The sequence below is a fragment of the Pituophis catenifer genome, unplaced genomic scaffold (assembly GCF_029215685.1).
Source record: "Pituophis catenifer annectens isolate HBS135680 unplaced genomic scaffold, rPitCat1.0.hap2 SCAF_7, whole genome shotgun sequence".
In the NCBI taxonomy this organism is placed as follows: Eukaryota; Metazoa; Chordata; class Lepidosauria; order Squamata; family Colubridae; genus Pituophis; species Pituophis catenifer.
In genome coordinates this window covers 62,561,673-62,705,851 of record NW_027256887.1, presented here as the reverse complement: position 1 = coordinate 62,705,851, position 144,179 = coordinate 62,561,673, and the positions used below count along the sequence as shown (strand labels likewise).

At 38.3% G+C, this 144,179-nt stretch overlaps 6 protein-coding genes across 7 annotated transcripts; 3 read left to right on the top strand and 3 right to left on the bottom strand.

Annotated features, from left to right (window-relative positions):
• Positions 1 to 3,768: 3,768 nt before the first annotated feature.
• Positions 3,769 to 16,613, bottom strand: ANKRD54 (ankyrin repeat domain 54). Its single transcript, XM_070946834.1, has 8 exons — positions 16,382 to 16,613; positions 14,210 to 14,257; positions 12,820 to 12,918; positions 11,182 to 11,253; positions 10,463 to 10,510; positions 10,248 to 10,372; positions 6,142 to 6,249; positions 3,769 to 5,653 (listed from the first exon to the last, which is right to left on the bottom strand). Exons 1-8 carry the CDS (start codon positions 16,611 to 16,613, stop codon positions 5,579 to 5,581), a joined length of 807 nt encoding a protein of 268 aa, XP_070802935.1. The 3' UTR covers positions 3,769 to 5,578.
• Positions 16,614 to 18,563: 1,950 nt separating this feature from the next.
• Positions 18,564 to 31,975, top strand: EIF3L (eukaryotic translation initiation factor 3 subunit L). 2 transcript variants are annotated; one of them, XM_070947291.1, is made up of 13 exons: positions 18,564 to 18,654; positions 18,975 to 19,023; positions 20,363 to 20,573; positions 20,968 to 21,047; positions 21,949 to 22,010; positions 22,154 to 22,223; positions 22,931 to 23,004; positions 23,711 to 23,882; positions 24,122 to 24,276; positions 26,101 to 26,271; positions 27,363 to 27,860; positions 28,435 to 28,515; positions 31,764 to 31,975. In XM_070947291.1, the coding sequence occupies exons 1-13, from the start codon at positions 18,625 to 18,627 to the stop codon at positions 31,800 to 31,802; spliced, it is 1,692 nt and encodes a 563-aa protein (XP_070803392.1). In that variant the 5' UTR covers positions 18,564 to 18,624; the 3' UTR covers positions 31,803 to 31,975. The 2 variants fall into 2 exon arrangements, with proteins under 2 accessions (XP_070803392.1, XP_070803393.1); XM_070947292.1 differs by lacking the exons at positions 18,564 to 18,654; positions 18,975 to 19,023; positions 20,968 to 21,047 and having other exon boundaries at positions 20,404 to 20,573.
• Positions 31,976 to 44,431: 12,456 nt separating this feature from the next.
• MICALL1 (MICAL like 1) lies at positions 44,432 to 83,237 on the top strand. The gene is made up of 16 exons (XM_070947075.1): positions 44,432 to 44,915; positions 53,226 to 53,274; positions 56,299 to 56,440; positions 57,311 to 57,411; positions 59,848 to 59,984; positions 61,180 to 61,745; positions 62,588 to 62,651; positions 68,482 to 68,876; positions 69,783 to 70,261; positions 71,437 to 71,571; positions 74,881 to 75,007; positions 75,095 to 75,185; positions 76,305 to 76,378; positions 77,434 to 77,548; positions 78,062 to 78,108; positions 81,199 to 83,237. The coding sequence occupies exons 1-16, from the start codon at positions 44,770 to 44,772 to the stop codon at positions 81,318 to 81,320; spliced, it is 2,790 nt and encodes a 929-aa protein (XP_070803176.1). The 5' UTR covers positions 44,432 to 44,769; the 3' UTR covers positions 81,321 to 83,237.
• A 196-nt stretch (positions 83,238 to 83,433) lies between these two features.
• Positions 83,434 to 95,062, bottom strand: CUNH22orf23 (chromosome unknown C22orf23 homolog). Its single transcript, XM_070946794.1, has 7 exons — positions 94,956 to 95,062; positions 93,953 to 94,073; positions 93,189 to 93,251; positions 92,387 to 92,569; positions 90,744 to 90,875; positions 84,573 to 84,673; positions 83,434 to 84,310 (listed from the first exon to the last, which is right to left on the bottom strand). Exons 2-7 carry the CDS (start codon positions 94,053 to 94,055, stop codon positions 84,188 to 84,190), a joined length of 705 nt encoding a protein of 234 aa, XP_070802895.1. The 5' UTR covers positions 94,056 to 94,073; positions 94,956 to 95,062; the 3' UTR covers positions 83,434 to 84,187.
• An 11-nt stretch (positions 95,063 to 95,073) lies between these two features.
• POLR2F (RNA polymerase II, I and III subunit F) lies at positions 95,074 to 102,344 on the top strand. The gene is made up of 5 exons (XM_070946795.1): positions 95,074 to 95,220; positions 97,082 to 97,151; positions 98,422 to 98,552; positions 100,474 to 100,545; positions 102,172 to 102,344. Exons 1-5 carry the CDS (start codon positions 95,201 to 95,203, stop codon positions 102,260 to 102,262), a joined length of 384 nt encoding a protein of 127 aa, XP_070802896.1. The 5' UTR covers positions 95,074 to 95,200; the 3' UTR covers positions 102,263 to 102,344.
• Positions 102,345 to 113,050: 10,706 nt separating this feature from the next.
• Positions 113,051 to 136,160, bottom strand: SOX10 (SRY-box transcription factor 10). The gene is made up of 3 exons (XM_070946599.1): positions 135,751 to 136,160; positions 115,988 to 116,253; positions 113,051 to 115,316 (listed from the first exon to the last, which is right to left on the bottom strand). Exons 1-3 carry the CDS (start codon positions 136,158 to 136,160, stop codon positions 114,607 to 114,609), a joined length of 1,386 nt encoding a protein of 461 aa, XP_070802700.1. The 3' UTR covers positions 113,051 to 114,606.
• Positions 136,161 to 144,179: the final 8,019 nt, after the last annotated feature.

Genomic DNA, 144,179 nt, shown 5'->3' with positions numbered 1-144,179 from the left:
AAACTGGATGCAGTATTCCAGGTGTGGCCTTCCTAAGGCTTTATAATGCGGTACTAATACTTCGTGTGATTTTGATTCTGTGCCTCTGTTTATACAACCAAGGATTGTATTAGCTTTTTTTGGCTGTTGCCACACACTGCTGGCTCATATTTAAGTGATTGTTGACTAGGACTCCAAGGACCCTCTCACAGGTACTGTTTTTGAACCAGGTTTTGCCTAATCTGTACTTGTATCTTTGGGTTTTTCTCCAGAAGTTGTGAGTGTTCCATCACTGCAGCTTTTTAAGAAGAGACATGACACCATTGTCTGGAATGGTATATGGTCTCCTGCCTGAGCAGGGAGTTGGACTAGAAGACCTCCAAGGTCCCTTCCAATTCTGTTATTCTGAATTCTGATTCTCATTTATCTGCATATTGATCAAATATATTTCCTCTACTGATGTTGAACTTTTTCTTATCCTTCTCTCCTCATAATTAAGAATGAAAACATGATTTTAGAGGCATTTTCTGAAGATGACTAGGAGAATAACCCAGTATTTTCCATTTATGCAATAAGCAGAGAAGCTAGGACAAATTGCTGGAACTCCAACCCCCCATAGTAAGAGGTTGATAATAATGAATATGGATACATGTACATAGACACATGGAAACAGGAAAAAAAGGATAAAGATATATTAAGAGACTAGCTGGACGCCCGTCCTTTGCTACGAAACTATGTGATCGGGGATGATAAATTGACACTTTTTTTTTTTTTTAAATTTGATTTATATGCTGCCCTTCTCCGGAGACTCAGGGCGGCTTACAATACGTTAAGCAATAGCCTTCATTCTTTTGTATATTTTATACAAAGTCAGCTTATTGCCCCCACAAACTGGGTCCTCATTTCACCTACCTTAGAAAGGATGGAAGGCTGAGTCAACCTTGAGCCTTGGAGAGATTCGAACCAGCAGAAATTGCAGGCAGCTGTGTTAATAATAGGGTGCACTAAACCCCTGTACTATCAAGGCTCTTAAAGCCTGAAACTTAATGTAGAAGGTGTAACTCCGTAGCATCAGAGAGTGTTAATATAAAGCAACTGGCAGTTGGAAGAGGGGGAGGGGGAGTAGAATGTCCCAGTCCACAGGCCGGATAAGTCATGCGCTGGCCACATTCATGCCCGGTTTAGCGAAGGGGTAGCATCAGAGCATGTTAATATAAGGCAACTGGCAGTTGGAACAGAGTTCCTTTCAGGTGGGGAGGGAGAGTAGAACGTTTAATTCCTTAGCATCAGAGCATATGAATATAATACTGTATATGAAATAATAATGATCTGATGGTCATTTCGAAAAACCCTTTCTTAGCGAGCACCTAGAAGCCAAGAGGAACAAATCGTGCCAAATTTCAAGTTTGAAGATTTTACCGTTCGTTTGTTTTTTAAATTTGATTTATATGCCGCCCTTCTCCGGAGACTCAGGGCGGCTTACAATGTGTTAAGCAATAGCCTTCATACTTTTGTATATTTATACAAAGTCAGCTTATTGCCCCCACAAACTGGGTCCTCAATTTACCTACCTTAGAAAGGATGGAAGGCTGAGTCAACCTTGAGCCTGGGGAGATTCGAACTTGCAGTAATTGCAGGCAGCTGAATGTTAATAACAGGCTATTAGTCTGCTGCGCCACCAGGCTCCTGAACTGCCTCCACCGTTCTGGAGATTTCGTGATGAGTGAGTGCTATTTGGCTTTTATATATATAGAAGATTCTGAAGCACTTGCCTGATGCTTTGCTTAAATATGTAAGTAAACAAGGAGCTCATTTTATTTTTTCCAGAATTATAGCTGCATGTGTTGCTGTTTCTGCAAAAAGTGATACTTTAATGGGAGGAGATCTTAAGAAGAACTAGTTTGGTGTAGTGGTTAAGGTGTTGGGCTATGGAAACCAGGAGAATGCGATTTCTAGGTCTCCCTTAGTCATGAAAGCTGGCAAAGCTAATTTTGAGCTAATAACATTATCTGAGCCCAGCCTTGTTGTTGTGGGGAATATTAGAAGGCAGGTGTTTGCACACACAGAGAGGTGTGTATGTGATAAAAATCTGTTAATAATATTCCCACTAACCTCCCAATTGTGGCATTGTAAAAACACTACCACTGCCTATCGTCCGTGACACTCTTCGATCACCCGGTGATTACATCTGTCCCCAACAGTTAATGGTAATATTACATGGAGTGATGATCTGATTATTCTGGATGATCAGGCGTTTGTTAGATAGGATATCAGCCATTTTAAAAGATGCACAAAAGCTGGATTGGCTATTATTCTCTTGACAATGCTATGGGGCAGATGCGGAAACTACCCAGAACATTTACAGGCTCCAGATAGGAAAAGGAATCGTGGACAAAGGAACCGTGGCAGCAGTTTTGTGAGAAATGAAACACCTGTCTCTTCGATGATACTGTAGGTCGGATTGATTTTGAAATCAATAAACCAAGAAGTAGAAAATAGTAATAGAAAACGTGGTAAACAAAAATTAGAAGATGATAGTTATGCCAAAATAGCAATAGAGATGGTAAAAGAAAATTCCCTTTGGAAAATTGGAAGACATTTTATGGGGGAGGGATTGGCTTTGCCTAATTTTACATTTTTCTTTTTTGCCATTTGTTGTGTGGTGGAGGAACCACAAAAGTCAGACTTTGGGGCAAATCCTTTATGCAGTGTTTTCTGTTTAGAAAAGAGTTTAGCTATGCAGAATCAAATTTATCACAATTATGGTATTTCCAAGCCTGCCATTCATGAACTATAAATTAAGATTGGGATTACACATTACATATAGTTTGCTTAATCTAGTATGAACCAGTCATGCAATATGTGAGTTCAATCTAATCCTATATTTTAAGCAGCTCCCCACACTTCCAAAGCAGCTTGAGATGGAGATTGTTTGATAGACTCTACTCCAAATTTCATCTACAAAAATTTCAGATAGGGACAGGTATAATAAGCAGAAAAAAAATCAGCAGATGTATTTGAATATTATGAAAAGTCAAAATATGGTTTCCTCTTTGGTTAGCATAACGTATGAACCCAACTATTGTGGTTTGTGAGCCATGGTTTATGGCTTAATATATTGGGTAAACTGAACCAATTATGCCAATAAATTGTGTTTAACCACAAAATGGAGTCATATAATGTATAAACATACTATTATGACCTCTTTTACCTACACATACCCCTATAAGGTATTTCAGCAAGTTTGATTATGTTTAAGAAATATTCATAGCCATAGTATAAAAATAACAAAAAATACATATTATCACCCCACTGTTGAAGAGAAGTACTCATATCACATAGTTTATGTTGTGCTGTTGAGAAGTGTACTTTATCATTCCTCCCACTCCTCCATGTTTTTGGGGATCTTATATAATATCATTTCCTCCAAATTATCAGAACAGCTTTTTATATGTTGCCCTATCCTATTTACAACCTGATCAAACAAATTAACAAGCTTTCTCACTGAGAGACTTTCTCTGCCCCCAGCAACTCCTCTCTTTTCCAAATACTGTTTATATGTTCCCAGTTCCCAGTGTATTAAGAGTCAGGGAGAATTTAATGGGTTTTCAGTCACATGCTAAAGGTGGGAAATTACATCAAGATTACAGCCTCTAGGCTCACTGATACAGGACACTGTCACATTTCATTTTACTGCTGTTAGTTCCAGTAAAGAAATGGCTGTAGATTGAGATAAAAAAAGGAAGGGAAACAACCTAAAGGCAGGAAAGAATAAACATCCCAAACTCATTCTGACAGCAAAACAGAATTTTATTGAAAAGATAAAATTGCTTCCCATCCTCCTTGTATAATAGAATAAAGTTCATTGTATTCACAGTGACAGTTCTAGCAAAGTCTGAGCTAAATTCAGAACTAAAGCATCCTCTTTAGGTAAGAATTCGGGATTCCTTGATCAAGCTGCTGCATTCAGGAAATCCAAGAACTGTGTCTCTTTTAAAGTTATGCATCCAGTAACTCTTCTACCACAAACATTGCATATTTACCAAAAAATAAAGTCATAAGAAGATACAAATCTCAAGGAACTAAAACAACCTTGGAATTTTGATGATGCTGGAATGGCTACAAGCGTCTTCCTTTTTAATTACTGTTGGCTGGTTAGAGTCAAAACACCCTGTTAGGACATAACAACAGCTTTGAGGTTTTTTCTTCTCTGAACTAGCTCTTATTCAACAAATTTATGGTTGCAGGAAATTGTTTGAACTTCAGAATAAAGGATTTTTTCATTTTGAACACCCATAAAAGAAGCAGAATTTCCAAAACCTGCTCAGCCAGAGCCAATTAAAATGGTATCATTAAAAAAAGTCTTACATGTTCAAGGAACTCACAGGCACTGGGGAAAACACTTCTCTCTGCTCATCTACATTATCCTAGATAAGGTCTGTGCCTAATTCAACATAGCTAACCATATTTTGATTTGAGTACAATCTACATACTATCACAGTGAGAGATATTTTGATTTAAAGCAGATGATTTGCTACAGTACCTGAATCTGGCATGAGCTGTAAACCAATTTTATGCCCTTTGTATGAAGAAAAACAGCATATGAAAGTAAACTAGCATTTCACCCACAAATAATGTGTACTTCACATTATTTCCCTCCCTTTTTCCTCTTCTGGAACAAGTAATTCCATGAACCAGAGATAAAAAGGGAGGTGACCCAAGGAAAGGGCACAATAAGAATATTCAGCTGATGATCTAACAACTCATTGTAGCACCCTAAAGGAATCACCCAACTCCTGCAAATGTCTTTTTGTACTAGCAGGCTAAGAGACAACCAAAGACTTTTAACTACTCTTCCTCTGCTCCTTTAATATAAGTAATATTAGCAAAAGAACCTTGGGCAGAGTGTAGACTTATTTATACCAGACTTTTTGTGATTCAAAATTCAGGAAATAGAATCAGCATAAAGGAAATTCCTGGCTCGTGTGAATATATAGTATCTAAGGTATGCATGTGTGTACACGTGTGTGATATCAATAAAATTTCTCCCCCACCCCAACAATGTACATAGGCAGCATTGCTAGCCTTTTAAACTTTTCTCCATTTAAAATATTCCCAACCTGGTTTTTTTAAATTTATTGTCAATTACGTTTGTCACCTTCTAGAAAGGCTCACTAATTGTGTGCATAAATACTGGGTATTAAAAGCAGAGCATTTGCTAATAGCTGCCATTTCTCCAAATATATCCAGAGCAGACTGAAGTTGCTACTTGCAGGACTTCAATAATACTTCCTGAGGGCAGTATCCTTAAAGAGGGGCAGCTTCCCCACAATTTCATTAGCTGAAAGATAATTCCTGATTCTTAAACAATGAATAATAAAGATGCCTTTGAAGGCAGCACAGCAAAAATCCTTGGCCTAAAGAAAGGGTACTGAAGGCAGTCCCTGATGTTTCATGGTTTCAAACCGTTCAACATAGATGCAGCAGGAAAAGTACGCTTGATGCTGGCAACAACAATGTTGCAATCCTGAAATGGAGCTCCAGCTATCTTTTCTTCCAGGACTTCTCCTTTGGTGTGGGAGGACAATAGAAAAGTCAGTTACCTCTGGTCTATCTTCTGCTTCTGCAAGCTGAGTGAGGTGAAACTGGCTAAGAGGTCAGTAACTTCATCCACCTGCCGGGGAAGCACATGAGATGATGATACAGGACCTGAAGAAGAATCCTACAAAGATGGGCAGCTTGCAGCCTAACCCCTTTTTGAAGCAGCTGAAGTCCCTCAACCCAATTGTTCTGCTGAAATCCAGCGGCAGCAAACCATCCTATAACGGCAATAGCAAATGGACCAAAATTGGATCATTTATTCCCATGAAGGCATTTAACAGACCTGTAACTCACTCCAAAAAATGAAAAACGGGTTAAAAATGTCATCTCCACCAGGGATGAAACAATATAGCCACAAAATACAATTAAAATATCCTTAAAATCAGACACTCTCCTACAATGCCAATTATTCTGAATTTATTTATCCTAAATTCAAATGATATACGTATTTTGCCATTAACTAAAATATTTCACAGTGAGATGAAACATAGTTTTTGGATCTACTAGTTTCTCAAGTTGCAGAACTGCTCGGCTGGTACAAAATTTTCTTTAATCCCTCACCTGTTCTTTTGTGCTAGTCATCTGTAGCCTGGTACAAAGGTCATCCAATTGTTCCCTCTGTTCATGACGTCCAAGACGGTCAAGATATTCCCGCAACATCTGGATGATCTAAAACAAGCAGCATGGAAATATGTGGTTTGCAGCGAACAATGAAAAAAGCCCAAGTTTTTAATTAAAAACCCAATTCTGAAGCAAATCTGTAGAGTTACTATAAGCTTTTAGTAAAATGGAAGGAAAAAGACAACTGTACATTAACTACCTGGGAGAAAAAAAATAAGAACTAAACATAAATATAACTGTAACTGAATAAAACTGTAAATGAATAAAACTAATTTTTTACTGAGACTCAAGACACTTCCATTTTTAAAAGCAACAGTATTATTTGTTTATTTAGTTTACAATGCCTCCCATTTCACATACCTGTATATGATTCTCAGCACTAATAAAGTTAAAATACAAAAAGCAATACAAAAATTAACAAAAATCAAGCAACAAGAACCATTAAAACAAATGTAACCTACTATTCCTATCACTAGTAGGACCAATGATGAACTCAAGGCAATCCAACAGCCTTCAACTGGTAGGGGATTAAAAATGAGATTAACCAATGGTTTTATTAGGGACATTCAGGAGGCAGGGGTGGGATGGGCAAAAAAGTTATACACAGTGACCACAACTATGCAATCAAAGCTCCACCCATTTTTTTTGCAGGTAAAGCATGCAAGCTATATGTAAAAATCCATTGTTAGATCAGAATTCATCTCTATTTTATAGGCAAGGATGCTGACAACAGTAAGAAGAAAGATACACTGCTATAGTAAACATTTCCAAATCATACCATGTCAGATCCACATGAACAGAAGGGCCAAACTTTGCAGTGACTATTATAGAAATGCACTTAGTGCGCTTATATCAGAATGTAACATTTCAAATACATTGCCATAGATTTTGGCCAGCAGTAGATAGAAGGATTACAACAGAAATGAAGTATCATCTCTACTTACTCAGAGACTAAAAATTTTTTTGAATGAGTACATCCACGGAGACCAGAATGGCTTCCTACCTCACAGACAATTGAAAGATAATGTGAGAACTATATTGAATATACTAGAATATTATGAGTGTAATTCTGATAAACAAGTGGCCCTGGTCTCCGTGGATGCACAATAAGCTTTTGACAGAGTGAGCTGGAACTTTCTCTTTGCACAGTTGAGCGAAATGGAATTCAGGGAAAGATTTACCAGGGCGATCCGGACAGTATACACAAAACAGACAGCGAAAATACTTATTAATGGGGAAGAGTCTGAAAAGATTTATATAAGTAAAGGTACTAGACAGGGGTGCCCATTATCTCCACTTTTATTTATCTTAACCCTAGAGTTATTATTGAATGAGGTCAGAAAGAACCAAGGAATTAGAGGGCTAAGAATCAGAGGGGAAGAGTTTAAGCTCCAAGCCTTTGCGGACGATTTGGTATTTGTCTTGGAAGAACCTTTGGAATCAGGGCCAATCTTGCTCCAGGAGTTGGAGGCTTACGGGAAAGTAGCAGGATTTAAATTAAATAAAGATAAAACCAAGATTCTAATTAAGAATATGACGAAGAATCAAAAAGTGCAGTTAGAGAAAGAACTAGGGATTCAGATAGTTAAAAAACTGAAATACTTAGGCATTTGGCTTTCATCCAAATGCTCGACCATTAAAGAAGATAACTACCAGAAACTACTTGGTCAAACTAAAGAAATGCTGGAAGGATGGAAAGGATTACAGTTATCATTATTAGGTATAATTGCAGTAATTAAGACGTATATCCTGCCTAAATGGATTTTTCTTTTTCAGACAGCCCCAGTTTTATTAGATACAAATTTTTTTCAATCTCTAGATCAATGTATACGTAGATTTGTGTGGCAGAACAAAAAACCAAGGATTAAATTGAAAATGCTTCAAGAATCCCTTTCCAGGGGAGGATTTGGCCTACCTAAATGGGAGCTTTATCATCAAGCAGCTGTCTTAAATTGGATCAAAGACTGGATTGCTTTGAGGAGGAGGAGAATCCTTAGTTTGGAAGGCCACAATTTGCAACAGGGATGGCATTATTATCTGAGTCAGGAAAGGCCCAAAAAACATAAATACTTTATGGACCACTTTATTCGAAAGGTTTTGATGACTATCTGGGATCGAATAAGAAATAAATATTACCTGATGACTCCGATTTGGCTTTCCCCTTTAGAGGCAATGATACAGCCGACTCTTTATAACAGAAATAAACCATTAATTTACCAAGTTCTGTTGGATCCTTTAGGCAAAGTAAAGTCTCGAAATATGCTGGTGGAATTAGGCTATGAGTTAGATTGGTGGACATACAATCAGATCCAATCCAGGACAGCTCAGGACAAAAGCAAGGGAGGAATCTATAATTCCCTACAGGAACTTGATAAGATCTTGTTGGGGAAGGATGAGAAGGTATTATCCAAACTGTATCAATTCCTCTTAATGGATTGGATTGGAGAGAAGGTTATCAAGGACTCAATGATTGCCTGGGGGAGAAATTTGGGATATTCGATTGAACTTAAAAAATGGGAAGAAATTTGGGAGAAAACCTTAAAATTAACAATGTCGGTTTCCTATAAGGAAAATATATACAAAATGCAGTATAGATGGCACCTGCCTCGGGCTAGATTATCGAAGATGTTCCCGGGAACCTCTCCGGTTTGTTGGAAATGCAACACTGCTATGGGAACTTATTTTCATAGTTGGTGGACCTGTCCCCGAGCAAAAGAATATTGGGCTAGAATTCAAAAATGGATTTTAGAAATCATAGGATGTAGGATAGAATTGAACCCGGAAACGTTTTTATTAGGCATGAAACCAGAGAACTTAAACAAATCTAATTGGTATCTCGCTCTCCACATCATCATTGCAGCCAGGATCTCGTTTGCGCAAGAATGGAAATCCAAAAATACGCCATCGGAGGCTACGTTAACCACAAAGATCTTCGACTGTGCAGAAGCAGATAAGGTTACTGGACTTTTGCGAGATAGACAAGAATCGGGGTTATATAGGAGCTGGGACAGGTGATATGCTTGGCTGCAAAAAAAGAAATCTTAAGAAGAATGGAAATATTAACCTTAGTATGAACGTGGGTAAATATTTATAGGAGCATGGCAATTGAGAATCTTTTTTTTCTGGATAAACTTTTCTTTCTTCTGATGAGTTGGTTTAATGGAGCTTTGTACTATCTCTAGGCAAAAATCGATACTTTAAAACTCTATATGTATTATATTACTCTCTGTAATTCTATCCATATTGCTATGCTTTTTTTCTGTAAATTTTAATAATTTTCAATAAAAATTTTAAAAAAATTTAAAAAAAAGAAATGAAGTATCATTCTGGCAAAATGCAGATTCTAAAGATACTATAGCTATAAAGAGCTAGAAGGTAAATAAAATAAAAAGTAAGTAAGTGCAATATGTACTTTTAAAAACTGTGCATGTTTGGATTATGCATTTTTTGAGAGTAGATTGGCTTTCTTCAGAATGGTTACTTCATGATCTTACTAGCAATATACCTTGGGACCTTCAGACACCAAAACATTTTGAAGCCTGTGGAAGAAAATACCCTACCCTGGCTATAGAAGGCCATATGTCAGCAACAAGTCACAGATAAAATAGAACAAGCCTTACTTTTCTATCTGCCACCCTCTATACTTTCTCTATTTTCCTTTTTCACAATTGCCAGGGAAGTGCAGATTGTACTTGTACTTCCAAGAGGATTTCCAAAGATAACTAATAATTACTCCTTGACCGAAAACTTTTCAAAGATTAGCTTCATATTTTTAGACTCATCAAGACCTCTGCCATATCTAACTAATCTGAATGGCCAATTACATCTTAGAATTTCAGTCCTCTAAGCCAAAAGCGTTTTTCCTTTCCTAGTCTACCGTGGGAATCAGATTTACACACTTTTGCTTTTGTCTCAGAATCCAATGACACCAAACTCTGACGTTCACATACATTCCTCAGTCCCAAATGTCTTCTACAGAGCCTAGAGACAACTGTTGAATATGAAACACCTGGCAGCTCCTCAAATCCAAAATAACCTTCCTGTACCTGCTTTACTTCAAGGCGCACAACCTCCAAGCTCTGTGAGAGGCCATCCTGCAGGATGTTTAACTTTGACCTGGCCAAGTGCAGAGGGGTCCTTCCAGCTCGATCCAGGGCATCCACTCGAGCTCCTGAAGTATGCAAATGCAGAGTAAGAAAAACATGTTGAAAGAGCACCAGAACAAACGGCAGCTTTAGAGTTGACAAAAAAAAAAGGTTACCTCCGCGGAGTAGCATTGTGATGACAGGAACATGGTTCGTGCAGGCAGCTGGGAAGGAGAAATATAAAACATAGAACTAAGAAGTGTTTTGGAGTAAAGCAGTGGGGATACATTATATCTGATCAGAATCATACAGTAAACCTCCTTTGCAAATCTAAATGGTATACTAAGAATGCAAACTGAGAAATCTGATCTCAGCTTCATGTCACGGGATTAAACAAGTCAATGCAGTCTCATCAAATCCTATCTGTGCTAGAAGAAATACTGCAGTAAAAGTTAAGAATATTATAGAACCTACAAAAACTAAATAGAATATCACAAGTTCTTTGAGGCGGATGTAGCTGTACTGGCTCTATAAGATTATTGAAATCCATTTTTTTAAAATACAAGATATCCAACTGCTTACATCCAGATGTAATTTCTTTTAACATAAAAAATGCTAAGATATACTTTATAGAAATTATCACAGTAAACATTAAGCTAGTCCTGAAAAATAAATATTATGCTTCTTGCATGGCAGATGTGAGCCCAGTTCCAAAGGCAAAAGTTTGCATATGTTCACTCTCTGCTGAATGGGCAATTTCCTGGTTTACTCTAAATAATTTTTTCCACTCCATGTGTCCCAGGCTATTGCTGCCTGAACTTGAAGCAAATTTAGTTTCAGCAGATTTCTTTCAAGAAAAAAAAGAGAGAAGGCATTTCAGATAAATGATGCTTACCCAAATGCAAGGGAGTGTTCCCCAATCCATCTCGCTGGTTTGGATCAGCACCATGGTCTAAAAGCAACTGCACTAAAACACAAAGAAAGAGTCTCTCAAGTTCACTTTGAAAACCATATAGAAATATCCCAAATATTAGCCCAGGGTCATATAGTTTACAGAATTCATTCTTTTATAGCAACTCTTGGAGACGGATAGCAACTGGTCTTAGCTGCATCTCATCAATATCAATCTCTTTTCATAAGTACTTTAATGGAACAGGTCTCTATAATAAGATGATGCTTTTATGTCCCTTGAAAAAGTCAAGCTTGCATATGAAGCACTACTGAATGGACCTTTGGGCCCCATTGTCTTAAGTTCACACTATCCAAAATTGCCAGCAAAATAAACTGCCACAGCACAATGTACGCCAATCTGCCACATTTGGGGGCTGTTCAAAAGTAATGGAATGTCCATAATGAAGGCCACTGGCTTCAAGATGATGGGCATGATCAGGGGATTAAAGTTCAACTCTCTTTTAACTTGCATTGCATGCAATGTATACCCATAAAAAGGGCCAAAGCTTTTCTTGCATAGTAGTACCTGCCATTTTGCAACACAAGCATCACTGCAGATGCACCCCTCCCCCCCCCAATATAGATAATTTGCCAGTGAGAATATTACCTCTCTCAGCTCCTTCTTAATCACACTGACTCTAAGAATAGGTCAATAAGGTTTAAGTACATCTTATTGAATAATATCAATCAGCCTCCAGGGGCACTTTGGAAAGAATGTAAAGTAATGGACCCTCACATCTCATACTGCCCATTTTTAAATCTAGAAGCCATCTTAGACTTTGCTCAACTCTTGTTAACCAAAAATGACCAAAGTGAGCTGATATTAGCTTAACTAAGTTTGTCCTCTATCCAATAACCAAGCCCCATTCAACCTAGAAGGCGATAGAAAAGTTTTAATTAAGGACGCTGGTGTCATTCCTAATTTGCAGGAGCAACCTATGTTCTTGGGGTTTTTTCCTATTATTTTTTTAACCAAACTTTTCAAAAAACACACCAAAAACTTGTTTATAAAACCACAGCACCTCTCTGAATTATTCTGGATATCAGGCAATCTCGGCAATACTGCATTTTAGAAGAGAGTTTCTCAACCTGGGCAAGCTTAAAATGGATGGACTTCAACTCCCAGAATTCCCCAGTGAGCCACCCATCTTAAACTTGGGTTTTGCTGGCTGGGGAATTATGGGAGTTGAGGTCCACCCACTTTAAACTTGCCCACTGTTTTAGGAACTATATTTCATAATGGTATCTCCACTTCTAACTTCATTCTATCTTGTAATAATCTATACCAGTGTCTCTCAACCTTAGCAAATTTATGAAGCATGGACTTTAGTTCCCAGAATTCTTCATCCAGCATAGCTGGCTGGGGAATTCTCTGAGTTGAAGTCTACACATCTTAACTTTCTTAAGACTAAGAAACACTGATCTATGTCCATTACTTCTGCCCAGTTTCCTTCCACCTGCTAGGAACAGTGGGCTGCCTTGCTGAAATTTACAAATAATAATGCTTTTGAAAATAATCAATATCTCCCTGTGAAGTGGCATCTAAAGTGAGAGTCCCCCATTTTTAAAAAAATTGGCTTACCAATGCGATCATTTCCATTACAAGAAGCAAAGTGCAGGGCTGTTCGACCTTTGTCATCAGCAGCGCAGGGGTCTGCCCCATCTTCTAGAAGTTGCACTACTGATGCCACCAAATAAGAAAGAAAAGGAAGCATTAATAACCTGAAGATTTAATTGGCTAAAAGTTACCATCAGCATCCTAGCTTTAAATCTAATAAATTGTTGCAAAACTTTCAAGTAACGATACTTAATGCTGAAAGTTTATTTTAGAAGAAACAAATAAGATACATGCACAAATTCATTCAGATCTTTTCAATATCCAGACTTTCCAAGCAATTCAGCATCAGTAAGTAAAATTAGCATCAGCATAAGTAAGCATCCTTTCAAGCTCAAAGTGAAATAGCAGAATAAAGCATCCACAAAAAGAAATTGTACATAGTAATTATTTCTATCGATGTGAATTTATATTTCTTTTAATGAAAACATTTAATACAAATTTTAATCCATATCTGGACATTAGGTACTGTGTTTCCCCGAAAATAAGACCCTGTCTTATATTTTTTGAAACCTGAAATAAATGCTTGGCCTTATTGCCATGCGCTCAAGAGCCCGATTGGGCTTATTATCAGGGGATGTCTTATTTTGGGGGAAACAGGATAGTTAGGACATTGTCTCTCCCAGAACAACACTTTTATTTAAATTTTGCTTCCTTATTCAATTGAAAAAAAAGACATGATACCAACTGTTCCACTATCTCACTGCACTCTTCAGACAAATTTAAATCTAAACTTCTGATTTCAGCTAAAGTTTAGAGAGAGGAGGATATTTAATATAGGTGAACAAGAGATAAAGATAGAAAAAATTCATATTCCTGCAATGTAACCTTCTAATAAATGCATCTTGTATATCAGGAACTGCATGCCAAGAAATTAGATATGCAGGCAAGTGAGGAGAATGAAGCTAGAGGGTTAGCTAGCAAAGCACTGAAACCTAGCCCTCTGTATTTCTTCTAGCCAACATTTCCATAAACAAATATATTTGAGAGGATTATTTACAAGCCTCCACTTGTATATGCATCTTACAATAAGACAGAACTGGTTAGGAAAGACTTAACTGAAACTAGGAGATGAAAGAAGAGAATACCTGGGTTGAAGAAGTGTGTGTATGGGAAACTAACATTTGGTTAACAGACTCATTTTCAGGCCTTCAAGCTACTGATATTTTTTTTTGTAAAAAATTACATTCCAATGGAATTCTTAGGAATCTAATACTGTATATTGAACATTCTCACCTCAAAAAATCTGTTCCTGTTTACGGCCTATCATTTTTTAAGACCCATATTTTGCTAACAGAACCTATGTAGGGGAAAATACATGGAGCTATAGATCAAATTCTGACTGATGCAATGTTACCTGTTTCCAAATCATTTGAATTAGCAGCTTCTCTCAATCTTTTTAAAGCTGTGGAAAAAGAGAGAGAATTATTTCCTTCTCAATTTAATTTTATAACAAACAGAACAACCACAACCACATCAGGTTTGGTTCAACAAATGTTTTTACTATGCACAATCCACACCTTTTCCTCAAGGGTGATCTTTTACTGGGGGAAGGCAGCAACATAGTGTTTTAAATCTAGGGAACTGTGATGTTACCTCTAGCTAATGGACTCATAATTATTCAGACATCATGGCTTTTTGTAGGAATTTTTTTAACTCTTAAAATTCATTTTAGATGTGCAAACAGCAGCAAAACAGACCTCCTTCCTTTGGAAAAAAGGGTTGGTAATCTTTTACAAGTAAGGCATCACAGGCTAGTTGGCCACAGGAGGCCTTTCAACAATGTTCCTGGATGGGCAGACCCCAATAATTTTGAATTATCCTTTCTCGTAATTTAAGGACTTTGGTATGATTTTGACTGAAAAGATCTTTCAAGAATTAATGATCTTTTTGTATCTGGAAACAGAGGAGCACCAATCTACAAAGTTTTCACAATTTGCTTTTCCTCCAAAATTTACTCTGAGAAGTGAGTAAACTTTGTCCACATTTCTGCTATTTATCCATAATACATAAAACAGAACAGAGCAAAACAAACTTCTCAGGCTTCAATACATTATAAATGTTCCTGGCAGTAACTTGCAATTAATACTGCTATAACTGGATTGCTCTGATCACATTTACTCATCACAAATCTGTTAATCCTTAATTTATAACATAACAAAAGCTACCACATTTTATTCACAATTTAAACCACATGCATTCTTTTAATACAAAATCAGGAATTCTGGTGACTTCAGGTCTAACGGTCAAAATTATTTTAAATGTATCTCATTGAGCCATGCTTGTATTTCATTTTTTTCTTTTTTACTCACAATTTTAAGATAAACTACAACCCGGATGAGTGCCCTATATCAGTGGTGGGATTCAAGTAATTTAACAACCGGTTCTCTGCCCTAATGATTTCTTCCAACAACTAGTTTGCCAAACTGCTCAGAAGATTAACAACCGGTTCTCCCGAAGTGGTGCGAACTGGCTGAATCCCACCACTGCCCTATACGCATGAATAATTCCTTTATACAACCCAGTACTATTTATCTATAATATTTGTAGGCAATCCAATCAAATATGCTCTGGGTGGCACAGAACAATAAAAAAACAACATGGTTCATAAGACCTCATTAAAACAAATCATGCCTTCCATAATAGTACAATTAATTTTTGCAAGAGTTTTGGCTTGTTGAAATAAGCCAAGCATCCTGCCAGGAGCAGCCTGTTCCAAAACATAGGAGCTATTATGAAAACTCCTGTCCTTCCTTCTGGCAAACAGGGCAGGTTGTTGGACAATTATTATGAACGCCAACTGGAATAGATCAGGTTGTGGAAGGCTGCCTTGGATTATCAAGGGAACAATTATGTGTCCACGCCTAAGCGTGTTTGCTTGAATGTTTAGTCCCTTATCCGTAGCTATAGGTAGTCCTCAACTTACGACCACAACTGAGCCCAAAATTTATGTTGTTAAGTGGGACATTTAAGTGAGCTTTGCCCCATTTTATGACCTTTCTTGCCACAGTTGTTAAGTGAATCACTGCAGTTGTTCAGTTAGTAACACAGTTAATTGAATCTGGTTTCCTCACTGACTGAGCTTGTCAGAAGGTTGCAAAAGCTGATCACATGACCCCAGGACACTGAAACTGTCATAAGTATGAACCACTTGCCTGAATTTTGATCATATGACCACGGGGATGCTGGAACGGTCGTAAGTGTGAAAAAGGGTCATAAGTCACTTTATAAAGTGCCCGTGTAACTTTGGACAGTCACTAAACGAATTGTTGTAAGTCGAGGACTACCTGCATTTGACAGCAAACTCCCGCTGCCTTTGCCTTCCGAATACAGTAAAGCATGGAAGAGCTCCAAATTCCTGACAAAGCCCCAGACTGAAGCTCCCCAATACCCTCTCCCACTGCCGCTCCTAGACAGTTTAGCCTCCGAGCTCAGGGTCCGGTAGGGAAGAGGACGGACGGCCTTTTGGTCGCCCGGTAAAAACAGACCGCCCCCCCACCCCCCCACTCTCTCCCGCCTAGCCCCTCACCGTGAATCTCCTTGCCCAGAGGGCCCCCCTTGCGGTGTAGCCGGGCGTCTCTGCGGCGACGGCTGATGATCTTGCACACGCGGTGCTCCCTCTGCCACGGCAGCTGCAAGTAGCCCAAAGCAGCCGGATCCGGGGTCTCCGGGATGGTCCGCAAGGCGACGCCAAGACCCGCCAGGGAAAACAAATTGGGGCTTTCGGCCGGGCTGGCTTCGCCGGGGCTACCGCCTTCCATCCCTCCCTCCCGCCCGCCCCCCCTCCTCCCCGCCCGCTCGCTTCTCCAAGCCTTCGCTTCAAGTGTGGGCCCAGAAAGCCCAAGCTCTCTGACGGGAGGCGGGGAAATTCGCGTAACCATAGAAACGAAAGGAAGGGAACAAGGCAAGTAACAGCCAATAGGAGCGGTCGGACGCCGTAAGCGACGGGCTAAGAATGACGGGAAGGGAGCTTGCGTACTCCCCCCACCCACGGCCAAAAAGGTTTCCGTCATCCTTTCCTTAAAGGTGAGAATTCGGTCTACGGCCAAGTAGAACACTGTAGTAGATGCTTTTGTGCGCAAGCCCGGAAAGGTGGAGGGCCTTCTGCTCACAGTCGGCGATGATTATTGGCTGGAGATGATGTCCAATCCAACACATCCTTTGGTATAAGCATTATACACTAGAACAGAGGTCTTCAAACTTGGCAGCTTTAAGACATGTGAACTTCAACTCCTAGAATTCTCCAGCCAGCTATGTTATGCTGGCTGGAGAATTCTGGGAGTTGAAGTCCACAAGTCTTAAAGCTGCCAAGTTTGGGGACGTCTGCACTAGAATAAAACACTCATATGTGCATCTTGACATAGGCAAAACAGCACACCTTACACATAAGAGGTAAAAGGGAGAAGGGCAGTTGGACATCCTAAGTAGCAGAAAAGGATAGTGCTACTCCTTCGGCGGAAGGAAGTGAAACCACAATCTGCAAATGGGGAGGCTTTAACTACTGTACCATCCTGAACAGAAATGCAGAATGCATACCAACATTTCATTAGAAACCTCATTTATACGCAGGATAATATAGTACTTGTGCAACTCTGGGAAATATAATAAAGTTATTCAAGGCAGCAAAAATAGAAAGCATTTCAGAGGGGAAGATACTGTAATTACTTGACCCCAAAAATGAAACAGCAGCAAAGCACACTGCCATAGCTACAAATTACACAAACCTATTCACCAAATTTTAAATCTCAGTGTTGAGAGAAGATATTATTGCCAGGCATTAGATTGTAATGTCTACATCTTGTTCAAACTAAAATAAAGGGTTTATATAGGTTCAAGGACAATTTGTTGTTATATAGTATTAAGTATTGACAAGTAAACCCCATAGGGCAGAAACTCAGTAGGCTTAACTTTTGGTGTCATGTCTTTGTTAATTTTTTCCCTCTTTAGACCTAGGTCTTTTTTCCTATTGAAAGTGTACAGGAACATTCTCAGGAAACAAGTATTCTGTAATTCTTTTGCTCCTCTTTGGGGGCAAAAAATATGCTTTATAAAAATAGTGGTACTGAAATGTCTCAGCTGTGGCTAAACTTTGTTTATACTTTCTTATATATTTTCACCATTCCTCCTTACTAATTAGGAATTCATTTGAGTTGCAATTGTGAACCAGAAATTTGTTTTATTATCTAATGCATGCTTTATGAAAAGAAAATTGACTTTTCAGGTTAGGAGGCAATATTCTTGTGTAGTGGTTATTAATGAGGCATTCAAACCTGTTGCTCTATTCATTTGTCAAATCCCATCAATTCTGGCCAGTAAAAACCAATGGAAATTTGTGACATTTTCACCCTGCTTGCGATCTTGCAACTAGATGATCTATGTTAAAGATCAGGTATTGCTTTAGGGGTCTTTTGATTTGATCTAACAAAGATCTGTTATTCAATAGATTTATAACCCGCATTTCTTTCATAACAGAATTAACAGTGTACCAAATACACTACATTTTCTAATCATGGTTGCCGTCAGGCCTATAACATACACAGACTAAATGTACCACGTTTACTTATTCGTATTAACAGCAGATTAACTCGGTGCCGCTTATCCCTACAGTATTTTAAGTTGTCCGCCAAACGGACTATTTATACCAGCGGCTTCCGGTTTATGAGGGACGTGCCACAAATTCGGTGGCCGGAAGACTTTCTTTGCTGCAACGTTCTCGGCCAGGTTCGGCAAGTCGGCGGTGTGCGCTTTTTTTTCCGTCCTCTTAAACCCGCCATGTCGTACCCGGTGGACGATTACGAAGAGGTACAAGCGCTGCGTATCTATTGACTGAGATCTTGATTGGCGTGTGGGATTTGGGACCTTCATGGATGATTTTGCTTGGCGTTTTCGGATAAAAGGGATGGGTGGGTGCCTCCCTGTAGTGGAAGGAAGAGGGGTTGCTAGGCTGAGTTGTCACTAAAAGCAAAGCCTAGACATGGGGGCTGGGGGCTGGGGGGGTGTCTGCTTTCCAAACCCGTGGATGTTCACATATGAGGTGGGGGGGGGGCAACGATTAAGCATGTTGCACCGTGTTATCTGTACCAGATTCAAGCCTTCCCTTCCCACCCTCTCTTTTCTCGCAGGGCTCTTACGACCCATATGCTTATACAGGGGATTATGATTTACACACAGGTGAGTCCGTAAACTTTCCTGTTGATGACCTTGCTACTTCGAGTTTATGTTAGGAGGCAAAGAGTACTTACTATCCTAGATGTGGGTTGTGCTACAGACACGGTGGCAGTTCCGTTCAGAAGTGCTTTTGAGTCCAGCCCACTTCTTTATTCATTTTCTACCCCCAAAAAATATGGATAACTATGTGCTTTATTAAACTTTTGATATTTGTCTCTTACGGAAAGAAAGGTCTTTGACCTATATTCGGTTTAGTAAGTTTAATTTTTCCTTGTTTGTTTCTTTGCCAATTGCTTTTAATTTGCAGTCATAGGCTAAAGTGTGAAAAAAATTGAGTTGAAACTAGATATTAAAAAATCTGGTTACAAAAAATAACTCCTAGGCATTCCCATTCTTGTACTTCCCATTCTTGTAGTCTATTGTAGGTGTTTTATTCAGATTGCCTTGCTTAAGAATAATGGGATTTTATTTAGAATATATTTTTAAAGTTGTTGACTGAATTGGGAAGATCCAAATTCAAATGTCCACTCAGTTATGGAGCTCATTTGGGTGATTATAGAGCAGTTACTCTCTCCCAAAACAAATAATTTCTTCGGGTAGTTTAAGAATATAATGAAAAAAAAATCTTCCATATGTGTTCTGAAGCTGCCAGTTGAAAAGCAAATTTTAATTAAGAAAAAAATGTTGCTGAATTACTGACTTAGATACCAAGAATACTATGGCTTAAATTCACATTGTGACTCTGGGTAGCATCCATAATAGAACAAAATACTATTAAAAACACATCTTAAATTAGAATAAAGACAATATAAAAGCAAGGTTAAAAAACCCCAAGAAATAAGACAGAATGATGGCAAAGCATACAAAGAATACATCTAATTAACTATCACATTTAACAGTCTCCAGATTCATGGGATCCCCAAGCTCGTCGGCAAAAAACATTTTTGAGGGCTTTTCAGAATGCCCACTTTTGTTCTATATGCTTTTTTTCCTCCGACCTCTGTTGTCTTGTTTAGTAATATTCATGTTCATAGTCCTATGATGGACTATGAGCCTCAGACAGACAGACAGATATCATGCAAATGCTGCTATTATATATTTTCATCATGATATATTGGTGCAAGTATGAAAGTAATGGTATTTGCATGGATGGCATTATCATCAGTACGTTATCATTCCTCTTCTCATTCCTCCTTCCTGGCATCTGCCCCTGTTCACATTTGAAGAATTTTATTAAAAATGAAGATTCTAAAACAGATGCCTGCATTTAAATGTTAGATTCAAAATGTTGCTATTCTTCCTGATACTATGTTTTATAGTTGTTATATCTTGTATTTCATAGGAGATCCAAAACAGGATTTAGCCTATGAAAGGCAATATGAACAGCAAACCTATCAGGTGATTCCAGAAGTGATAAAAAATTTTATCCAGTACTTTCATAAGACTGTTTCAGATCTGATTGACCAGAAAGTGTATGAGCTTCAGGCCAGTCGTATATCTAGTGATGTCATTGATCAGAAGGTGTATGAGATCCAAGACATCTATGAAAACAGGTATGATTTCTTTTGCTTCAGAAACGAGCAAGAATTATCAGTATGGCTAGTTGTTATTATGGTTCAATTACATTTAAAAAGATAAAGTATTAATAAGCTATATCATTGTGAATATATAATGGGAAATAATTAAAGATTATGCAGGTATGAGAAAAATGGTAAGAAAGATGCTAAAGAACAAGATTTTTCAGTGATGTGCCATCTGCCCACATAATGGCATATGCCACTGAAAAATCTTGTTCTTTAGCATCTTATCACTTTTCTCATGGAAATCTTTACATACGTAGAGTTGGTAAAAAATGAGAGGTGGTCATGTAAATTGTGGTAGTTTATTATATGGGTTTATTATAGTCAGTCATGCCATGATTTTTCTAAATACTGATGTGTATTGCAGTTGGACCAAACTAACAGAAAGGTTCTTTAAAAACACGCCATGGCCAGAAGCAGAAGCTATTGCACCACAGGTTGGAAACGGTAAGAATTTTAAATAGAAAATGTTATTCTGACTTTGGTCCTGTACTGGAGGAATAATTTGGGGGGGAAGAGGGGGGAGGGACCAGTACATATTGAAGAAGACAGATTAAGAATTGCATTGAACTCTCTTAATTCCAAATGATTCCTTTAATGTAATAGGATATGTCACATGCGATCTGATTTGATCCACATTTCCAACATTTATATGGGAAACCTAAAAATGAGATTCAGCAGAAGAGTTTATTCTTTTTTATGGTAGTTTGTTTTTTGTACTGAAATTGTGAGACTCATGATAAATTTAAGAAGCGATATAAAAAAATATTGTCCTTGAACCTACTGTATTAAGAAGTTGATATTATAGTTTCAACAAATTAGAGGGTCTCTGTTGCCAGAAGAAATCTATCTTAACCATATTTCCTATTTGCATCACTTAGTATCCTTGAATAATTTTTTAACAATACCACTCGGTGCTTGAAGATTATGTAGTATAGTGCAATACTTTAAATTTTTAATATACAACATGACTAGTTTTTATCAAAATAAGAACAGACTGTTTTTATTATAGTTGCAGTCAATGGATCTTAATGGCAGTGAAGGATCACCAATTCTGAGATATCTCAGATGTTCATTAGCAAGAGAGACTGTGTTCAGACAAAAATGTAGCAATTCTAGCATATCATATTCATTAACTTTCAGACAGCATATGAAATTTTATTTGCCAGAGAATCATGTTGTTGATAGGTGTTTGCAGCATATTTTGTGACATATTTGTTATAGGAAATTTTTGGATTTCTGATATATTTTATTATTTTCACTTGTATCAAATACTTGAAGACCAACTGAATGAAAAACTCAAAGGCAAATACAAATGCAATAATTTATAGATTTTCTTTCATTGTAGATGCTGTGTTCCTGATTTTGTACAAGGAGTTGTATTACAGACACATCTACGCTAAAGTCAGTGTGAGTATCAGGATTAGATTGTCCTTAATGAAAAATACATTTACTTTTTGTGCAATTACTCTGTTTACTGAGAACTCCGAGATCATGTATTCATTCATTTCAGAAATTCAGGCAACTATTTATTCTTTCTTCATTTATTGCAGGGTGGCCCAACCCTGGAACAAAGATTTGAATCTTATTACAATTACTGCAATCTCTTCAACTACATTCTTAGTGAGTCTCTAAAATTATATAATTCTTTGTATTGTACAAGGGATAATAAGGATATATCTTCTATATTTAGAGTAACATTAAGTCAATTTAACATCCTAATATATAACTCTGTTCCCAAGTGTGTTTTTTCTGGAAGCCTTCTGAAGCTCTCTGACCACTTTTGTTAGTACTGTATATCTTTATTTTTTAAAAGAAAAATCCACTTCTTTATTCTGATTTTGTACATCTCTGTTTGGCTTTTCCTTTTTACATTTTGTTCTGTTAAGGACATGATCTGCTATGATATAGTGTTTATTTAGAATGCCTAGAAAACAATACAAACATGTAAAATTAAACCAAGAAGCAACAGTGCAAACTGTTAAATTAGTAAGTTAAATTAGTAAATATTCAGTGTTCATTAACTAATGGTGGGATCTAATTTGGATTAAAAGTAACTATCTATTGGAAAATGCAGCAATGTATAGATTCCCCCCCCCCGCCCCCAAATTGTTAAATAAATTGCATTATGAAGTTGGTTTTGGCACAATGCAGAATGATTTAATAATGCTATAAAGTTAGGTTCTAACTTGTCTTTGGAACTGCTCAGTCAGCAGTCCAGGATTTCTTTTTTATCCTTTTATCGGTAAAATGCGGGGAGAATAAAAACATACAGAATCTTTGTCTTGTATCATTCATTCCATATATTCCATATTAATGTTCCTTTCTAGATGCAGATGGCCCAGCTCCTCTAGAACTACCCAATCAGTGGCTTTGGGATATTATAGATGAATTTATATATCAGGTATAAAAATGGATTGTTCTCTTATGTCTATTCCACATGGCTTTTTTTAACAATGATGAAAATCTACAAAGATTGCTAGAATCAGATGCTAAGGATGCAAGTAATTTGCAGAAAACTTCCCAAAGCTTCCCAAAGTAAGACTTCCAGGTGCTTTGTGGTTGGAATGTTTATATCTTTCTGTTTCGGTCTTGGAACACTGCAGATATCCAATTATATATATGCATGGAAAGAGGTATTCATTTCTATATAGATATATATAAGATTGCAATTAGTATGGAATTTTGGGTGCTCAACAGAATTTAAACTCTTAGTGCCAGCTCTGTTTGACATATGCTATAGATACTTTGGATATGAATATGCCTATTGTTAGTGACTTGGAATCATATTTTTATGATGAGTTGTAATTTTATTCAGGGTTCTCACATTATTTGTTTTTTCTCCTACAAATTGTTATAGCTGCAATTTGGTTTCTGATTAGCACTGAGAAAACTTTACTATTTTCATTTGTAAAATAGTATATATAATTTGGTTTTGTTATAATACAATATAACATTTGTACTCATTGATGAATTATTCTTCCTTTCTCCCTTTTGTCTTTGGATAATTCTAATTTATTCAATCATTTCATTTTTTTTCTGGTTATGTAAAAAAAAAATCCAAGGAGGAAAATAATATCATCCTCATTTTCTCTTGCATTCTTTTAAAGTTTCAGTCCTATAGTCAGTATCGCTGCAAGACTGCCAAGAAATCTGAGGAAGAAATTGATTTCTTGAGGTTAAATCCTAAAATCTGGAATGTCCACAGTGTTCTTAATGTGTTGTATTCCATAGTGGACAAATCCAACATCAACAGGCAATTGGAAGTCTATACCAGTGGAGGTAAGGAAATAAAAATTTTAAAATGTGTGGGCTATACCATTCTCAATTCTCAATAATAATTATCCAGTAATTTATTCATGAGGAAGGTCTAGCAATTTTCATTCTGATCATCTGTTTCATTCAGTCTTCAGTTGCTTCATTCTGATCAGGAATCAAGCTGGCAGATTGAAATTTGCTTTTTTATTCACTGTTGCATTTAGGGTTCACATATATAGTTTCAAATTCTTTTTTTCCCTTAGGTGACCCTGAGAGTGTTGCTGGAGAATACGGTCGTCATTCTTTATATAAGATGTTGGGCTATTTTAGCCTTGTGGGTCTGCTGCGCCTCCATTCATTGCTGGGTGATTATTATCAAGCCATTAAGGTTCTGGAAAATATTGAGCTTAACAAGAAGGTAATAGAGCCACCTTTGTGTTAAAATTGCACTTTTTTAAAAGGACATTTCCCTTCTGGAATATTTATTTATTTGCATGGATTTAAGAATATGAATTTGGCTCTGAACAGCTATGTTTATATAAATATATAGATTTTGTTTGTTCTGCAAAATAATTTTTATCTAAAAATAGCTGTCAAGTTGAGCCTGGTGAATGTCTCAGAACTGTACGATGAGATTTCCAGCTTACTTTTATTCTTTGTACTGAAAAGAGATGTGGAGTCTCTTTAAAAGTTTCTGTTGCTTTTATATTCTCAGGCATTTAAATATTAAGCCATCAGTTACTGTTCATACAAAATGGTACTTTTCAAGCTATAACCCACATTTAACGCTAATATCATTTAGAAAATTAATGCATATTCCAAAATTACTTCTTTTCTTCTCTGGTGACTGTTAGCTGTGCTTCTCCATATACAACCTACTTTCCCCCTACTATAAATCTACTATTCCCTTGATTCCAAATAAATCATATAGATTGTATACTATAATCAAGCTAATATGAAGAAAACCAGTAATCTGTATAGCCCCATCTAATTTGGACTGTGTTTGAGCTGAAAATAAATAGTCCCTGTGATTTCAAACAGGATTGCCATGATTGCTCTTGACAGCTACTTGCACCCTTTAAACCCTTCCTGTCAGGAATCAAATTACATATCTGGAAAGTACAGAGTTAGGGAAGGTTGTAATATGAGATCTCTACAATGATGAATTTGTTACATTATACCTTTTAATTGGAAAAAAATGTGTATCCTTGCCCCTTTTTTTGTCAGCTAGCTGAAGATAACTATTTTAAAATATCTATGAACAAGTTTGGGTTAAAAATGCTGAATACATTTGCTTTTAAAATCATAGATAGGTTTAAATAGAATAAAATAATGTCTTGTTGCTTAACTTTAAGGTACTCAGTATCTCTTCATTATGTTCATCATTCATAATCTTTCCCCTTTAAAATGTAAATTTTAATTTGTTTTTAAAATTATTGGGTGTTTTAAATTTGTTTCGGCCAAATTGTTTAATTCGGTTTTACTCTGTTTTTAAATTTTGTATTTATGTGTTTTATTCTGTGGCTGTTCACCGCCCTGAGTCCTTCGGGAGTAGGGCGGTATATAAATCCGATAAATGAATAAATGAAAAAAATGAAATGTTTGCTGCAAGGAACTTAACAGGCCTGTCTCTTTGAAAGTTGTAGGATTAAAATGCTACATTAAGACTGAATAAGGAGGTGCTCTGCCGCAGTGCTTCAGAGACACTGTAGGGCAGTACAGGTAATCCTCAACTTACATCAGTCCATTTAGTGACCGTTTGAAGTTACAACAGCATTGAAAAAAGTGACATGACCGTTTTTCAAACTTACAAACATTGCAGCATTCCCAGGGTCACATGAACAAAATTTATACACTTGGCAACTGACTCACATTTATGATGGTTGCAGTGTTCTGAGGTCATGTAATCACCTTTTGTGACCTGACAATCAAACTCAAGGGGGAAGCCAGATTCACTTAATAACCATATTACTAATTTAATAGCTATAGTGATTCACTTAACAACTGTGGCAAAAAGGTAGTAAAATGGGGCAAAATTCACTTAACAACTATCTTGCTTAGCAACAGAAATTTTGGGCTTAATTGTGGTCGTAAATTGTAAATATGCTGCCAAGTCTTTCCTTCCTTCCTTCCTTACAAAGGCTATAGCCTTTGGAATGACGCTATTCACTCTTTGTAGAGACCGATAACATTTCTTTCCTGACTCCATGTGCTGAACAATGTCTCCTTTCTCTCTTCTCAGAGTATGTACTCACGAGTGCCAGAATGCCAGGTTACCACCTATTACTATGTTGGTTTTGCATACTTCATGATGCGACGCTACCAAGATGCAATCCGTGTCTTTGCTAATATTCTGCTGTATATTCAGAGGACCAAGAGCATGTTCCAGAGAACAACTTACAAATATGAAATGGTAAAATGTAGAAAGGCTTCTACCCTCCTTGAAAATTCTTTCCTGTTTACTAATAGTGCCAGTGATCTATCAGTATCTGTTTCACTGATATCAAGAAGTATGTTGTACTCCTCTTTCAGCTTTCAGTTCAAGTCAGTTTGTTTAAAAATTTGCAAATGCTTTCTGGTTTAGCTGAGCCTTATTTACCTTCTTGGCATCAATAGCTGCTGCCAGATGCATCCAGTATGTAACTGATTAAATCTTTCAGGAGACTATTCTTTGATCCTTTTAATTTGCCCTAGGTATATCAAACTTCAGTCTTCACTTTCGGACACTTTGATAATTTGATTTAACATGCCTATTTTCCTCGTCTGCAGTTGTGCTGCTGATGCCCTCTCCCACTTCCCATCCCTTCACGTAGTGATACTGTTTTCAAAATTGGTTTCTATGGGACCGGCTCCTTATTGTGAACTGTGCAAACCTTTATACTCTTTGTTAATGTATATCCTGTCTGGTGACAGTCCCACCAGCATATGCCTATGATGGTGTCTCAGTTTCTCCTATTCTTGCTGTTATTTTCTTAAATATGGTAATCACTTCTGTCATGAATTCTCATAGGTAGCTTTCCTTATTGGGTTGGTCTTCAAAGTTAATGTTCAAAGAGCTGAGAACTGTTTGGGATTTTATTTTTGAAGTGTTCCTTAAAAAGGGGGGTGGGGCAAGAATAGGCAAGAGACTTAAAAATACTGACTTGTTTAAAGCCACCAAAAGCATACAATGTCAATTTCAAAGCGCTTTTCAAAAATCCCTTTATATTAAGCTAACCCAGTTATCCAAAGGACTTGGTCTATTAAGCAGGACTAGAATGATGCCACTGTCTATGTTCAGGGAACTTAATAGATCAGGGCAACTTTTACTTTCCATTCGTGTGAAAAGTATGTTTGCTTGTCTAGTTTTTACTTTGGAAAGCTACCCAGGAATTCATGCCAAAAGTGAGACTTAACGGAGTGCTTCTTGGCCAGTAGCTGCTACACATACTGTATACCGTATCTTCTTAGATGTGAAGAGTAATTTATCTTTAATGTTTCTCATGGGAATTGTTTATTTTTCAGATTAACAAGCAAAATGAGCAGATGCATGCTCTTCTGGCCATTGCGCTTGCCATGTATCCAATGCGCATTGATGAAAGCATTCACCTGCAGCTTAGAGAGAAGTATGGGGATAAGATGCTACGGATGCAGAAGGGAGATCCCCAGGTATATGAGGAGCTGTTCAGCTATTCTTGTCCCAAATTTGTCTCGCCTGTGGTACCCAACTACGACAATGTGCATCCCAATTATCATAAGGAACCATACCTGCAGCAGTTAAAGGTTTTTGCTGATGAAGTCCAGCAGCAAGCTCAGCTGTCCACCATCCGCAGTTTCCTAAAACTGTACACTACTATGCCTGTGACTAAACTGGCTGGCTTCTTGGACCTCACAGAGCAGGAATTCTGCATCCAACTGCTGGTCTTCAAGCACAAAATGAAAAACCTGGTCTGGACAAGTGGCATCTCCGCCTTGGATGGAGAGTTCCAGTCAGCTTCTGAGGTGGACTTCTACATTGACAAGGTTTGACGTTTCTGCAATCCTTCTGACAGTAGTACATAGTACCTGAACTTGATACTATTTAGATGTACTGAACTCCAGTCAACAGGATGGCTGGAATGTATCATCATCAAACTCATTTACACCTTCTCTTGGGCTTGAGTTCTTTTATACACTTAATAGATGAATCTCTGTTGGAAACTGATGTAAAAACTAGATACTCCCACCATTCCCTTGCCTTGACTGTTTCTCAGGGGCCATATAGTAGTAGAGGTGGGGCCCCAGCCCTTCTCTGAAGCCCTTCCCTTGTGAGACCAGATCACTAGGCCACCTCTTAGGGGCATGAGCTTCAGGTAGAAACTCCCAAACAGACTGAAACAGACTAAATCCAACCTAAGATAATAGCAGGTAACATGACAAGTCTGTTTTCATTTTCATGACAGCAAGTCCTAAACTGGATAAACATGTCATGTTTTAGCATGATACAAGGCAGTATAAAAATAAAACCCTAATCCCAGCCTAGAGCAGACATAATACCCAGCAGATGTCTCCTAGCAGAATCTGGATATGTTGCTAACTTCTACTTTCCTTTTGGCAGGACATGATCCATATTGCAGATACAAAAGTCGCTCGACGCTATGGGGATTTCTTCATCCGTCAGATTCATAAGTTTGAAGAGGTAAGTTAATGGCTGAATGCACAGGAGAAACTTATTAACAAATAAATGGCATAGTTTCCAAAACCTGGTGGCCATGAAACTTAACACTTCTTACTTGCTTCAGTCTGGGCTTCTTTCCATACAAAGGTAGTTAAATATTAAAAGAGCACCAGTTATTCCAAACAGTATTTGTATGCAACCCCAAAATGAAGCAATTGCTGGCATCGCTTTCTGTGAGAAAAGGGAGTTGTCAAAAAAATCCCATGCATTCTCCTCGGCAACCTGCTGCCCAGAGCGCAAAATGTGGCTGTTTTAGCTATCCTGAAGATGTCACTGCGCTACCCAGAAATCAATCCAAAGGAGTAAAGATGTGTGTGTGTAAGTAAAATGGTTATCCCTAGTTCCTATTTTGTTTTTAAAAAACTGAAATGGCTTGGTACTCTCTATTGAGGTCATTTAACATGGGATCATGGTGGGGAAATGGAGGGAAGCTATCAGATGAGCATCATGTAAAGCTGCCTTGTGATTAAACCCTCAACGCTGCTGGAAGTTGGCAAGTCTCTTGTGGGTGTGAAAGGCTCCCCCCCTCCCTGAATTTCCTGCTTTGTTTTTTTTTCTAGATAGAAGAGTAAGAACAGAAAGCTAAAACCCCTTTGCCATCCCACCAGAATTCAGTTCCTAATTGTAATCAATAAATTGTATGTTAATACAAGGTTTGCTCAGAGTTGTGTGATGCACTTTAACATCATTATTTTTAAAGTAAAACCAAGATACCAGCCAGCTTCATAAGAAGGTGCATGGTTAAAATGGCCTCAGTTATAACTATGCTTTTCAGATGTCTTACTTAATCCTAGCCATTGTAGATATCATATTGCCTTAAGTGGCACGATTGTAGTTATGTTGAAAAGTAGGGGTCGGGAGATCCCTACTGCACAAAGAGTTTGCCCTCATAAGAATGAAAGGTCAGAGTTGGTGAAAGATGTTCTCCTAGACTGCAACTTTTTTGCAGAGGCTTGCCAAGATTTAAGCAGCTTACGTTACAAATAATGCCAGGCAAATCTAATTTTGAAGATGCTAATTTTGGGCTGTCTAATGACGATCACAAGATGACTCTTACAACAGCCAGTTAGAGTTTTTTTGCAGTGACTGCCAAACAAATGGTTTAAACAGAAATGGCTGAATTATTTTGAATATATTGTGTATAGTTGAGCTATGGTAAATATTTATGCTCTATTTTCCATATTGCTTACTATAATAATTTCTGTAATATGTACTTTATGTTGGTTTTCTTGACCACAAAAATCTTACAACTTTATATATGCATGCCCGTTATGTTATTCCCTGTCAGTTTAAGCATCATTGTGTAAGGAGCTAAAAGGAATAAGAACCAATAAACAAAAGAAACATCTAAAATAAGAGAAAGGAAGCAGCTGGTTTTAATTTATATCATTACCACTTCTGCATTTCTCTTTATCTTTCAAAATACTTGCCAACCATCTCTGTTTCCATCATATTTACATATTGCTTTTTGTTATTTAAACGTCTGGGTTTTTTTCAGGACTTCATTAATTTCTTCTCAGTCTTTCCCTTCTTCTTAATCCATTTTAATAATTTTTATTATTTTTCACCTGCAATTCGATGATCATTCATTTTTTTCTATATGGCTAAACCAACTCAACATATTGGTTTCTTATATTTAGTCTTATTGTGTCCATTCATTTCTAATTATTTCCATGTTTTATCATATACATTTAAGTACACTGTTCCCACTCTATTTAGCTTTATGATTCTCTTGACATATCCAAATCTCACTTCTATATAACAAACTGAGCAGAAGCGCACTTTTTATGCAGCTATTTTTGCTATTTCTGATGAATTCCTTGCAATAGATTACATAGTGCTCAGTGCCATTCTCCTACTATTCACACATCTTAAAATTTCTACATTTTATTATGATACACAAATTCATCTACTTGCTCTATTTTTCCCCATTTTGTCATTCATAATTGTTCACTTCCTTGCAAAACTCATTTAATTTTGCTGCACCATACAATTTAACATTTGATGAAATTATTCAGGTTCTCAACCAACAACATGGCAATAGAAATACATGTTCCAAATCAACAACTCTCCAACATCACCACAAGCATTCCTTACACATTTCTTTACAAATGTATTAAACAATCAAGGCCATATCACACATCCTCCCTCTAAATACTGAGCCATTTGCTAAGCAATCTGTTTATTTCTACACTTGTGATACTTGCAGCAAACAGTGATTTTATTATAATCAGCAGTTAATACTCCATAATAATAAAAACATTCCATGATTCTGATCTTTATCTCTTTATTGGGCAACTTTTCTAATGTCATAAATTGAAACAATCTTTCTCCATATATATCTCTATCACCTCTTAAGATTTTTCTGCACATATAGTACAATTCCCTGCATCCTACCAACTAGGAGATAGAGTGTAGTGTATTGACTCACCTTCAGAATACATAACTAGTTGGTCACATTTGCATGAAGGGGGATACATGATTGCTGAAGGAGAGAATAAGGAAGTCTCTAGAAATGCATAATATAGCATAAAAATGTGGAAAAAGATGCGGGAGATGAAATAATACTGTGTAATGAGGTTTCTGAAAGCAATTACAAGAGGAAAAAGATTTGAGATAACCAGCTGGATGAATGAGTACGAATTCTTTGCAACACCATCTTTGCTACGAATCTCCCAATTTCAATAACCCAAAAATTCTTTTTCTAGGTTTTTTTTTAGCAGTAACAGAGTTGGAAGGGACCTTGGAGGTCATCTAGTCCAACCCCCTGCTCACGCAGGAGACCTGTACTAGGGAATTGAACCACCGAATTGCCGACATTCTGATCGACAAGCTCAGTGTCTTAGCCACTGAGCCACCTAGTCATGTTGAATAGTCATTTTCCAGAAATGATGATTTCTAAACAATTTTGCCAGTGTAGATTTAGATAAAATGCTGCTAAAATCATTTGTAGTTTGTGTAATTTGCAGATGCCCATCTCTTTTTACAAATATGTTGGTGGTCTGACCTCAAATCTGTCCACCTTAGTACAGTCTGCCTGTGGGCTAGATTTGATTTACTCATTCAGCTACACTCAGCATTCTTGGTAGGATGCAGACAGTTGTTTGGTGAATGTATAATTGCGGCAATGACACTGAAGTGCTTAACTAAGTGGGTATTTATTCCCCCTTCCCCCAATTAACTTGTAATTAGATGTCTGTCTCTTTCAGTTGAATCGTACTCTGAAGAAGATGGGCCAGAGACCTTGAAACTCTTCTTGCATCAGCTATTTGCTCTATTTGAAGAGGGCAAGCCTGGAAGAAATATGAGCTAAGAATTTTGGAATTTTCTGTAATCTCTGCAATTTTAACTTGGATAGCAGATGGCTGTGCCCATACAAAAAAACTAGAAGGTCTAATTAAATAAATGACATTTCTTTGTATCTCTGGAGTTTGTTCATTTGTCCCTTTGAGGGAGAAATAGCTAATCTTTGGCTTCTTTTGATATTTTAGTTGTAGGGCCTGCCTACTTTCATTATATTAGAAGTGTTTCTGGCAGACTGTTTTCCAGGACTCAAACACAGGTCTTCAACTCTATTTTGAAACGTGATTTGAATTCATGCTGATTTCGCAAAAATGTGAGCCTGCCCTTTCTCCTATAGCTTTAGAATGCAAAACCACAATGCCCTGCATTGTTAAAAGAAGGAAAAGAGAAAATGCTACATGTCCAAATGATTTTCGTGACACTGTAGATTTAATCCCTCTAAGATTGAATGCCTCAGAGTATTTTACAGATCTTTTATGATGTATTTTTTCTCTCTCTCTTTTTTTTAATGTAAGGCACTGGAACAGGAAAGGTGAAGTCTCTGAATCAGGCTCAGCTTTTAGTGATCTCATGGATATGCCCAGGCATGATTTTTGGCAATATCCATGTATCTTGTTTTTTTTTAAATGTGCAAAATCAGTCTACACCCAGTAGATAGTGGACATCATATAGCACCCTTCTTATCCTTTATGATTAAATTTCTCTCCCTTTTAAAAATACTGCAAACAAACCTTCAGAGTCTTTTTATATGAAAGAAAAGCAATTATGACTACAGTCCTGTGTACATTGGAAATCATTCTCCTGAACTTGGTAGTTTTAGAAAAGTTACTAGGATTGGGCTGCCCAAAGGATAAGTCTGTTTGCTTACATTGGATCAAGTGTTAGGGAATTTTAGTATGTGACAAAGTATAGCACAAGTTATGGAACGCTTCTGAAAGTAATGAAAAAACATTGCTAAAAAATATCAGCAATTTGTTCATGCCAGACTCCTTCCAGTTTTCCTAGTGAGAGTAAGCACCATGAAATTAGAACTGCCAATTCTTTCAATTGTACACTCAGTGAGGCTAACTAACACCTCTTGGGAAATGTTTGTTTCTTAGAAAAGGCATATGAGGAAGTGCTGAGTTCCTACAAAAACTAAAAATCTGCAAACTCCTTTCCTATTACAAATTCGCCACAAAGTAACAAATCAGGCATACTTAGAGTTTGAGAATCTGTGTTTTACTGTGATGAAAAACATAAAAAAGAATAATAAACAATAAATTTATTATGCTCACTTTTGCTAAAACACAGTTGGAGAAGATGAAAAGCTAAAGTATTTCATAAAAGTCCTTGTTGCAGGTGTTAGTCAGCTGGAGATCTGTGTATTAACAATAATACACAAACAAATTTGAAAAATTTACATTTTTCAAGATTTTGTAAATGCTAACATGATTTTCAAATGTTATAATGAGCAGTTCTAAAAAAAAAACTGTCAGCTGTTCATATAGGATCTAAAACGTAAATTATGGGCCTCTGGTAGCATCCATGTGGTTCCTACAAAAATACTTCCTACTTTCTGTAACAATATTGAGTTGGAAAGGTAAACCATTCTTCCTTGTTAGAGGTTCAATCTACAGAAAACAGTGTTAACAGATTTTAGCAGCAGACAATGTGACAATCATAGGAGTTGAGTATTTCCTAACTTCTAGCACTGGAGATAAATTCCTTGTGTGTCTAATCACACTTCTGTTCTGTTCTGTTCTGTTCTGTTCTGTTCTGTTCTGTTCTCTTCTCTTCTCTTCTCTTCTCTTCTCTTCTCTTCTCTTCTCTTCTCTTCTCTTCTCTTCTCTTCTCTTCTATTCTGGAAAATAATATTGACAATTTTTATGCTTTGCAGTCTAATATAGCCACACATATTTAAGACTTGAGATTTCAGTAGAACTTGTTTTGTCATAAATAGCATTGGAATGCACCAATGCATCTGCATTCTAGAACTATAAAATATGATGCACATATTTCAATGGAATATGAAACCTCCTGTTGACTTCTGGTAGAGACATAGTGAGCTAAACAAATCTCCATGGAGGGCAGAGATTATCATGGCAATGACCAAAGAACTGGTAAGACAGAAGATCACTCATATGTGCTCCAGATGGCTGCTCCTCATGAGGAGAACACTGGACAGTTGTCTATCATGGGTTTGAGTACTAACAGATGAAGGGATCAATAATCAAACTCACAGATGGCAGGACCTTTTAAAAAGTTTGCTAACTTCAGAAATTGCTTATCTAATAATCTTAGAGCTATTAGAGATCTTCCAAACAACAAATTTGAAAAGCCACTTGGCCAGTCTGTCTTGATTACTGAACAACTAATTATAACTTAAAGAATTTGAAATGAATGGCAAAAAGACTAAGACTTTGAACCAAGAAAGTTATAAATGAATTAAGGGTTCAGACAAATTTGCAATAACTTTGCAAACTTTTACTGTAAGATTTTGGAACTATATAAAACAAGTTTTTATGGGAACCAAAACTCATCTACTGTAAGTCGTAACAGAGATAAGAAACTTTATGATTTAAATTAAACACTAGAGACTAAAGATTGACGGCAAGAAGAAAACCCCTTTTTCAATTTGATTATCTCGATAAGTTTTAAAAATTAAAGGGGAAATGCAAATAAATCTAGAGAATGATTGGATAATGTCTTTATATTGGATTTACAAAAGAGGCTTGTTCAAGAGGCTTATGGGAGGGATAAAGAAAATTTGGAAATCACATCCTACAACAATATTTGTCTGAATTAAAGATTCAGATTTTCAAAAGTAAAAGGAAGAAATATAAAGATTTATTTGATCATCGTTAAAATATTATGTTTTATGAAATTCTGGCAACCCTTTTTGGATTTTTTGCTGATTGCAGGATTGAAAAGTTGATGTCTTATACATTTGCTTATAAATAATGGGTCATGGGAAGAAGAGATACCTGTTTGTAATCTTATAGGGGGGATAAAGACCTACTAAATTCATTTATACTTATGATGAAGTTTGGAAGTTACTTCTTTATTTTCTTATTTCACCCTTTTTTACTTTTTTCTTTGCATTTTGCACTTTCTGTTATTATTTTCCTTTCTCTCTCTCTGACTTTATATTAGTTTTTATTACAGTAATTAAAATCTTCAATAGAAATTATAATAAAAAGGAATTTGAAGCCTGATCTTGTATGAGTTTGCTTGGAAATAAAAAGCCTGATTTTATATGTGTTTATATAGAAGTGATTTTATTGTTCAGTGGAATTCTTCAGTAATTGAAATGCAGTTTTTAGCCATTTTGTAAAAGATTTTGACCTGCCACGTGTAGAAAGTATATTATAACATAGATTGGTGGGCAAAGGCTTTAGGAGAGGTCTGGTTGTATATGATCTCCCGGTTCAAAGTGTGCAGCAAAATACATTTTTCAACCGTTTGCAGCATTTTTGTTACTGATAGCACTTTTACAAGTATATATTGTAGCATTGGTATGGCATAATGGATAGAACCTTGAACTTAAATTGAAATTCAGGTCCCTGGCGCAGCTACAAGCCTTTATGGGTGATTTTTGGCTAGCTTCTATTTTTCAGTCTACTTTATCATTTTTTTAAAATAATATGAATTGTTATAATCCCAAATTGCCTTGAGGATAAATAAGACTTGATATAATGTTATGGGACCACTTTTATTAAAAGCTATTGGCCATGTACCACTTCAGAGATAAGAATCGCTATTTGCATCAGGCAATAGGATTACTAAATCCAAATTTCTGTCCCCATGGTGACCAAACTAGATGGTGTTGAAAGTTCATGAGGATAACAGCATTCTTCCCAGCAATTAGCATTAACAAACACATTGTCTCTTATGGAGGAGGAAAAATAAAGCCACTGTATTTTGATAAATGTATCTGCCAATAATTTGTCAAATCTATCTTAAAGATAGCCAATTTCTGTAGTTCATGTTCTGCAAAGAATTTCTCCTAGTGTCATGCTATTCTTCATTTTTCCCAGCTATCCCCCCCCCCAGCTATTTTAACATTTTATAGTTCAATAGGTTCACTTCAAACAGCCAGAAGTATCTCCTCAGGCACTTACTTGTTATGGAGATGGTTCCGGTGGCATTCTCAAATCTAGCCTAGGATTATCTCTTAGCAAGTGTGATCGAATATTATATGAAGTGGTCTTTGCATTTGCACCTGTTACCATTCCCTCCACAATTTCTGAGAACACAAATATCACATGCTGCACATTGATGCCTGCATCACACTTCCGTTAAGTGGCAAAAGGTGTGGGCGGGTTCACTTCATCACAGCTGACCTTCTGAAAAGACCTTCTGGCCAGTTGCTCTTTGTAGCAAGAGGAAGACAGGCTGTTTCAGTCTGTGCCTGGCACCAACTGAACCGAAAGGAATTCAAAGTATGCAGCCGCATTAACAGAGAGCCCAATTGTTGAAATGCTGGTGAAGTTTCTGTATAGCCACATTGTTTTTAAATCTCAGCTTTAGGCTCAACCGCCATAATAAATTCTGGGCTGATGTAGCTCAACGATAAAACCCCTTCAGAACTCTTAATTGTTAAAATCATGAAATAAAATTGGTGCTACAAGTGATTTGTTTCACATTTCTTGACAGGAAGATGCGGCTTTACACTGACCAGATCCAGTGTAAAGTTGATGCTGACCGAGCAAAGTGACCTATCTGTATGACCTATCACAATTTAAATTGGCTTCTTGACCCACTTGCATCCAGTATTAATTTACTATGATGATCAGTATTCTGGTCTTGGAGTCATGTCATGGAAGTGCCTAATGAAAAATGATTTTGTTCAAACAAGACGCCAAGCATAGAGAATACTATAGTGATATATTTTTATACACAATGTTGTGTGATGTAATATCCTGTAAATTTGATCGAAGACAAACTTCCTTATAGATATAGCATCTTAAAAGTCTCAGTATGAGGATATAGGCATCAATCTACCTGTCAATGCCACTCTTTGTATACCAAGTTCTCTGATTTATCTGATTTCATTAAAAAAAAAGATTTAAAAAATAAATGAGAAGCAAAGAAATAAATTCAAGCCTAATTTGTATTTTCAACAATTCCTCTAACTCTTGCATAGCGTTCAGAAGCACTCTTAAAATAAAGTGATAGACAATTTCAGCCTGATATTCTTACGGAAGTAAGCCCACCTACTGGGAAAAAAAAGGCAACACCGTAGAGTGGGTGGCTTATTATGAAGTAACCTTATCAGTTTCTGTTCTGATGTTTTCTAATTAGCAGCCATTATAATTGCCATTTTTTTGAGAAATTTCTCATTAAACCACTTAACTTTCATTTGTTGAAAAATCTATAATGGCTGGGTTCATACAGAATGGCTGACAAATAGTCATTTATTTATATTACATGTTAAACCAAAACCAAATAAGACATTCTATAAATTGGCATTATGCAAAATCCTGACCTGTGCATAGCTACATTCAAAGTCAGTCAATAGATGGATGTCCCCATGTTTTGTCACTGATATTTTAAAAGTCTGGCATTTTTATTGCCATTTCTAACCTATTATGGAAATTGTTTATCTTAATTTGCTTTGGAATGCTCTTGGCATCATGCCACTTTTGGAATCTCTGAGCCTAATCTTATAATGATTTCACCCTTCCCAATATTATTCTGCAGAATAAAATGCCTTTGAAAAGCTCCCTCTACCTTGTTTGCTAGCTTCAACTAGCAATAGCAATAGCACTTAAACTTATATACCACTTCACAGTGCTTTATAGCCCTCTCTAAGCAGTTTATGAGTCAACATATTGCCCCCAACTATCTGGGTCCTCATTTGACGACCTCGGAAGGATGGAAGGCTGAGTCAACCTTGAGCCTGTGAGAATTGAACTGCTGAACTGCTGGCAATTGGCAGTCAGCAGAAGTAGCCTGCAGTACTTCATTCTAACCACTTTGCCACCCTTAACCACTCTTAAGTAATGAGATTCAGGACCAGCTTAAAAATATTTTACACAGTGGATAGTTAAAATGGTATTTGCTACCATCAGGTGCAACAAGAAGCACCAATTTTGATGGCATGACAAATATGCATGCAGAGTTAGTTATCACTGCCTTTTAGGCTTTATATCTATTTAGTACTACTGTAATAGTATATATTAAATACCATATGCTAAAAAACCAGCAATTGAAGAAGGAAATCACTTCCTGTCTGCATTGACAAACTTCCTGAATTCATTTGGTTGGCCATAATCTAATTCTGTGTACTGAACTAGACAGGCTGTTGTTTTAATCCACTATGACTCTCTTTTTCCCCCCATTGTTTTGAAGATAGTTGGCATTCAGCAAATTTAAAAAGCCCAAACAAGGACTGAAAAGCAGGTGGAGAAGGGCATGTAAAAAGGCTGTACAAAACTCTGCTTCGCATATTCTGAAGCCTGGTTTAGCTCACTTCAACAGGTTTGCACATTATATCAGCCACCATAAAGGATTAGATTAGAAATTTGTTTTTAAAATGGAAAAGTTTCTATCTGTCATAGTCTGGAATTAATTAGTTGTCAAATATATATTTTTATGAAGGCAGACTTGGAATGTTTTAGCCTGGACAATGACAATGAGTTGTCATCTGACTTGTATACCAATTTTCCATCACTAAACTTCAGACTTATGTTGTATCTAAATTATGAAATATACAGTGCACTGTGATAGATAATTTTGTTAAATTACAGAGCACAGCATAAAAATTAGGGGAAGGTGGGGAGAGCAAAGGGATGCACATATCTTTGAAGCCTATTCTATAAATGTTTATCATCTGTTTTGTTCTTCTGTGAAGAACAAAAAAAATGATGTGCTCTGTACTATCATGCCCTGCACATTTCATCTCAAAATTATGCAGCGTATGTTGCGTGTCTGAATAACAAATCTTGATCTTATGACAGATTTAAAGCGATAAACAACTTTCACTTTGTGTAATTTCCAGCATCTTCAAATAGTTTTGAAGATCAAGTGCTGCTGCCTTTTCTCCATTGTTAATACTTTACTCTTAGACTTTTTTTTGTAATACCTCAATAAAAAAAGTGCACTTGCATGATAACTGAAAATAGATGAACTTCTTTTTCCTTCCAGGCATTTATCATGTTCATTTCCTGCCCATCCCTAAAGTACAGCTGCAGCTGGAAAACATCTCAGCATTTAGTTTCTTTGTATGCTATTTTCCATGCTCAACATTAGAAGAGTTCACATCCTACAACATTTTAAAAAAGAATTTCATAGCTAAGCAAAGTTGAAATTGTCACAAAGATATTAATGCTCTAATTAAAAGTTATATGAATTAGCATATAGTAAGATTTAAAAATCGAGTGGTGATTCAGACAAAGCCTAATCGTAAGGGATTTTATCCCAACTACTCTTTAACAGGGAAAAATAATAGACCTGGGAGAATAGAGGTCTGACCACTCCTAATCCTCACTCAGGTGGCCTTTAAGCAGCAGACGCAGCCATTAGAACTGGAGGAGCCCATGAATAGAAGTGAATCAGGAGGAAGTTGCTTCCTCACTAATGAATTAAAGCATTGGCCAATTACTGCAAAGGTGAAAGAAAGGGTATCATTTTGGTACAATGATGTTTCAAGTGGATATTCTGCCAAAGGACACCTTCCTGGTTTTATAATATTCATAGCTAGAGGGTATAACAGGAGGATGAGTTCAGACAATGCAGTTTCATTCCCTTCAAGGTCCCACTCAGGATCTTTCCAGTTCTCAGGAAATATCAACATGAAGAAATCGAAGAATGGTTCTTCTGTGGACTATTTGGAATTTGGGAACCAATTCATGAATTGAAGAAGCCACAAACTGAAAATATATAATTACAAGCCTTACCAGAACACGGGTGGGGGGTGGGGTGGGGGGTGGGGGTGGAGTATTGGACTAGTAGACCTCCAAAGTCCCTTTCAGCCCTGATTTTATGCAACAGTTCCTGGCATGGCTATGGCTGAACATCTGCAGCAACACCCTAAAGTAGTGTGCAATATTCTTTGACATTCTTTCAAATGCCAATTGTTCAGAATTTTATTTCTATTATTTGTACCTTAGATGGTACTCTATCCAATGGCTTTTCTATCTGATGGCTTTACAAACAATGTTTGTAATTGCTTGAATCAGTGTTTCTCAACCTTCGCAACTTTAAGAGGTACGGACTTCAACTCCCAGAATTCCCCAGCCAGCATGAGAAACACTGGTTTTCGTAAAGGCTGGTTAATTATAGCACTGCAAGGCAGTTGAGAGTTCAGACTCAAATATTTCTGTGTGGCTAAAACAGCTGTAACAAAAGACACACCCATCCACACCTACCTTGTGCAACTTCTCATTCCAGTCTTCCTTGTCTGACTGGTCTATGCAGTTTAATAAAGTTTCAAGTAGTTTTTGATATCCCAAACCACACATAACTTCTACTATAAGTTTATAGAAAAAATGGGTGTAATTCGATCAACCACAATCATTATAATGTAGTTATTTGCTAAGGTTTTTTTTAAGTATCTTCACTTTTAATGGATGTACAGTGGCAAAGGACTTATAATGAAGTCCCAGCACCCCTATCCCACTTCCTTTTCAAGTAGGTCGAGATACTTTCATCCTTGTCACCCCAAAACTGTACCATTTTAAAGCTTATACAGAAGGAAAGCTTTTATAATAGAGTAATTATTGAAGGAAACATGGGATATACTACAAGCCAATGCTTATTAAGAACTTTCCTGCCTGCTCACGTAATTTTCAAATGCAAGCTTTTTCTTCTTCCTTCCCCCAGATTATCTCTACAGGCTGGCTTGTCGTCCTTTTGTTCCCCACTCCTCCTTTATATATAAGGTATTTTTCAGTCTTTTCCTTCTCTCCCGCTGAATATAAAACAAAGGCAATCAATAACACTCCAAAACTGATTCAGAATTTTTTAAGACAAAGGAGAGAGCATGGGCAGATCCTACATTGGGCTCAATCTTTCCCACAGCCTGCATGTTTTCCTATCCTGTAAGCCCCTCCTGAATGTACATAGCTACTCTTAAATACTGTTTAAATACTATTTCCTCAGTGAATGCTATATCCCCTTTAATTGAGTGCTTTATGTGAGAAAATCAGGACACAGGAAGTCAAGGATGGATGGATACTAAATTAATGTAGCCTGGGTGTAAACATGTATGAACAATACAAAGGAAACCTGTTGAGGAGATTTAGTCATATACAGAGACTGAATCCAGAAAACTAGGAACAAGCAGAGTGTGAGTTCTAGTCCTACCTGGCGCATGAAAGACCATCTGGGTGACTGAGCCAGGGACTATCTCTCAACTCAACCTCACTCACAGGGTTGTTGTATCGAAGAAATAGAAGGGGGGACACATTAAGTATGTTTGCATACTTGAATACACACACATACACACATTTGCATATAGGAATGGGAAAAATGAGAAAATTATTGTTTTATGATATTCGGAAGATACTGAAAAAAAACAGCGAGATATTTCAAGAAGAAGTTTCATACAAATCTGAATGGATATGATAAAAGCAAAGATGGTTTGGAAATAAAAAGAGCAGGGATAGTTACGGAGAATGGTATTGATGTGAACAAAGTTCAGTTTTGTATTCTTTTCTTATCTCATGGATTATTATTTTTTTGCCTACTAGCTCTCTTCTGAGCTCTGCAGAATGTTTTTGTGCTTTGCATAATATACCTCTCAAATGGGATAACTTGATGGATCTGCCTAAATGAACACTTCTTCTCCAGTGATAACTGAATTATCTTTTATTTATTTATTTATTTATTTATTTATTAAATTTATATACCGCCCTATTCCTAAGGGACTCAGGGCGGTGAACAGCGAACGATAAAAATACATGTAATACAAACGTTAATAATAAAAAAAAACCAATTAAAATATACTAAACATTCTGGTCCTAGATAATTCAAGACATCCCAGTTTAAATAAAATCAAAAAGCAATATAAAGGGAAAGTTAGGCCAGGCCGGCCTGCTGAAACAGGAATGTTTTGAGGGCACGGCGGAAAGTGCGCAGATCCGGAATCTTCTGTATCTCTGGGGGGAGCTCGTTCCAGATGGTGGGTGCCCTCACAGAAAAGGCTCTCCCCCTGGGGGCCGCCAGTCGACATTGTTTGGCTGACGGCACCCTGAGAAGCCCCTCTCTATGGGAGCGTACTGGGCGGTGAGAGGCTATTGGTGGCAGAAGGCGGTCTCGTAAGTACCCCGGTCCTAAGCCATGGAGCGCTCTAAAGGTGGTAACTAAGACCTTGAAGCGCACCCGGAAGACCACAGGGAGCCAGTGCAGCTATTATTGATAATCAATTATTATTGATATTCTCTTCAATGACATTTACTTTCTTTAATTTCTTTGTCTGAGGAATTTGCTTTGTTGAACTCCATATTTGCTCTGGTATGTATGTTTAAATATATTTAGTATGCCAGTTTCTCTTGGGAGACTTTCTGCAGAACAATCTATAGAATACCGGTAAATAATAGGGGCATCTGTTGGAAGGGTATGCAATTTTGGGGGGCAGCTGTGTATTATTTTATATTAAAGGGGTTTACAATGCTGTGCATTCCAAAATAAGCCCTCTCTGAGAGAGATGGATAGTTAAATAAAAGGTGGGTAAGGGCAAAGAAAAGCTATATTTTAATTATAAATGCCTTAGTAGGCACATAAGTAATCATATGTTCACATTACATGATAGGTTGCACCCAAAACATTAAGGAACACACATATTATGTATCCTAGATCTAGGTTAAAGAAAGCTTTGGAAACAATTCTGCTATTTGAATTTATGAACAGTAGCATAAACTTCTTTACTGCTGTATTCATTCCAAAATCCAAAAGCTGGACATTTCTACTTGGGGGTTCTGTATTTGAAATATTACTTAGAAAATGAAAACGGTGAAAGAATGGAGGTGCCTGCTGTCTGAGTGCTATTTATAGCATATTTATAGCATTATTAGCCTTGACATCTTCTGATTTGAAATGCTAAAAACTAGCAGTGAAAACTCCCAAGTTTTCTTGTTATCTTGAAATCTTGGGAAAACTCCCAAGATTTCCTGCAGCAATAAACTCCTCTCAGTTTCCGTCCAAATAAGGGAGAAGTATAGCGCAAACAGTAAAATTCCCCCCAAACCTGGTGTTTTCCATGCATCCTCAATTCTGAAGAGACATGCAAAACAGGAAAAACAAGATAAATTCACTCTAAGTTCTTTTTGCTTGTGCTACTGAGGGGAGCTGCATGGAAATAAATGTTCCTTTTTATAGGAAAGAAGCATTAATTCTTAAAACAAACAAATAAAAATATGTGTAGCACTATTAATGCCAGAAATAAATCACCACAGCTCTTTGGTGACACTGCTGATGTGGAAACAACTCGCTGCATTGTGAATAGAATTGAGAGTGCTCTGCTGTTTTATACAGAGCCATTTCATTTCTTTCTAATTTCACTGCAGATAATTCAACCTCTTAAAACTGCATGGAAACATGCATGTGTAAGCATGTACACACTCATCCACACCCTCTATTAATTTTGGATAACATTTCCAATAATTCCTATATTTCGCTATAGATAGCATAGTTACTGAGAGTAAATACAGTCAAGGCAGTCCTCCCCTTACAACCATTCATTTAATGACTTTTTGAAGTTACAGTGGCACTGAAAAAATGATTTATGACTGGCTTTCACACTTACAACCATTGCAGCATCCCCATTGTCCAGTGAGCAAAATTAGGACACTTCGCAACTGACATGTATTTATGATGGTTGCAATGTCCTGGGGTCATGTGATCACCTTCTGCGACATTCAGACAAGCAAAGTCAATGGGGAAGCCAGATTCACTTAACAAGTGATTCACTTAACAACTGTGGAAGAAAGCTCATAAAATGGGGCAAAATTAACCTACTTCACTTAACAACTGTCTTGTTTAACAACAGAAATTTTTGGCTCAAGCAAAACCTCAAATTCAAATAATATTTTCAAATTATTAGATCTTTACCAGACACCCTGAATAGTTTTCTCTTGTATTTGTTAGGAAAAAAAGGATTTAAGATTTATACATATCTCAGATTAATCTAATTGTGAGTATGAACATTTGATGGTGTGCACATTTAGGGAAGGGCATCTTGATGAGGGGTGGGAGCCAATGTATAAACTAGAAATGTCATAATTTTAAGTATGTGGTTTGCATTCAGTTATGCACAGTGGAAGGATAAACTGGACATCTGACCTTGCCTGATCTAATTGTGAATCTTCCTTGCTTGAATGCTCGGGATCTCCATTCCTTGTCAAGCCCTAAAGGTGGATCAAGCCAAATGTCCTTTGGCACAGCAACGTTTCCACAAAGGTCAGAGCAGGATATCCAGGTGGTCGTAACTATAGTTTCTTTACGCTTTCTGAACATGGACTGACCGTAAAGGGCAGCCCCGAACTAGCGACCTTTCTAGAATCGCGAGGCGGCCGGAGGGTGCCTGTTCCCGGGCCTCCGTTCGCGCCCAGCCGCCTTCTCCCGTCCCTGGGCTGACGGATGACTAAGAGCAACGCGCAGCGCGGGGATGATCATGGGCGGAGAAGGGACAGGTCTGAGCACAGTCCGACGGTGTTGCTGGGCGGGAGTGGAAGGAGGCGCCCCCCGGGGGTAGGAGGGGAGCGGGGAACCGCCAGAGAACCCGAGCGGGGAACGGCGAAGCTCAGCCTCCCCGCCCAGGCACCGGGCCGGGAGCCGTACTAGATCGAAGGCTCGGCCCCGCCGCCTTCCGTTGGCTCGCCCGGGGAGGCGCGCCCAAGCATCGGGCACTGCTCTCCGCTCCGTCCATGCCGCTTTCTCAGGCAGAGGCTCCCTGAGCCGGGCTCCCTCTTCTTTGCCTCCTTTCCGATGTCGGGCCCCCGCAGCGCCTTGCAGGCCTGGTGCCGCCGCCAATGCGAGGGTTACCCGGGCGTGGAGATCCGAAACCTCAGCAGCTCCTTCCGGGATGGCCTGGCCTTTTGCGCCATCCTCCATAGGAACCGGCCTGATTTGCTGTGAGTACCGGGCGACCGCCTCTTCGTTCCCCCACCCCTTACTCTCCGCATACAGGGCGTGCGGGACTAGGCCCAGCAACCCCGAGCTCGGCTCGACCACCAGCCGCTCGAGGAGGAGCTTCTCTCCAGCTCCCGAGTGGGGGAACCAGCGCTTTCCTCCTGGGAATTTTGAAGAGGGAGAAAAGGTGGGCTATAGGCTAGAAACTGGCTGGAGAGAGGCGCCCCCTCCAAGAGACGGACATGAAGTCATCTTAAAGTAATACTTAGAGCCTTAGAGAGACCCCCACCCAGCTGTTCATGCTTCATACCCCTCTAGCAAAGGCACCAACTGGCACCCTTTTACTCCATAGCAACTGATCCCAAACAAGGACTGTTTGCCACTCTGCAGTCAGTAGTGGAATGTAACTGGAAATTCATTGAGAGCTGAGAGCATATGCACCAAGACAAATTCCTTGTGTGTCCAATCACACTTGGCCAATAAAATATTCTATTCTATTCTATTGTGTAGAAAGAGCTGGGCCATTCAGATGTGTCTGACATGGGATCTACTACTCCCTGTAATTCAGAGGTTTCCTGAAATAGGGTGAATAATTCAGTTGTGAGTCGTGTAAAAATAGTGTATAAAACTGGTTCCTGATTATTATTTTTTTTGGCTGAAAATTTGATGGACCCCTTAATAAACTTTTCCTTTCTGCTCCAAATCAAAAGATAACCAAAGTTCGTATTTTAATAATTGTAATCTTGCCTGTCTACAGTTAATTTATTTTTATTTTTTTTTATTTTATTAAATTTCTATACCGCCCTTCTCCCGAAGGACTCAGGGCGGTGAACAGCCAGAAGATAAAACACAGAAATACAAAATTTAAAATAAATTAAAACGAATTAAATAATTTAGGCTGAATTTTAAAATACCCCATAATTAAATGGATTAAAATTTATGTTTAAAATTTAAATTTAAAAGAGGAGATGATTTAGTAATGAAATGGATATGCCCGCTTTCATGACAAAAATTTTATGAAGCTGAGTTTTATACTTTTCAGATTTAGCTAAAACTCAGTTTCAGTCTTCCTCCTTGTTCCTCATCTCTGAGATGTGCAAGAAATGGAAATTTCATCCTACAATAGAGTGATATTTTTAACATAACAGACTCTTTTAGTTCAAGCTGATTGATAACCTGGCCTCTTTCAAAATAGCCCAGTCTTTATCACCAGAAAAAACAAGTATAGTTTATCACATTTCTATACCACCCATCTCACCTAAGTGATTCTAAAAGCTATTATCAACCAGACCATAATCAGGGAATACTGTATGAAATTCTGTGAAATTATAGTTTTCAAATGTATTCTTGCCAGCAAATATTAATTCTTCTCTCATGTGTTGCCATAGTCAAACTACTTGGTTGTCCATGTTGTTTCAGACATGTTTGAAAAAAACACTGATCTAGACAATATCCACTGAAACTAGCAAAATATGATCCTGTATGTGTCCTATATTTATTTCTGTGTTGTATATAATGGAGAGGGAGTTAAATGTGGTTATTTGCTACATTTTCAAACCACTACAATTGTATGACTCAGTTTATTGAGAATAAAAGTTCCACAATAACAATAGCATAATTATTATTACAAATATAACCATAAACAATATCTAACATTTAACATTTAAACTGGAATAATATATAAACAATTCTTATGGTTCATTCCAATTAGTTAAAACCCCTCCAGGGTTTTAATGTATTGCTTTTTCTAATCAGAATAAGTGCTTGGGTGGAATAACAGGCAGGAAGGTGGGGGCAGGAAGGTCTCCATCTGAAGACCCCCTCATTTTTAGTTCTGGGTAAGCCTGAGCTGCTTTCAAACAGGTATTAATATATTATTTATTTGCACAAGTCCAGTAAACCAATTTAATAAAGTGAGTTTATGTAAAGAATCAAGCTAAATAAATGAATTAAGCTTAAAACTAACCAGCTTTGCACATAGTGCAAATGGCAGCATCAGGTCTTTAGCCAATGATTAAGTATATTATGTAAATACATTTACTGAGTCCCAATCCAATTTAACTCTGGGGGAAAAATATTGCAAATAATTAGGGGATATTTGTCTACCCTGCATATTTGTTAATCCTTCTCCTATCTCCCTATCCCAGTATGCTATGATATAATTACAGAATTATAATTGGAAAGCACAGTAGAAATCACCAAATTCAAACTCTTGTTTAGCGCTGTTCTCTTACAACTGGATAACTTTTAAAAATGTGACAAATTAGTAGCAGAAAAACTACGACACGGTTGTTACCATCATCCTCATCTCATTTCTATGCCATCAGTTATCTTGATAAGGTTTATAATTATAATTGGCTATGAGAATGAAGAATGGAAATGTCTTTAGTAAATTTATGATCTATATGGAAGTACTGTGCTAGCAACCTTTTTCATCTTGGTACCTTCCAGATATAGTGGGACTGCAACTGGTAAAATTCTTGAATTTTTGAAGTATAATACCTGGAGAACATCAGATTGGGGAAAGCTAGTTTATTTATTTATTTTTATCCCACCTTTATTATTTTTATAAATAACAAGGCAGAGATCAAACATGATACTTCTTTCTCCTGCTGTTTTCTGTACAACAATAATTCTGTGAGGTGAGTTAGGTTGAGAGAGAATTACTGCCCCAAAGTCAACCTGTTGGCTTTCATGCCTAATAGCAGAAGTACAACTGAAAGTCCCATGGCTTCCAGCTTGGTACCTTAACCACTAGACCACACTAGCTCTCTATTAGATCAAACTAAATTAGGTATGACATTGATGAATGACTGATAAAGATACTTGGTCATTCAGTAGTTTTTAAATGAATGTGACAGTGTTGAGGGCCTATGAAGCAGCTGTCCAATAAGCACAAGACCTTTGAAGCAAGTTGCTCCAAAGAGGTGAATTCAGCCCAGAGCCAATTAAGCACAAGTTACTGCTGTGAAATATCTCAGCTATGAATCTCCTGCTCTTGCAAATGGTCTAAGTAAGCACTTCTTAGTTAACGGTAGTGAACTGCATTGCCAACTTGACACATAGAGCCTTACAAGGATATGGCATGTTAAGAAATAAGTTTCCAAGGAACATCTGAAGGGAATGTTGAATCATTTTAACTGCTTCAGCATGTCTTGACTTGGAAGCTAGAGGATCAAAGGATAGAAAGAAATGGTCAAAAATCACTCCATTGGTAAATCAAAAGAAATCCTGTTTTCACCTAAGCTTCATTTTATCAGAGCCCTCGGTGAACTGGTTGGCATTTTATGACATAATCCAAAATGTCATAAAATATTTCCTGTAGTCAGCTGCTGATATTTGATTGTGCTATATAGTTCAACATGGGCTGTTTCAAGGCAGATATATCTCTGAATAATTTTCTGAATTCTTAGGAACTTTTCTAATATATTAGAAGCTCTGCCTTTGTTGAAGACATTGAGGAATGTGGCAAGGGAATGTCTGAAACAAAGACCTATCAGGTCATGAGTTGTCTAATTATGTTTTAAAGCATTGAGCTCAGCATACTGGCTTCCAATCGGAAGCCTAGATTTCTTTTGGCAATAAACCCCCCCCCCCCAAAAAAAAACATTTAAAAAATGAGTTGTAACAGTTTAGGAGTGAGGCTTGAGAGGTTGAATACGATCCCTTCTACCCTCTCAAAATGGCTTTCCAAGAAGGCTTGTGCCAAATGGGTTGCAGCGATGGATGATATGATACCAGATGAGGGGTCCCTCCAGTTGGATGGCATTCGATATGCTATTGAGGAAGAGCTGCATTTTTAGATGTACAGTACTGTAGTATCTATGATGCTGCATTGAAGTCAATAGGGTTCTTGTTCCTAATGTTGCTCTGCAGGAAAAGAAACTCAAGATGTAAAGACAGAATTATAATAGGATTATGGAACATGCAAATAGCACAACACAATGAAAGATTAAATGAATCTATGACATATCGGGGACGGGGCGTGATACCTGAGCAATTAAAGACACTGAGTATGTCAGCTGGAAAGCTGACAGCCCAAGTTCAAGATCCGAGCCCCACACAATGGGTGAATTCCCTTTACTGGTCTCAGCTTCTGCCCACCTGGCAGTTAGAAAGCATGCAAATGTGAGTAGACAAATAGGTATCACTTTGGTGTGAAGATAATAGCGTTCTGTGCACTTTGGCATATAGTCATGCTGGCCACATGACCACGGAAGGTGTCTTTGGACAATGCTGGGTCCCTCAGCTAAGACACAGAGATGAGCACTGCCCCTAATGTTGGACATAACTGGACAGGGGAAACCTTTACCTTACCTTTAGGACAGGTTAATATCTGCAATATCAACAAATTGAAATGGATTAAAAATTGACACTTTCAACCTGATCATCGTACTGCTTACCACTCAGTATATAAAAAACAAAAAAAGGGATGCCTCTGCTTTCATAGTCCAGAAGATATAGAAAGACAGTACTTGGGTACAATCCAATGACTAATTTACCTAATATTAATTAGACTTTGTGGACAATCCTTTAATATAGTACCGGTAGTTATCTAAGTTTATGCTTGAATCGCTGTTGCAGGGGGAAAAAAAGGAAATTCACAAGTTTTCTAGTCAATCTGAAATTAACAGAACGTGTCAAGGCCAGCTCAAACTGGAAGGAGTCTAAGGAGGTATCTTAGAAAGCACCTGGAACACACCTGGGACTGATATGGTTGCAGAGCGTTGTGAGCAGCTGGAAGCAGCAGAGTATGACACTTCTGATGCAGGATCTCCTCCTAACCCTGAGGCACATAAGGCTGAATGAAGGGCAGAACGGAGAAGATCTGAGCAGCTCTTTGCCACACAAGAGTGTTTCCACTGGTAATTGCTTGTACCTGGTAGAGGCTCTATTTTAGAACCACTGCTAGCAATCAGTCCCTTGTTGGGAGCAGCTACCTGACTGCATCTTGTGAAAAACATCCTCTTGCTTTTTCACCATGACCTACATCTGAATCTTAGACTTTTGGATTGCCTTCTGACACTGACTCTGCATCTTTCTCTGGACTCATGAGCTTTGGCTTCTTCTCAGGCAAACTGCTCAGGGAGGTGAGGACTTGCATTTGAGGTGTGAGATTACACATCCTGTTTGTGCTGCCTGTATTTCCCTTCCCAGTAACATTTACAGCTTTTTCTGTGCTGCTTCTTGTTGGAGATGAGAAGGCCAAAGTTGAAAAGAGGAAAATGTAGTTGAACTATGTAGCCTAGGAGGCTGAAATGAAGCAAAACAATTTATTTGTTCCTGCCAGTCCAGATTTTTTTCATTGCTCGCATACTCTTTGGATGGCCAAAACAACATCTATATGCATGGACATCACCAGATAGAATACCCAGAAATTGAATTGACTATACTGTTGGTATAAGGAGATGGAAAAACTCAGCTACAAAGTTGCAGCCAGAGGCTAACCGTGGAACAAGTCATGAACTATTCATGTGTAAATTCTAAATCAAGCTAATGTTAGAAAAGCAGAGCCAAACAGCTTCCCAAAATGATATTGCACGCACGCACACACACACACACAATTTTCAAGGAAAATATCAGGAATCATTTTGAAGTCCTAAACCTTATTGATAGAGAACCAAAGGAATTATGTAGTGAAACCAAAGAAGTTATTAAGGATGAATGTGAAAGCAAACTGCCAAACATCAACAAAACAGCAATAACAAAAAGTAAAGTAGATGTTGGAACAAACAATGGAAATTGCTAAGAGAAGAGAAGCCAAAGCTAAGGAAAAAAATCTCATGAAAGAACTTAACAAAGGATTTCAGAAAGCTGTTAGAAGAGACAAAAATAATATTGCATTGATATTCAAGATTAAAACAGACATGGAAAAGCAGGGAAGGATATCCAAAATATCTCTGAACAGAGAAGCTGGCTCCATCATTAATTAGTATGCCATTGGCTAGGTAATACCTTATTCCAAAAAGATCAAATAGGGATGGAAGGAATATATTGAAATTCTGTACAGTAAAGATGTTAGCATCTGAGATATCTTGGAAGATATTCCATACTTCACAAGAGCTTTTGGTACTAAATGATGAATTTGGATAAGGACTCCATTAATCACCAAGTGGAAGACTACAGGAATTGATGGAATAGCTATAGAATTATGTCATGCAGCAGAAGAAAAATCAGAAATATAATAACCAAGCTATGCCATAAATTTGAAGAATGAAACAATGTCCCAAAAATTAGAAGAGCCAAAACAAGGACATTTAACAGATTATGCAAAATATCACACAATATTTTAGGATTATCCAACACAGATTAAAGCCCTTCATAGAAGGAGAGATACCAGACATTCAAAATGACTTTAGAAAAGATCAGGGAACCCAGACATTTGCTGATGCATACTGGATAATTGAGAAGCCAAAGGTTGCTGGTGATGTATTCTTAAACTGGTTGTTGTTGTTTTAGCCTTGGATGCCATAGATTTATTTTCTTGTTTTAGTTTTAATCTTTGCATACTCTCCAGAGTCATGTTGTGAGACGGGCAGCTGTATAAATTATACAAGAAAATAAGACTATTTTTTAAAAAAAGTAAACAATGTGCTTTGTTATTTGTAGAAAAAAACACCTTTGATTGTGTCTATTGTATCAAACTATGGAATGTCCTTAAAAATGGGAAACCTAGGATATCTCATTGTCCTTATGCAAAAGTTACACACAGGTAGGAAGCTACAGTCTGGATAGAACATGGTGAAAGAGACTTGCCCCAGGTTGGCAAGAGTGAGGCTCCTTTATTCATCCTCAAGATTGAATATATAGAGTGAAGGGGACTGCATTTGAAGAAGATGAGCATAGTTTTAAAATTGGAGGAAGAAAAAGCAATAACCTGTGCTATAGTGGTTATGTTATTCTGATCGCTGTAAATGCCAATTATTTGGAAATCTAATAATGAAAGTCAAGGAGCATGAGGAAAAAAATAAGAGTAATATTAAATATAAAGAAGGCCCAATGACAGCAGGTACAACAACCAGCCTTAGGATCTACAATGTATTGAAGTGGTCGACAGTTTTTGCCTTTTGGGTTTGACTAATATCAGCTGTAAAGGAAATAGTCAAAATTATTCTGGAATAATAGGAAGGAAGGACAACTACGATAATAAATTGTGATGGACTTAATTACACCAGCAAAGGATGCTTTGTTAGAAGACCTGAAATGCCTGGTTGGGGACATCATCTTGGAGAAAGTATATCTGATTACTAAGAGTTAACATGGACTTGAAAAAATATAATAAAGTCCATCAGCAAGTACTGTTGACTGTAAGGCAGAATAATATCAAATCATACCAAAGTCCAATATTGAGGCTAATTTCTGGGATCATAAATGAATCTTAAGGAGATGTATATTTTAGCCCCAGAGTTATTAAACTCTTCTATGTAACAATAAGATTGATACAGGTTCTGCAGTGTTGTGTGTAATCATTATTAGTAGGTCTAGCATCAAATTCTAACTCCATAGTAAGTAAACATAAACAAAAAGATAAATAAAGGCTGATCCTGCAAATATATGAATGGTAAATAACCATAAAACTCACTTCCAACTATATATGCAGTTTTTATTTGATTTTTAGGTCCCGTTGCCCTCATTGTATACATCCTAGCAAAATAGGATTTAATCAGCTTCCCTCCTATTCAAAATATGTTTAGGAATTATTAACAAACCCACCAGACATGTTGGTGTATTCTGTGTATAAAACGTATCTGCCATCTGCAAAAAAAAAAAATAATTATACTGGTCCCGGCCTTGTATTCTGTTTTTCTTGAATTTAGCTTCACTATCTCTTGAGTTTAGCTTCACTGTCAGTACAATTTTCAATAACTATTCACACTTTCAGTGATTTTCTCACATAGTGGAAACATGTGCAAGGAAACTGTATAAAGGAATTGAGAAAATGGAGTGTATCCATGAACAATGGTTTTGAACCTAGATTTCAGGTGAACCCATTGGGACATATTTTTGGCAAGTTGCAAAGAAAGAGCTGTAAAGCTGTTCCTTTGCTAATCAGAATACTTTTTATGCTAGATCTCTTTTTTTAAAAAGGCACTTCTATTGAGATTGTTTTAAAGTTAGAGTTTCCCTCCTTCCGTATTGTTGAAAAGTCCACAATTTAAAGCATTCTTGTTCAACTGTAATATCAAAGAATGAATTACAAAGATCCTATTTTCTGAAAATTTTATTAGTGGTTACTGAGAAATACTGCAACACTGAGCTGTATAATCTATTGTACCTGTTTTATGACAATCTCTTTTCTTTTCAATTTGCAGGGACTTTACTTCCCTATCCAAAGAAAATGTATATGAGAACAATCGTTTGGTAAGTTTTGGCCTCTGGCAATCATTGCAATCAACTTCATCATGCTTGCTTTTTAGTCCCTTTTTCTAACTGTAGTTGATATGTCTGTTGTGAAAATCAGCAACTTGAAATGCACATGCTAGTTACATCAAATGAGTGCCATGCATGCTATATATGGATGACTAGAAACCTGCTGGTGAGAAAAGCCGATTTTTGTTAGAATGAACCCAGCTTTGTCTGACAAGGCATTATCCAGATGTGTTGATTTATAACGCTCCATATGTCTAGATAGCATGACTATTAACCAGTTCTAAAGTTGTAAATTCTAATCCATCTGGAAATCATCAAGTTTGGGAAAGCTGCAGCAAAGACATTTGTTGAGGATATAAGGACAAGAGAAATAGAATAAAGTGTCAGTTCTGAAAAGCGGGGAGGAGAAATTTCAATGTCTTTCTGAGTTACGTATTTCCACATTTTTATCAATATTTGGTATATGCAGCCTTTTCCAATATGGTATCTCTGGCAGTGACGGCAGTTGATTGACTTTGTCCTGGTTCAGAAATTGGCTGGTTAGTACCTGAATGGGAATTTTCTTGGGAATATCAGAGCTATGGGCTTGACTGGGAAGTTGAAAAAACCCTGAGAAAAAACAGTGGCAACACAGTTCCATATTGCTGACAAGAGAACTACACGGATATGTGTATGAAGTCCACTTGAAGCTAAGCTCAACTTGAAAAGTGTTTACATTTTCCCAACCTGGTGCCCTTAGCTGGCTGTGTTTGGTGGAAGTTTAAAACCAATACTTAAATTGGCTTAGCCTTGTTTATTTAAATTTCTTTAATTTCTTATGCAAGCCTATTTCTAACTTTTGCTATCACAACCTTTCTAGAAGTTGGTATCAGGGAAGAGGGATTAGGATGCTGATAGCTTTCTGGCAAGCCATTAGTACATAGGTCAAGGTAAGTCTCATCTCTTCATAATCCAGTTGTTCTGCTAGCAAGGTTCTTCAGGAGTTAGATTTTTTTCCCTTGAAAAGTAGCATATTTGCATTCTAAAGGTGTTTAATCCTATGTACAGTGTTACTGTATTAGATTTCATATTTGTACAGCGAACTTGGCAGACTCAAGTGTGCAATCCAGTATCATGGGCTTGTCGTGGCAGTGAAAGAATGTGCTTAGATTTTTGCCTCTGTGGCCAGTGTAAATTATCCAACGACTGTAAATAATAATCTACACTAGGAAAACAGTGCTGATGTAATTGTAAAGTTCTGACTAGCAATAGACTAGGTTGAGATGTAAGCCTTGCTGGTTTTAATCTGAGAGAAAACGAGCAAGGGCACAACATTAACACTTTTTGAATATATAGATATTGATGCACACTTCTTAAAGACTTCAGTTAAGATACTGTTTGTTTTTGCATATTACCAAGTTTATAGCATCAGGTTTTTCTGTCTCTTAACATTTTGCGTGAATTGTTCATCTATGGGCTCTTGATGGAAACATATTCTTTTAGGATGGGCATTTTCATAGATGGATTATATGCATATTTTAATGTTTTTTTTAAAAAATAATGCACTTTTTGTTAGTTTGTTTACAATTTAGTGCTGTTATTCTTAATATATTGTATGCTTTGCTTTAGAAAAGAGTTAAAAATATCTGTAATTATAAATTACAAATACTTTCCATTATGACTTTTGCATAAAAGCAGCTAAACTTTGGCATTCTTAGATTAAGGAACACCGATTGATTCATCCAGTTAGACTTTGGTTTAGCTGAGAATTGGTCAACAATCCAAGCTTCCGTCTACTGTAATGGATTATATAATAAGCAAATCTGCATTATCATTAATCTCTTTTATTTCTGCTTCACTCATTGTCCCTGGTAATTGCTTATGACTGGAAATACTTTGCCTTGATAATTTCATTTGTCCATTAGGATGATATCACCATAACATCTTTTTAATTAAAACATATTTAGTTGTATAATATTTTCTAAAAGCAATTTTTTGTGCGCTCAACATTTGGAGGGGGATTGGGCAGGAATTTTAGTGCTGGAAAAGGGAGGTGTGTATAACAACTCAAAGGAGGCAAAAGGGTCTGCCACAAGATATACATGGGAAAAACAGAACATACTGTCTTCCATCACTTTTTATATGTTTGTTTGTTTTATGTTTATTACCTTTTCATTTATTGCTTTTGTGTTCCATCAAGGCAATGCTTGTAATTTGCTGTCTTTTATTTATGCCAAAATAAGTCAGGCTGAAAGTTGATGATTTGCCTCAGGGCATGTGATTAGCTTTGTAGCTAAATAGGAATTTGAAACTGAGTTGTCTTAATCATAGCTTGATACATCAACTATTACATCATTATTGTCTTTTTAATTATGGGTCAGTTTGTTTCACTCAGACTGCAGCCAAACATATGTGAAACCAAAAATACTATACATGAACAATTCTCTGATATGAAGGGACTCAAAAGATAGTATAAGAACTAGGATTATGCAGACCATTCCACTCTCAAACATAGACCATTCTCAACATTGCACAAAGTTATGATCCTAACATGGAAGGTTTGACTTTATAACAGGCCATTTTGAGTATTCTGGAATAGCATGGCCTGCTGCTTGCTTAGTAACAGGCAAAATGGAAGCTCCTCTCTTATACTGAAGTGATTTTTAAGATGATAAATCAGTGATGATTTACAGGCTTGTGAGCCTTATTTTACCTATGAATAATGTTCCTAGTGTGATGGACAAAATTAAGCTTGATTTAATTTAAGTGTAGTGAAAATTAATTCAAATTAATTCAATTAAATATAAATAATCAGTATTCTTATATTTTTTTCTGTCAAATGTCTGTCTTGACATTTTTCTCTTCCTTTGTTTTCACCTCATGTTGTTCCACTAGAGCAGGGATCAGCTGGCTGAAGAATTCTGGGAGTTGAAGTCCACAAATCTTAAAATTGCCAAGTTTGGAGTTCCCTGCACTAGAATCTGCCTCTGTGTCAGCTTCCATTAACTAACTGTTCTCTCCTGGTTGCTTTTACAGGCATTTGAAGTGGCTGAACAAGAACTGGGGATCCCTGCCTTGTTGGATCCCAATGATATGGTCTCCATGAGAGTTCCTGATTGCCTCAGCATCATGACATATGTTTCCCAGTATTACAACCATTTTAACAACCCTACCCAAGGTGAGAGCTTCAACAGGTCATTTATATGAGAGATAATTATATATTGAGGAGGAAGAGTTCCTTCATTTCCTTTGAGTTGGCAGAACTAGTTTCCTAATCCTTGCTAGAGGCTGTGGACTCTCCAGGAATCCAGAATGTTATTTGCCAATGGTAAACATCCCATAGTAAGCAGGATGAAATTTTAAAAAGCTCTGAGTTTGGTGTTTGTGTGGAGTGTGGGTACTAACACCATAACCAACTGAACCTCCCATCCAAAACATCCCATTAGTGACACTTCTTATTTATGGCAGTAAAAAAGGATAAGTAATATGTTCAAAAACCTTAGCTATCCTTTTATGACCTTGCTTAATGTTAGAGCTGGCTGTGGTCTTCCTTCCAAATATGTCTGAAATAATAATGGAATATAGAAAGACTCTGTCACCTCTTTGCTTTGGACTTTGGTCCTAAGGTTGTGGGTGGAATAGTGGTCTTGAACCCGTAATACAACTCAGGTGTGCTCTGACTATTTCCTTATTTCACCCTGGCTCTCTCCTTTACTCAAGATCTTTTACAGGAGACCCAGAATTTACTTCATTTTTTTCTCATTGTACAGAAAAAGTAAAGCATTGTAGGACAAAACTAAGTGCAAGTAAGAATTTAGAAAAAAAGATGTGTACTTCTGGATCCTCAAAAGACATGGAATGCTTGCCTCTGGTAAAATAATTTGTAGCTATACCACAATATACTAAAGGATACTTAAGGCAACTTCCCCAATCTAATGCAAAGGTACCAGGAATTAGCCTAACTGACTAAAGTTGCTCCATACCTTATTTTTTCTGATTTATCTGCTGCCTCACAGATTAATTTCCCTTTTCTCTTTTATTTTTGCAGCCAGAGTCGGCATGCCTATGAAACACCCAGCTGTTGCCTCTTCACCGACTCTGCCAGCTCACAAGCCTTTGCCTGTACTTGAAACTACATCTACATCCCAGGTATTCAGTTTGATCAAACTGAAAATTCTCTTTGTCTCTCCAGTCTATTTCAGGCACTTGCTTCTGAATCCGTGTTCTTTAAGAAAGGCCAGTTTTTAGACTTAGAACAACTTTATTGTCAGTTTGAATGTACATTAATCGGCATACATTAAGATGAAATTTTGTTGCATATTTGAAGTGCCTGATTTAACAACTCATCCTCTTCTGTCTTCTTTACTATTGAGGGTTTTGTTGATCACTTAACGTCTTTCTGTGGGTTTTATGATTATACTTACATTCCTCCTCCATCATGCCATGTATGACACACCAATACAAACTTGAAAAATGCTTATGTTGTCTGTCTGGGATTATACAAATACTGGTTGCCAAGAACCCCACAGTACTTGAATTGCCACTTAGCATGCCTCAGTTATTAATGCCTTTCAAAATCAGTAATCCCATTTAATTTATGTTACATTAAAATAAATATTAAACACTGATAATTTTTTTGGAGGGGAGGAGGGGAGGGTCCCAGGGACTGGGGTAAAAATGTTTACCAGAGAGAAATAGTAGCCATGTTGAAATTGGTTTGTACATTTCAAACCACACATCAGTTACATGAGGAAAAGCTGCATCAGAGTTGCAGAATAGTAAGACTCTTCATTGATTTGGCTATCTCCAGGAAGCAGTGCTTACCAAGGCTAATGCTTCCCCACCCTTTAATAAATATTTGTCTGAAATTTTTAGTATTAACAGTTTCATAGGACAAAGCCAAAGAAAAACAAGTCTTTGATGCCTGTAAAGAATAAGTCCTTTTAATTGTTTACTAGTTTGATTGCTTCATCTCCATAGTTTGCTGCCAAGAAAAGCATGGTTTTATTAAACAAATATACACTGAATGAAATGTAATAACACCTGTGAATTAGAAATATGCTTAAGGGCTTTATGATTGTGAAGAAAATTGAATGTAAAGAAGCAGATATTATGTTGCACCCAGGATCCAAAAGTGGGATATAATGTTTGTGTATAAAGCCAGTTTGGTGTAATGGTAAAGGCATCAGTCTAGAAACTGGGAGACTGTAACTTCTAATCCCTTCCCTTAGATACAAAGCCATCCGGATCATTTTATGCCAGTTACGTTCTCTCATCCCTAGGAAGGAGGCAATGGCAAACTAGTTCTGCCAAGAAAACCACAGAGACTTCTCTGAGAATTGGATGTGATTGGATGGAGGGGGGGGGGGAAGATATCTCTAATTATATTGCTTTCTTTTAAAAATAACATTTTTAGGGTAAAACATGTCCTAGGACAGTGATGGCTAACCTTTTTGCCATCGTGTGCCAGGAGAGGGGGGGGCGGGGGAAGGTCGCGCGCGCACGTGCCCACACGTATGTGTGCGAAACCCCCTCCCCCCCACTCCTGGCACATGATGGCCTGGTAGGCCCGTTTTTCTTCCTTACCTGGTTCCAGATCCTCTCTGTGTATCTGGGAAGGGTGAAAACAGCCTTTCCCACTCCCTTGGAGGCCCTAGGGAGGCTAAAAGGGCCCATTTCCCAACTCCCGGTGGGACAGGAAATGACATTTTTTGCTGTCCCCAGCCTCCAGAACCTCTCTAGGAGTCTGTAGGAGCCTCTCTAGGAGTCTCTGGAGGCTGGGGAACAGGAAAAAATGTCACTTCCTGTCCCACCGGGAGTAGGGAAATGAGCCCTTTCAGCCTCCGTAGGGCCTCCAAGGGAGTGGGAAAGGCTGTTTTCGCCATTCCCAGATACACAGAAAGGATCTGGAGCCAGGTAAGAAAGAAAAACGGGCCTTCCCCACCCCGCCCCCAGGCCCTCCAGAGGCAGGAAACAGCCTGTTTCCCTACTTCTGGTGAGCCCAGAAGGCCCAAAAATCAGTTGGCTGGCGCGCGCATGCGCCCCAGAGCTGAGCTGGCGTGCCCACTAATATGGCTCCGCGTGCCACCTGTGGCACGCGTACCATAGGTTCGCCATCACGGTCCTAGGATGACTGTTGCACACACAAAGAAACAAAGCATAAATCAGCTCTCAATGTTAAAATGATAAAAAGTAAAACATCCATTCCAAAATGCTAAAAGCCCAGCTACGATTGCACTTCTGAACAAAATAGTTACTTTTGAATGAATAAATAAGTTTTGAGGGTTTTCTTAAAGATGTCAGATGGCATCAAGTCACTTTATAAGTATTTTATTTATCTATTGTATTTATTTATTACATTTATTTTCTGCCCATCTCATATCAAAACAATTCTGGGCGGCATTTTATAAGTGTAATTTTGAGGCACTGTAAAAAAACTCCTCCCATGCCTTCATCAACCCAGCAACTTTGAGAGAAGGGTTTAAAAAAGATTATTCTAAATGGTTTTTTATGTCTTTCATATCCTTAACCGTGTATAAATGATAGTTCATGGAGACATTTTCATCTCATTTCTTGTTGTCTCAGGACAGTGTTGCTGAAAGCCTGGCAGAGGATTCCTCGCACACTTCCCTCAGCAGCCCTTGTGCAGCTTGCCACCAGCACGTTCACCTGGTTCAGCGCTATTTGGCTGAGGGCAAACTTTACCACCGTCAGTGTTTCAGGTGAGCTCTTCCTATCCAAGTCCACAGAAAACGGGTCTCTCGCCTGTAGTCCTGTAGAAAAAGTCTGTAGTTGTGCCAGGGTAATTTAGAACACCTCTTCCTTTTTCAGTCATTTCAAGCCCATGATGTCCTTGCAGTTTACTATGTTACCATGTTATTTCTTTTTAAACAAAAATAAAAATAAAAGTAAGGTCACCTCCTGTTTCTAGGCTCAGATGTATCCCATAATTTTTACCTTTGAAAGAAATAAAGAGAAGCCCTGTTTTGGTTTTTATGGGCTGTCTAATTAATACAGGAATATAAAGTACAGTAATGTGAGATTCAATAGTGTCATTTCCAGCTCTATGAGACTGTCTTGTTGAGTTGCAAACCCAAAACCTAAACCCCTCAGGCACAGCGACTAAGGAGTTGAATTTAGACCAGAGAGTTTACTATTTACTGTGGAGCTGTCACAGCTTATAAAATTAGGGTAAACATTCCACTTTACTCTCTTGACATAATCTTGAATTTTCAGAGAAAAGGCAAAATATGAATGCAATACAATAAATACAGTTTTAAAAAACAGTTTTCTATGTCATTCATGTTGGAAAATAATTGTGGATTTTAATTTCTACAAGCAGCAAGGTCAGATACAGGAAATTAGGATGGAATGTGCTAGTTCAATAAAGAGAAGCTCTCCAGGGAAGGTGAGATGGCTTACAATATAGCCACACAAAGTATTATGGGCATAATAACAGAAATATTGTCACTCCTGATATTCATGTGGACATTATGGCAGTTTTGGATCTGCTGTATTCAAAATGTTATAGTCCTCCAGGATGGGACCTGAATTTACAATAGCCTAGGAGTAGGCATTTTTTTTTCTTTTACAGGTTTCAGTGGGATGAAGCCATAGACAAAAATGAAACTTAGTTGGGAGAGGGAAGCAGCAAAACACTGCCTTTGCCTGTGCGACCTGTATTGATGTATTTGGCAAAACTTTTACCACCCATCTGCTCTTGTTGCTTAAAAGTGGAGATGATGGGAACTGATAAAAATGATAAGTGATTTTTCCCAGTCTCTGAGTGAATCTGTAGCAAAATCACAGATTTAATTTTATTTTCTTTGGGTGCTCCTATTATCAAAAGGCAAGCAAGAACCTGAGAGTTTTCCTCTTTGTCTTCTCTTTCTGATCATGGATTCACCTCTCTGGCAGATGTAAGGAATGCTCCAGCACGCTCATTCCTGGATCTTACAAACCTGGACCTGAATTGGGCACATTTGTGTGTACCCAGCATCGTGGTAAACTGAGCAAATTGAGTGGGAAGAGTGAGCACCAGCTAACTCCAGAACCTCTACTTGGAAAGGAAAGTACAGAAGCTGGGACAGTGAGTAATGAGATGGAAGAAAAGAATGGCATATCAGAAAGTCACTCATCAGCTATGGAAGAGATGAGCAAAATGGGGGAAAGAACTGTTGGTGAAATAAGCACAGAGCTTGAGATGTCTTGTACCCAGCCAAAGAATGAAGTGTCCACTTCCACATCTGGCTCCTGCTTACAGATGCCTCCCAAGCCTCCTGTACCAACCAAGCCACCAACACTTATCCAAGAAAAGGCTAGCCTGCAACATGGGCAGCTCAAAGAGCCTCGACCTACCCCTGCCCCTCGGAGGAGCACAGACCCAGCCAGTCTATCGCCACTGAACTTATACCCTGTCCCAAAGCCAAGAGCCAATATGCAAAATGAGAGTTCCAGTGAGCCACCATCTGATTTGGTCAATGGTAAGGAAACATGGACAGAGGAAGTAATTTAAATCTTCTAACTGGACTCCTTGTAATTCTGTTGAGGCCATGCCAAAGTAAGGGAAATATGTGTCTTTTATAGAAACAAGGAATATTGATGTGTATATACGTTCGTGGATTTTTTTTCACAAAGGAATCTTACTGCTTGTTTTTCTAAAATGTTTTATGCTAGAGCGGATAAGTATTCCTTCTATTTTGTATTGCTTGCTCCAGCCTTCCACATGTTTTGGGCAACAAATCTCAGTTTGGTCATTCTGATTTGGGATTATGGGAATTGTAATGCAACACATTTGGAAGAGACAGATTAGGGAAACCTGGCCTACTTTAACACCCATAATTTAATAATATTTTATTTAGATGCTTCTGTGTAGTCTGAAGCCCTGATGGAAAACCTGATGATGACTAGGAAAGCTTGATAAATGAAATACATAGAAAGATTGTGGAAATTGAGAAATGGCTATTCCTTGGGTATTTCTAATTTGGTGCTTTCCCATTAGTTGGGCCAGAATGTCCATCATTCCTTAACCAGCACTGACCATCCCAGTTGGGATGATGTGCATGATAGTACTATACATCCAAAGGGTCTCTAGCTTTTAAGCATGTGCCAAGGAATTATGGCAGAGTCCAGGAATAAGAGAATGTGCATCTTCCTCCAGACAAACCTCTCCTTTAATATAAGATACTGAATAGATACATAGCCAAGTTTTCATTCCTAGGCATAAAGGCAAAGAATAGACTTTTTAAAATAATCACAGTGTAATGATTTTGGAAGTGGTTTTAGAAAGTAACACTTAATTATATTTTCTTCATTTCTGGAATAGGTAAATTTCCTGAGCTCAGCCCTCCAGTTCCAAAGCCCAGGGGCAGACCTACTTCCTCAGACCGGTATGTTCTTTTCTTGCAAATCTTATTGAGAGGGAGGGAAATGTGTTACCAAGTTTCCTCCCTCCCTTCCTCCCTCCCTCCCTTCCTTAGCAGTATAATATATACTGTACATACCCAACACAGCTGAATCCAATAGTGTCTGACCTATTGGCCTAGTGCTGCTGACCATAAAGCCATGGTTTAGAGAGCCCTGCATTATGTTCATGGCTGCATTCACTTTTGAGCTACACCCAGCAGCTCAGCATAAAGCTGAGTAGCCAAATAGGTCTGTATCTGGATAACAATATCTGCTGAAGCTTAGATTAGCAAATGATGGCTCAGTCTTATTCCACTATTCTGTAGGAATCATATAAAACATATATTCCACATGATTCTTATCACTCCCTCATTGCGACATTGATGCACCTGCTCACTGAAGTAGTGAATGAAATATGGGCAGGTGGTGTTATTATTAGCGTAATAGGCCTTGGAGTATGATAGCATATGTTGGATCTGATGTCTCTATACCATCCTGTTAAATGTACCTAATGCCTACCTCACTCATTACAAAATTACCTGGCTCTGCTTAGAAAAGATGCTAACATCATAGGTTTCCTACTGCTCCTAGAGATAAAGAAGAGTGGATGAAGCCTAAATAGATATTTGATCATCCCTGAGGTCCAAAGATGTTTAGTAGACTTCACTTGCTAATCCAAGCCTCGAAGTGGTATGAATTGGATTCAAGAGAGAGAGGGTCCTGCTTCCCTTGAGCCTCATTGTTAGCTAAGCAGTAGATAATGAGGAAGTGGGCTTATTGAAAGGCAAAATGTTGTTTAGAATAGAGTAGAATAGAATAGAATTTTTTATTGGCCAAGTGTGATTGAACACACAAGGAATTTGTCTTGGTGCATATGCTCTCAGTGTACATAAAAGAAAAGATACGTTTACAGTTCAAATAAAGGAGTGCATTTGGATTGCAAACCTCAGTGCGTTATCAGTAGTGTGTATGCAACAGCTAATTAGAAGAATTACATTCTCCCAAGTAGACAGGCCAGCTTTATTTGGAGTGGGAAGAGGGAGAGGTTGGAAAGTACGGGAAATATTGAAAACTAAAAAAAAAAAAAGAGGCTAAATTGAAAAGCAAGGAGAAATGAGGTGAAGAAATGCTTGTGTCTTTCTCCTTCACTTTTAATATTTTTCCTGGCACTGCTGTAAAGATAAAACATTTAAGAAATGCATACTTAAGCTAAAATGGGATGAAAGGAATGGAGAATACAGACAGATATGTTCATCATCAGCAGTGAGAGCAATCCAACTGTAGGTGCCTTGCAACAATTCCTGTTTCTCCCCCCCCCTTCTTTATTCTCTTGCCAGTAATACTAGTAATTCCAGAATGATTCCTTTAGTGCCCCTTAAATGCTTGCAGTTTTCCATCCGTCAGATTTCTCCATCTATCTTGAACCAATAACAATATATATATATATATATATTGAAGAAGTAAGAAAATTGATACTGTGCCTTTACAGGGAGGAGATGGGTGTGGCCTACTGATGACAGCTAACAAGCTAGAAATGGATCTATTTAGGTCTCCCACCTAGCAGTGAGAGCTTGCTAGGTGTTAGAAAAGAAAAAAGCCCAGAACCGAGTAGATGAGATTCTACTGAGCTGGAGCTACAAAAAAAACCTTGGCTACGTAGGGAAAACCTGGCTAGAAGAAAAACATATATATATATATATATATATATATATATATATATATATATATATATATGTATATGTATATGTATATGTATATGTATATGTATATGTATATATATGTATATATATATATACACACACATACATACATACATGCATGCATACATACATACATATTTACAGCAGACAACACAACACAAAACACAACACAACACAACACAAAATGTCTGATAAAGCCTGAAAGTGGTGATTTGAGATATCACCCAACTATGGCAATACAAACATCTTGAGTTACGTAGGAAAAACCCTGACTGGAAAAGTATTATATATATATGTAGGTCTTTGGTTATTCGGGTCTTCTCCCACATAAAATTGGAAGTGTCTTGGCGACGTTTCGACCAAGTCTCATTCGTCATCTTCAGGCTGGTGTTCTCGGCTTCGTGCTTCCAGGAGCAATGTGAGATCGTAGCTGTTTCTTCCTTTTAACTGCTAGTGGGGGTGTGAGCTAGTTCCCACCCAATCAGCTCACACCCCCACTAGCAGTTAAAAGGAAGAGACAGCTACATTGCTCCTGGAAGCACGAAGCAGAGAACACCAGCCTGAAGATGACGAATGAGACTTCGTCGAAACGTCGCCAAGACACTTCCAATTTTACGTGGGAGAAGACCTGAATAACCAAAGACCTACATACAAACACCCGCGAAAACCTGAGAAAACAAATATGTGTGTGTGTGTGTGTGTGTGTGTGTGTCTTTGGTTATTTGGGTCTTCTCCCACGTAAAATTGGAAGTGTCTTGGCGACGTTTCGACGAAGTCTCATTCGTCATCTTCAGGCTGGTGTTCTCGGCTTCGTGCTTCCAGGAGCAATGTGAGATCGCAGCTGTCTCTTCCTTTTAACTGCTAGTGGGGGTGTGAGCTGATTGGGTGGGAACTTGGCTGTGTTCTGATTGGGTGGAGGTGTGTTCTGATTGGTTAGGGGCTTGGCTGTGCTCTGATTGGATGGGGGGTTGGTTGTGCTCTGATTGGCTGGGGGTGTGTTCTGTTTGGGTGGGGGCTTGGTTGTGCTCAGCTTAGTCTGAGTTGCAGGGGGATTTGAGCTGGTGAGCTGCGTTGTTGTTGTTTGGCTTCGTGTTTGTGGCCGTGCGAGCTCTTCATGGTGGGTGTCAGTCTGCTTCATGTATGGATTGGAGGGGTTTAAAGTGGCTAATGATGCAGCTGCGGTCTGGCTTCTGGTCCTTGGTCGTGGCTCATTATCAGTGTGGGTTTGAGTCTGCTTTCTGCGTGGATGTGTGGTGGTGACATCCTGTGTGGCTCTCGTGAGTGTGGGTCTGGTGTCATTTGTCGTGTTAGGGACTCGTTTGTCAATAAGGGCGGGTTTCCAAATGGCTGGTAGGCGGGAGGGAAAAACGCCCACACAGCATGAACAAACGAGACGATACCTCAGTTGTAAAGCATCATTCCATTCATATTGCCTAGAACAGCGATGGCTAACCTTTTTGCCATCGCGTGCCAGGAGAGGGGGGGGGTGGGGGAGGGTCGCGCACGCATGTGCCCACGCGCATGCATGCGCAACCACCTCCCCCCTCCCCCCCCGCACCTGGCACATGATGGCCTGGTAGGCCCGTTTTTCTTTCTTACCTGGTTCCAGATCCTCTCTGTGTATCTGGGAAGGGCGAAAACAGCCTTTCCCACTCCCTTGGAGGCCCTACGGAGGCTGAAAGGCCCCATTTCCCAACTCTCGGTGGGACAGGAAGTGACATTTTTTGCTGTCCCCAGCCTCCAGAACCTCTCTAAGAGTCTGTAGGAGCCTCTCTAGGAGTCTCAGGACAGGAAAAAACATCACTTCCTGTCCCACCGGGAGACGGGAAATGGGCCCTTTCAGCCTCCGTAGTGCCTCCAAGGGAGTGGGAAAGGCTGTTTTCGCCATTCCCAGATACACAGAGAGGATCTGGAGCCAGGTAAGAAAGAAAAACGGGCCTTCCCCACCCCGCCCCCAGGCCCTCCAGAGGCAGGAAACGGCCTGTTTCCCTACTTCTGGTGGGCCCAGAAGGCCCGAAAATCAGCTGGCCGGCATGCACATGCGCCCCAGAGCTGAGCTGGCGTGCCCACTAATATGGCACTAATATGTAGCATGCGTGCCATAGGTTCGCCATCACGGGCCTAGAATATCATGCAGCACTTGAAAAAGTGTTTTTCAAAAAGAGGCATTTTGTTTTTTTACTGAGAGAAAACCAGCATGTTTTAATTGAAACAAAACACTCAAAGCTTGTGTTCTCTTCCAAGCTCAGAACACTCAGAACGCTCTCTAGATCAGAACAATTTGTGCTGGAATATGCCCTTAAACTTAACTTGCACGTTGAACTAAACCATTTTCAGTTCAGGGAAGGAAAATTATTTAGCACTAGCTGGACACCTGTGCTTCGCTATGAAACTATGTGCTCGGGCTTGATAAATTGACACAGCCTGAAACTTAATGTAGAATGTGTAACTCCGTAGCATCAGAGTGTGTTAATATAATGCAACTGGCAGTTGGAACAGAGGGGGAGTAGAATGCCCCAGCCCACAGCATCTATCAGTATTCATCTGGCTAGCATCCTGTCAGTGTGTGAGAGAGTTGAGGGGTGTTTGGAAACTCAAACAGTATTTGCTGTGTGAGCAAGAAGGAGACAGGAAGGAGCTTGGCCATGGCTTAGCTCAAGTGTTCTGTATTAAAGCTGCTTCCTGCTGTGAAAGTAAAACTGAAAGTGAAACTCCTCTCTTCTGCTTGTGTTTTGCATTTGGAACAGATCTCTTTTCAGGTGGGGAGGGGGAGTAGAACTCCTTAGCCTCAGAGCATGTTAATCATAATATAGGAAATACTAATATATATATATATATATATATATATATATATATATATATATATATATATATATATATATATATATATATTATATTGGACTTAAAACCTCATGTTAGAAGTTTTGTCGTTTAAGAAAAGGTCATAGACCATAGAGGGAAAAAAAAGAAAGGATCCTTGAGATTTAAGACAATGTAGAGAGAATCTGAAGGAAGTATTCACGAACTGAGTTCCGAGAAAGGAAGAAATGTAGGTCTGAGGAGACTGGGAAAGCAGGGTTGTAAATGATTGGCAGGAGACAAAGTGGCGAGAGGTTTGCTTTCTCAAATCTATCCTAACTTTGGATCTGTATATGTTGTTGAACTCTAGCTTTCACCATCTTTAGTCAGCTTCTCTACTGGTCAGGGATGGTAAGTATTGTAGTTTTAAATATCTGGAGATCCAAAGTTATAAGGGGCTTATCTACACCTTGTTAAGAGATCTTGTTATTTATACCCACAGTGTAGAATGGAGGAAGTAGCTTTATATACACATTTGAATTAAACAGACAGTTACTTCACTGTAGGCTTTTAGTCTGAGTTACTTTACTGTTAAGCTCTTTGGCAGTTGCCTGAAACCCAAGTAAATCTTTCCAAGCAAGCTTTCCACTGATTCTTCTTTAGTGTGATTTATTGAGATGAAAGGGTTAGGGTTACAAGATTTCAGCAACAGAACTATTTTCCACTTACAAAACAGTTTATCCAATAATACATTAAGGTAAATGCTTTTTTAGTTTCCTTTTAGCTGCCTTCCTGTTATTCTGTGGGTTTGTTCATTCATCATAGGAAAACTTGCAGCTGGCCATTTACATGACTATCTACTGAATCTTTATCAAAGTGGGAATTAACCATAACATTTACTTAAATTCATTTTGCTTCTTTTACCTCTGAAGAAGAGCTGAAAGTGTGTACAGAGAAGAAATCCATTTTGTTCCTCTGAAACAATTACTGTTGTTGTTATCCATTCATTTTTAAATTTGTACTTGCAGCCTGAAGGACATAAGCTTACAGAATTAAAATGAAAGACAAAATGAAATTGCAGGAATAATTATTTTGTGTTTAGCTATTCCTTTATAGCCTTTCTTTGTATTGTGTAGCATTCTTGCAGAATATTTAGATTTGTGCATATCAGAAAGTGCATGTTATTTTCTCCCAAGAAGACATAGGAACACATCTGCTTATCTTCCTCTACTCAGGAAGAACTTTCTAGGTGCTGGGATTCCAGTCTTCCTTTTCATCCTTCCTTATGTTTTGTCCCTTTTTGCCCTTCAACCAGCGCTGGTGAATTGCTAAGGCCCAGAGACCCTCCATGGATTGCACTGGTCCAGACAGAACCCAGGAAGAAGCCGGCTCCTCTACCACCAGGCAATAGCAAGGAAAGCTCGCCAGTGGCCTTCGAAGAGAATGAAGGTAGAGTAGGAGGAGGAAAGGCACAAGTCAGGGAAGACAGACCTGTCCTGGAAGAGCCAAAGCCTTATAACCCCTTTGAAGATGAAGAAGAGGAAGAGGATGAGAAGGAAGTTGTCATACCACAAAGCACGCAAAAGCAAGAGCAAAGGGAGGGGGAGGGTGGTCTCAAACCTACTCATCCCTGGTACGGCATTACTCCCACAAGCAGCCCCAAGACAAAGAAGCGACCAGCTCCAAGAGCACCCAATGCCTCCCCACTTGGTGAGTTTCTTCAGCATGTTTTAAAATGGGGGGTGAAATTCCTCTAGATGCGTAGCCTGACTTATCCAGCATGTCAATCAGTGCCGCCTTTTTACAGTATAGATCATGGATGATTTGATCTTTCAGTTGCTTCCAAAACAAATGCAGTTAAATAGTCCATCTCCGGTTATTCTTGAAGGATGAAGGAAATGGCAGAAAGCTATTGTTAAATATTTTCTCTCCTCTCTTCCATTTCTCTTCTGTTCCTTAGTGAAGGACTTTTAAGATGAAAACTTCCCTTCCAGCATTCAGTCTTAAAAATAAGTTTTCATTCTTCACCTAAAGACAAGGTGTTGTGTGCTGTATTGTCTCTTCTTTCCTCCTATTTTTTTTAAAAGGTGTGTTATTTATGAAACCTAACTGATCTACAGCTGAAAGACTGGGAAGGACTTGCCTAGATTTTTTCTTTAGGTATTTTCCTTTCTTCCCTTTTCCCTCTGTTTTTACCCATTATAGTTTGGAGGGCACAGAGCAGTGGTGCATGACCTGAATTTCATGGTCCTGTGCAGTCTTCAAAAACCTGAGGGGAGCCCTCACAAGACTGCTGCTGAAATGTAAGGTTATGTAATAGAAGAGAGAAATTATCTTATTATCTTAATAATAAAATCAGTATAATTTAACTTAAATTAGAAATTGTTCTCTTTCCCAGTACTGTTTTGTTCAGGCCTCATCTATTTTTGGAATGGGCTTTCTGGAACATAGCCTTTATTTTGGAAAACGTTGCACATCCTTAAGACCAAAGGGACAAAAGGGTGGGGGTTTGAGGTATGGTGCTTTTCGGTCACTAGTTGCAGGACTTCCATCGATGGACCTGACTAGCCAGAATATTCTTTATGCTACTTCCAAACTGTGTCTTTCCTATTGCAGTTCACCATCCCATCTCCAGGCTTTCTCACTCAGAACCATCTTCTTCCACGCCGTCCCCAGCCCCCAGCTTGGAGAGTATCACATCTGAGTGTTTGGCCAAGGCTGCTGATAACCTGAATGATGCCTCTGTGCCGAAGAGCTCCTCTGAGCCTACAGTCCATGCTCCAGCTGCTTCCATCCTTTCCCACTCGGACTCCCCACTGATCAGTGTCCCTTCTGGTGAGGGACCTACAGTTCTGCCCGCCTGCTCTACTGATTCCTCCTTATCATCATCCAGTGATTTGACGGGCTATGGGGATGAGGCACAAGGTGGACGTTTACAGACTGCCAGAATTTGTTCCTCTGGGAACTTGAAAACCAACCCTGGGAATATCTTTCCTAAGCCTCCTGCTGGAGCATCTCCCACACCCATTCTCTTGGCATCAGAGTTGAACAGCGGGTCTTCAAGTAACTCTCCTTCACCCAAAGCACAGCCAAAGGTAGGTAGCAGGCATAGCTGGAAACTCTCTGTCTTTTTCTTTCCTTCCCTTACTCTCCCCCGTCTCCCCCTACCAAAGCTATTCATCGGTATACATAGCTTTCTAGGAAACATATGGAATTCGTTCGCTATAAAGCATTTGGACAATTCCATCTTTGTCCATGAAATGCTTCTTTGGTCTCTTGGCATCACTTAGAATTAGGGCCAGTGGTATTTGGTTCTGAAGTTCTGTTTAGAGCTGGCCGTTTTAAAATTTATTATTTGGTTCGCTTTTGACCACAACTTGGTTTTCCTCAGTGTGGTTAAAGAACTAGGCTCATTTGAAGAGCAAAAATCTATCTCACTTTGATTAATGAGAATACTCTTGAGGATGCCTTCACCGAGAAGTTCATTTTATTTGCTTCTGAATTATTTCCCCAGAAATGATTATGGGACAAATTATGTAAACTAGAGAAGACAAGAATTGCCCTACAGGGAAGGACCATAGCTCAATAGTGGAGCACACACACTGCATAGTAAGGATTGTATTTTCAGGTAGGGCTGGGAGGACTCCATCATGAAATATGGAAAAATAGTCAGTAATAATAAAACTGAACTAGATATACCCGTGTTCTTATAAAATAGTTACCTAATGGTATTTTTGTTTTTAATACAGTGATTCCATACCACCTAAAGAGTCCGTATCTCTTACCTAAGACAAACAAACAAACAAAATACATTGCTCAACATTCAGTTCCTGAACTAAATTATGCTGTCCAAATTCAAGCTGCCATTCAATTAAACAGTAGGGCTGGGAGAACTTTTGTCTTAAATTGTGAGATTGCCAGTTAGATTTTAAAAGATGGATTGACAGTTTAAGTGCAACCTCCTACAGTCTTAGATTCTTGGTTTTTAATGTTGACAGAAAATACTGTTTAATCCTTCAGTGTTTCCACAGTACTTGTGACTTCTTATAGCACCTATTTTTCCTTTCTCGGAAATCTCATACTGATCTAGATGTAAAATGACCTGGACAATATATTCATTTGTTCCTATTTATTTGACCTGGAGGGGAAATTTTTGCATTTTTTTGAAGGGGATACACTCTTTAGCAATGCATTTGCTTTAATGGGAATGTTCCCATTAAAGAATGAGGGTGCAGTGCAGAATCATGTGTTTTTATCTGTTTGTACCTAGTCATCCTGTAAGGAGAATCCCTTCAACCGGAAGCCATCACCTGCTGCTTCCCCCTCTATTAAGAAAGCTTCAAAGGGACCCAAACCAGCAAGGCCTCCTGCTCCTGGACATGGTTTCCCACTAATAAAACGGAAGGTAATTGGGATTGGGGAAAAATGGGCAAGTACTTTTGCATAATGCTTCCTGAACTTACTTTTTTTTTTTTTTTTACAGATGTTGGAAGAGGGTTACTAACCTTCTAAGAGAGGGGTTGAATACTAAAATAGCTTAGATAATCTTCATTTTCCAGAATTTTCATCAATGCCAATTATGGGTGGCAAATTTTGGGAGTTGAACTTCACATATCTGAAAGGGGCACAGTGTAAGAAGGCTGCCAAGAGATGCTATAAGGAGGTGCATTACTATGTAATGGTACTGTGGCTTTTTCTGAAGACTGCACTATAGTAAAAGTCACCATCTCAGGTTTTAAAATTGTGGCCTTAGAACTTGGCTTTGAACATTCCAACCTCCAATTCTCTTTTTGTAATTATTTCCACACATTGTTATTGCCATAGTCAAAATTATAGTTGCATTCATAAATTTAGGCACACTTGGTCAAATGGTATATTTCAGTGGTGAAATTCTTTTTTTTTTTTTACTACCAGTTCTGTGGGCGTGGTATGGCTTGGTGGGCATGGCTTGATGGGCGTGGCAGGGGAAGGATACTGCAAAATCCCCATTCCCACCCCACTCTGGGGCCAGCCAGAGGTGGTATTTGCCAGTTCTCCGAACTACTCAAAATTTCCGCTACCAGTTCTCCAGAACGTGTCAGAACCTGCTGGATTTCACCCTTGATATATTTCAGTACCTTCACGGTCCCAGACTTGAAAATTATTAAGATTTTGTGTGGAGATCTCAAACTTCCTAAAAGAAGAGTTCTACCAGTAAGATGGAAAAAAATTCCAAGAACGAAAATAGAAAGATACTTATCTGACTACAGGAAACACTTGGAAGTTTTCAATTCTTCCAAGGTTGTGTTACAAAGTGGTGACTAAAAGGGTGTTCCCAAACTTTGTGCATGCAATATTCATTATTTATTTATTTCCACCATCCCTGTTAATAAGGGGGTCAGACAGGGATGTATATTGGCACCCCTTCTTTTCAACCTATATATTAGCGATTGGAGAAGGGCATTAATGGTCCAACTGGATTATATCCATGCCCCCAGATTAGCTGACTACAGGTGCCCGCTCCTGCTCTATGCGGACGATGCTGCGATTCTTTCATTCTCTCGGGTGGGTCTGCTTAGAGCCCTTAAAATCCTTTCCAACTATTGTTGCACCAACCAACTGTCTATCAACCATTCTAAGTCTAAGATTATGATTTTCTCAAGAAGCAGGAAAATCTATCAATGGAAGCTCGATGGCATACCAGTGGAACAGGTTCATAGATTCCAATATTTAGGCATTCTTTTTCCAATCTAATGCCATGTGGCTTGCGCAGGTCAAGTCCCTCCGCACCAAGGCCAAGGTCACTACGCATGCCCTTCTGCAATTCTTTTACACGGAGGGAGCCCAACATATTCCCTCAGTATTAAAAGTATATAGGGCAAAGGTGATAGCTGCCATTACATACGGCGCCCCCCTTTGGGTTCAAACAAATATTTCCCTCCTCGAGTCTGTTCAAAGCCAGTTCTTACGTCGCCTAATGGGAGTCCCCACCTGTGTGAGCAATGCTGCAATCCGCCTGGAACTGGGCACACCATCACTCGCTACTGTTCTGTGGAAGTGTGCTATTGGCTACTGGCTGACCCTATGGGTCAGACTTCCAGACTACTATTTAGGCCAGTGCTTATGGCGGGACGACTTCCACAGTTCTTGGGCCCGCAATATTCACACCAAACTTATGAAGATAAATATTCCCCCTATTGAAGCCCTTATGCTTGGCCCAGATGCAGCCAAATCGCTGATATTCCAGCGATTGGATGATATTGAAAGACAACAGAATCTGGCACTTGGTGTGGGAGTATGTTCTTCGTTTTCTCTCGGTATTACTCCCCGAATGCACCCCCCCCAAATATCTCTCTACGCTATCCTTTGTTAAATACAGGTAGGCCTTTCTAAAGGCACATTTTAATGTGATCCCCTCGAATGTCCTAGATAGCAGGTGCTCGGGGTGTGTGAAATCTACCCACTGTTCATGTGATGGCCGATCTCCGGAATCGTTGGCTCACATCGTATTTACATGCCCCCATTATCGGGAGGTAAAGTCAGAACTTATCTCTCCCATTTGCCAAAGACTTCCTGGATTATCTGAAAATCTTAGTCTTCGCTTCTTACTCCAAGATACCGATTCTAAGATTACACTAAAGGTAGCAAAATTTTTTGCTGCAGTCTTGGGATGTAAGAGCCGGGGGAAGGGACGGGCTGGACCCATTGACTGAGGTCAGCTATATTGATCGTCAGCGGTTGAGTTAGCTGGTGGTTGTATAAAGTGCCAATGTGTGGATTTTATGTAAATTGCAATATAGTATTTTCTACCTATGTACAATTTTAATCGACTATAGTCCATATAGATTGGAGCTAAAATTTAAAATACACGAACTGTGAGTTTGATGGAGTGGTTTCTACCACTGATCTTGTTGCTGTTTTGCACTTCAGTCTGGTCGTGTGCCAGCTATGTGTCTTGGATGTTTTGGGTTTTTTTTTTTTTGGTCTATGACCGCAATAAAGTGTGCTATGCTATTTATTTATTTTAAATTTGTAAATAGCTATACATAGATAATAAGCATGTATTCAGATTTGCAGAAAGATGTATTTTAGCTTTGTATCATGTACGGACTATGCCAACTTCTACTCACTGAAATGTACAATTTGACTAGAGATGCCTAAACTTTTATATAAAACAACATAAGGAATGACATAAATTGAGAGTAAATTTGGTGTAGTGATTAAGGCATCAGGCTAAAAATAGGAAACTGAATTCTAGTTCCGCCTTAGGCGCAAAGGCAGGTAAGGTGACCTTGGGCCAGTCACTTTCTATCAGTCCTAGGAAGGAGGTAATGGCAAACTACTTTTGACAAATCTTGTCAAGAAAACTTCAGGGACTTGTCCAGGCAATCTCTGAGAATCAGACACAATTGAACAGGGAGGAAAAGTTTGATTCCTGACTGTTAAGCGTGAATTTGCTTCCTTAGGCTTGAATGTTCAGTTAAATAAAAGACAATAAACCACTCCCTGCCTGCCTTTCATGGTTGTGAAGGAGCTAGGCAGTCAATGCCTGTTTCAGGCAAGAAGTCAGAAGGAATTTGGCATGTTGTATCTTCTCCCATATTCTGTCCTGCTTCTGTCTCATTGTTAGTAACTGCATTTCTCTCTGCCTACTCTGGAAATACCTGTTACTTTATACAAATCTTGTTTGGAATAAAACATGTGGTTCCTTATTTTTTTCCCTCTTGTTTTATAGGTTCAGTCAGATCAGTATGTCCCAGTGGAGAATATTTATGGTGAGATGGACAGCATTGAGCAGCAGCTGGATGAGTTGGAACGCCAAGGAGTTGAGCTGGAAAGGAAACTCCGGAGCATAGAGAATGGTAGGATAGCTGCTGCTATTCCTAAGGCTGGACAAGGAAAGGAAATGTGTTTTTTTGACCTCACCCTATCCTATCTCCAATTGGCAGATGTCCCTGAAGATGGTTTGCTGGTGGATTGGTTTAAGCTGATTCATGAGAAACATATGCTAGTGCGTCGGGAGTCTGAACTTATCTATATGTGAGTACAATATAAACTGCAATCATGTTTACTAATGTATTGAGTTCAGCGAGACTTACTTTTGAATAAATATGCTATGAATTATATTTGTTAGGTGGCAAAGAATCCAAAGGAATCTGGTAGCACTTTTCCTGAAACTTAATTATTTTTAATAAATGCTATTAAAAATCATTAAGTTTCCCTAAGCTGCAGTTCACTTCATTTATGCATCTGCTTATGTGAGCTGCACTCATGAAAATTTATGAATTAATAAAATTTATTTGTCAGAAAAAGTGCTACTAGACTCCTTTAGATTATTCGCCACTATAAATTAATGTGGTTCTCTTCCTAAAATCTCTACAGTGAGAAGCAGTTTATTAGTTGGGTAGTTTCCTGCATATGGGGCACAGAATGAAAGCAAAATGGCTAGCATTTTTTCTCATTAACTTATATTCCACTGGCAGCCCTGGAAAATTATGGAAGAATCTTGGAGCAATATAATCAGAAATAAAGTCACCCTCAAACATACTACAGAAATAGAAGTAACATAGCAGAATCTAGATGATTCAGGAACCATTTCTTGTCAAGATCTTCCAAGCTGAAAAGGTAGAACTGAAGAATTTGATGCTATTTAGCCCACCACACCTGGAAACTACCAATGTCTGATACTTTCTAAGCCCATGACGGAGACACTTTTTTTATTGTTAAGCAACTTTCCTGCCAAATTCTTTGAGCTGGCTTTTCCTCCTATAGACAGTCCTGAAGGATATTCCATACAAGTGAATGCTTACCTATTTAATTCAATATTGTTGCAAAATGGTCAGTTGATTATTTGTAGGAAGCCCAGAGATATGAATGTAAAACATTTAAAGTAGTTCTTTTGACCTTTGGAAAAGTGATCTACCTGGATTTCATTCAGTATTTCAATAGCGTCAAATTCAGTAATGACAACAGAAATGCAAATATGGGGGCAGTTATAAGCAGTGTCTTTCTTACATAGCAGAAATTGTGCAAAAATGCTGGAGAACAAAACATTTTCTTTTACTGAAGATTTGAAACAACTATGTCAGTCCTTAAAGATGGTATATCAGTTTTTACAATAATTAAAACAATAATACATGCTCTGTTTTTTCTTTTGAGTTTTAAGCAGCAGAACTTGGAGCAGCGTCAAGCTGATGTGGAGTATGAATTGCGATGTCTTCTTAATAAACCTGGCAAGTCTTAAAGGGTGTTAGCCTGCTGTTTGCTTTTTTTAAAAAAAATGATCTTAAGAGAAATATGTTGTAGCATTAGGAAATTATTTAAATCGTAAGCATCTGTTCTCTCACTGGGCTTGGTTCTTTTCTAATCCAGTATCGGTCATGCATGGGCTGTGCTGGAGGGAAATGATGAGAATTACAGCTTGACACATCTGGGAGGAATTACAGAAGGAAGACTGAGTTGTGCTTGTTGCTTTTTTATGTTTTTTATTTGTTTCACCATACCTTGGCTGCCAGCAGGGAGTACTGTTCTATGAAAGAGCTTTTCTGCATGCACTCTATTTCTGCCCTAATAGCAAGAATCCAACAAAAAAGAAACTCCCAAAATGACCTGTTGAAAGATATCAGAACTTACTGATTCATGACTGGATTTAAATGTGTATTGAACCCACAGCTGATCCTTTAATATACATGATAATAATAATTATGGTCGCATAGTCAGCCAGATGTTTAGACTGGAATTGGCATTTTTATACACCTATCAAATCTTTCCCAAAGACCTGGGATAGACAGATGTTGTTTGATGGTGTTAAAAGTATTGTCACAGGATGTAAGCTGTTCCAAGTAAACCTGCCATTTGCAATTGACTGGTGGCGATTTTGTCGATACCAATAGTGTTCAAGTGGTGGTCCAGATGTTTTGGGATTTTTATTATTCAATCCCACCTTTTAATATATGTTTTAGTGAGCTCTTATTGTTCATTTTCAGGCAAGAAACTCAATGGCACTTAAAATATAGGAACCTGCCTAGTATTAATCTACTATAGTTTGTTCTGATGGCAGTGGATTTCCACAGAATCCTGATGCTGTGTTACTGAAGATGCCACTATACAAGCAAGATAGAAAAGCAAACTTTGCCCAATCTTTTATATATTCTCAGTGCATTTAATATGTAGTGAAGAAGATGCATAAATGGGGGTCAAAAGCACTTTTCTCATGTAACATTTCATAGAGCATAAGTTGTCTTTAACATATAATTTGTTTCCTCTCTTTCTTTCTGTTGGGTGCTAGATAAAGACTGGACAGATGATGACCGGATCAGAGAAAAGGTATTGATGGAAGAGCTTGTAACCATTATTGAACAACGGAATGCCATTGTCAACAGTCTGGATGAGGATCGGCAAAGGTAGTGAAAGGAAAAGCAAATGGCTGTATTTTGGGTTAATTGAAAACAATTGGCCTGGGAAATGTTGATTGTACCACTGCAAAGCATAATTACATGTGTGATTCTTACCATTAATTCTTTGATAAGCTAAGCCAGATGGTGTTAGCAACTTGGGCCAAAGGGTACTGTGTTAGTATATAGGACAGGAATGGGCAATATGCAGCTTCTGGAATCCCCTGCCACCGTTAGCTATCTTTTCAGGAAAGGATACTTTCATAAAATGTAATGAATGCCTCAAAATAGATTTAATAGAATTAAAAACTATTTTTTAAAAAATTGAAAACCCAGGCAACAGCATATGTGTGATGCATGCTCCCTATTTGGACCTTCACCTACTTGAAAAATATTAAACACAGACTTTGGTCACCAAATAGCAGCTCATCGCTGCTTTAGGAGCCTGATTCTTGTTCTAATCAGTCCTACTTTGGCTACGTTGACTAAAACAGGATCTGATTGTTTTGCTTGTTTTGCCAGGGAGGAAGAGGAGGATAAAATGTTGGAAGCCATGATTAAAAAAAAAGGTAAGAAGAATCAGGTCCAGTAATTCAGACTTCCCAGTCTCAGATGCAGTTGTTGTTTGCAGTATTATGCACTGATATTGTTGTTTAACTATTAAATATATTTGTGTATATTTTTGTTATCTTCCGTACAAAATATGTTTAATGCAGAGGTGAAATGCTACCGGTTCTGACCGGTTCGCCCAAACTGGTAGTAATAAAAGCTACCAGTTTGGGCGAACCAGTAGTAAAAAAAATGCTACCAATTTGGATGAACCGGTATTTCCGACGATGAGCTCTGCTGTGTGATTTATATTTGCTAGAAAGCAAGAAATCCTGCTTTCTAGCAAATTGTTCTACCACAGCTATGGACCCCAAAGAACGTAGCACACACAAAGTCCGTTCAAACCTTAGTTTACTAAATAAACCAATCTTTTATAACAACGGCTGTTAATTAATTGCATTAACAGCCGCTAAGAATTCAAAGAATAATAACTGAAAGCTTACTATGGTTGGAAGAATGCCCAGAAGCAATTTGCAGGAAGCTGATAAGATAAGCAAGACAAGACAGGAAGGTATGTGAATTAAGTTGTTCCCTGCAAATTGCTTCAGTTGGCATTTCTCCTTAAATAGGCTAAGGGAGTGGCCAATTAGCCCCAAGCCTTTCTCTTGAGGAGACATCCTCCTGAGGAGCCACTCCTGCCTTTTGGCAGCTCTGCGCGCCCGTGCATCGAGAAGAGGCTGCTCCTCTTCACTTAAGGGAACTTCTGGAGATTCTGAAGGCCCTTGCTGAATCCCCGCCTCTGGCATCATATCTTCTCCAGCCTCCTCATTGTCCGACTTTAGTGCCAGCTGCACAGGCTGCTGGCGCAGCACCACACCAGCCTCCTTGCTGTCTGAATCAGCTACTAGCTGCACAGGCCGTGTACGGGCCACAACACAAATCTAAATTGTGCGGCACAGCTGTTCCCCCCCTCGCTGTTCTACTTAAAGACTTCTTAAGCCTCCTTTTTCAGCGCTGTGCGGTAGTGCCTATGATGTACATGCGTGTGCAGCGTGCGTTTGGTGCACACCGTGCATGCACGCACAGCAGCAAACCGGTAGCAGACTTCAGAGCATTTCATCACTGGTTTAGTGTCTATACCCATACCAACTTCAGTTCTATCCTAACAAAAGCTAATTGTATAATTAGGTATAAAATATAAACCAAATAGGTAACTTCTCCTGTTTTCCACAACACATCTTAGCAGTAAAGTATACTTTTTGTCCCTTGCAGATGAGAGGAGTTAGAAATGGGAAATACAAAGTAATGTTTCTCCATCCTAAATTGGCTTTGGCAATATATGACGTTGGCACACTTCTCTGTTGTCAGGGAACATCTTTGCCAAAAGAGGCAGCACATTTGCTACCATGAACCAAGGGAGAGGGAAGTTGTGTTGGTTTAGCTTCTTTCCCTTTGCCAACACAGGAGAGTAGCAAATAACTTTTATCTTAGAGATCAAAGAAAGTTATGTGAAAAGAGGAGGTAAACTGAGGCATTGTACCAGTGAATCTAAATCTGCCTTTCTTTTCCACTGCCAGTATAGAAGAGGACAATTCTCCTTCCCTTTGAAGCAAATACCTCAAAAGGAAAGAATGCAAGTCATGAACATTTTTCAGGGACATGCATTTAATTTGCTATTTTACATTGATTTCACTAGCTGTGGAGCAAAAACAAATAGAAGGCATAGAAGTTCTGCCCAAAATATTGGAAATCCAGGATCCTTTGTGATTTGTCATAAAAGCTAGAAACTTGTTCTGTAACAAGAACAGTTCATTGTTGAGAGAACATGATTTTATCTTTGACCTGGAAAATCACAGCATACATACTGGATGGGACTGATTCTGAGTATAGTGTAAAATTGAGATTCTATTTTCATTCTCAGAGTGGTGCAGATTCAGTAATGAATAAGTTCAATGGCTGTTGTGATCTTAATATTTGCCACTTGAAAATCTTTTCTTTCTTAATCCAGTACAGGAGGGGAAAAAATCTGAACACAACTGCAGATTCTGTAAACCTTGCTGGGTCTGATTCCAAAATGATCTAAGTTTTAGAAAATATGCAGATAAATGGATTTATATTCTTAGATAATATCCATGTACAAGTTTTGAATATTTGTTGTGGCCTGCACTTAAACTTCTAAGGAAGCCTAGGTCAGAACAATATTGTTGTGCCCGCGTGACACCCCTCCTGCGCGAGCTGCACTGGCTCCCAGTGGTCTTCCGGGTGCGATTCAAGGTGTTGGTTACCACCTTTAAAGCGCTCCATGGCATAGGACCCGGGTACCTTCGAGACTGTCTTCTGCCACCAATAGCCTCCCACCGACCAGTCCGCTCCCACAGAGAGAGTCTCCTCAGGGTGCCATCAGCCAAGTTATGTCGGCTGGCGACACCCAGGGGGAGGGCCTTCTCTGTGGGAGCCCCAGCCCTGTGGAATGAACTGCCCCCAGAAATACGTAAGATCTCCGACCTCCGGGTGTTCCGCTGCGCACTGAAGACCCTGTTGTTCTGCCAGGCAGGGCTGTCAATATAATAATTTTAAATTGGGGTATTTTAATTTTTAGGGTTTTAAATTGGCCAAATCTATTTAATTATTTTAATTTTTAATTATTGTTGTGTCTTGTGTTTTTAAATTGGCTGTACACCGCCCTGAGTCCTTCGGGAGAAGGGCGGTATAGAAATAAATAAATAAATAAATAAATAAATAAATAAATAAATAAATAAATAAATAAATTTATTTATTTATTTATTTATTTATTTATTTATTTGTCACTAAATGTAAAATTTAAAATATAAAATTTACATTTCTGTAAATCCTGTCATTGAGGCATGTTCTGGCTGTATTGTTTAAGCATCTGTGGTCTAAGAAAGTCTTTCCACGTTATAGGAAGGACCTTGGGTTAGTTCAGTGCTTGATGAGGTAGTATTAGGAAGGAATAGTTTCTGAAAACCAAGAGCTTTTTGTTCAGTTTAAGCAAAGACAGTTGAGTAGTCTGGCTGATTCTAAGGGAGCCTTCTATGTTCCTAATCCCCTCTACCTTGCATGCCACTAACCCTACCCCTTTCTCTCTCCAGAATTTCGCAAGGACTCCGAGGCTGATAGCAAGAAGAAAGGAAAATTCAAACCAATGAAAGTGCTTAAGTTACTTGGAAATAAACCTGACTCAAAAAGCAGATCCCCCAAGGAAAAGAGCTAAAGCAGCTGGCAGCTAGAAGAGTAAGGAGGGCTGCCAGTCTCTTTGACTGCTCAGCCCCATTTAGCTGGGTGTGCCTGGCAAGTAGGATGGCTTCCTGCTTTTGCCCATTTTTTTTTTTTTTAAAAAAGAGGTTGTGCCTTGCCATACACCAAAGCTGGCTTTATCTCGGAAAAATCCAACCACCTTCCACAGCAGCAGGTGTTAGAAAAGGGGGAAATATGGCAAGTCTTATGAGCACATTACAGAGAGGGACTGACATGGAGGAAGAAGCTGTTTGCCATTTTCTCTTTCAAGGTGGGGATGGGAATGGACAAATAAAATAGCTTTAGACTTCCTCAGTTGTGCACCTCTTATATCTTTTGACTGTTCAGAACTTTTAATCATGCATATTTTGGGGAAAGTTGCACTAATTGTCCTCCTCCTTTAACTGTGATAGTCACATGTGCCTAATAATCTCTTCGGGGGAGGGAGGAGGAAGATAATCCCCACTGTAGTTTGGGAGCCTCTAGTTATCTCTTTTGAATTCCTTTTCTTATTCTTTTTCTCCTCTTTGGTCATTCAGAACAATATTAATCATAATAATTGGGCTTCCAGGGCAGATTTTTGTTGTGGGAGGATTAAATTTTTAAAATATTTTGACCATAAAAAAGTCTATTATAAAGTCTGTAAAAACATCCAAAAATCTATCCAGTGCTCTATTTCTGGAAGATTTCTCTGCCACCAAAGAAAATATTATGCTGTGAATGCCGATTCTCTTGGCAACTAGTTAACAAACCACAGAGGAAAGGCTAAGACAGCTTTGGCCTCTGTTGTAAAGCAAATTGCAGTTGCTGTCAGAGGGTAGATTTGTGCAGGTATGAATGGAAAACAACTGGATCTTTTTAACCCTTAGTTGCTTCTGCTGCTGCTGCTATTTATATCAGGGGACATAGCAGGCTGGGACAGTAATTCATTGCCTGCCAAACATTAGAGCCAGAAGAGGATGTCAAGCTGTCTTCAATATCAACAAGGTACCACTGTAATTCTTCTTAGCTCCCTCCCCTCAGGGTTTATGTGCATGTTTTTTTTTCTAAGAGTGCAAAAGAACTTTATAATTTTTGTAGCCAAACTCCCACCCTCTGACTTTCAGCTTTTCTTTCTTTAGTTTTGTGTGTATGTATGAATTCAGAGGGGAGAATGTCTTTTTTCTCTCTCTCTTCTGGCTTCTCTAACTTGAGGGACTATTTATTGAGATGTTTGTTTGGTCTGAGTTAAATGTTGATAATATTGTAGGTGTTGGTTTGAGTTCTTATTAGCAAATTGCTGTGCTGCTTTATTCAGATGTGATGAATTGGCAAACAGTCCTTGACTGTGTTATTCAGCCTGGAGTGCCCTCCCTAATTTGGAGCCCTCCAGATGTGTTATGCTACCATTTCCATCTGGTCAGTCAGTATGTCATGTTAATACTAGTTTGGGAATGATGGATAATTCAACACATCTGGACAGCAGCAGTTAGGGTTTAGAACTTTTCAAAGCAGAGCTGAATTCATTGGTGGTGTCAGCTATGATTAGGACCACCTTCTCAACCTCTACAACAGGGGTGTCAAACTTGCAGCCCGCGGGCTGGATACATCACGCCCTGGCCATCCCCACCCCCATTTTAGCGAAGGGGGAAAAAGTTGCGATACATCACGTGACGACAGCGTGACGACGCAAGTTTGGCACCCCTGCTGTACAAGTACAGTAGCCACCATCTGATTCTTGCTTTCCGCTGCAAGATTGTCCAATGCACAGCTCTTCCTTTTATAAAGCAAAAAAAAAAGTCAATCTTTTAAAATGTCCTCAGATACATTCCCATCAGAAATTATCAGATTCTGGTGAACATAATTACCTTGTGTTAACTGCAATCTCCACTGATGGGCACAGATGAAATCAATAATAAAATTGATAAGACCATTATATTTTGTGCCTGTGGTGTTTGTTTATATAGTTTGAGATGTCTTGGCAGGAAGTGGACACAAAGCATTATGGTATAGAGAATAAAAAGTAGAAAATCACAAAATTCTTAGGACTTTTTATTTTTTTTACAAGTAGAATAATATATAGCTATCAAAAGTGAGCTGCTGGACCAAAACAAAAAATACGCCAATGAGAAAAACATCCCTTACTCTCACCCATTTACTGTTGTGGTATTAAGTCTTTCCTTTAACAAGTGACAGACACGTGAATAAATAGTCACTTAGTCATAATGAAGATGGTCCTAAGTCTGTAATTGTACTGAAGAAGCATTCATCAAAAATAAGTGCCATCTAAAATCTTCCGATTCTTTCTTTCATAGTCCGATACAACAGTCACCACTGTTTGCTTAACAATTTATATGACGAGTGAAAAACTGCAGTTTGATTGGAAGCAGTCTCCCAGTGGATGGCGGAATCATATACAAAATATTTTTGATCTATTCTAAGAGTTGTACTGTTCTAATCTAAAAAGCAGCAGCACATAAATGGTAGAAACACAGATGCTGTTTTCCAGAGATAAAATATGTGGAAATCTTTTCCTTTTTTTTTTTTTTTTTTGGGTCAAGGCAAGCATTGTAAACCCAGCAATTCATTTGAACCCCTTCTGTTTCTGGATCAAATTTTTGAAAAGACTTCCTACCATTACACATTGACAACAGGTCGTTCCTACTTTTCAGGATTCATACAGTATTCCTGGGAGATTAAATATATTCTACAGATACCTGCCACAAGAGGATCAAAACTGTACTAAGAAGATATTCTTCGCTTATGTCAGCACAAAAAAGGGTGAAGGAGTTATGTCCTTGGTGTGTGTGTGTGTGTGTGTGTGTGTGTGTGTGTGTCTGTGTCTGTGTCTGTGTGTGGTGAGAACTATTGGTCTACTTGACCTATGCTTGGATTGTCATGTTTGATGCTTATATTGAAAGACTTGGCTATTGCCCCTTTCAGTTCTGCAGTTCTCTGCTTGTCAATCATCTCCATCTCCCGGAGCTTCTGCAAACAGCAGAGAAAGGAGACATAGTAAGAATTCAATAAATTTTAATTTTCTTACAAGATAATACACAAGTCTTACTCCAGATGAAATATATTGCCATCTCCTGTATAATGTTTTTTAAAGGTTCTTTTTCACTTTAGATACACACGTGCCCTTCTGCTAAATCTTTCCCTACTTTCTCAAAAAAATCATGAGCATATCCAATTTTCATATTGAAAAAAGATTGCATTTAAGGCTATAAAGGTCAGAATTACCAGGTACCTGTGATATTTCAGTTTGGATAAGTCCTTGATACGCTTTGCTCTGTCCCAAAGCTTCCATTTCTGACAGGAAATTTTGTCGATCTTGAATTTCATTCAGCACTGAGCATAAAGACAAAAGAAGCAATGTGGAATGAAAGACTAAAGGGTAGGAACATAGTTGTTCTTCTGAAGTTTAAACCATTAATTTCCCATTTATTTTATTTAAAAGACTTCTGTAGCAGCCCATCTTATGGGCCATAACCCTGAGAGGCTCACAACAACAGCAACAAGAAAACAACATTGGAACATATGCTACATTAATTCCCTGTATGCTACGTAAACCTGTTAATGACCATGGCTTCCTTTGGGGAAAAATAGATGAAATGTTATACAGTCATGTGAGAAAGAAAGAACACCCTCTTTGAGTTCTATGGTTTTATGTATTGACAGTAAAAATCATTTGGTCCTTAGCAGTTTTTAAAGTAGATAAATACAACTTCCGATGAATAACAATCAGGGGTGAAATCCAGCAGGTTCTGATAGGTTCTGGAGAACCAGTAGCAGAAACTTTGAGTAGTTCGAAGAACTGGTAGTGGAAATTTTGAGTAGTTCAGAGAACCGGCAAATACCACCTCTGGCTGGCCCCAGAGTGGGATGGGAATGGGGATTTTGCAATATACTTCCCCTTTCACACCCACCAAGCCATGCCCACCAAGCCACACCACGTCCACCAAGCCACGCCCACAGAACCGGTAGTAAAAAAATTTGGATTTCACCACTGACAACCACACACTACATATTACATCATGTTATCATTTATTTTGCAAAAAGAAAGCCAAAATGGAGCAGCTATGTGTGAAAAACTAAGTTCACCCTTATTGCTTTCATAAATATGAAGAGGCTAAGTAGCAGCCTGATGCTGCTAATCAAGTGCCCTTGATCAATTGATCATTGGCAAATGTGACTATCTCTATAAATGCTGGAATTTTAGGAGTTTGCTGGTCTCCAGCACTGAGGTGTGTTAACACAATGCCAAAGAGAAAGGACATCAACAATGATTTTAGAGAAGCAATTGTTGCTGCCCATCAATCTAGGAAGGATTATAAGGCCATTTACAAATAATTTAAAGTCCATTATTCTACAGTGAGAAGATTATTCACAAGTAGAAAACATTCAAGACAGTTGTAAATTTTCCTAGGAGTAGATGTCCTAGCAAATTCACTCCAAGTTCAGACTGTGCAATGTTCAGAGAAATTGCAAAAAAAATCAAAGAGTTACATCTCACCTCTACAAGGTCTCAGACAGCATGTTGAATGTGGAAGTGCATGACAGTACAATTATAAAAAAAAAAAACCCGGAATAAGTATGATTTCTTTGGAAGAGTTGCTAGGAGAAAGCCTCTTCTCTCTTAAAAAAAAAACCCTTGACAGCATGGCTTAGGTTTGCAAAGTTGTATTTAAACAAATCACAAGACTTCTAGAACAGGCCTATCAAACTGGCGGCCTGCGAGCTGTATATGTCACACGCAGGCCATGCCTACCCCAGCTCTGCAAAGACAAAAAACGTCGCAATATGTCAGGATCCAGCCCGTGATGCGATCAAGTTTGACACCCATGTTCTAGAACATTGTCCTTTGGGCAGATGAGATCAAATTGAAGATATCTGGCCATAATGCACAGTGTTTGGCAATTACCAAATATAGGATATCAGTCATGTCAATTACCAAATATAGGATATCACAAACATCTCATGTCAACTGTCAAGCACAGTGGTGGAGGGATGATTGGGGTTTGTTTTGCAACCACAGAACCTAGGCACCTTGCAGTCATTCAGTCGACCACAAACTCCTCTATATATCAAAGTATTCTAGAGTCAAATGTGAGACCATCTGTCTTAACAGCTAAAGCTTGGCCAACACTGAGTGATGCAACAGGACAATGATACTAAGCACACCAGCACATTTACAACAGAAGGGTTGAAAAATTAAAAGAATCAAGATGTTGCAATGTCCCAGTTAAAGTCCAGCCCTCAACCAGATCGAAAAGCTGTGGTGGGACCTCAAGAGAGCTATGTGTACACAAAATGCCCAGAAACCTCAATGAACTGAAGCAATGTTGTAAAGAAGAATGGGCCAAAATTCTTCCACAATGATATTGAGAGACTGGTAAAGAAAACCATTACTGCTAAAGGTGGTTCTACAAGCTATTGAATCATAAGGTGTACTTAGTTTTTCACACATGGCTTCTCCATTTTGGCTTCCTTTTCTGTAAAATAAATGATGACATGGTGTAATAGGTCATATGGTGGTGTTCATCTGTGATTGTATTTACCTACTTTTAAGAATAGCTCAGGATCAGATGATTTTTTACTATGTTCTGATGCTCATAGAACTCAACAGTCAACTTTCTTTTTTACATGACTATAGGTTTAATAAGGTGGTCATATACAAAAGGAAGTATTTCATAGAACATAGTAATAATGTCCAGGAGATTGGTTGATCTAGAGCATCCACAAGACCCATGCCACTGAATACTAATTCTGAGGAACAAAAGCAAACAATTTAAGAGAAATATTTGGGACAATAGACAAACTGGCTCTTTGCAATACGGCCTTTATATTTTAAGGTAGGTATAATTTATATATATATATATTTATACCACCCTTCTCCCGCAGGACTCAGGGTGGTGCACAGCCAAAATAAAACATAGTATACAAAATTTAAAAACAATTTAAAAACAATTAAATAATTTTGGCCCAAATAATTTAAAACAACCCAATTAAAACCTAATCAATTAAAACTGAGAGGATGGGATCAAGCCAGCCCGGCTAGATGGAATAAGTGTGTTTTCAGGGCCCGACGAAAAGTCCGGAGGTCTGATATCGTGCGTATCTCAGGGGGCAGGTCATTCCAGAAGACAGGTGCTGCCACAGAGAAGGCTCTCCCCCTGGGGGTCGACGGCACCCTGAGGAGGCCCTCTCTGTGCAAGCGAACCGGCCGGTGGGAGGCTATTGGCGGCAGAAGGCGGTCTCGCAAATACCCTGGCCCTAAGCCATGGAGCACTCTAAAGGTGGTCACCAACACCTTGAAGCGCACCCGGAAGACCACAGGAAGCCAGTGCAGCTCGCGCAGGAGAGGTGTCACGTGGGAGCGCCCCGTCGCTCCCATAATCTCCCGTGTGGCCGCATTCTGGACCAACTGCAGCCTCCGGGTGCACCCCAAGGGGAGCCCCATGTAGAGAGCATTGCAGTAGTCCAGGCGGGAAGTGACGAGTGCTTGAGTGACCGTGCGTAGGGAGTCCCGATCCAGAAAGGGACGCAACTGGCGTATCAGGCGAACCTGATAGAAAGCCCCCCTGGCCACGGCCGTCATATGCTCTTCTAAAGACAGCCGTGCATCCAGGAGGATGCCTAAGTTGCGAGCCCTCTCCGTGGGGGCCAATGATTCGCCCCCAATAGCCAGCGATGGCACCAGCTGGCTATATCGGGACGCCGGAAGCCACAGCCACTCGGTCTTGGAAGAGTTGAGTTGGAGCCTGTTTCTCCCCATCCAGGCCCGCACGGCCTCCAGGCACTGGGACATCACTTCAAGGGCATCGTTGGGGTGGCCTGGGGTGGAGATGTACAGCTGAGTGTCATCAGCGTACTGATGGAACTCCACCCCAAAGCCATGGATGATCTCACTCAGCGGCTTCACATAAATGTTGAACAGAAGGGGCGAGAGGACCGATCCTTGTGGCACCCCACAAGCAAGGTGCCTCGGGGTCGACCGCTGCCCCCGTCAATACAGATTGCGACCGGTCAGAGAGGTAGGAGGAGAACCACCGCAGGACGGTGCCCCCCACCCCCAGCCTCTTCAACCGGTGCAACATGATACCATGGTTAATGGTATCAAAAGCCGCTGAGAGATCTAACAGGACCAGGATAGAGGAGCAACCCCTATCCCGAGCCCTCCAGAGATCATCCACCAACGCGACCAATGCCGTTTCCGTGCTGTGCCCAGGCCGGAAACCGGACTGGAGCGGGTCCAGATAGACAGCTTCATCCAGGTACTGGGGAAGCTGCCGCACCACCACATTCTCAACAACCTTCGCAACGAAGCGAAGGTTGGAGACTGGACAATAGTTAGCCAAAACAGCCGGATCCAGAGAGGGCTTCTTGAGGAGGGGCCTCACCACCGCTTCTTTCAAAGCAGCTGGTAGGACACCCTCACTCAGAGAGGCGTTAACAATCCTCTGGAGCCAGCCTCGTGTAACCTCCCGGGAAGCCAGTACCAACCAGGAGGGACACGGGTCCAATAAACGTGGTCGTGTTCAGCTGTCCCAGGATCCTGTCCACGTCCTCGGGAGCCACAGGATCAAACTCCTCCCAGATAACATTCTCAAGACCTGCCTCAGTCATCCCGTCTGGACTTACCCAGTCAGAGGCCAAGCCTTCCCGAATCTGAGCGATCTTGTCATGCAGATACTGCACAAAGTCCTCAGCTCAACCCTGCAAGGGATCATCCCGCGCTTCCAGATGGAGGAGGGAGCGGGTCACCCTAAACAGGGTGGCTAGGCGATTATCTGATGACGCGATAAGAGCGGCAAAATAGCTAGTTTTCGCCGCTTTTATCGCTACTAGGTAGGTCTTAATATGAGACCTCACCAGTGTTCGGTCAGATTTGGAGCGGCTGGTCCTCCAACTACTCTCCAGGCGTCTTTTCCGGCGCTTCATCTCCCTCAGCTCTTCGGAGAACCAGGGAGCTAGGTGAGTTCGGCGCCGGGTCAGAGGCCGCAAAGGCACGACGCGGTCCAAAGCCCCGGCGGCCGCACTGTCCCAGGCGGCCACTAGGTCTTCAGCTGAGTCATGAGCCAGAATCTCAGGAAATGGCCCAAGCTCCATCTGGAACCTATCAGGATCCATCAGGCGCCTGGGGCGGAACCACCTAGTCGGTCCCGCCTCCCTGCAGCGGGGTGCAGCGGTTAGAAAGTCTAGTCGAAGGAGCGAGTGGTCTGACCATGACAAGGGTGGTAATATAATTATAACTCAGTTTCTTGATAACATAGACAGACTGATTATGCATGCTATGATGTGATGGATTATGGTTTATTGAATCAAATGTTAAATGTTTTACCCAACACTGAGCCATAAATCATGGTTTATAAACCATAGTGGCTGTTATTATGGGGGGAACATCTTAAAAGTCTATTGTATGACTACCCTGCTCTTGATTAGTTTTGCCTTGCATGTGTGCTCTGCTGAAACTGATGTATAGAAATCTCTTGTTTATTGTTAACCTGAAATACTGTTGCATCAAATGGTTTGGTGTCATCCTGATTGGTAGTCTATAACACTATGCCAAAATAATGATCCTGCTGTACTGCATTAGGGGGATACAAGTAGTGTTACTGTGCTTCATCCTGGAAGTATGAGCAATCTTTTGCCAAGACAATTTAACATGTAAGTCACTGATTTGACAGTGCTCAGAATCTAAAAAGACAAGCAGGAGGGAATAGCTGTTTCCTATCTCTACCAGCTACAAACAGGCAGTATTCATAGAACATGCTTTAATCAGATCAGGTCAATTCTTAGAAGCTACATTCACACATCCTAGTTGGTATAAATTAACATCTAACTTGGTTAGAGTTAACCTTAGTTTTTAGTGATAGCATACTATATGAACATAGCATCTTCGTTTAACTTTCTGGTTCTATGTATGATGCCAACTCAGTAAGTGGATTAGCATTATAAATTAATCCTAAACACTATTAAGGATCATCACACAGCCAAATGTTTATACTGGATTTGGTATTTTTGTCAACCTATCGAGTCTTCCCAAACACCTGTTATAGGCAAATTTTTGATGGTGGTATCGAAGGTACTGTTGCAGGGTGTAAATTATTCCAAGTAAAACTGCCTTTTGCAATTGACTGATGGGGATTTTGTCAATGCCAATGGTATTCAGGTGGTGATCCAGTTGTTTTAGGATTGCACGTAATGTGCCTATTACTATTGGTGCTATTTTTGCTTTCTTTTGCCACAGTCCTCCTATTTGCAATTCTTTGTATTATATTTTTATTCCAGATGTGTATGTGGCTGTAAATGCTTACGTTCCTGAACTACAACAAACCTTTTATCCTAGGCTAATGTATTGTATGAACCCTGCCAGAATGTATCAGGTCACTGCTTTTAGCTAAGGGAGTCCGCTTACATTCATCGAATCGGTCCATCTCTGGTACTGTTTCTTCTACCTTGACTGGTTTCTTCTGAGTTTTCTTCTCTACTTTGTCCTTTCCTGTTGCTAAGATGTTTTGCAGTCTTTCTTTCTCCTTCTCCAGGTCTCCTGTAGATACAAAGGAAATATTATTACTGTTTATAAAACTATTGATCAGAATTGCTGGAGGGAATAGCTTACTGTCATGTCTCCCCGCCCCCCACCTCACAGTTGGGAAGAAGGACCATGGACTTGTTTGAATTTGGATTGCTGACACTTGATGCTTAGCAGTTTATGATTTGATTCAAACCTCAGGCATTTATATATTTTAGGAAAACTATTCTTATTGATCAACCTTATCCTTAGTAAATAACAATTACCATATAATACAAAACATAAAGGACAGACTATGCTCAAAAGAAGACAACTTTAAAATGCCTAAGCAAATGTGTATAAATGAACTCTGATACTCAAATGGAAGCAGTCGAGACTGCTAATGGAGAGAATTCTAGGGATAGTATTTCTCCACACAAGACATTCCCTTGGTTATCATTTTCTCTTTCTCAGACATTTTGTCTTTGAAGTGTTGCACTAATCTGGCAGATCACTTAGAACAGGGGTGTCAAACTTGCATTGTTATGGGGCCGTCACATGACGTATTGCAACTTTTTCACCCTTTGTTAAAATGGGCATGGGCGTGGCCAGCACATGATGCATCTGGCCCACGAGTTTGACACCCCTGACGTAGAACATAAATCCTTTCAGCAGGTAGTCCTTGTTTAACTACTGCAACTGGGACCAACAGTCATTAAACAAAGTGATAGCTAAGTGAAAAAATATGTGACTGTGCTTGCACTTTTAGAAGAGCTTTCCTTTACAGCTTCAAAAGGATATGACCCCAAACAATCGGGTGATCTCAAACAGCAGGGAAGGTTTCTGGAAGGAAGCCAAGTAAAGGGGCAAATCTTATGGCTCCTTTTTACCATTTTGGAAGTTCATTCAACTACTGGGATAATTTAGTAAGGGAATTAGAGAATTCATGTTTGGAGAGGAAGAGATTATAAGAAGTAAGCAGGCATACAATGTGGAATACAGATTCCCAGCTGTTTGCCTAGTACGCTTAGGAGCACTGAGCCACTTAGGGGACAAAAAAAAAAAGCCTTGAGTGAGACATTGATTATAGTCTTGTCAATTTCAGGCAGCAACTGTGCAAATCCAGGATTCTAATCAAGTAATTAAAATCACAAGAGTGGTTAAATTGTGGTTAGTACTTTTCAGTGACCCTCTGCACTGAAGAGAGAAGCAGCTCAGGAAGAGAGAGTTTGTTTAGGCAATCCTTCTGCACTGTGAATGAGGTAGAGAAAAAAAAAACAGTTCAGGCAATGCACAACAGGTACTGTGTTTAATGGTGAATACATGACTGAGAGAAGCTTCGAAGGCCATAAATGTGGTCACTGGTTGCAAAGTTATATTTTCATAGGTTACAAAGTTACCTTTTCATCACTGTTGTAACTACAAGTGGTTGCTGCCCAGGTAGTACAGTAGCTGAACAAAGATTACTTGTAAATAATGATGAGTATAATTATTGTTATTTATCTCTCCATTTCTTCATTTATCATTTGCAAATGTTTCTTGCTTACGAGTGGCTTGAGGCTTGAATTTTTCTCTGATATATGCATCTCCTGCACGACAGATCTCTGCAGGTCGGAGGTGAGGTCTGCCAAAGGGACTGGTGGTCAAAATAACCTTTGGTGATACAGGCTTCGGAAACTCTGGTTCTCTGCTGGATGTTGGATAACAGTGTATGGGGAAAGCATCACCACCTAAGAAAGAAGGGCAGAGATTGGTCGGGAAGGAATTAAATGTAAAGCTGATGGCACGCATGTACCATTTTAAGTATACATGGCAAGAGTCTCCTGTCAGCCAAGCTCAGTCTCTGGCAGGTTCTTAGAGACCTCCATGTAGTATTCTTGGCAGTGTCTAGATTTGACCCCAAGGTTAAATTGCTAGGTATAAATATGTATTCCAATTTAATATTTCAGGAGGGATTCTGTAAATTGGCTTGCTTGTAAATGCATAAAAGAAAATGTATAACAGAAATTATTCATGTTTTAATATGAATTCAGAATTGTTTAAAACTAATATAGTCCCTCAACCTACCTTTATAGTACATGCTGAAAATCCCAAACTTTTACAGAAGATTTCTTATCTTCCTAGAGAGTTGGATAAACTAGAGTTTATTAAGAAATATTCATCATCTGTGATTTAGTTTTCCACTAATGTTTTGTCCACTTCCTGAGTTTATATAAATTTCCTTTGCAAGGGGATGGTTTGTTTCTTTAGCTGGAGAAAGTCACATGTCTGAATTAAATTTAGAAATCTGAAAGCCAGAACTAACATCGGCTAAATTTTAAAAGAAAGCTAAATTTTAGGCATACTTACGTTTCATGCAATTTATAAGATGGCGTTGCTGGAAACAAGTAAGCTTAGATTCTTGCATCATCACTGAAAGAGAAAAAATATCCATACAGATCAGCAGCAGCACCACCACCACCTTTGCAGAAAGAGATTTAACCCAAACAGTACCTACATACAAAAAGGAATGCCAAATCTTGAGCACAGATACCCCAAATGCTAAAAGGCTACAATCCAACCTATATGTAGCAGCCCTTTCCAATGAGATAGCTTTCTGCTCTCTTTTTGATATAAATATAATTGAAGGGCATCCAGTTGTAGAACATTAAGTGTCATTGTAGTGTAACTTAAAACCCTTTTCAGAATATCTGATTGCAACAATGAGTTTTCTCCCCAAAATTATTATTTTTATTATTGTGGTTATTCTAGAATACAGAAATCCAAAGTGACTTTTTTTCTGGATTTTTTACTTTAAACAAGCAGTATTCAAAAGGCTGTATTTTTTTCTGTAACCGGTTTTCATCTTATAACTTTATTGGCATGATCAGATCTTGTGATTAACTGCTTAGGTATGCAAGAATTTATACCTCATATTAAGGAAGAAATTCAACACGGGCATTTTTCTATAGTCACTAGTCACTGAAATTATCAAAGACTAGGGATCCTTAACTTACACCCTCAATTTGCACAAAAAGTAATTTAATAGTAGTAATTTAAAATGCAGCAAGGTAATAACCAGGAGTGGGGAGCATTACTTCCTGGGATACTTTTCTATTCTGCTTCCTGATTACCTTTTAACAACTCTTGCGTTTCCTGACTATATTCCTTCACAGTGGGAGCATGCCAAAATCCACTTCCTTTTATCACAGGCCTGATCCTCTCTTGAGAAGCCATTGTAATCTCTGAAAGAAACTGATAAAGAGATCTACAGTTATTAAGATCACATCTCACACATATTCTGTTTTTATTTTTTCTAGTGATTCTTTCACCAATGTTCATTTGCCATATTTTATTTATTAAATTAAATTGTACTGCCCATGTCAATACAATGGCACTGAATTTAGGACCATTTCCCACATTTGTCACCGTTGCAGCATCCCCATTGTCACATGATCAAAATTTGGATGCTTGGCAAGTACCGTAACTCATATTTATGATGGTTGCAGTGTCCCAGGATCAGGTAATCAATCACCTTTTGCGACCTGATAAGCAAAGTCAATGGGGAAGTCAGATTCACTTAGGAACCATGTTACTAACAACTGCAGTGATTCACTTAACAACTGTGGCAAAAAAGGTCGTAAAATGAGTCAAAACTCACTTAACAACCATCTCTTAGAGACAACAGAAGACAACCATCTGTTGTCTTCTTAACAACAGAAATTTTGGTCACATTTGTGGTCCTAAATTGTGGATTACCTGTAGACCAATTGTATATTCATTTGTAAAATACGTATGGGCTGCATGTAGCAAACCCAAAACTGAACTTTTTAAGGCAAAAACTGGAGATATTTGTGCTACATCACAACAATTACACCCGGCATCTTATTGCAGCCTAATCATAACTTTGACATCACGGTGCAATTTAAGGTAGCGGAGATGCATCTACAACGGACGCGTGAAATTCTGCCTTTCTCGGCTTGCAGGCACCCATCTCAGCTATTCCCACAGTAGCCGATTTTTTCCCGTCCGATCACGGCTCCCTTTTCTGGAGGGATAGCAAACACGGGGTGAGAAGCCAGAGAAGTTTGCAAAAAGAAAAGTCTCTCTCCCCCCCCCCCCCCAAATTTCTCTTACCCGAATTGGCGGCTTCCGTCACCATGACAACCCCTTCGGGCGCTCGCTTCCGCCGACGTCAACTCTGACCCCGGAAGTGCTCGCGCTCTGCGTGCTCTTCGACGGAAAGCGCGTGAGTTTGTTTGCTTTTTTTCCCCCTTTTGCTTCCTTGCCGGTGGACTCTTCGCGTCTCCCGTCAGGCCGCTCTGTTTGTGGTGGGGATTGGTATCGTTGAGGGTCTGTACTGAACGAGGGAAGGCCTCAACATGTCGGACAACGAGGATAAGTAAGCGCGTGAATAAGAAATGCATCTTCTAACCTCTTGCCCCAGTTTGGCGTCTCCTGGGTGTTGGAGCTAAATTCTCATTTCCAGAGCCGGTCCAGGGTGGAAGGAAGGCTCGTTTAGCCAGCCAGCCCGCCTGCCGTTGGGAAAAGAGCCTCCTGGAACCGCTTTAAACCGAGCGGTGAGACGCTGCCCTGGATTCAACTTCAATTCGTGACTTAGAAGAATGTGAATTTTCAGCTATTGATTTTTTCCCCCCTATATTGCTATGATTTCATATTAACACTGTTGATGTTAATAACAATCGCATTGTTATTAAAAGGTGTATCCCGCTTTCACTGTTGAACCAGTCCCAAAGTGATTTTATTTATTGTTTATTTATTGGTTCGATTTATATGCCGCCCTTCTCCGGAGACTCAGGGCGGCTTACAATGCGTTAAGCAATAGCCTTCATACTTTTGTATATAACTGCTTAGTAGGGCTTTCGCCCCCCCCCCCCAGCGGTGTTCTTTTTTATACAAAGTCAGCTTATTGCCCCCACAATCCGGGTCCTCATTTTACCTACCTCGAAAGGATGAAAGGCTGAGTCAATCTTGAGCCTGGTGAGATTCGAACTTGCAGTAATTGCAGGCAGCTGGTGTTACTTAACAGCACTTTAGTCTGCTGCGCCACCAAAGCATGCTAGACCAGTGATGATGACCTGGCTGAGTCTCATGGTTAAGGAGAAATTTGAACCCAAGTCCGACTTAGACTTAACTCAGATAATTGTACCACACTGATTTTTCCAAAGAACTTTTTAACTGGCATGGCATATTCCTTCTCTGCTCATCGCTGAAACTGGAGAGTAATTACAGTGTCTCCCACCCGTATATAAATTTGGATCTGACTAAAGCTGTCTGGTGTCTAGCATGCTTTATTCTGAGAAGCTAAATGACTCACACTTTTAGTATGTGCCCTTCAGGATGTGGCAGTTGAAATACAGTTAAAGTCAAGAATCCTTTGTTTTATAATTTCATTTGTTCTTCTTTAGTGTCAATCACCGGTCAAAGAGGAATTGGGATACAACTAGCCAAATCAGACTTTTTTAAAAAATATACTAATATGTGTATTTTAATTTAAGTGTATGCTTTTGCTCAAACAGTTTATCCTGACCTGATGGACAGAATTTGATAATAGAATGCATTTTCTACATTATGTACAATATGTTAAATAGCAACAGTCATGCCAATGGGTTCCCAAACTCATGTATGATTTGACCCTAAATTCCTTAGAATTTAGAAGGAATCAGTACTTTGTAGTAATCTCTGAAGTTGCAAATTTGGAAAGCCTAATAGCTAGCTGTTGCTTAGTTACCATCACAGAGTACATTCAGGGAACAGAATAGATTCCAAATTCATGCTTATTGATTTAATGACCTTTAAAAAATCAAGAATGTTTCTTTTTTCTGGCTTGCGCCACAGAATTTGAAAGAAGAGCAAGTTAATTTTCTCCAGCCTAAAGACCTTTAAAAAATCAAGAATGTTTCTTTTTTCTGGCTTGTGCCACAGAATTTGAAAGAAGAGCAAGTTAATTTTCTCCAGCCTAAAGACAAACCTGTTCCCTTTCTGACTTCTCTGTGATCCATTCACAGCCTGATCTATAAACCTGGGATTTCCTAGTGATCTTCCTTCCACATATGAATCAAGTCCAGTCCTACATTGTTTTTGTCACGATAGCTAATTTAGGTGTTGACAGCAACTGTGACATTTAGCTTGTAGTGATTGTAGAAACATACTTTAGGGTTTTGCTAGAAAATTGCCCATAAAATATTATGGGCAATTATATATATATATTTAAATATATAAAAATATATTTCTCCTATTAGTTTTGATGGAGATGATTTTGATGATGTGGAAGAAGATGAAGGACTTGATGATCTAGAAAATGTTGAGGAGGTAAGTGACTTTAGCTTGTGATATGCTAAAACAGCCTTAAATCTGGTGAGTGATTTGAAATAGGAAAATGTTATATTTTATGAGTGAAATAGCTTCTAGATGTATTAGATTTCAACTTCTGTCATTCTTAGCTGGCAAAATGAATACTTTTGGAAGGCTGTATTTATGTATTATTAAGGTATAAAGGAATATAGAGGTGATTTTAGGGAACTTATGAAAGGGTCACTTAAAAGGAGAAAGAAGGATCAAACTATTAAAGAGGGACTTTGCGAAAAGGTTACACCAGTCCTTAGAGCCATGATGGCAAACCTATGGCATGGGTGCCACAGATGGCACGTGGAGCCAAATCAGTGGGCACGCGAGCTCAGCTCTGGCATGCATGCGTGCACCAGCCAGCTGATTTTCGGGCCTTCTGGGCGTACCAGAAGTCAGGAAACACACTGTTTCCGGCTTCCGGAGGGCCTCAGGAGGCGGGGAGGCCGTTTTTGCCCTTCCCAGGCTCCTAGAAAGGCTCTGGAGCCTGGGGAGAGCGAAAAACGGGCCTACCGGGCCCACCGTGCCATCGCTTGCCAAAAGTGGGGAGAGCACGGGGGGAGGGGGCGGGACGCATAGAATTATGGATGTGGGCACATGTGTGTGTGACCCCACCGCGCTCCCCCCGCTTTTGGCACGTGATGGCAAAAAGGTTAGCCATCACTGCCTTAGAGAGAAGCATGAGAAACAAACTCAAAATAACCTCCCCATGATTTTGTTTAGTATAAGATGGGATAGAGAGAAATTTGGATAAATTTTCAAGAATTATGTCAGTCCTTTGAGGTAGGCCAGGTCAAGAAACTGAATTCCAGGAATACTCTTTATCATAGTAAGGCAAAATAATAGAATTTGAACGTTTTTGCATAGTGCTCTCTTATGTACCTCAAAGTCTGTTCTATATTGTTTTACCCAAAGCATACATTTTGTTTCTTTGACTAGAAGCTAAGGACAAAGAATAGGATATAAATTTATACTGGTAACCTAGATCTGTAAAGTCCCAAAGCTTAAGTGGTATAAAATGTGAACTTTAGAAAATGGGTTAAAAATATATGAATTCATAAGTTGGTGTCTGTTTTACATTTTATCACTATGGATCAGGTACCTTTACTAATAGCATTCTTGTCGTAGAACCTTATTTAATATTTTCCATTCATATTCTCAGTTTCAATTGCATGACTGCTCAGATGACAGGGCATACAGCTGTGTGTGTTTACATTTGCTTTGTATTATTCCATAGGAGGGTCAGGAAAATGTGGAAATCTTGCCATCTGGAGAGCGACAACAAGCAAATCAGAAGCGGATCACTACTCCTTACATGACCAAATATGAGCGGGCCAGAGTTCTTGGTACCCGCGCCCTACAGATAGCGTAAATATAGATATACATTTATTTAGTTATTTGCCTTTTTATACCAATTATTGTCTGAAGGCTTTTCCAGCTTTCCGCTGTATATCTCCGATGTATAATTCTACTTTGCCATAGTTATAGCTCTCTGGCAGAGCATGTATTTAAGTTATTAATGAGATATCATTAAAAATAGGACACTTATTCTAAATATTATATGCATGGCTTTCAGAGTTCATATACAGAGAAATATATGAATAATGGGAGGAGAAGGCTGCTAACAGAATATTCTATCCCTCATTCAAGAATTGGGCAGTAAGAGAAGGGACAACTTTTAAGATCATCATCATCTTTTAACGACCCCATAATCCCTTGCAGGGTGGAGTCTGGGCAACTGAATGGAGCTAGCAGAGTGTTGCCTGGCCATATGCCCTTCCTGTTGCCAATGCGGAGTTTTGTTCAGCAGATATATTCTCATTGTGCCCAGAAAGAGAAATATCTGCCTCTACCTAGGATTGAACCCACAGCCTCCTGATTGTGAGGCGAGAGCTCCACCCCTAGGCCACCACACCACTCCTAAGGGACAACTTCAAGATGAGCAACTGAAAACAGAGGTCCATAAATAGGTTTGCATTTTTGGGGGTTACACAATGTCTTTCAGATTAAATCTTTTCCCCATTTCCCCACTGAGAGCATATGCACCAAATACAAATTCCTTGTGTGTCCACTTGGCCAATAAAGAAGTCTAGTCTAGTCTAGTCTATTTTGAAAGTGTTAGACAGGAAAATTTTACTTTTCTTTGTGGAAAACAAAATATTTAGAAGAATTAGCCATTAAAGACAGACAGACATGTTTCATTATCCAATATGTTCCCAATATTGGTCCTTGAAGGAATGTAGTGCTCTTGAGCTTATTTGAAGCATCTTACTGGAGGTTTAACAAACCAAAACTTTACAGGGGGCCTCATTTATCAACTGCACAATCAGTGACCATTCAAAATTTGATGGCACTGAAAAAGTAGATTTATGATGAGTTCTCAAACTTAATGTCACAGCATCCCTGCAATCATGTGATTGCAATTTAGATGCTTGACAACCAGTTTGCATTTATGATGGTCACCATCTTCTGGCCACATGATCGACATTTGCTACCTTCATAGCTGGCTTCCAATAAATTCAGAGAAGCTGGCAGTAAGTTGCAAATTGCAGTCATGTAACATCTCACTTAATGGCCATGGGTGATTTATTTAATGACCATATCCAGAACTGATGTAACTCTGTATGGTCACTTGAAGTTTCACTTTAGAACTATGTCACTTAATGATGGAGTGGCTGGTCCCAATTTTAGTCAGTAAGTGAGGACAAGCGGCTGGTTATTCTTTATTTCAGTAGAAATCACATGATAGTTACTTTGATAAGCCAATGGAGATTGGTTTGCTAGAGGTGAATAACAATAATGTCCATGTGAAAGAATTTAGTCTCTCCTACTTTTATTTCTGTATTTTATTTTGTTTTATGCCCAAAATAGAAACCCCATCTCCCCCACCACCACTTCTGTATGCAATTTAAAAGTATAATTCATGTGAACATTTTATTATTGAAGTATATCCAACAAATAAAGAGCCAGTTTGTGCATAAGGTACCAGGCTAGAAATCGGGCCACTTTCTCTCAGCCCTAGGAAGCAGGCAGTGGCAAACTATTTCTGAAAACCATTGCCAAGAAGTCTGACTCAAAGGTACACACACACCCAGCTCTAAAATGAAAATCTTTAAAATGTCAGAAAGCAGAGATTATAGCATAGGTTCTCAAGAGTAAAACTCCAGGCAAATTACAAGTTTGACAGGAAACCAAATGATATATCTTATTCTCATCTAACTTGATAACTTTTAATATCCACTGTTTACTCCAGTTGCAGTAAAAGTTCTTAAATCTTTTCCCCCCTCAGGATGTGTGCCCCAGTAATGGTAGAGCTTGAAGGAGAAAGAGATCCCTTGCTGATTGCAATGAAAGAACTGAAGTAAGTTGAGAAGTTTTATCCATGTGCAGGTGTGCATAAACTGTTCCCTCTCTAATTAGATTTGGACATTCTGCTTTAAGGCAGGAGGGGGTTGTATGGTGAACATGCTAGTTTCACTCTTCCCGTTCTTCTAGTTGTCCTTAAGATCAAGAGAATTTTTTGCAGCCTGAAATCTTGCCTACATGTATTGGTTCCACATTCAATTTAAAATGATTTGTTAGGACATGATTTACTATATATAGTAAATATTTATTGCTACATATGTTTGTCCTACAACTTATGACAAAAAGACAATTATTGGGGGAGGAGAGAGCTATTTAATTTTATGTACATATAAAATATCTGAATTAATTTCTGCTGTCCAACAAGAGACACTTACATAGAATGATCCATTTTGTAGGTGCCTTTACTTTTCTATGTAGAGGTAATAGTATTGTTTTGAATAGGAATAAAATACTAATTATAAAAATAATAGTATTTTTATAATTTATTTTTGTCACATTTTCAGTACCATAATTTTCCCAGGTGCGTTAATTAAAAGTGTTAAAATAGTTTATGATTTAGTCCCTGCCATCTTTGTTTTTTTTTTTCCATAGAAGTATAGTCACAGTAGAAGATTTCCTTTTTCTTAGCATTGAAACATTTCAGACTGTTATTTTGAGATTCAGGACTTAAATAGATAATAATTTGGTTTCTCTTTTTTTTTATATAAGCGTCATTGGTTAGAGAGCTCTAATGTCAGATTTTATATTATGTAGAAACTAAAAAAGTGACAGTAAGCTGGACTGTTACAATGCGCTTGAGATTCAGGAGTTCCCATTATAAAAAGAAATACAAAAGGCTATTTTTTTTTCTCTTCATATTTGGCTCACATTGTGCACATAATGCAGGATTTTTACATTATTTAATAGAAAGACGTTTGTAAACCCAAACATTAATGTAACTAAACTTGTTTTAATGTTTACTTGAACTATGTGAAGCTGTAACTGGTACCCCATTACAAAATCATAATGTGAGAATTTTCCTGAAAAATTCTATTCTGATTGTGGCTTCAGGACCATTCTGTTGAACTCCTGTAACTTTAAAAAAAATATTTTTGTGTTTTTACTTTTCATGTATTGCAAGATTATAAACTTGATGTCCTGGAGAAATTCCAGGCTGGCTAATTACATTGTTGACCTAAAAAGTCTTATTTAGATTAAACTGGATTTAAATTTCTTTCCTTTAGGTTCCAAGTTGTTCAGTTTGCCAAAAGTTTTTAATAGTTTAAAACTCAGAGCATTTCTTTGGTTTATGGCATTACACTATATGAACACTTTATACACAATAAAACAATATGCGTATTAGAAAGGGTCATTTATGTGATCCCAGCTTGGTCTTTCTATAGTGCAGTTGCCTCCCTGTCTCTTAGGAAAGTTCTTTGGAAAATTAAGATTCAGAAGTCCTACATTCAGATTATTTCCTGCTTATTTTTAAGATGTGGGAAGGAACAGTTAATTATTTTCTGTGGGTGAATTTTTAGATTTGGGTTTGGAGGCTTTCAAATATTTTATTACACTACTGGAGTCTCGCTGAATACCAACAATTTAGTGTCCTTGACTATGAATGTCTCTTTCCTTCCTCCAGAGCTCGGAAGATTCCTATAATTATCCGCAGGTATTTGCCGGATGGAAGTTATGAAGACTGGGGTGTAGATGAACTAATTATCACAGATTAAATCTCTTCCATGCTCCAACTCCAACTTTTATGGAAATATATATATATATATATATTGTGTAAATAAATACCAAATCCCCCTATTAATGTCTTGGATGTTTCCTTTTTATATAAAATAAGGCTAAAGAAAACCAGCAGTCTGTCTTGCTCTCTTTCTTTCTCTCTTTTTAGTGCTTTTATAGCTCAGTCTTCCATTGTCTTGAAGACCCAGTAGGTTTAATTCTGCTGTTGTTTTTGCCAAGCCAAGGAAGGTACTTGCCTTAAATGCTATAAATGCAAACTAGAAAGGTGGCGCAGGAGAAGCTTCCTCAGTGTTGTATCTAATCATCATGTTATGCGCAAGTGATTTTAAAGTGATCCTGCAGCTGCCAAACTTCCAGATGCCCTTTAAAGACAACTGAAAGACCCCTTTGCCTTCGACCTACGCTTTTTTCCAGGGGCCTGTAGTAGAGGAGGCATTTCTGTTGCTTGCTACCAAACAGACATGCCTTTGTGCCCAGGAACAAGTTGCCTTGGAAACCCCCAATTTCCCCTCTGATCAAGGCTGGCTCTCTGGGCTTCTCAGGAGTATCACAGAGCAACTCTCATCAAATCTTCCATTGTTCCTTTTCCTGCCCTGACTTCTTATCAATCAACAGGATCCCCTTACAGTGGGCTGTTCTACAGCAAAAAAGCATAGTTGCCTTGATGAGCTATCTAGCAAGAGTCAGCTTGACATCTGTAATCTATGCTTTATGGTACCTATATCTCACTGCATTTCTTTCCCACCCTATCTGGCATAGCCTGACTGTAAGTGCATGCTCATATTGTGAAGAACAACACGATCCCTAAAACATCAGGAAAAGAACTTTAATAAGCGAACTGTATTGCAAAATAAGCTTCCAAATCCACTGTGTCACTCAAATGGTAAAAGAATATTTTAAAAGTACTTTTGCAATGAGAAACATTTATGTTTCTAAAGAAATCTTTATTTTCTGTAACAAACTTTTTTGGGGGGAGCTTTATAGAACAAATCAGTAAGGGTATTTTAACATAATCTACAAAGGCTTTGTAAACATCATTCCTGTAAGTCAGAGGTCCCAACCCCTGGTCCAAATCCAAGTCCATGGTCCACTGGGAACTGAGCTGCACAAGCAATGGGTGAGCAGGCAGAGCTCCATTTTGTGTAAACAGTGGACGCATACGCAAAACCATTCCCTTCCCCACCCCGCTGATGCTGCCAGTCGGCAGAGCCGGAAAAATTGGGGACCGCTGCTATAAGTTGCATTTAATGCACGTTGTCCAAAAAGGTTTGCTTAAAATGCAGATTGCCTTGCTTTCGGCTCTTGATACAAACTTAATGCATACTTTCTTAAAGTGTAATTTCTTTGAATTCCACTTCTTTTTAAAAAATATAACTCTTGGTTTGTGTATGCAACATTCAATCCTGTAGCTTTGTTTCAGATGTGGGGTTTGGGGAGAGAAAGTAAAGCTAACCAGACTCTGAAGAAAGATTCCTGCTGGAATATCCAGATTTGCTCCTACTGTGGCAAAATTCTTTTATAATTCTACTTTATGCCCAGGAGTTGCTACTGGAAGGGTACATCAGACTTGCCCCAGATCTGAGATGTTTTTCCAGGGAAGCTTGTGAAATTAGGGCAAAGGCTGTAGACATCCTAGGGCTTCAAGTTACGTATTCTCTCTCCCCGCCCCCATTTTATTTATATACAAACACATATATGCAAATTAAATTTATATTTGGAAATAGTGAGTTTTTTAAGGGAGTCACAGAAATAATGTGACAATGTAACAGAATGCAACTACTCAACAGACAAAGGCACTGAAACCGAAAGGAATGTTGCATTTGCTCACAGCAACGATGCCAATAATAGGTTAATTTGCAGAGTTATAACTTACAAATCTCCTTGGCCTCCCCACTCCCTCTGGCGTTTAATCACGTTTGTGTGATGAAATTTCAGTAATGAAATGTGTCTTTGTGTGATCGTTTTGGCATCCACAATGGAGCGCAGGAGTTGTTCTCCTGGTCCCCTTTTTCAAAAAAAAGCTTCTTTGTTTTAATACTCTCCCTTCCCTATCCCCCTTCCTCAACCCTTGCATCTACATCAGATACAATTAAAAGGATAGCAAAAGGCTCTAGGCCAACTCCCACCAGACTGGTAGGGGGATGTGCAGTCCCTTTGTGCCCAGCATGGTAGCTGGTAAATGCTGGATCCTACTTTTGTTCTTAAAACAGAAACAGGGCAATTGGCATTAACTCCTGCATTTTATTGGCTAAGAAAGCACATCACCTCTTCTTAATCAGCTTTCCTTCTGAGGATGCGCATAGGAAGCACTTGAAGTAAGCTGGAAAGATTTACTTTTCTCCCTTGTGTGTGGTTTCTTTAGCTGTGGCAATCTCCCTATTGGCAATAGGTCATATATTTCCAGTTTTAACCGTGCTTCCCTATTACAAAAGTTCTTTTGGCTATCCCTCCCAACTTTGCCAACGAGTTTTCTCATTAGCTTTTTCTTTATTTTCAATGAGCTTCCTCCAAATAGGGCATCCTCCGGATGTGTGAAATCCCAACTCAGAATTTTCAACAAAGGCTATGCCAACTGAGCAATTTTGGATACTGACACACCTACTTTGGGGAGGACACAAGGGTGAAAAAGATCACGCATCTTTGGCTTTGCTTGAATATCCAAAAGGCAGCTGTTTTATTTTGCAGTTGTCAGATGTAAATGCCTTATTCTCTAATGTGTAAATAGTATATGAACGGGGTATCAGGGGTTAACTTATTCTTCACTTCTTAATGTATTCATAATTCACCACTCCCATATCTAGCTCCACCCATTGTATATATAAGGAGCTGTATGCACCCACTTCCTTGCTTCTATCTGTGAATATTCAGTGAATATAGAATGCCTAATGTAAATAAAAGAAGATATATTTAAACCTTTAACTCTTGCTAAATTTATTGAGTCTGATCCTGAAAATATTGCAACAAGCTGGTAGCAGAGGATGGTTAATTGACTCAATAAATACTTAAAAATGTCTAAGAAAGATAGGCCCAACACCAGGGCATACAGCAAAGAAATGGAAACAGAACAAGAAATAATCAACGAATCCACAAACGCGATTTCGAGAGAATCCGAAGAATACACCACTGAAAACGAAGAAATAATAGATGAAAATGATGATCAGGAGGAAATCGAAATAGAGAATAACGAACTCAGGTCAGAGATATTAAAACTATTGAAGAGCCAGAAGAATGATGAAAGCCTCATCGCGAACCTCCAAGATATGCTGAAGAACAGCGGAGCAGCGAGAGAGAAGTACATCACTAATGAAAAATCAAAAGACCCAAAAATAGTGAGTGATATGACTGCAGAAAAAATTGTTGTGAAGAAGAAAAACGGTGATCCCGCGCGAAATTTTGAATGGCAGCCATCTTGGTTTCAACAGACCTCCAGGGTGAGCGAAGCAGAGCCAATCAGAAAACTCAATTCAAAATTTCTGGCGCGAAAAACATTATCAGACAACGAAAACGAAAAAGAAGATTCAAACACCTCAGAAGAATCAGAATCAGAAAGTGAAGGTGATTCAACAAACAATCAAATAAAATCAGCAATGAAAACGCTTTTTGCTGCATTTGGGCCAAAACTAAGAATTACTAAAAAGCTAACGAAGAAGCGAACGAGCAAGCCAATGCCTCAAGACCTGCCCGCTCCCATCCTGACTACGAGAGCGCCGACGCCCGAACCCAGAGAGCCCTGCCGATACCGCCCCACGCCACAGACCGAAGCAAGCACCAACGCACTCAAAAGAAGAGGAAGAGCAGCCGCCATCGTCAGGACTCCCAAGATCGAGTCAGAGACCGATTCGTCTGAGGAGAAGCAGAACGAGCGAGCCGCAACGAGGAGAACCTCTCACGACGACTCCAGGGAAGAAATGGACAACGCGCATGCGCAAGACTACACAGACGATCCGGGAAGACATGAATTGACGAGAAGACCATGCAGGCTCGTTGCGAGCATCCCCACGCCGTTTTGTAACTTTCTGCATTTACGAGACCACGGACTACCTCAGGTTGTAAGTAATGGAACTAATAATGTCGGAAATTTACCCAGTGACTTCCCAAAGCTAAGGATAGATGGCATTAATTTACAAGAATGGTATCAGCAGCTCCAGGTTGTCTTTATGAAGGAAAACTTACTGTTTTTTATCACTAGTCCCCCAAAAAGACCTTGGACTCTAAAAATAGACTGTTTACACCATAGAGCATTTTTCTTATTAATATCTAGTGTATCTCCTGCAATGTATCACAGCATTAAGCAAAATCTGACTGTTTCAGAAATTATTCAATGCATGTTCAATTTGTTTCACAGTGACAGTGTAGCTACCACCACAAGGATGTCTAAAGATTTCTTTTCATCTAGGATAAAACCAGGGGTTTCCATAAGTGAGCACTTAATATCTTTAAACAAAATAAGAGCTGAACTGCATTTAAGGGGGGAGGTGATTTCAGACCAAACAATGAAAAGTGTTATTATCAACTCACTTGATCCATCATGGGACAATTATATGTCACATTTAGACACAATCAATCTAGGATACTTATCCATAGAAAGTCTATCCAATAAATTAATAGCAGAAGACAATTCAAGAAGGGATCGTTCTAACAAACACATAGAACACAAACCATATAGGAAAGTAGCTTTCCAAGAAAAATATAATGAAACATTTAAATGTCGTAACTGTGGATCCAGGGAACACAATAGAAGAGATTGCCCCAAAACTTCAAAAGAAAGACATAGGTCTGAATATAGAAACAAATACAATTATAGACAGTCTTCCATGGATAGACATAGATATAGAAGCCCACCAAATTACAAAGAGAATAGAGGGGGCAGAGATAATTCAAAGGATAGAAAATCTGGTTCACTGAATGGATTAAATAAACAAGACAACACTAACATACAGCAGAATGAGAACAACAATTGGCTTATTGATTCTGGAGCAACTAATCACACCACTAATAACAAAAATATATTGTCTTCATTTGTAGAAGATAAATTTGTAATAAAGGTAGCTAACCAAGAAAAGGTTCAAGTATTAGGTAGAGGGAATGTAACCTTGCCTGGTCTAGGAAAAATAGAGGGGGTATTGCTAATACCTGAAATACCTCATAACATACTAAGTGCCATAAAACTAAGTAGAGATTCTGATATTAACATTGTTTTTTCTAAAGGAAAGGCGACTTTGGAGAAAAATAAAATAGATATAGGCACTGTGATGATTAAAGGGGGCCTACCTTATCTGATAACAAAGGAAAAATGGTTGCATAACATTGATTCAAATATGGAAGATTGTATTGAAGTAGATGATGGAAACATTAGCAACAGTGACAATGATGAATGTAAAATATCTCATGATCACAAAGATGCACACAATGAAAAAAAACCAAAAATAGGTAAGCCAATTCATGATGAGTGTGCTCACATCTTACATAGGAAGTTAGGACATGCCAGTTTTCCTGTAGTACAAAAAATGACTGAACACGCAGAAGGTGTCAAAATAAAAAATTGTGAAAACTATTTGGAATGCTCAGTATGTAAATCCACAAAACTAAAAACTAGCCCCAGGCCAAGAAAATCTACTAGATCAACCAACAAAATTTTTGATTTAGTACACATGGACTTAGTTGGTCCACTAACTCCATCAATCACTTATAGAAAACGTTACTTCTTGACCATAGTAGACGATTATAGCCGCTATGGATTTGTTTATACATTAAAACACAAAGATGAAACCTTTCAAAAATTTAAAGAATTTTATAAACGCATAGAAACACAACACAATATCAAAATAAAACAAATCATGACAGATAGGGGATGTGAATTCATGTCTAAAGAATTCTCCCAATGGTTAAAGGACAGAGGAATGTTACATTACACATCTAGTCCATTTTCTGCGTTCCAGAACGGGATTGTAGAGAGAAAGAACTCAACATTACAAACCATGATTAGATGCACATTGGAAGATGCTGGCTTAAGCAAACAATTCTGGTCAGAAGCCCTACATTATTCCAATTACACACAGAATAGAACCTGGTCCAGCATTGTAAATAAGACACCATATGAAGTGATATATAATAGGAAACCAAAATTGGCACACATGCACATATTCGGAGTCACTGCAGACGTACACATACCTAAGCAATTAAGAAGAAAGGGAGAGAACGTGTCCAGAAGACTCAGATTTATGGGATATGAGACAGGCACTAAAGGGTACAGATTCATTGATAATAATAACAAATTTATAGTCTCCAGAACAGCTGTGTTCCATGAACAGGCCAACTGGTCTAAAATACATCTTAATGAAATATTTCCAAGTAACAACAAAGATACAAAATCTCAAGAGAAAGGGACTATAGAAAAGCAAAATATCAACAAATATAAAAACAAAAACAAAACATGGATAAATAGCCAACACAAAATAAAGACAGACACACTAACAAAAAAGGAAGCAAGATATTTGCATGATAACAATAGTAAACCTGAAAAAACAATTAGAAACACCAGAAATCAGATGCCTAATAAATACAAGGATTATATAATGCATATGGATGGTGAGTCAACGACACCTAATACATATGAGGAAGTGTTAAAGCTCCCTCGTAAAGAAAAGGAAAAATGGGAATTAGCAATGAAAAAAGAGATGGAAAGCTTACAAGGATTAAATGTATTTACACCTGCAGTTGCACCAAAAGATAAAACAATTATTGGTACCAGGTGGATATATAAAATTAAGAACTTAGAGGGAGGCAATACCCTATACAAAGCTAGACTAGTTGCACAAGGTTATGCACAGAAATATCTGGAGGACTATACTGACACGTATTCCCCCACAGTAAGAACTGAGAGTGTCAAAACAGCTCTAGTGGTAGCATCAGCACTCAATCTCGATGTATTCCAATATGACATACAGACTGCGTATCTATACGCAAAACTAGATAAGGAAATATATGTAAGAGCACCTCACAGTCAATACACAAACAAGAATGAGACTTGGTTGTTAAACAAGAGTTTATACGGGTTAAAACAATCTGGTAAACGATGGTATGATTGTTTAGTAAAAGTACTTAAAACCATGGACTTCAATGCCACCACTGCTGATAACTGTTTCTTTGTCAAAAAGGGTGATGATTACATAGAATTTGTATTGATCTATGTGGATGACATTTTATACATAGGAAAACATAAAGAGAGAAGAGAAACTTTTGTGACTAAGCTAAGTGAACATTTCTCATTGAAATCTTTAGGCAAAGTAAACAAATATCTTGGTGTTCAAATTAATAAGACTAAAAGAGGATTCAAACTTACTCAGAGAGATAAGATCATAGAGCTCTTAAACAAATGCAATCTAAGTGATGCCAAACCTTGTGATACTCCTATGCAGACTGATTTTCTAAGAAATGCTGATGAATCATCCCCTGAATTTAAAGATAACTCATTTTATAGATCAGTCATAGGTTCACTTCTTTATATATCTAATTGGACAAGACCAGATATCGCTTTACCCCTCAATTTATTATCCAGACATGTCAGCAAGCCAACAATGTACCACTGGGAAGCTGTTAAAAGAATATTAAGATATCTGAAAAATACACTAGACTTTTGTTTAATGTTGGAACCTAACGATAATAAAGAACCAAAGCTTACATGTTACGCAGATGCGGACTGGGCTGGAGACACCTCATGTAGAAAAAGCACATCTGGTTATATATTCCTCTTAAATGACTGTCCAGTTTACTGGTACACTGGTAAACAAGAATTAGTGGCCACTTCAACGACAGAAGCAGAATATGTTTGTTTATCTAAAGCTGCAAATAACCTTGTATGGTTTAATGATTTGATTTCAGATGTTTGGAAAAAAACTGCTTTGCCTTTTGTTATGCATGAAGACAATAAGGCAGCTATTGAAATATCTAGATCTGACGCCATTGGACAAAGGTCCAGACACATAGATATAAAATTTAAACATGTGAGACAATTATCTCAGGATGGATTTATTAAAGCGGTGCATTGTGAAACTTCAGAACAATTAGCTGACATATTGACAAAACCTTTACCTTCTAAGCAGCATAAATACTTAACTTCTAAGTTGTGTGTTTTGTACTGTCCTGAATCTGAATGTAATTGGTGTTGCATAACGAATCGGCATTTAGAGGGGGATTTGTCAGATGTAAATGCCTTATTCTCTAATGTGTAAATAGTATATGAACGGGGTATCAGGGGTTAACTTATTCTTCACTTCTTAATGTATTCATAATTCACCACTCCCATATCTAGCTCCACCCATTGTATATATAAGGAGCTGTATGCACCCACTTCCTTGCTTCTATCTGTGAATATTCAGTGAATATAGAATGCCTAATGTAAATAAAAGAAGATATATTTAAACCTTTAACTCTTGCTAAATTTATTGAGTCTGATCCTGAAAATATTGCAACAGCAGTATTGCATCAAAACCCAGAACTCTGGTAGGGTTTTTTTTTCTAAAGGGAAATTTGTAGAACAAGAGAAGGCCTTTTGAGTGGTGGTATCCCCTCTTTGAACTACTGCCTCCATGATTTTCAACTTGTGCAAATGCTGGGATCATTTCTCCTTTGTGTATAAACTTACTGTTTGCACAGATGTTTCAAAACTTTAAAATGGAGTCCAACGTTCTTGCTTTGGTTTTTGTTTTTTTAACAGTTGTTTCATTATTTCATAGTATTAGTAGCTTTTTTTTTTTACTGTTTTTGCCTTTCCTATATACCTTTCATCCTCAGCAGCCTTAAGATGTATGGAGTTCAATCCCAGAATTCTCCCAGTCAGCATGGGTGTCATGCTTTATAATTTAGATAATTATTTAAACATGCTTTCATGCTTAAATAATGATCTACCATCAAAAGTTTTTGCAAGAATAAAACTTTGCAAAGCAAGCTTCACACTTTTCTGCGAATCAGTTCTCTTTTATTGGATATAAAAATGTCCATATAAATGAAGTTTTCTCATTCCAGAATGCAAGACACAGAATAATGAGTTTAAGTTATAGGAAGACAGATGCCTTATCTATTGATAAGAACAGTTCAACAATGGAACATGCTATCTAAGAAAGTGGACTGCTCTTCATTGAATATATTCAAATTCGGACTGGCAACCATCTGACTAGAATTTAATTGGATTCCTTCACAGGAGGGCCCATGCACCCTCTTCCAGTTCTGATTCTATGCTTCTAGTCTTTAGGATTTGTAGTAAGAGGCGTGAAGAAACAAGCTAGGGCTATTCTGATCTAAAATGAAGTATATCTTGTTGATTCATTGGTCAGCTGAAGAAAGGCATTGATCTTATCACTTTCCTATTAACTTCCTCTTGTTACTCTCCTTTACCTAGGAAAGTTCAACTCAGATTGCTTAGTGATCATTGAGTCATCTGGTTAAATGACTTCTAGTGCCATGGCAAACATATAGCACAAGTTGCCAATTTTGGGGAATTTAAAGCATTTGGCCAGACATTTAAACAGAGGCCTAGAGCCAAAGAGTTCCATCAGAGTCAAAGGAGATAATGTCAAGCCAAATGCATAACCCGCCCACCATTACATTTTTCATGTGCCCCCACGCAGAATAAGTCAAAAGATACCCTGGTATGCAAAATATGGCAGTTTCTGAATTTTAAGTACCATCTTGGCTACATATCTGCTTTTTCTGACATTGCAACCCTTTGGTTTTGGTATGATATTTCAGGCTGAAAAATGTATCATTTATTCATAATCTTAGGAATCTTGTGGAATGAAACAAAGTTGAAGGAGTGGACGAAAGTTGTTCCTCCTGATTGTTAAGCACCTACCTCAGAAATCAGGAAGGATCAGTTGGTTTCAGGGATGGGAAACTTGAAAGTCCATTTTTGTAATTCCCAATAAAAATGGGATATGTAGTGTAGAAATATTTTTTTTGCTGCCTGATGAAGAAGGCACACACTTTCTCTCAAGTAAAGCATTGCAAATCAAGTGGGATGGTAAACTGGATGGATAAATTGAATTAGAATGGTATTATTCTGATCTCACTTTTAAAATATATTTAGAATTTAAAATTACATAGTCAACCTGCTCGGCTGCATCACAAAAAGGACCCCTCGTTAATGTGATGCAGCTGATTTATAGAATGTATGCCACAAAAGGATTACATACAATTCTTTTAGAATAGACTTATCAATTACAGTTATCCTTGGAAATTAAGAGGCAGCTGACTTTAGAAAAGCAAATGTAATGAAAGAGCTAGAAAAGATGACAAGGTGCTTGTGAACATCCCAATTGGGTTTAACAGACAACCATGGAACTGGAAAAATACAGTAAAAAGTATGCTTGGAATGTTTAACTGGAAAGACCAACAATCCTCATCTGGTCCATTGCTGAGTGAAAAAAGTGAGAATTGTAGTTCTGACTAGGTGTGAAAAAACAGGTTGATCTGTTAACAATGCACAGGGAGAAATCTATGGGCAAGAAGGTTATATGCAGTATACTAGGTTCTTTCTTTGTCTTCTCAGCCAATTTTGGAGGGGCATGAGGCAGAGCATAGATCAAAATAGGAAACACACATTGACATACATAGCTAAAACATTTTAAGTTTATTACTCCATACATTTGATGCAAAGTTAATGATGCTAGGACAGCTTAAGTTTGTAGCATTGGGGACAGGAAAAGATGTGCTACTTGCATAAATAAGGGTGCATAGCAGTTAATAGATTATAAGAGATACAGCCATACTACATGTTCTTTTCAAATATCATAGAGAAAAGATAATTATCCATAGCTGAACATGGAAGTAAGCATATATAAGTTCATAACTTGGGGCAGGCAAACCTCAGCTGTCTCAGTCTAAAGGTGTTGGGAAGAACTAAACGTAACAGTAACATACAATACTATAGCCCAGTGTTCCTCAACCTTGGCAACTTGAAGTTGTTGGCTGGAGAATTCTGGGAATTGAAGTCCATGCGTCTTCAAGTTGCCAAGATTGAGAAACACTGCTATGGCCAGTAATGGTCTTTTCTCATGTACTCGCATAGCATCTGTTGTTTCTAGTGCATTGATGCTTTCATGCTTTTACATTGTGGCCAAAAGGCATGGTAACACAGTCCTCCATTCATAGACAATTTTGGTGAATGATTGAAGGGCAGCAAATGATCAGCTAATATTGTTACCATTCCTGGATACCATTTGAACATTCTGCCTCAGGCACCCAAACATCCTGAGATGTTTCATGAAACAATAAGATTAATGCTGTGACACTTTTGTTCTCTAATTAAGCATGTAGGAAAAACCATACTGACTTGCTCTCTTTCCTCAATTTCCCTATACCCACATATACACACTCATACACGGAAAACACATTCATAAGCGTGCCAGAAGAAAAAACATTGGCTTTGGCAGGATATCTTTTTGACTATTAGAAGGATAGTTGGGAGAGTTAGAAGGGAACCATGAAGTACTGGGAAGAGACTAGGAATACAAAACGTTCATTACCAAGAAGGAAAATTCAGTCTGCTTTTTCATTTATGGTCAAGGGACCAGCAGGTGTGGACACATGGATGCACTTATATGCAAAGGTGGCCAGATCATATAATACAGTTCCTGAGTCCAATGTACTGTGTAGTTAAGTCTTAAGAGAGCCAGGCAGCAGAGAGGCGATGGAATAGATAGGCGGAAATTGAGATGCCAAGTACAACAGGAAAAGCAAGCACAGGGCGATCTTCCAACGGAGAACTAAATTTCATGCATGTGCAACTCTGAAGCACGAATGTCCTAGAGCTCTGTCCCCAACAGCTGCATCACTGCATTTCTTCTGTAACATATCCACCACAGTGTGCCCAGCTCTAGCCATAATTTACCCATAGACTGTGGCAAAGTTATGGTTATTGGTTTCTTTCTTAAAATATCAGACGGATTGTTTGGACAGTTGAGGATGGGGGAAGAGAAGGGAGGAATTATCTCTCAATTTTATTCTTCTTGTAACTACTTTAAACCCTCAATCTGCCTTACAAAAACCAACCATGAGTTGTTGCCCCATGCCTAGAATCACCCTCCTTTAGAAGGCCTATGGGATCTTGAAAGCCACTCAGGGACTGGGAGTAGGGGGAGTGGTTGGGAACCTTCCTCCAGCCAGGTGAGCCATCGATAACTGTGGTCATGTTAGACATCCCGGGATATTCTGTGGATTCTGGTGAATGGATGACACCAAAAGACCTTGGAACTTGGAGGCTCATCTTCTGGGGCTGATTCTTTGGAGCCTTTCCGCTGCTGCTTTGGTCACTGCTCCCCATTCCCTAGGGTCTTGAGAGGGTTGTATACACAGGCTGTTCCCAGTGTGTGGGACTGTGGGACTGTGGCACTGAAGGGGCTGGGTCAGAGATGGCAGTGTACAGAGGACGCTGAGAGGGACCCATATATGAGAAGGCTGAGTAGAGACCAGAAGCCTGACTAGAGTGGCTGTAATAGGGTCCTGAAGGTTGGTGATCAGGATAGTCAAACTGGGGCCTGGATATAGAGGGGAAAGCTGAGCCATAATGGGGCAGACTGAGTGATGTGTAAGCTAACTGGGAAGTGGAGGGTTGGTCAGTATAATGACCCCCAGGGGTAGAGCCCTCTGTTTTTACTTGTGTCTTCGAATCTACCACTGAGGATGTGGCAGCAGACAAAGAGACTCCATGCTGCTTGGAGATCCAGGCAGAGTGTCCACTGGCTGCAGCCAGGGCACTACCAAGGCCGTAACCTGCAGCTGTGGCATAACCTCCCACATGGCCTGGGTGAGCAGCGTGTCCATTTGGTGGAAGATATTGATCAAACTCGTTGACATCGAAGGGCTCCATATTGGACATCACTTCGTGGCTGATCTCCCCGATATCCACGTTGCCAAAGTCGATGTGGGGTTTTCCTCCTTCCCCAAGGGAACGCCCATCCCGTTTGGAGTCAGCCTTACCCGTCTGGAGCTCTGTCTTCGGTGTAGTTGGTGGAGTGGGAGGTCCATGGCTCTGACCTGTAAGGTTGACATCACAAAAGAGGGAAGAGAGAGTGTGTGTAAACTATTCAATTTATACAAATATAACTTTCATAGCAACATTATATTTGTATTGGATCCTTTCCAAGTTACCAGAGTTTGACTCCATGAAAAACGAAACATGACAAACCAGTATCTTAGTTAACTTTTTTTACCTTCATTACACAGACTGCTTAGTCATTTATTTGTTTGTTTTATTTGGTTTAGGCACTTCCTGACTTTGGGATGGCTTTACAAAAGCTTCCAGTGAAAAGGGAAAGAAGGAAGGAAGAAAGGAAGGAAGGAAGAAAGAAAGAGAAAGAAAGAAAGAAAGAAAGAAAGAAAGAGAGAAAGAAAGAAAGAAAGAAAGAAAGAAAGAAAGAAAGAAAGAAAGAAAGAAAGAAAGAAAGAAAGAAAGAAGCTAGTAATCAGTAAAAAAGCACAATTGCAAGATGTAATTGTGGGCTGAGGGCTGTGGGCTGTGGCAATTGTGATATCACTCTTTTGTTATGATACTCATCTATGCCAATTCAATTAAATGTTCAGCTTGGTCAGAAAAATAAATGGTGGTTTTCATGATTCCGCTCTATATTTAGGCAGTTCCTGGTTTACTATGCCACTAGAATTCAGATTGCTGTGGATCTGACCGCTGGCTAAATTTATGAACTAACCTGAAGAATGTTCAGGGTGTCCATCAGACAAGGGAGATCCCTCTCCAGGATGCCTATGGTCCAAATGGGCATTCTTATAGTGGGCTTGAATAGCTGCAGCTCCACCAGCTTCCCCATCAGCCTGGCCATCATTTTCTCCTTGGGCAGCCTTGCCGTTTTTCCGACGCCGTGGTTGGTACTTATAATCAGGGTGGTCCTTCTTGTGCTGCATCCGTAGCCGCTCTGCTTCTTCAATGAAAGGCCGTTTGTCACTTTCATTCAGTAATCTTAAAGAGGTGGGAGAGATAAGAGAACAGGAAGAAATGTAAGCGACCGATGATTTAAAAGGGGAATTCTAAATAATCAGGATCGTATCAACTGATAATAGAAACCCATTAATGACTATCAGACACAGCATTGCAGATGGGAAAGAAGATCAGCAAAGAGGAGATGTTGAAAGCTGCTCTACCATGACGCTGGAAGGAGATTGACCAGAAATTTTGCAATGGAACAGTGAAAACTTTTAAGACAATCAGTGATGCTACCAGAAACATCAGCAGCCATTTTCTTTTGAACTCAGCAAGAATGCTACACTCATCTAGTCAAAACGCTGTCTCATATCATGAGCAGATTTCAATTTAGCACATCAGCAAAGCTTTTTGCCATAATCACTCTTTTATGTAAAATTCACTGGCATGAGCAACTGTAAACAACTATGTATTTTATTCAGCTGAGAACCAGTTTGGTGTAATGGCTACAAGCTATGGGCTAGAAACCAGGAGTTCTAATCCTGTTTTAGGCATAAAGCCAACTAGGTAACCTTGGGCCAGCTCCTCCCCTCCTCTCTCTCAGCCATAAGAAGCAGGCAATGGCAAACCACTTCTGAAAATCTTGCCAAGAAAACTGCAAAGACTTGTCCAGACAATTGCCAGGAGTCAAACTGACCTGAAGGCACACAAACACGAAAAGAACATCTGGTACATGTTTTTCTACTGACCTACCGAGCTTTGTAATGCGTGAAATTTTTATTTAGGAGAATTGGTTAAATGTTTGTAATCAATTTCACTGAAATGGAACAGAAAGATGTTCCTCAAAGATTGTATAAGTGGGAAAATTTTACATCATACTCTTGTACAAATTCTAGTCTTTCTATAATAAGATCAATTTCCATTTATATACAATCTTTTTCAATTTATTCACAGAACAGACACCCAGGATTAAATGAAACTGTGAGAGATTGGTACACTCTGGTATTTCTTTCCATGGCTCAAGCTACATCACTTATTAAATCTGTAACATGCACTTGCTATGGCAGCTTTATTTTTCAGGCTATCATACATTGGATAGGTAATATTTTGATCTCCAGATGTTATCTTCAAAAAATTCTTATAGATATTGTGTAAATGGAGTATTGTTTTGTTTTAAAATGTCATGTATAACAATGGAGAGCATCCCTTCCCCTTAAAAATCCCATACAGATGCAGAAGAATGCTTTACTTTTGATCAACAAGGGGTAGAGAAGGATAAACTTCTGCTATCCAGCAAGGTGACTGCCCAAATCTACACTGGGTTATTGCAAGCTTTTTGTAAAGAAGAGAAACTACCTCTTTAATACATTCCGAACTTTGCTTGTTAATGGGGATTGCCATTGAGACCAGTCAAAAATAATCAAGAATTTTTCAATTGCTTAACATAATCCCTAAGTGGCTTGTGTTATTACTTGAGACAATATTTCCTGCTAAGTCGCTGCAAGTGGACAGGGTTGTTGAGCTAAGTAGCATTTTGGAGCCTTGAACAGAAAACCTATTATCTGGAGTTTCAAAATGCTCAAAATTTGTTTATATGTTTAGATGATCATTGTTTCCACAGGGGGAAATATAAGTCAGGTATCACTTCAACATGTAACTTTGTTTCCCATCTTTCAGCATCTACTACCTGAGGCAATCAACTGATTGTTTAATAGCAATAGCACCTAGACTTATATACTGCTCCACAGTGCTTTACAACACTCTCTAAGCAGTTTACAGAGTCAGCATATTGCCCCAAACAATCTGGATCCTCATTTTACCAACCTCGGAAGAATCGAAGGCTGAATCAACCTTGAGCTGGTCAGGATCGAACTTTTGGCTGTGGGCAGAGTTAGCTTGCAATACTGCATTCTAACCACTGTGCCACCACGGCTGTTTAATGGTACTGTAAAGCCCATCCCAGAATGTTTGCTGTGTAAAGCTTGCTATACTATATACTGTATATTATATTCAAATTACAGATTGTCTTCCGAGTGCCCAAAAATATTATGGCTTACATTAAATTTTAACAAAACAAATCTCAGATTGTTGAGGTTTCAATAAAAGTGAAATCTTTCCTCCCTTTCTCTGTCTTGTCCAGTGAGGGGAAAACCTCTGTTTGATAGACAAACGACAAACAGAATGAATCTTTTTATTCCTCAAATAACCTATGAAGAATTATTTTGGCTATTTCTTGTTTAGCAATTAGATTAGTGGATTTTGCTTTCATCAATAAGAGTCTAAATACTCTATTTGTTTATGTAAATATAAATCCCTCCATGGCATAAGGTTAGATTTTGAGGGACCACTGCTTACTGATTATGTATATCCAGGGAGGCCCAGCATGATACGGATCCCATTTATTAGAAACTGTCTAGCTTCTAGCTGGCCACTTTTTGGAACATCATTAGATTATCCCCAACCTTGTTAATCTTTGGAATGGTTTTGAAGAATATGCCACCAGGCATGGAATCAAAATGAGAGCCCATGGGATACCTGCATTGATGGTTATGATGGTTTTTACCTTGGCTGCCAATCTTTAATATGCTATTATTGTTGCTTTATGTTTTTAACTGCTGTTCGCTGCCCAAGTCATGAGATTAAGATGGGCAGGTCTATAAATTAGAAAGAGAGAAAGAAAGAGAAAGAGAGAGAGATTAAACCACAAAAATTCTGAGCTTCAATTCACATTATTATTTAATTTTATTCTGTTATTCAGATGCTCTATCATTGCATGAACTGTGAATAAATTCTAATGCTTTGTTTCTGTGTGTGAAATGGTTCTTCATGAAGTTTTGGCATCTATCAGCACTCTGAAAGCATCTGAATATACAATATATCAAGGATGAGCCAGTACATCCCGAAACAGCCTTCAAACCCTTCAGGGAACCCATTTCCCCAAAGTCTAGAAGTGCTGACAAGCTTCCAGCATGGTTTGTTTTTTTTAAAAAAAAAAAAAAACCTTCAAATTTTCATTTGAAAACTGACTAATTGAGTTGCTTTAATTGGGACTTAATTTTGCAACATCCAAGACTTTCAGTCTAAGGCACTATAAATCAGGCACAGAGATTGGCAGCAACAGTGTTTAATGCATAATATGTAAACATGGAGTTATAATGACAGAGCTTCATTGGAACAAAAGCTTGAGCTCTGGTATTTGTTGTAAATATCAAGCAGCTGCTTGCAACATGTGAAACACTATTTTATTAGGACTGCAAACTTTGTTTATTTGGCATTGTTTGCTAGCAAATGGATCTTAGTTTTAATTGGTATAGAAATTACAAAACCATACTGGTTTATTGTTTCTAAGGTTTTACAAGAATGGGGAATCAAACAAAAATATTCAAGATAATCCTATCTTCCTATATTTATATATAGGTAGAAAAGAAAAGTCATATAACTTTTCTCTTCTTGCCTTTGCTCTCCTTTCCCCTCATGAAAATTATGGCCCAGTTTTCTGCCACTGGCTATCAAAATAAAATGCTTAATACAATATATAACGGGTACACAAATTATGTCGATGATAATTTCCACTGATTTCTAGCAATCTCTGCCTCAAAATATTTCATCTTCAGCAGGAGAGCAAAGGCAAGAAAAGGCAGATTTTTGGGGTTTTGACAAATGTCAAATTAATTTACATTTAATTGATTGGTCATTTAAAACACAGATGACTAGTGAACTAACCACTCCATAATCAAGTGTTATAATAACAATCAGAGCGTGGCCAGAGGCCTTGCCTTGGCCTCTATATAGCACCATCCCTTCCCACCTCCCATTCAATAGCATTTGAAAAAGTTTCTACTGTGACTTGAGTAAAATAAAAGAGGCAAGCATTCTCAGGTGTAAGAGCTGGAAAAGCTGTAAGGATATTCCCATGAACCTGAACCTGATACAGAAATACTTCCCAGCCCCTTTGGGCAGGCCATAATGATGACAGTGCATTCCTATTTTTCTAGTGGATTTCGTTTTGGTCCTTCTTTTTTTCCACATCCTTCTACCTTCTTCTTCCAAACATGCTTACAATCTATTAATTGTCAATTGGATTATCATTAAAAAAGGATGGGGGAATTAATTTCCAAATTAAAGAAATAAAGGATTTATGGAAACATGGATGCATGTAGTCATACCAGAGGTGGGTTTCAGCAGGTTCTAACCAGTTCTGGAGAACCGGTAGCGGAAATTTTGAGTAGTTTGGAGAACCGGTAGTAAAAATTCTGACTGGCCCCGCCCCCATCTATTCTCTGCCTTCCAAGTCCCAGCTGATAGGGAGGAAATGGGGATTTTGCAGTAAGCTTCCCCTGGATTGGGGAGAGAATGGAGATTTTACAGTAACCTTCCCCTGCCACGCCCACCAAACCATGCCCACCAAGCCATGCCATGCCCACTAAGCCACACCCACAGAACCGGTAGTAAAAATTTTTGAAACCCACCACTGAGTCATACCTAATGCCTGGAACTATTTCTTTCTGCCTTACATTGTCAGGTTTGCCATGTTCACCTACACCTGTTAACATTTTGAGGTACTGGCTGGTTTTGTGCCTTTGCTCTTCTGGCAAGCTTAAAAGTTTATGAATTGTGTCATGTTAAGATGTGAAATTGCTCTGAAGAGAAGGCAGGACCATGACAACAGGCAACGACAATGAGTCTCTCAAAGTGCAAAAATTAGTTATAGAAGAAAATGGGCATATCTTACAGCACTAGGAGGAATATGTTTCATTAGTACAACAGCACCTGTTTTTAGATATTTCTCGACATTCCCCCCCAAAAGACTATTTTAGCTAGTCTATTAGTGTAACTATAGTTTTCACAGATATATAGCTTTTAGATCAGGTTTATACAACCTGGGTTCTGATTACCAAAAATTCTAACCAGCTTAGATCCAGAGGTGGGTTTCAGCAGGTTCTGACTAGTCCTGGAGAACCGGTAGTGGAAATTTTGAGTAGTTTGGAGAACCGGTAGTAAAAATTCTGACTGGCCCCACCCCCATCTATTCTCTACCTCCCAGCTGATCGGGAGGAAATGGGGATTTTGCAGTAACCTTCCCCTGGAGTAGGGTGGAAATGGAGATTTTACAGTATCCTTCCCTGCCACGCCCACCAAGCCACGCCCACTAAGCTACACCCACAGAACCGGTAGTAAAAAAATTTGAAACCCACCATTGCTTAGATCTCAAGATCTGCTGTGCTATATTCTGAATATCACTCCACAGTATTCCTTGTTAAAACATGGACCGATTCTCCTGTTTCTGTCCATAAATGCTGTTTCTTTTGGATTCAATGAGAAACAGAACAATTCCCCAGTGTTTCTTGTGTGGTTTCCAGCTAATTTAGACACAGTTGTAAATTCTCATGCAAGTCTGTCACTCTGTACAAGATTTCCAGTTAAGAATTTTGATTAAGTTCTGGGAAGGAGCACCAAAATACTAAATTGATTTGAGTTTCTGTGAGTCTGTGCAAGCTCTGAAGGTTCTTACATTATTGAAATTAACATCCAAGCAGACTTTAATATTAGAAAGCCTAGCAAAGGCTAGGTTCACACATTACATCAATCATGGTTTTTAAATGGTTTGCTGGCTGGTTTTCATATTATTACTAGCTCAGAAACCATGGTTTTATAAACTAAAATTGTATTCACACAACATATTGCTAACAGTACAAAATCAATCACGTATGTTCTGGCTTAGTTTATTATGTGAACAAGAATACTAAATAGTGATGAATGATTAGCAGCCCATAACAAAGTTAATGGGCAAACAAAAGACTTGGCTTTTCTTTTCTATGACCTGCAGTGGAGGCTCTTGAAAGCCTGACTTACTATCACACCACCTGGTGCTGAATGGATTATATGCCCAAAATTTCATTCTTTTACTTCATCATTTTAATCCAGGATATTAAAAGCACTGATCTTCTAGAAGTTAAATGCCAGCTTTCCTGATTCTCTTTGTGGCTGTATGGATTGCATTCAGAGATCCAAACCACCCTCCTCCTTTGTCTTGAATTGTTCCAAGCAGAGTTCTTCAGTGGGTCTAAAAAGCTAAGTAGAGCCCCAGCTCAACAATACTCAGTTGACAATTATTTTCTGGAAGGATGAAATCTGGGCAAGCCAATGAACATACGATACTTTGAAAAGTGCTGAATATTATTCTGGGATAAAACAAAAAGTCACTGGAAATTCATTCAGAACCTTTTAACCTGCTTGGTATTAAATACTTGTCAACAGAAAATAGGATCTACTTAAGATGGCCAACATTTTCAGTCCTTGCTTGGAGATACATAGAACCAATAGACATTTTTGTTCAGTGTCTGCTTTCATCAGTGATTCAATGGGCTACTTCTTCTGATGGCGTTATATAATATATTTATTTATCATATTTAAGAACTGTCTCTCTCCATCACAGAGGGATTCTTATATGGCAGGATGTGCTTTTTATTTAAAAGAATCGCCCTTCATTGTGCTGTTTTATGAAAACACAATTGACAGGAAGATCCATGCTATTACAAAATCAGCTTCAATTCTTTTTGTATCAGCCTTTGTACCCAGAACTGAATCTCTGCATATTTGTTTTCACCATCTTTCAATGAATTGCAATCAAATCCATGCTGATCTACCCATCTCTTTCTATCTAACCAAACCAGTTGTAATAAATAGAAAGTGATATGAGCAGGCACAGATCTGTTTTCCCCCACCCTCAGCTCAATCTCCTTGTCTCTATGCCAGTGTTTCTCAACCTTGGTAGCTTGAAGATGGGTGGACTTCAACTCCCAGAATCCCCCAGCCAGAATCCCCCAGCGCTGGCTGGGGGATTCTGGGAGTTGAAGTCCACCCACCTTCAAGCTTCCAAGGTTGAGAACCACTGCTCTATGCTTTTTTAAAAGGAATTGGATGCAATCTTTCACCACCATCCCACACACCAAACCCCACCAAAGCACATGGGGGAAGGCAAACCAACCTATCAAACTATTGGTCATAAGAAAGCTTTAATTGAACTCCCAGTTCCCTGACCCACAAATAAAGAATATTTCACAGAGTTCATGTAAAGTTTTCACATTGGCTATCACATCAGTGAGGGATGGTCTTTTGGTCTTAGTTTTTCGCTGTCATGACAGTAGAATTCTGGTGAATATCGCTGAGATTGCCTGCAAGCCATAAAAGTCACAACCGTCCCCACTTACTCATCAGTAGCAGCTGCTGCTGAATCAGTGTGGTGAACAATGAAAACAAGGGAAAGGTGGAGGATAGAAGATTACACATTCGGCATGAATACCCATAGACAACTACAGATGTTTGAACATTGTGACTATGACAACACTATTCCAACATGACATGGCTCAAAGTTATTTAGGCTGAGATTGAAAGCTCTAATTATGCACTTCATATTTGACTTTTGATAGGCCATTGAGTTAAAAAAAAAAAGATGCTTCAAACAAGCAACACCTAAAAGATAATAGGTTATATTTTGTACATTTGACTTTATCAGATGAAGAATATAGAAAACAGGCTTAAGAAAAATTCAGCATGAAATTAAGTTAGACTTTATCAAAATAATTGGTGCTAATCTGGGTTTCAATTGAATAAAACAGTTTTTTGCCCCATCCTGGGGTTAATTAATTTAGCAGTGCTAAGGCAATGTTACTATTTTCAATGAGTGCTGTTGTAAATGTTTTGTCTGCTGATAGTATGTGTCGGAAATTTAATTGAGCTATCACAAATTTATGTTTGTACTATCTACTTAATTATTGTTTTACATTTCTAAAGTCATGAGTTCTACCAGCCAAATGTAGCGGAACACAGTAACTGACAGTAATGTGCCATCTTTGGGATTTGGAACAAGGATACTTCTGAATAAATAAAAATAAAGTATTTTTTCTTTTGTACAAAAGTTCACTTTCTATAAAGAAAGCCTGTTTTAAAGGTCTGAAGTTCTTCTCAATCTGTACAAATCATTCCTAATATTAAATTTAAATGGCCACATGCCAGAAATATAAGGTTATGCTCCTGTAGTTGTACAGAGTTCTCTGTAGACAAAGAAAACAAAGTCTGCAAGTGTAGCTCTAGGACAATCTACATCTGTTGATATCACTCTCTTCTTCACAACTACAAAAGGGTCCAGAAGACTGTCTCTTTTTGCATTTGGCAAGCTTGTCTACCAAGAAGGCTAGATAATATCAGAGATGTAAGAAACATTTGATGATATACATCAAATGATATACATTTGGTCCAAAAAGTTGGTGGTAATTGAATAGAAGAGCACTTTACCTACTCACAAATTCTGGTGTAGTTTTCTGCTCATCTGTGTGGGTTAACAATTCAGTTCATATGAAGTTACAATGAAGTTGAGAAAAAATGTTGAGAAAAAAAAATGGAAGTATTTTTAAAGCCAAAATTGTTGCCTTCATTTACAAGGACGAGGGATTTATAATCCTCCATATCTTGTTGGGTATAGTTCTCATAATCTCTGAATGTTGACAATATTAACCCAGATGGATGGAAGCTGCTTTCCATTACCAGGAAAGATAATTAGCTTTCCCTTTTCAACTTGTTCCAAAACAATTCTAGACATGTACAGTATCTGCCCACTCTTCTGCTTAAATATATTACATACACACTTCTATCTGTTCAGTGTAATTTGTTTGAATAGTTTGCAAATGTTGGGCCAAACCTATATAGTACATGATAAAAACTTACATTCCTTAGGTATACAATAATTTGTTCTCACACAAACAATTTTAGCACCTACCAGATTCTACCAGTGGCACAATTTTAAAACAATTCCTCTCTTTCTATTCACTCAGCACATTGCCACATTTAAGAGCATAATTTTATTAGTTTTGGTTTCTCACATTTTCTCAGTTTTCTACTCCAGTTGTCTTTTGCATTTGCTATTTATTTACAATTTTTTTAAAAAATGCATATGTTTAAATGAATTTTGTTTAATATATTCATTTTTCCAAATGATTGATTTAATATCAATTTCTGTGTGCCATTCTTATTAACATATACATGCACATTAGAATATGCAATACAAAGTGGAGAATAGTACCCTTCCCAAAGGATAATTTGCAGTTTTGTTTGACTATTGGTTTAGGACAAATACCATTTAGTAGATTGCATGCAAATATAAGCTGAACAATTTTCTCACTTTCCTAGCCTGTCAAACTTTTTTCTGAGAATATTAAAATCAAAACATTGGATGGAATTCACACTCCTCAGCTCATCAATAACAGTGCATGCACTAAGGCATAATGAAAAAGGAACCAGGGAAAAAAAAGCAACATCAATATTATCCTTCCACAATTTTCTTGCCATGATTTTATTGATTATGCATGCCTAGTTTTGAAGTGCCAATATTATTGGATGGATAGTGATAAAGGTAGGGCATATCCTGAGCTATTGCACCCACCTACCTCCAATCTGGGCCTCCTTCTCAAGGTGTGCTGGATTTCAACCACTGATTTCTAACCAGCCTAACTATGTATGGCAAACTATGAATTTCAATTTAAATGTTAAATGATGCACATTAAGCAACAATCTAACTTCATCTGCACATTAATGTGATCTGAGCTGCCTGTAAACTAATCTAGAAAAAGTTCAACAAAGAGGATAACTCTGTCCACAGCAGTTATTGAAAAAAGCAGACCCCATCTAGGAATCAATAGGAAAGGGATTGAGAATAACATTGCCAATTTTCTTTTCATTATATACATCTATGGCACATCTATGTTTGAAACACTATTTACATTTATGGTCGCAGTTGAAAGAAAGGTACAATAGAGTTAGAGATACAGTTGCAGAAGAGTGAATAGTTAGGAGATTCCTTAAGAAATCAAAAATAGAACATGCGGGATTCTAAGTTTAGGAATAAGGCACCTGTGGAAGAGGTGAGTGGAAAATTGAACTGCTTATGCAGCATGACATTAAGAAAGTGGGTTGGGAGACACCTTTGTTCCTCTGTCAAAACACCTGGTGATCCACTGAAGATGACTGGATTGACATTAAGGAAAAGACAAAAGAAAGCACTTCTTCAACCAGTGCATAATAATCCTAATTTAGTTGTCTTTAAAGGGGGAATGGACACATTCATGGAGGAAGATCAATTAAGGCCTATTAGTCTTGAAAAGTCAGTGTTATCTTTGAATTAGAGGCTGTGTTGCTCAAAAATTAGTTGTAGGCAAACAACAGCAGAAGAGAAATATGTCTCAGTCTCCTACTTGTGAGCATCCAGTTGATCAATAAGAAACAAAATCCTAGTCTAAGATGGGCGTTGGTTTGGTCCTATTCTTATATTTTCATAAATATGTTGATTAGGAGTAATGGGGAACTTAGAGGCCATCTGGAGGACATCAAGTAGGGAACACTGAGTTATTTGATTAAAAAAAAATACATGGAAAGATGTACAATCGCTTATGTACTATGATGCTGTCAAAAACTCTTAGGAACACTTTCACCAAACTGGAATACTGGTTTTTGGTCTGTGTGCATGGATGTATGTACTGCACTGATGCTTAACGTATCTTGCAGTGTTCAGTGCTTAATGATCCTCTTCCCAATACCTGAATTTGCTCATCAAAAACTAAACGTACTGTACACCAGAGAATTTTTATGACAAATTCACCTTCCTCTTCTCATGAATATATGAAGCAATTAGGCAATCACAAGTCTAAGTATTCTTTTTCTTTCTTTCTTTCTTTTTTTGCAACCACAGTAAATTCCTATGGATTTATTTTGGGGAACAATTTTTATTCTTGTTGGAATGTGTTATTGGAGATCTTGTCCAGGAGAGGGTGCTGTAAATAGCAGCATTTTAGTCTCTACATGCAGCAGCCTGGCCTTTTTACATTATGACAGACAGATACTGATTTTGTTATTGTTTTTCTTTCCAAATGGATCAGGCTCACACTCTTCACAACATGTAGAAGAATCCACACTTACATCTATCTCTACAATTCTTTAAGGACTTTGCACTTCTGCCTGTGCAAAAATGCCCTTTCAATCTGAAAATATCTCAATGCTTCCACATCTCATGAATTTTCTGGGCGGGCAAAACCCTGCGCTTCCGTACCTTTCTCGGTGAATCTGGCAGACAATAATTTTTTTAGCATTTATTCTTAGGCACTAGATACTATTTCCATAAAGAAAAAAATCCTTGAGAAGAATCAACCGACAAGCTGCCCTGAGTCTTCGGAGAAGGGCGGCATATAAATCAAATAAATAAAAAAAATAAAAACAAATTATAATATGCAAAAATTCAAAAGTCTTCTGCTCTACTGTTACTCTATCCTCACTGAAATTGGCAAAATGGATAAAAAATTCATTTTCACTGCATTCAACTTCCAAATGATGTAGACATACTTAAATAATACAAAAAAAAAATCCATGGATTTTAGCTTAGTCTGTTTTGTGAACATAGTTAGTTTGAATATTCAAAACAAACTGTTTAAAAGCAAACTGTGACTTGAACCTAATGTCTAAATCTGGTTTGATCATGATGAGAATTAAAACAGTATCAACTGAGAATTATCATCTACATTGTCCGCTAATGATGCAGTAAGCAGAAGAAAAACATGTAAATGAAATTAGATCTCAATTTTCATTTTATTTATGTAGTAATCATTCAGATAAATCATTCATCTATTACAGCCCTTTGCCTGAATCCCTTTTATTGGTCAGCAATTAATTTTTAGAAGAGATTTAGGGATCTGTTCTATAAATTCATAGGAACTGAAAATTCTGTTTTCTTCATCTTAGCATTAAAGCACATTAATACTATTAGTAACGTTCAATTACCTACATTTTATTTCAAAGTGTCTTTAACAATTAAGAACCACATATAATTTTTTTCCAGGCATACCAGTAATTATAATTCTATGTATTCCAGAAATTAGCAATTATCCTTCTTTTGGGGAAAAAAAAGATAATGGCCTCTGCAAAACCAAGAACTAAAAGGCAAATATTCTGGACGTGAACCTGTGCATCTAATGAAACCCATGAGCAGTTTATGATATCCCCTGGGTGTATCATTGTTAATGCTCCCGTACCAGTTTACATGTGCACACATGTAAAATGCTGTCATATATATTTCCCAACATATACAGGTGGCAATTGAAAATGATATTCAGATGTTGTGATGTACATACCTATGACAATTAATATAATGCAACCAATGATATTCCTAGTTACAGTCTATGAAAGCTAAGGTAGGACTTTAAAGAAGCAGGATAGAAAAAATATTGACCCCTTTGAAGGTTGGGGTTGGAGAAGATTCTGGGAATATTGTGAACAGTCAATAAAGCAAACAACGGATCATCAAACAGATCAGCCCATAGTTTTCACTTGAAGCAGAAATGGCCAGGCTCAATTGTTTTCTACATCAGACACACTAAGTGAAGAACCTAGTTCTCTGCTGAAATCTATTATGCTGGGAAAGGGGAAAGGAAAGAGAAGAAGGTACAACCAGCAGCACAGTGGACAGACTCAGTTTCAGTGGTGACAAGTACACCGTTGGAAGACTTGACGGATGAGGTTAGGAACAGATTGTCTTGGAGAAAATCTATCTGTGCGGTTGCTAAAAGTTAACACTGACGTGATGGCACATAATCAATCAACATGTGGCAAAAATAAAAATGTACACATGAGGTAAGCACATGCAATTCCTTCAATAAAAGATAACACGGTGTAAGAAATGCATTACACATGAGGTTATAAGTCATAGATTGAGAATAAGAACAATCTGATAGTTGAGAACTATCCCAAATCTCAGTTCAGCTCCGATACTGCGTGTAAAAACTATACAATATGAGAGGATACTTTAGACAAGCTGTTCTCAGTAAAGTAGGAATATTACTGGCATAAACTGTAGTCATATTATGAGAGCATGAGTTAACACATATGATGTACTAAAAAAAATTAAGTATAATTTTAAGGGATCTTAGTAAATACAGGTTTTCTCTTCCCATTAAAATATTAATTTTCCCATGTGGGTGCAGCTATTATTTCCACAATGAATAAGGCAGATACCCTACTGCCTCTATCTGTAAAAAATTCAGAGGAATTTCCAAATTGTAGGAAGATTCCTTATTATAGCAGACTGTGGGAGCAATAATATAGGAATATGGGTGAGTGAACGGGGAGTAACCTTTTGGCTATTGCCACTGAAAAAATATTGATAAGGGAAAAATATTTTTTTTAAAAAAAAATCTCCCAGATACAGTAGAGCTGAAACAGTCTTGGTTTCTGGTTGTACAACAGTTACAAATTCAATACATCAGGTAAAAGGCATGTACTTTAATCTATAGGGAGTAAAATAGTTGCACTTGAGCTATAGCAGATGCTTTGGAGATGTGACGAGAAGCAAGGCATAAACACCATTATGGTTTACTAGTAAAGGTGTTTGTTACGTTTTATGTGCCTGTGAGTTATATTCTGGACTATACCTTAAAAAATAAAGAGAACTTTATCAACGGATTTTTATTCCACGTGGAGGAGGAGATTCTATCTACACTTTTAAAATAATAGTGAAAACTGATTTTGATTTTATTTCATTTTTGTCCAGAAAACACAGCATATGAGGCAAAGTTTGTTTGTTTTAGTCTCTGGCCGAAAGTGTTGTATAAAAGATAGATGTTGATGCTGTTTGTTGGTCTTTTTAGTAGTGCAGGCATGCTTGTCAGAACAAGAGAATCGACAATCCAGACTTTGACTTAATTCCACTTTAGGAATCAGGCAGTTTCTGATTCTTGGATGTGTTCATATATTAATTGCCTGCTCTGGAATAGCCCATCCCACAAGGTGAGGATAGCCCTCTCCTTGCGAACATTTAGGAAGACAATGAAAACTTTCCCCGAATGCAAGAGTTTTGAAACAGGAAACATCTGGGAGAGGATTTTCGATTTGGGAATTATTCTATAGTTAACTAAAATAGCCAAGATAATATGAATCACATAGACTTTACTAATGGTTTTGATCACTGTGTTTTATTAGTTTGTAAATCTCTTTTTTTATTTTATGTTTTCTTGGATTATGCTTTTAAAGATCTATTACATAAAATTTAATTTGGGATTATAATATTTATTGGGGTACTATAAATATCAGGAATTGATAGAGCAGGCGACATACGTATGTATATAACAAATAAACATATAAACAAAGAGATTTAAATCTTTCCTGCACTTTCATAAGAAAAGTATTATTTGTCAATGAGCATTTCGTTAATGCAAGGGTATGGACTGGTTTTTGAGCCATTGGCTACATTTGACATGTGAATAGTGTGCCAAAATTGCACTCCTAGAAAGGACAAAAGGTCAGAACAAAACCTAAATGCGATTAAATTGAAATGAATTAATTAAATAATGTTCATGACCATTCTTTCTATGTTTAATAATTCACCTCTTCTTTTGTATTAAAAAGTGCAACTCAGGGATAATTTCTGCAGAATTTTTGAGGCTGTTTCAAACCTGGGGCCACCATTGCTCAAAAGTGCCTTTATAATGCAGTTTATTTCATGAAACCATAGGATAAAATGAAAGCTCCTTTCTTGCTTTTTTGTACCATAAATTAGCCTTCTGTAGCCCAATGCCTTCTGTAGGTATTGGACTATATCACCATCATTCTATTCCACGGGATGGGAGTTGTAGTCCAACATATCTGGAGGACATCTGGTGGCCAAAAGGTATTCTACAGACTTGTTATTGTTATTGTCCATTTCCAACTTAAGTGACTCAATCAATACAATCACTGTGGCATCAATCCACTGAAAGCTATTTATTGTGTTGCTGCCCCTTGATTTCAGTGGCTGCAATGGTATGTGAGAATACCCCTGGGAGATGGAGGGAAGAGATGCCAACTGGATACAACCTGCAGCTGCATAATGGGCAGAGAAAGAAATGCAGAAAGGAACATGCCTAATTTATCAGACAGTAAAAGAGACGGCAAAAAGTTTCTACCATCAGACTTGCAAGATTCTCTTAATGCAGCTCGTCGGTTTCCTGTCTAATCTACCTGGGAAGGCAGACATGGGGCTTATACAGTTCAAAATTCCTGGAAGTCTCAAAGACAGGTGTGGCAGCTGTATGTTCCCTACAACATGGTCACAAGATCTGGGAGACACGCTCTGTGTGTCTGGGATCAAAAAAGAAAATGACTTTGGTTCCAAACTTAACATTTTAATGACCAAAAGCATGAAGTAAAATTGTTTTATTTTTTTTAAAAAACTTGAAATATTTATTTATTTTGGATTATATAGTTAAGATAATATTTATTTCAAGAATATTTAGCATGATTTTAAAATGTTGGCAGCAAGATATAAAGAGAGAAAAAAGAGAAATGCTGTGTAAGAGAAGAACGATACAAGGAAGTTTTTGTTAACAAAAGCAAACAAGACAAATCAAATAGAGACATAAATCAGGATTATTGAGAAAGCAGCCATTTTGATTTGTCCCTTAGATATGTTGTGGCTGCTTTCCTAAAACCAGAACTAACCAAGCAGGACCACAGCAAGTGGCAATAAATATAATGGGATATTAAGGCAAAAAGGGAAATATATACGATCAAGAGTTGTGCCTGAAACAAGATATATATACTACTATATAATATTAAAAAAGAAGTCAGAGATATTCTATGGAGCTCTTCATAATATAGAGCATAATTAGCAGGCCCATAATAATAATTGTATGATGATTAATTATAATTAAAACTGTATGATGATCTGATTGTGTGGTACCCTAAGGGTGTTAATATATAAGAAGATTGTGTTGAATTCAGCATGCATCATTATTTTGATGAGTTTAAGAGTATAGCCTCTCATTTTGAAATACATACAGGCATAAATATAATAAGATAAATATAAGAGTAAGTGCAGCATCAAATTTATGAAAATGAAAACATAAAAATATGGCTATCATTCCATGTCCTCTTTTCAAACTAGATATTTTCAAAAGCCAATGGCTACAATCTACTATCATCAATGAGCTTGAAGTTGACTTTAAAATAAATTAAAAATTTGGTATATCTCCCTCTATGCCCAAAGAAGAGATGCACTTCAAAATGCTTTTTATTTGATTTGCCCTTGCAGGAGTCACAATATTTAATATGTTTTATTCTTATACTATTGTAATAGTTCAATAATTACTGCATCCAATCATCAGAGTAAAAAATAGAAAGAAAGGTCTTATAATGATTTCTGATTTGATCTAATAAGAAGGGGAAGATACGTATAGATATCATTCACTGCCATTTAATCTACTCATTGCCAATATGATCAACACTGATTTAGCATTTACAGTATGTATTTGTCACTAATCTTAATGCAATTAAATAAAGACATTGCCTTATTGGTTTATATCTCAACACTGTCTATATTTACTAATTTATAACTAACTTATACCAATATTCACAGAAATGAATTTGTAGATGGTCAAAGAACACCTCCTTGCAAATAATTGTTTATAAGGATCAAGAAAATTAATATGCATTAAAAATTTATTCAACTAAATAAATAAAGGTTCTGTTAAATAAATATTTATTTGATATAAAATTAAATAAGTAGAGGTCATTTTTAATTGAATGGGTTGGTTTCCTAAGACTTAAACTGTCTGGGTGTCAAAACTATGTAAATCTGGTTTCAAACTCCAAATATAAGTAGCAGCAGCAGCAATAGCAGCATTAGTAATAACACTAGATTTACTAGTCTATGCAATAGTGAATGCTAACAGACTCCTGTGAAATAACGATATCTTTGTAACCTTAAGAAGCTAGAGTTTATCAAAGTAGTTCATTATGAACTGCTTATAAAAATGCTTCTGTAGTATATTTTGGGAAAAAATGAGATAAGAGCAGGATATCTTAGAAATCTTATTTGTGAACTACCGTGTTTCTTTATATTCATTTATTTTTTAGGAAGCCCTTTTGTTTGAGTTAATCAAAAGAAGTAGGAACAGATTTTGATAAACTGGAATCAATAAATTAGTCTGTCAAATATTTCGTGAATGCTCTTCAGCACCAAAGAGCCGAACTAAAATACTGGAGAGAATAGGTTTCACAGAGGTTCTGCAATTTAATATGACTTGCACTCAATATCTCTGTTTCACATCTACCTAATCCAGAAAGATAGTTGCCTTTAAATCACATAGCTAAAGAATTGAGACCCAAAACATTAATATTAAGTTTGTTTTCACTAAGAAAATCCCAGTGTCTTAATGGAGTACGTATCAAACAATTTTAGGGGGGGAAAAGCATGCTGAATATAAAGTTAGATCACTAGCCCAGCTTAGTTGCCTGTCCTATTAGCCAGTGGCTCTTCAAAGTTTAAACATTTTCAGACCTACTTAAGAAGAAGGTCTTAAGGAAGTTCAGTATGCAATATGTACTATTGTACACTATTGAACTCTAGTCAATCATTTGCCTTTTAGCTAAAGTCAGTTACAAATGTGCCAGAAAAGAAGTGGAATTCTTAACCCGACATCACATGGGTACTGTGTTGCTCCCCATAACCAAATTGCTTAGCAAAATGAATCACATGAACTATTTAGACCTTATTTAGATCTTTTGAAGGAATGATAGTTGAGTGGGATGGGACAAAGTCTTGAAAGCAAGCAGTGAGGCTAGATCCTGGAATTTCGAGTTCCTTGTTGTTTATATTTCCTTGTCTGAAGGAATCACATGATATGATGAAAATTATATATTTCATTTTGTTTTGTTCCAAAGCTATTTTCTAATATTCCACTATCTGAATAAAGTAGATTTTTTTAAACCCCAATTCTGAGGATCATATTAGAAATAATATAATTAATTTAACCTTTATTAAATGTTAAATTAAATTGATGTTTAATTGCTTCAAATGTGTTACAATGAATTCAAAAGAATATCCCACAGCAACAGAATCCAAGTTTAAGGTTTACTTGATAAATCAAAAGCAAGTCCACCTCGTTTGAGACTTTGCATGAAACTCCTGCATATCCAAAATTCTAAAGTTATAATACAATATGACAGGAAGAGAGGCAAATTTTATAGTTTCCCCTTAATCAACTTTTTAAATGTTTGATTAGACTTCAATGTATTGTATAAGTCATCTTATACATTCCCCACAAAATCAGCTAACTTCTAATGCAAAAAAGCCCCATGCTAAAATAATCATTTTAATTATACAAATAAATTCTTAGGATATAACATCAGGATTATCTGACGTGAACATGAAACTATAAAAGGCCTTTCCATGCTTTGTTTCCATCCACTTAGTTTCAACTCCATTGTGAGTCCTCTTTTACAAACTATTATTATGTCACCTATATATTGAGTTGTATCTGTTTTAAATCAATGATGCCATGGGCATGCTCCAATGGATACCCTTGACATCCTCATAATTGTATTCTAATAGGTTCTTCTAGATGTGTAATTGATTGTGTTTTTCTCCCGGCAGCAATCTAATGTAATCTGAATGCTGGGAAAATGTAGTGCCTCTGAAATATAAGTACTTCCTCAAATCTAGGTCCATGTAACAGAAGAGCAAGGACAATGCAACAGTCTCTACTGTTGGGTAGGTTCTGGCTTGTTCCTGCTAAGTAGGGAGTAGTATATTTCCATAAAAATAACTCTGTTCCTCAGTTTGATCACCTAAAAGTTACAAATGCCCAGTTCATCAGCCAAGTATTACCTATTTATAAAGGAGGAGTGTGGCTAATTAGCAACATAGAGGATCCTATCTTTAATTTTAAATTCCTCATCTCTCCGCTTGTCACTAATCTTATACCAAATCCCATCATCATATCACTTTCAGACAACTACAAATTATTAATCCTTGTGATTAAAAATGGGATGGTTTCTAATAAGAACAAACTGCTTCTTTCATTGTACCTGCATCTCACCACATCATTAGTAATCATTTTGTTCTTTCTCTCCAATAGAAGCATTTGTTTTTCCTCATGGAGAAAAAAAAATGTAGTTATTTGAATTGTTTTAGAAGATAAAACGTCTCTTTTCCAACATTGTTGGATTCCTGAAAACCATTGTTCCAGTGTTAGATGCTCCCCAGCAGAACAAAGACCCTTGATTTGACAAGGAAGCAAAGGTTTAAACTTGCCTATCCCACTTGGGTGCCCTCCAAGTGCCTCCAAATGTAATTTCCATCATTCCTTGCCAGCATGTCAAATACTTTGGATTAGAAGATGATCAAAGATTTAGACTGAAGGAACACAACTGATCAAGAGAAGGGGCAGAGTACATAGTATCTGAAATAAAAACTCATGGGCCTAAGACTGAATGGCCAGGTCAACTGGGCATCATGGCAGAGATAAGAGAATAGACAAGATCAAAATATGAGTTAAATTTTATATTGACAGCACTCTGGATGTTTCATTCTATTGGCTGTCTGACTATTCTTTAACACTCCCTATCTTAACACCATAAATTGCAAAGATAGATCCATTAAATAAATAGTGGTTCTCTCACTCTCCATTTGACCTTGCTTTATGTGGTTTCTTTAAACACCCCCCCCCCATTTGTTCTTACCTCCAGAGCTTCCCAAGCGTCTTACTAAGTTCTGCATTGTGAAGGTGAGGATACTGATCAGCCAGCTTCCTCCGGGCCGCTTGAGCCCACACCATGAAGGCATTCATAGGCCGCTTGACATGGGGCTTGCTCTTGCTGCTTCCATTGACACGCACAGGCATAGGCACTAGGGTCCAATCATAACCACTCAGTACCTGGCTCACTGCCTCCCTGATGCACACTGGAAACTTATCATCATCTGCCTCTGTGTCTTGTTGTTCCTTCTTCACTTTCCCCATCTCACCATTGCTGGAGTTGTTAAGATGAGAGTTGGTGTCTGATGCCATGGAAGGTCCTGGCGAAAGGCAGTGATGATCTTCAGAACCAACAGGACTCATTTCTACTTCAGAAAGGTCTTGATCATCTGTCATTGTTTCCTCTTGATTTTACCCTTCAAAAATGAAGTCTTCAAGCTGGAACTACCATTTTAAAAATAGATGTGAATATTAAAGTCAAAAGTGTTCAAACTTCCTGAACAATCAAACAAACAGCCAGTAACCATTAAAAAAACAACAACAATCAGGGCTATATTTTATCACTTGCAAAATCCATGATCAAAAAGGTCCAAATTAACCGATCCTTCCAATTCTTGTTGAGAAAGTTTCTAATATGGCAACCCAATTTTTGAGCACATGAGCATAAAATAAAAATTTGGGGTGGTCTTAGAGGGGTGAGAATAAAAAAAAATCTCCATGTTCTAATTTGTCCTTCTACATTCCAAATATGGCTTCTAATATAAGCTTCTTTTGAGACTGGAGTCAAGAATATTGGCAGCGGAGGAGAAATAGGTGGTTTTAGTATTAAAGGATCATAACATGAACGCCTTGTGATCGTGTAAGACGTACATTTCAGAATGCGTCTTTACACATTGTGCCCTTTGACGCCAACAGGTAAAAAGCAGCATAGAGGGGATACAAATATTTTGCCTTTAGGTTTTTGTCCTGTTTCACTTACACTCTGATTAAAGGGGGGGGGGAACCTTTTAGGAAATTCAAAGCTGTTAGCTTTAGTTCGTCATTACTTCTACCACCATTTAGTTTCTGTGAGATATTATCCAACCATAGGGAAACAATATTTAAAAATAAAGTTGACCCAAACACCTTAAATGAAATTAGCCAAACTAAAATTTGGCTTCCAATTATATGTTTACAGTAGTTTGAACAGAACAGTAGTAACTTTGATCTGCTAAAGTAACAAGTGAAGTGAAAGCTGTCAGTTAGTTAAGAAGAAGGGAGAGAGAGAAAGGGGAAAAAAGAGAAGAAGCAAGTTATCAAGTGCAGGTAAGGAAACTTACATCAGCCGGTCTCTCGGGCAAATCCTGAGTTAGCTGTAATTTGTGTCCCACTAGCCTCTCTGTTCTCTCTCTGTGTCTGTTCTCTTTTCACGAGGCTGGTAGCTTTCAAGAGCTGTGTGCTGGGAGAACTATCAGAAGTGCCATTCCTGGAGGGAGGCTTGGTTGCTCCTAATACCCTGCATGAATGTCTCTGTGACTGGCTCGTTGCTTAACACTGGGGGAGGGAAAGTCAAAGGGTGGAGCTAAAAGCTCTCTATGGCCCAAATACATCCATTGTATGCAGACAGGAGACGTTCGGCATCCCCATCAACTACATTTCAACTCCCATCTCAAATTAACACTTTTCTATCATACGGCCTATTTAGAAGGTGGCTATAGTCAACTTTTATTTCATCTGTTCAGATGTTTAGCATCAGACCTTCCTTTCTTCCTCCCCAAATACTCTTTTTCAAGTCCTCTTTTGTTTGAAAAAGGACCACATTAAGGACCACTTTGTTATATCATTCCTCTACAGAATGAACAAACTTTGTGTGTCATTCCCTGTGATGGCTACACCAACAGTTTTATTTTTATTTATTTCTATATGTACACATCTCTATATGAGTGTGTGAATAATAAATAGTCAATTATTTGATATGTGCATCTACTGAAAACAAGATAGTCTCCATGTATGTGAAATTATATGGAATTGTCTTTAGGATGAAGCTTACTGTTCTGATGTTGGGCAGGCTTCCAATACTTGAGAGTTCTGCAAACCCACAAGATAAATGCTTTTCTCCTACAAAAAGACTTCAGAACATTCTGGGAAATAAGAACAATCTAGAAAGACTTGTAATTGAATTGTCTGTTGTCAGTTGCAGTTTGGCCTGTACTTCTCAACCTTCTCAACTTTTAGATACATGGACATCAAGTTCCAGAATCCCCCAGGCTGCATATTGAAGGAAGTTGCAGTCAACACATCTTAAAGTTGCCAAAGCTGAGACACACTGAGGTAGGTTATACTTCTCTTGTAGGCTCCATTCTTGGAAGGCAAGGAATTGGTGGATTGATTAAGAGTTTCTCCCAAACAAGATGATTTGAGACAATTATGAAAGTGTTTTGTGGGAGGAAGTGTAAGTTTGTACTTTTACAGTTATATAGTTTATTGTTGTTTTTCAACCTGTAGTAGGAATTCCTGTCTAAATAAACACTCCTGAAATGCAGATCAAATTTAAACGTACCTCAATGCAGTGATTAATATATGTATCTGATGACTTCTCTATCATATTCATAGTTGTCTATGAATACAGGCTAAAGGGTTAAAAGGGCTAAAGGGCTAAAACCATCCCTCCTAGGATTTTTCCACATTCTTGTGGAGAAAACACATAGATCACTATATATATATATATATATATATATATATATATATATATATATATATATATATATATATATATACATCTTTCTTTCCCTTTGAGTTACCATTTTAAGTTTCCAATGATTCTCGCAATATTAATATTAATATTGATGGAATGGACTTGCAGACATTTAATAGAATCCTCAGGAGACCGCTCCAAAGATGCAGTAAAACTCAGAAAAGGCATTTGCACAACAGAACCATGAAATATAGATTCAAGTATAGATGATTCCACAATCTTGTGGAATTTACACTACTTCTGGCATTCTAGAACAGTTGCAACAAAAATGTTTTTTCTTTAAAATCAGCTGAATCCTGGTAACTGTCACATGCAACCATTCCAATAAACAATTTTTCCATTTAAGTACCCAAATGGTCATTTTAACCATGATGCTTAACAATCCCCATTCCTATGCAAAAATAAATATTATAATACAAATCAGATTATTGTATATTTTGGACCATTGGTGAAATCTGATGTTGCAGAGGCTGTATTATCTGTCTTTCTTTTTGGTCAGGGAGCTGAGAAATCATGCCTCAAAACAGGAAGTTGCTATATTTTTGTCTAGGCTACTCTTGAGAACGTAACTGTTGTCTTTCTCTCCTGTTTGTTGGGAAGATGCTGTAATAACAATGTTGTGGTATTTGCTCCAGCAAACAAGGATGGGCGAAGGCAGTCTTGGGATACTAACACAGACAATAAAAGCAGCTGTGATATTAACATGATAGATGGACTCAGAACTATTGCACACAAAGCCATAATATGTTTAACCACTGTATATTTAATAAATCACAACTAGTTGGTTTCACATAACATAATATGTTAAAGTAAAACCAACTGAACAATATTACAGCTTAAGGTGCAGTCGGTCCCTAGCAGGGGTGGGTTCTACTTACCTTTACTACCAGTTCGCAGCAGGGCTGCGCACCCACGCATGCTTTGCTGACGCAGAAGCTTCTGCACATGCGCAGAAGTGTTTTGATGACATTGGGGTGGAGCCTCCCGCCGGTTTTACTACCGGTTCTATAGAACCGGTGCGAACTGGGGGCAACCCACCACTGGTCTCTAGCAAGAATTAGACAACGTTGTACAGATTTTGTGAACGTAGATCAGGAATGATCAAGTGCAGGTCTTAAAACCATTCCAAATATTGCCATCCATCCAACAGTAATTTTTAATATGACAGAAGAAGAAAATTATAAGTCTATGGAGAGGACCATATTCATGTATTCTGTTTTGCTATGTTTTATTTCTGTGCCACTTTCATTGACAAAGAAGCACAGTGATTTACAAAATAAAGGGGGAAATAAAATTATAACTCATGTTTAAAAATAATAAATACATACATTAGTAATATATCATTAAACAGACATTAATCATATAATTAAATGAAATAAAAACAATTCCAATACAGGAAGTGGAAACCAATAATAGTATACAATTTGGGTTTCACATGTATGAATCCAGCTATTGTTCCTAATGCTATTACAGAAGGAGTGAGTGGGCTTCACAGTTTAAAGATTGATATTATAGTATAGTTAGGCATATGTAACTGACAGATTGGATGCCAAATTGTGATTTTAATATAGATTTGATCTATTACTTAATCTATAATTTTTAACCGGCTATTCCTTGAGTGTTTTGATTTGTTCTGGTCTCTGGTCTTTGACTGTAATAAACTTGGTTTGATTTGAATTATTACAGAAGGAATAAGAGTGGACCCACTGGGAGACCAAGACTTAATGCTTTCTCACTCACGTCTTAACTAAATTCCTAATGCCAAGCAGACATTTGCCCCACTATGGACAATGTATTCAACTGAATAGTTACATTAATGATAGTAACTGAAGCTGGATTCATGGTGGATCACCCAGATGAGAGGAGGCAACCTGAGGGTATAAGGTTACACCAGGTATGCACTACAAAACAAAATTAGCAGCAGAATGGTAACTTTTTTCTCTTTTAACAATAGTTAATGTGGTTGCAGCAAAGATTATGACTGACAAATATTATAATCTGTAACAGTAAACCAATAACAATGGTCAAATTATCAACATAAATAATTGACGTTGTAGCAAAGGCCTTCTCCCCACCTTTGAATTAACTTTTAATATTGAATTTTAACTATCTTTGCCTCTTATCTAAATTTTCCATACAGTTTTTATGTTTTCATATTTTACTTGTACACTGCCCAAACTCCCTCTGTGAAGGAGAGGGGTGATTTTTAAATTTGATAGATGAAATAAAAAAATAAATAAAGTGGACAGGACAATACATCATAAAAACTCACAAATAAAATTGACTGGTTTTGTTAACAAATGTGTAATAACCATGAACCCTAGCCAATACAGCAAAAGGGCAGGGATTGTGCATGTAGTTGTAGCCTAAAGCAATGTCTCTCAACTTTAGCAAGTTTAAGATGGGTAGACCTCAACTCCCAGAATTCCCCAGGCAGCAACACTGATTGGGGAATTCTAGGAATTGAAGTCCACCCACCTTAAACTGGCTAAGGTTGAGAAACACTGGCCTAAAGTATTTGAAATATATTAATGGATCTACATGGTTGGAGCCATAGTTATCATTCAATGAAGAAACTAATTGATATTATGCATCTAAAATATATATTTGTGAAAATATGAACATGTTTTGTTTCTGTTAGCTCCAGGATGCTGAAAATGTCCCTATACATCCCAGACTGACATAATTGTAGCACAAAAACTACAAAAATGATTCAGTCACACCTAATATTACATCAAAACATACCACTTTTAAAAATATATTATGACACATAATGTATGGCATATCATTCTGCATTTGTATCTAAATTCTGTAAATTCTGGCTATATTTTATGGAAAATATAGTGATAAATATATGTTTTTCCAGAAAATATGTGCTAATTGGGAAGAATAACTTTGGCATTTCAAACCAGGTCCCTCTGCGACCATAACCTGAATATCGTCATCCCACCACTTAAAAGGAACAAACAAGAGTTTGGTAATTTCTACCCAGGGGAACTGTTCATTTCTATGGCCTACTTCAAATGGTGTAATTATATTACATCAACTCAGCTGTATCAAGCCTGGTTAGAAAGGGTCATCTTCAGCCAGCGTGAGAGATGGAAGACTCTTCAGACAGAGCAATAGCCTCAGGGAGGGGAAGGCGCAGAGAGGGGGGGGTTGGATCTCTTGGTCCCCTGAGATATCACCATGGCTTGGAAACACTGGTCTGATTGTTCCAAAGTCAGGCTAAAATTCAGCTTCGAGTGGGGAAGTGCAACTTGGGAAACAATGGAAAAGAAAAGAGGTAGGGCAGCAATTTTCCCCATGCCCAGGTGCAGTTTGCTAGTGAAAGACAATAGTATTTTGGATGCCATAGCGATCTTCAAGCATCTGGAATTACATGGTCAAGCAAGAGGAAGCAAGGCATCAATTGACAGAAGGGTTCACTTCATGAAAGGGGACTCAACTTCGAACCTGGAAGGGCTCTCCAAATCTCACCTAGAAAGGAGAATTCTGCCAGCTTGCTTCCCCTAAGACCTTAAGATGAAAAATGGACATCCGCAGAAGTTTCTCTTTCTTTCTGTGGTAACTATGAATGGAGCTGCTTAACTAGGCCAGCGCAAAGAAAGGTATATTTCAGAGAACAATACGTATAAATCATTGTTTCTTTGACTCTCAGAAGAAAAGTGATCCTATTTAGAATGAAAACTCTGCAGCAACATGACTAATCTGTGCTCCCTGTTTTATCTGCCCTTATTTTTTAAAAAAGATTATTTAAACTGTAAGTAAATGAGAAGCTAAGATGCAGCTAAGCCAACCGTTAACCTCCCCCAAAATATCTTCATTTCTAGGAATCATCTTGAGCTGCGTACTGGTACCCCAGATATTTTTAGCCAATAACAATGATGGATAATTTCAATTTAGTGCTCTGTTTGCAAAAAAAGTATATAATAAACAGAGATTGTAGGAAATAGACAGGAATGTCACAATCAGAACACAAATCATATGGCCACCATTTTGTGAAATAATCCACAGTATGTTCTCAAAATACCAAAAGGTTACCTACCTTTGGATTTAAATTATTATCTCTTCCCCCCCCCCCTCCCCCAGTCAAGCTTTACAATCAGAGATAGCTTTTTCCATCACAATGGAAGGTGAGGGAGGGGAGTGTGTGGATTTGAGAAGCAGAAGAAATTTTTCATAACCACAGTTATTTTGGAAAGCATCAAAGTGGTAATTTATGACATGAGAAACCTGGAAAGTGTAACTTGTTTACTTTGTTGTATTCTTTATACTGACTAATTAAATAGTTAAATGGTTGCATTGTGTTTAAGTTCAGAATGCATACTTCCGTGTTTTTATTATACTTTTTAACTGTTTTAATTGTCTTTTTAATGGTTTTGTTTTTAATTATTTTGAAGGTTTGGTGTTTTGTTTCTTGACAGTATACACTGTCCAGAATCATTTACGTGAGATGGGCAGCTATATAAATTTAATAAATAACTAATTGTTGCACCCAGGAAACAGCCTATTAGTGGAGCTGAAACACATTCACAAATCCATGGTCACAAGTAAACTTGATGCTTATTTTTTAAAAATACTATATAGACAAGGAAAAACTTTGATTCTCATAGCTTCACTGATTTTAAGAAAGTGAACAAGTAACAAGTTTGAGTTTATTTCTGGTTTTCTTTACATTTTATGTGGCATCATCTCTGTGGGTTGGGCTCCCCCTCTTACACTTTGAATGTGAAACACTTCTAAGCATGTGGTAGTTTCCCACTCTGCAACTACACGTACCCCATTTAGTGGACATATAGTGTCAGTATGGAGTTCTCTGATATATTTTCCACTGCTACATATTACAGCTACAATGAAAGAGACATTACAATCTGGTGCTACTCTGATTAGACTAGATCTCATGCTTGAAAAAATAGTTTTTCAAGTTCAATCCATCAGATCTTCATGAACGTGTTGGCTAGACACCTGTCTATAAATCTGGACGTTTACAGATAGGCAGCCTTCCTATTTGTGCTCAAATTGTCTAATTTCATAGCATAATTTTGGTGGATTGTTTTTGCTGTTTAAAATCCCAAGATTGCTAGCAGGTGAGGAAATGTGGAAAGGAACCATCAATATTACCACTTCTACTGAAAACAGAAAATTTTGTAGCAAACCCGATTACTATGAAAGGAAGATCCCAGAACAATACACAATAGCACCAACTCTAAATTCAGGTGGGGAGGGGGTTCAATTGACTTTAATGTCTGCAATTGCATCCTTGTCTGAAGGAGCCTTTGGTTAAGGGAGCTTTTGTTCACTCTATTCAGCTTTGGGCTGAATAACACCTGTCTGCAAATCTTAAACGAAATGTATCTTTTCCCAGGATTATGCTGTAGTTGTGGAGGACAGATGTGCAATCCCAAGAAAACACTCAGCTGCTTCAACAGTTGCTGGGGTGCTACAGGAGCAGCCCCTCCTGCTCTGAATACTTTTTTGCCTCAGAAACTGAAGCCTTGCATAGTTTTACTAGATACGGCTTGTTCCAAATGTGTGGAATTACAGATCCTGAGAGTTGTAACTCCAGTGCTTTTGTAGTCTCAAAACAGGCCAAAATCAGAAAATAAGATACATTAATTACAAGACAATATTAAGCCAGTCAGACGTTTAGAGTTGGACAGTCTGGTAATTTGAAATAT

What these genes read in the sequence shown, in the direction of transcription:
- EIF3L (XM_070947291.1), top strand. Translation starts at nt 18,625, where the DNA reads ATGTCGTACCCGGTGGACGATTACGAAGAG. An exon ending in TGCACCACAGGTTGGAAACG is followed by an intron (nt 21,048 to 21,948) that starts GTAAGAATTTTA and finishes CTTTCATTGTAG; the next exon opens with ATGCTGTGTTCCTGATTTTG. An exon ending in TCTCTTCAACTACATTCTTA is followed by an intron (nt 22,224 to 22,930) that starts GTGAGTCTCTAA and finishes GTTCCTTTCTAG; the next exon opens with ATGCAGATGGCCCAGCTCCT.
- ANKRD54 (XM_070946834.1), bottom strand. Translation starts at nt 16,613, where the DNA reads ATGGAAGGCGGTAGCCCCGGCGAAGCCAGCCCGGCCGAAAGCCCCAAT. An exon ending in TCTGGGCAAGGAGATTCACG is followed by an intron (nt 14,258 to 16,381) that starts GTGAGGGGCTAG and finishes CTTTTTCCACAG; the next exon opens with CTTTAAAAAGATTGAGAGAA. An exon ending in TTCAAATGATTTGGAAACAG is followed by an intron (nt 12,919 to 14,209) that starts GTAACATTGCAT and finishes TGGTGGCATCAG; the next exon opens with TAGTGCAACTTCTAGAAGAT.
- POLR2F (XM_070946795.1), top strand. Translation starts at nt 95,201, where the DNA reads ATGTCGGACAACGAGGATAA. An exon ending in ATCTAGAAAATGTTGAGGAG is followed by an intron (nt 97,152 to 98,421) that starts GTAAGTGACTTT and finishes ATTATTCCATAG; the next exon opens with GAGGGTCAGGAAAATGTGGA. An exon ending in ACCCGCGCCCTACAGATAGC is followed by an intron (nt 98,553 to 100,473) that starts GTAAATATAGAT and finishes TTCCCCCCTCAG; the next exon opens with GATGTGTGCCCCAGTAATGG.
- MICALL1 (XM_070947075.1), top strand. Translation starts at nt 44,770, where the DNA reads ATGTCGGGCCCCCGCAGCGCCTTGCAGGCCTGGTGCCGCCGCCAATGC. An exon ending in AAACTACATCTACATCCCAG is followed by an intron (nt 57,412 to 59,847) that starts GTATTCAGTTTG and finishes TTGTTGTCTCAG; the next exon opens with GACAGTGTTGCTGAAAGCCT. An exon ending in AGCCATGATTAAAAAAAAAG is followed by an intron (nt 78,109 to 81,198) that starts GTAAGAAGAATC and finishes TTCTCTCTCCAG; the next exon opens with AATTTCGCAAGGACTCCGAG.
- CUNH22orf23 (XM_070946794.1), bottom strand. Translation starts at nt 94,055, where the DNA reads ATGGCTTCTCAAGAGAGGATCAGGCCTGTGATAAAAGGAAGTGGATTT. An exon ending in TCTTATAAATTGCATGAAAC is followed by an intron (nt 92,570 to 93,188) that starts GTAAGTATGCCT and finishes CTTCTTTCTTAG; the next exon opens with GTGGTGATGCTTTCCCCATA. An exon ending in ATTCAAGCCTCAAGCCACTC is followed by an intron (nt 90,876 to 92,386) that starts GTAAGCAAGAAA and finishes TTGTATCTACAG; the next exon opens with GAGACCTGGAGAAGGAGAAA.
- SOX10 (XM_070946599.1), bottom strand. Translation starts at nt 136,160, where the DNA reads ATGACAGATGATCAAGACCTTTCTGAAGTAGAAATGAGTCCTGTTGGT. An exon ending in ACGCTTGGGAAGCTCTGGAG is followed by an intron (nt 116,254 to 135,750) that starts GTAAGAACAAAT and finishes CACCTCTTTAAG; the next exon opens with ATTACTGAATGAAAGTGACA. An exon ending in ACACCCTGAACATTCTTCAG is followed by an intron (nt 115,317 to 115,987) that starts GTTAGTTCATAA and finishes TCAACCTTACAG; the next exon opens with GTCAGAGCCATGGACCTCCC.